Source organism: Mizuhopecten yessoensis, unplaced genomic scaffold (genome assembly GCF_002113885.1).
Source record: "Mizuhopecten yessoensis strain PY_sf001 unplaced genomic scaffold, ASM211388v2 scaffold431, whole genome shotgun sequence".
Lineage (NCBI taxonomy): Eukaryota > Metazoa > Mollusca > Bivalvia > Pectinida > Pectinidae > Mizuhopecten > Mizuhopecten yessoensis.
This window is the reverse complement of record NW_018403543.1, coordinates 480120-601515: the sequence shown is the minus strand read 5'-3', so window position 1 is coordinate 601515 and position 121396 is coordinate 480120. Positions and strand designations below refer to the sequence as shown.

Below are 121396 nucleotides of genomic sequence, written 5' to 3'. Positions count from 1 at the left end.
CATTGTAATGTTTTAGTTCTACATTGTATGTGTTCTATCATTACATAGTTTCATTGTAATGTTTTAGTTCTACATTGTATGTGTTCTATCATTACAAGATTACATTGTAATGTTCTAGTTCTACGTTGTATGTGTTGTATATTTACATAGTTACATTGTAATGTTCTAGTTCTATATTGTATGTGTTCTATCATTACAAGGTTTCATTGTAATGTTTTAGTTCTACATTGTATGTGTTCTATCATTACATAGTTACATTGTAATGTTTTAGTTCTATATTGTATGTGTTCTATCATTACAAGGTTACACTGTAATGTTTTAGTACTACATTATCTTAATTCTAGTATTACATTGTTACAATGTGCGTGTTCCATTATTATAAAGTTACGTTTTCCAAGTTCTACTATGACATTGTACATATTCTATTCTAGTATATGTTACAATATATCTGCTATTTTTATCACATGATCATGACCTATTCTAGGTCACTGTGCTGTTTATGGGTTGGGCTTATTATACTTTCAATGAAAGTGTTAACCCATACACCCCTAAAGTCACATTTGAACCTTACCAAATAAAGAATGGACGAGTCTAGTTTAAACATGTAGGGGTGAATGAGTTAATATGGACCAGTGTCATATATAATACCTGGTAAGTACAATGTACTAGGCAGTATTATTCCATGGAAGGCACATTATTTACTCGACAGTGATAGTGTTTGTGGTGCATTTTGAAGTACACATTGGACCCGTGATTAGAAATGTATGTCTTCAGATTTTTATTTTTTTTTGTAATTCAAAATGAAAGGAAACATTTTGTCTACTTTAACTTTATGCTTTAGGGACAAACCATTTCAAAAGATGAAGCGTTTGTGGGTAAACCTTTTGTTGGTAAACCTTCTGTGGGTAAACCTTCTGTGGTTGGTTGATACTTACGCCCCGAGTCATTTGTTTGCTTCATACCTGGTAGTAACTAATGATTTCATTAGGTTTCATTAGGTAGACTTGCATTAGAACAAAAAAAAAATGAACTAACTTCATTAAGGCAGTATACTGCTGTACATAACCTGTGGATTATAAAGCACAGGAACTAGCACCAACCCGCCGGTCATAACAACTTTTTTTTCAGTTTGCATTGCATATCATTTTGCTCTCATGGTCATTGCCAGATTTGTATTTAACTGAATTTCTATGCATATGTTATGACGCTGACTTTGACTTTGTTTGAGTGAGTTATCTCCCTTGCATCATGAATGCCAGGTCCTTCTTGATTTCTTCTTTGATGATTTCGAAATTTGTTCAAGATGTCTGCTGCATGGTATGATCTGTTTATGAGTATAAAAAAACAGATTTCACATTGATTTAAAGTAAAACAAGGGTTTAATTTTTATTAACCAAACATTTATAATTTTCAGCAAGCTTAATGGACATATTGGCTACTATATTGTTCATTGTTGATTGCATTCGCTCTAAGTATCTACTAATTATATTATATACACAAGGAGTAAATCTGTTGTCTTTATTTAATTCATTGTTACTCAAGGAATATTTTTGCATTACATAATTACGTATATGAAATCATTTTCTCTTAAGATTGGTATATACATATACCTTAAGCGTGTAATTGTGAAACTACATACAAGATTTTATTTTGTCACTGAAACTCGTGAGAAGAACTGATAAATTAGTAGATTCTTAGCTCACTGAAGGGGCTGTTGCTGTATAGTTTTTTGTCCATTGTATTTTTTTTAATTTCCAAAACTTCTTCTAAAAAACCCATAAGACCAAGAGTAACAATATTTGGCCCCTAGCTTGCTGGTATAAAGGGCTGTAAATTATGTTGATCTTTACTTTCATTCAGAGTCACAGGGGTCAATATGTTAAATCTTAAAATAACTTCTTATGACAAATCTTCATGTCACAGGAATCACATGTCTCAAGAACTATTAGGCCTGAAGTCACTACCTGTCTGGCCATAGGGTGATGGCCTTTCAAATGTAAGGTTTATAATTAATTGTATTGTGCCACACTATTGAATAACTTGAGTAAAACAGGACCCTTAGGCCTCTTGTTGTATATAAAAAAATCAATAAGGATACGTTAAAGGAAAAAGTTTCAGCTAAAAGAGTGTAAGATTTAGAAGTTATCACCACAAGCCATCACAAAGTATTGCTGAAGCTTACAACACTTCCTGTACAAGTCTAGTTAAAATGTTCTTTGAAAAAAGTGAAATTGAACAAAATAGGTATATCCATTGTTATCATTGTTGATGACTTAAACGCGCAAATGGAATTGAAGTCATTTTCAGTGAAAAGGCACAACGATACTTGCTTAGCTTGTTGTAGAAATAGAGGAAAAATAAATCTAGCTTGTCATTATTACAGAAACTGTGTCAAATTCTTCTAGTGTGATGTTAAAATACTTTAAATCCAATTGATGCTAGTTTATATCATAGTTAAACTTTAGTGTCGGAACATAAGATTAAGGTTTACAACATTTCACACTGCTGTAATAAAGTTCCTGTGTTACTTAGCAACAGTAGGTACCACTCTAGGACGTACATGTAGAACTTCAATTACTATATATGTGTTAATCCTATATACAAAATATAGAATGTCTGGTTTCTGTCCGTAGATATGTGGAGTGTCTATATTGCGTGCCGGGGAGACCATGGAACAGGCGCTATGTGAGGTTTGCAAGGACATCAGACTCGGCAAGATCCTCATCCAGACCAACTTTGATACAGGGGAACCAGAGGTAAGGTCCTCACACCAACCATTACATATTAAGCTCCCGTGACTGAAATGAGCCAATGAGGATGGCTGTATGCCTATAAAAAAACCGAAACTTTCGTTGACCACATAGCATGTCCATCCCTCCCTGTATTACATGCCAGCTTTAATTGTCACACCTAAATAAACAACAGTCTTAGTTCGATTCTTGTATTTTATTAACATACATTGTGCATCATTATTTTATGGTCAAATCTGTCTCACGATCAAGTGACCACCCAAGGGAAGGCCTGAAGTGGTCTATCAAGAGGGATGGTCTCTAAATAGAATGTTATTACGTAAACTTCCTTGAGGGGACAAGAAAATGGTGAATTCTTACGAAAGAAGATAGCTTGATAAAATTGGTCTTGAATTGATTGTATTTACATTTCATTTAAAATTCTTACATCATTATCTTCTTCGTCGGTGTCCATGGACAGATATTTTTCAGGCATAAAGCCATTAAAGGTTGAATTTGGGACCTTCTAAAGACCCCTTTCCCTTGAAAATTTCCTGCTGTTTTTTTCCCAAAATCAATGCAAAAAATACACTTTATTGTCCCAAAATCATGCTTTTTGTGTGTGATATTTTCCCAAAGTCACAAGGCACAAGCCCCTGTGGAGTAAGTAAAAAAACGCTGATAGAAGCTATAAATTGAGATATAGGGTCATGATTTGTATGATACTGTAACAATAATATACCTGTTACGATTATGAGATAAAATAATATTTCCGTTTTTGTATTATGTCACAGCTCCATTACCTGCGGCTACCTAAGGACATCAAAGAGACCCACGTGATGTTAATGGATGCCACAGTTGCCACCGGAGCGGCGGCTATGATGGCCATCAGAGTACTGCTGGATCACGATGTTCCCGAGGAGAACATCTTACTGCTGTCTCTGTTGATGGCAGAGTCTGGTGTGTACATTATGTGTACTTAGAGTTGCTGTTTAACTCATTCACCCCTGAAGATACATTTGAACTCTCCCAATTCAAAGGTTGGAATAGTTCATTATGAAAATTCAGGGGTGAATGAGTTAATACTTTTAATATTTGAGTGTTTGGCTAGAGGCCTAGGGAGATGGGTCCTCAGTAATTGATTGGCTAGAAATTAAGGCTGCAATGATATGAATACCTCACGATATGATATGTATAGTGGTAGTGTGCTCAAAGAGAAACCAGAGGAATTATTCAATTGGAAAGAGAGAAAAAAAATGAAGGACTTGATGAAATATGACTGAAGTCAAACCTATTCCAGAGAAAATATTCAATTACAAGAAGGGAAATAAATCTTTTAAAAAACTTATTATTAAAACTTATAATTTCAACGTTCTTTTACATAATGTACTACGTATATATATATATATATATATATATATTGTACGGATTTTATAAAACACATTTTTGCGCCCCTCCTTTTCACAGATTTCCTAAAAAATCGATCAATTTCATTAGATCAATTATTGATGAATTTCAGGTCTACTGGCCATGGCATGGTAAGGATGGATTAAATTCCTACTAATTTTACAAGTTGCATTTGCCACAGAAACATTGTTACTACAAAACTTAGAACCCTGCTGAGTAACAACCTTTACAGTAATGAGAGCTTGTCCTTACGAACATGGTTAATGTTTGTTGTTTAGTACTGTCTGGTTTTTTTTTCAGGTGTACACTCGGTGGCCTATGCCTTCCCTAAGGTGAAGATTGTTACTACAGCTGTGGACAAACAAGTCAACGACAAATTCCACATACTTCCTGGTATAGGTAAGCAAAAGTTTGTACAAGTGGATTTTGATACAGAAAACTGAAATTGAAACAATTCAGTGACCCTAATTTTATATTTGTTACAGCAGGCAGTATGCGTAGTCCATGTGATCAAATAATACTGTTTGTCTCATTAATGATTTGTAAGGAAATACATTTGTTTTATTTAGTGCATAGTCCAAACTTATCAATATTTTTCTGTTTCCATGATGTGAGACTAAAATCCACAAATGGCCATCTATACTAATACATTGTACTCTGATACTGAAAAAAACCAAACTGAATTTCTTGTTTCATGTTGAATTGGTATGTGTAAAATTCTTTGAAGATTTCATCATGAAGATGCCTTCATTTCAGGAAATTTTGGCGACCGCTACTTTGGAACAGACCTGCCTGCTGAGCCCTGAGACACAAATCTCTCCGAAGCTAGATCTGTATCATATCACCGTGACAACACTGGTTAAACCAAATGTTGTTGCTGAGGCCTAAGTAGGACAAAAAGGTGGTTGTATCTGTCTTGATTGTATCGCTGTGGATGACTTGTAATTACCTTTTATTAAAGGTAAAAATGTGTCGGTAAAGACATATATCAGCCTTCGTATCTCAGTTGTCACGGACCACACTGCTGGAGACAAGTGGTTGCCTTGGTTACATATAATGTTACCCTGCTAACATGTTCGTTTTGGCCACAGTGCTGCTAATGGTTTAGAAGAGCGATATTCCTATGCCGGTGTACATGTATGTTGGAACATGATACAATGTCGGGAAAGAAATTCCACAGATTCACAAGAAAGAGGTATCATCTGGACGAACAAAATGATTGTTGTTAGTTCACCCGAAGCAATGCACCAGGGTGCTTCGACTGTCCTCTGTCAAAAATAGGCTGTTGTCTGTTGTCTCTCCTCCATCAACTTTTAAACTACAGCTCCTTCCTAACACTATAACTACAGGGCAGTTCTCAACCCAATGATAACTATTTAGCTCATATGCATCAAAGTTGGACAATAAAGGGGTATAGCTATAACCTCCTGGAGACTGAGGGTTGTGGTAAAAGGGATCAGATTGACTGTTTTACTTTAAATGAATCTCGTCCCAAACTACAGATTTCAGTTTTCCCCCCAAAATTAACCAGGTGAGCTATTGGAGGCCAAGATAAGTGTAGGCACTAAAAATAAAGGTAGGCAAAGCAAAAGCAAAATCTCTAAGTCTTATGGAATTGTAGAAAGACAAGGGTAAAAAGTCCCCTCCCAACACATGAGTTTTCTTTTTTTGGGGGGGGGAGGGGGCATGCAGTAGCCAAGTGGTTAAGGTATCTGACCTTCTACAATCACTAGCCTTCCACCACTTGGTTGCAGTGTTAAGGCCTACATGGAGGCAGTCGCCAGGTACGGGCTGCAGATACTTGAACCTAGCACATCCGTATACGTAAAGACCAGGTTGATTGGATGTAAAAACACTACCAATCAAGCTGAAACTATTTCTAACTTTGATCAGTATTATTGTCCAGCACTGGACTAAATGCCTTCATTGTTGTACATGCATAACACATGAAAGCGTATTTTGACAAGAAAGGTTAAGTCTATATTGCTATGCATTTGTATTGCTGGCTTTTTTTGCAAATACATTGTAATGGTATATATTGCTTGAAGCCTTTAATTAAAAAAAATCCAGTCATGAAGGTGCTATTACATTTGTTTCATGAACAGTTTCAGGTTTGTATTATGAATATGGCTGTATCACTCACAGTCACTGGCCTTGTCTGTCAATACACCTATAGATCATTTTGTAGGCGTATTGACAGACAAGGCCATTACCTGTGTATCACTACCATACATTCATACCACCATACTGCTGTAACATGTTACATCAATCTACCATCATATCATACCACTATACCATCATACCACTATACCATCATACCACTATACCATTGTATTGCCAAAATGACACCATACCACCATAATGATGATATCATACTTGTCATTTAAGTCTTTCTACATTTTAGCTCAACTTAGTTTGACATTTTCACTCTCATTGAATAGATGTCAGCTGCTTGCATCCCAATTGAATCTCATTTATGGAAAACATTTTGAGAAATGTCTTTTATACCTGTTGATCATAACCCTCAGAAAAATTATATTCATTCCAATTAAATTCCGCACAATCGTGTTTGGTTTGCTATTCCCAAGCTTATAGGGCGAAAGATTGAGTGATTATTTGCCTATGAGCACATGTACTACACAGTTATAATCAACACGTGCCTACAGCTCGGTGTGTACAGTCCAGATGTTGTGTAGCTAGTCTTATGGACTACTCCTAGAGTATTGTTCCACTCAATATTGAAATTGTCTCTCATATGACCCATTAACCTCAAGGAAATATATATATATATATATAAATCAGGTATCCGAAATCTACAGATGAATCTTTAGTATTTCAGTCTGAAATGTAATTATAAACTACAGACTTAATACGTTGTTTTAATCTTTGATTCTGATTACGAAGTCCTCAGTGTTAACTACAGGTACTGTGACCTATGTGAAGCTATGTGTATTAAATCTTTATCAAGATTAGATGTTGTGACCTTTCCATCTGTAATTAGACCCTTGCTTATTTCTCGACAATATTTTATGAAACTTTGTTTACATGGCTTACAGTCTAAGATATAAAAGTCATCAGTTCATTTCAGTTGATGAATATGTCAAGGATTTATATTTAAAATTACAGATAAGTTTCATTCCAATAAAATGTTTTAATTTGATTTACTGTCCGAGAACTATATGGCATTCATAGGAGTGTGAATTGTATCTGGTTGTGAGAAAACACAGAAAACGTCTATTAACTAACATCCAATCATCCATTATGAATCTGAATGCCTATGAGTGACTATCATATTTCTATTTAGTTGTTGTACAGCATAATCAGACGATGACTTAATTTAGTGCCGTTATGAATTAGAACCCGGTGAAAAAATACGTTTGGTAAGTCCTACTTAATTATCCGACACATGTTCATTATCAGTGAATATAGTTGTTGGTATATATGATAGTGTTTTATTTCACACATTTTATCGTGCCACAAAAGTACAACGAAAATATAACCTCTAAAACATAACTTTACAGTATATGATGAGAGTACAGAACAGATTTTCCATTAGATACATCTCTGTATTCTACCAGATAAAGGCCTCGGGTGTTTGGAAACTTTGGTAACAAAAACGGCTAGAGAATCTTCCAAATTTCTCATAATAAATTCTTTTCAAGTAAAACATCTCAAAAAACAGCCATAGTAAATTCTCTTAAAGTAAAACATGAAATTATGATGAAGGAATCAGACGATTTGACTAGAAATAGGATAGAGGGCTGTTATAAGTTAAGGGGCATTTGTTAGGTTAAATACAGTATGTGTTGTACAGTAATAGTAACACATATATAACACATACTGTATTCAACCTAACAAATACTCTGTACATTGTATACAGTAATATACAACACTTACTGTATTATATATGTGTTAGATTTTAAATATGATAAACCAATTACAACAGCGTTGTATTGAACACCATTACTGACTGCAACAGCGGCCAGTTTGATGTGGGTTTTTTCTGACCACCATTACTAATTTTGTTAGCCAGCACTTTGAGGTTTTTTATTCTGTATGCCATGAACTATTAGTGTATTAGTCGGGTTCCTGGGAACATGAACAGACACAGTCATATGTATTGTAGCTATAAATAGTGTTAAAATTATGAAAAATGTCTTATACATATTATGTAGTGTTTAATTGTCATGCTTATAGGACATGCACTTTGTTAACTTAACTATTAATAGTTGTGTACCCTTTAGTTTTGATATTAAGTCATGTCAAGTAGTACCTTATTCGCTCATTCACCCCTTAAGTCAGATTTGAACCTTACCAAATCAATGACTGGACAAGTCCAGTTTAGATTTGTAGGGGTGAATGAGTTCCTGTACACTTTTGGCCTAAAGAACACATGGGAATGGTGAATTTCTTGATAAATAAAATTCACAAGATTTGTCATAAGAAATATGCTTAATAGTTTACGTAGTATATGTAAAGTTTGGTTAACGTAATAAACTATATACCGGTAACTTTGTAATTTATCCCATACCTATATAGCTAATTAGCGTTGTAAATTACCCTTTACTTGTAGCTAGTTAACTTTGTAACCTAACTAATATTTAGTTAGTTAATGGAATGTATGACCTTTTAACCTTTATTAGATAGTTAGTAGGCAGTTTAGCGCCAAACATGACCTTTAACGCTAGATGTGTTGGCTCTATACACAAGCCATTTTACAGTGGTATATGGAATAATTAGATTTTCTGTAGCCTAGAATTAATTGCACTAGATGTCTATCTACACATAGATAAATACCCCGGGTCACATTGACCCTATATATTATATAATATATAGAAGAGTGAAGAGAAGAGCAAGCAGGGGAGAGAGAGAGAACTAAGATGGACACGAGAAAAGAGAGAGGAAAAAAGGATGAAGTGGGGAAGAGAGAGAGAGAGAGTGATTGGCACATTCTTGCCAAAAGTCCTGTCATGTTTACCCGTTACCTTGCACCAGAGACGAGCGTTAATGTTTCATTAGGGTTTGATGTGGGTTGATCTTGTTTTCATTGTAAAGCCTTCTGCTTTAATATTTGACTTATTTTTCTCACTCTGTTCCTGTGAATATAAGCTATGAATGTCTACTTATGATTTTTCAAAAGGAAGAACATATAAAAGTTAACACTGAGCTACAACCGTTAAACACTTTGTGCAGGAACTGTCTTCATGGCACGATACAGATTATATACACATATATGTAAAGGGCTAACTAAGATTCTTACAGATATCTCTCATCAACTGCCTGTACTTTCCTTGTTAGCCACATCGTACATATTTCACCCCATTGGTTCTCATGATACAGCTTTTAGGTTTAAAACTTTGTACTTATCGTGTTACATTGAATAAAGCATTTTTTTTTTAATTATGTAATGAAGTATAGATTCTGTGTGGTATGATACCATGTATAATGGTTCATTCTAACATTTATATATTATTTTACCAGCATGCATTTTGAAGATTTATGAAATGTACTTTTTTTTCCTTCTTTACACTGCTTTTATAGCAACTAATTATACACATGGCTATGTTTTGGGTGCTAGGGTATCGGAAAGGATGCCAGGGTATTATTTGTGTACACATGGCTATGGTTTGGGTGCAACATACATAATCAAATGTTATAATTTTGTTTACATCCCATTGCTGTATATCTGTGTGTGTGCAGTATTTTGGTGGACATGAAACAGATATTTTTTATTCAATAAAGTATATCTGTATTGATTAATAATTTCAAAACCACTAATTCAGATGTATTCAAATATGACCTATATATGGATATATATATCCGAATCTCAATGATAAATTTATTATGAGAATTACAATTTTCTTATTATATGTCAAGGATAAAATTACTGCCAAACGAACATAAGGTGCCTACATGTTCGTGGAAAAGGGGAGATAATCCTATGGTTCATTGTATAACCGTCCAGAAGTGTTCAAAACTGATAATTATATGAAACAACTTTTACAAATTGAAGACAATTTTGAAAGGTGAAAAAATACATGCATTGATGACGTCCAGGTATTCAGCTGTTGCAAGGGCTGCAGACCTAAACATTATCATCTGTTAATGCTAGTTAACAGGCTTTAGGAAAATAACTTTACCACAAATAACAGGTATGATGTGTCGGGCAGTATGTATTCTTTCACCTTTTTCACAAATGTTAAAAAGATTTTTTCAATTTCAAAAGGCAAGGGGAGATAATCCCATGGGTAGCTTAGCCATATAATCACTCAAGCAAATGCTTGACAACAGTATGATTCAATTTGTATTGGTGAATACAAAGGTATTGATTGTTCTCTTTATTTGTAAAAATTTGAAAGAAGTTTCATGGGCATTCAAAATATCACCTAGATGGTCACGAGAAAAAGCATTTTATTTTGTTTTAATCTACATAGAACATTGCAAAGGGTAAGAGGCTCTATCGTTTTACAGAAAAGCTTGTGTTCTCCAAACTAGCTGAACTGGAATATTTAAAATCAACATTTGCTTGGCATTATTGTTTAATAAAACATGGAAGAACGACATAAAATTGTTTATTTGTACTGCATTTTGTATATATGCTTTAAGCCACCAAAGACATATTTGATATGATCAGGATGAATATGGCTAATGTATGAAAACAGCCTGAGAGTTAACAAGTAATGATTGATCTGAAGGTTACCATAATGTGAAGTGTTTAGGAACAATCTTCTGTGAATGGGTGTGTTGGTATTACCTTGTCTGTGTAAGACATGCGAGTATAAACTTGTGGGACTACTTGGGTATAAATTAAAAGGGAGAGGTGACGCGGCTGTAGTATATGTGTGAGAGATATGTGAATACCTTTGTAATATAATTAAAGCATTTGCTCTCAGGAGATAAAGTATGGATGCATTTTAATTTACAATAAATTTCACCTCAATTTTGTCATTGTGTCTTTGTCATTCCTTGTAATAAAGGTCATACTTATTAATCTAAACTTCTCCTATGCGTAAAAGACGTACTTATTTCTATATAATAAAGGAAGTACTTATTTCTATACAAGAAGTAAGTACTAATTCCTTTACATAAATGACACCCTTATTTCTGTATTTAAAGGACGAACTTAGTCTTATATAATATAGTACATACTTATTTCTATACATAAAGGACGTACTTATTTCTATTTAAAATTCCTATGTTTTAAGGACAAACTTATTCCTGTGCGTAAAGGACGTACTTATTTCTAAATATAAAGGACGTACTTATTCCTATCTAATGATGAACATACTTATTTCTATACATAAAGGAAGAACTTATTCCTGTTTAAAATTCCTATGCATAAAGGATGTACATATTACTATAGAGAAAGGACAAACTTTTTCCTGTGCATAAAGGACGTATTTATTTCTAAATATATAGGATGTACTTATTCCTGTGCATAAAGGACGTACTTATTCCTATGCATAAAGGACGTACTTATTCCTAAATATATAGGATGTACTTATTCCAATACATAAAGGCGTACTAATAGTTTCTTTACTTCAAAAAAGTACTATTTTTAAAGTATTTTTCCTATGCATTGATGACGTATTTATTCCTATGCAAAAAGGACGTACTTACTCCTGAACATCAAGGACGAACTTATTCGTAAACATTAAGGATGTACTTATTTCTAAACATAAAGGTCGTACTTTTTTTCTAAACATAGAGGACGTACTTATTCCTATACAGAAAGGACGTACTTATTATTAAACATTAAGTACGTACTTATTTCTAAACATTAAGGACGTACTTATTCTTAAACATAAAGGACGTACTTATTTCTAAACATTAAGGACGCACTTATTCGTAAATATTAAGGACGTACTTATTCCTAAACATAAAGGACGTACTTTTTTCTAAACATAAAGGACGCACTTATTCCAATACAGACAGGACATGCTTATTATTAAACATAAAGGACGAACTTATTTCTTAACATCAAGCACGTACTTATTTCTAAACATAAAGGACGTACTTAGGCCTTCACATATATGACGTATTTATCCCTAAACATAAAGGACGTACTAACTCATAACCAAAAAGGACGTACTCACTCATAAACATAAATGATGTATTTTTTTTCTAAACATAAAGAACGCACTTATTCCTATACAGAAAAGACATACTTATTATTAAACATTAAGGACAAACTTATTTCTAAACATAAAGGACGCACTTGTTTCTAAACATAAAGGACGTACTTTTTTCTAAACATACAGGACGCACTTATTTCTAAACATACAGGACGCACTTATTTCTTAACCAAAAGGACGTTCTTATTTCTAAACATGAATGGCGTACTTATTTCTAAACATAAAGGACGTACTTTTTTCTAAACATAAAGGACGCACTTATTCCTATTCAGAAAGGACATACTTATTATTAAACATAAAGGAATACTTATTTCTAAACATAAAGGACGTACTTATTTCTAAACATGAAGTGCGTACTCATTTTTAAACATGAAGGACGTACTTTCTCCTAAACATTTACGACGTGCTAATTGCTATATACTATTGCTGTGCATACAGGACGAACTTATTCCTATAGAGAAAGGACATACATATTCCTGTGCTTAAAGGACGTACTTATTCCTATTTAATGAAGTACATACTTATTTCTATACATAAAGGACTTACTTATTTCTATAAATATAGGACGTACTTATTCCTATATAATGAAGTACATACTTATTTCTTTACATAAAATAGTACTTATTCCTATTTAAAATTCTTATGCATAAGGGACGTATTTATTCCTAAACATAAAGGACTTACTTACTCCTAAACATAAAGGACGTTATTATTCCTAAACATAAAGGGCGTACTTATTTCAATATATAAAAGCGTACATTTTCCTAAACATAAACGTGTACTAATAGTTTCTTTATTTAAAAGTACTATTTCTATACATCAATGACGTTATTATTCCTATATAATAAAGAACGTGCTTATTCCTATGCATTGATGACGTATTTATTCCTATATAAATATTGCTATGCATAGAAGACGTACTTATTCCTATAAAGAAAGGACACACTTATTCCTGTGCATTAAGGACGTACTTATTTCTAAACATAAAGGACGTACAAACTCCTAAACATAAAGGACGTACTTATTTCTAAACATAAAGGACGTACTTATTTCTAAACATAAAGGACGTACTTATTTCTAAACATAAAGGACGTACTTATTTCTAAACATAAAGGACGTACTTATTTCTAAACATAAAGGACGTACTTATTTCTAAACATAAAGGACGTACTTATTTCTAAACATAAAGGACGTACTTATTTCTAAACATAAAGGACGTACTAATTTCTAAACATAAAGGACGTACTTATTTCTAAACATAAAGGACGTACTTATTTCTAAACATAAAGGACGTACTTATTTCTAAACATAAAGGACGTACTTATTTCTAAACATAAAGGACGTACTTATTTCTAAACATAAAGGACGTACTTATTTCTAAACATAAAGGACGTACTTATTTCTAAACATAAAGGACGTACTTATTTCTAAACATAAAGGACGTACTTATTTCTAAACATAAAGGACGTACTTATTTCTAAACATAAAGGACGTACTTATTTCTAAACATAAAGGACGTACTTATTTCTAAACATAAAGGACGTACTTATTTCTAAACATAAAGGACGTACTTATTTCTAAACATAAAGGACGTACTTATTTCTAAACATAAAGGACGTACAAACTCCTAAACATAAAGGACGTACTTATTTCTAAACATAAAGGACGTACTTATTTCTAAACATAAAGGACGTACAAACTCCTAAACATAAAGGACGTACTTATTTCTAAACATAAAGGACGTACTTATTTCTAAACATAAAGGACGTACAAACTCCTAAACATAAAGGACGTACTTATTTCTAAACATAAAGGACGTACTTATTTCTAAACATAAAGGACGTACAAACTCCTAAACATAAAGGACGTACTTATTTCTAAACATAAAGGACGTACTTATTTCTAAACATAAAGGACGTACAAACTCCTAAACATAAAGGACGTACTTATTTCTAAACATAAAGGACGTACTTATTTCTAAACATAAAGGACGTAAAAACTCCTAAATATAAAGGACGTACTTATTTCTAAACATAAAGAACGTACCTATTTCTAAACATAAAGGACGTACTTATTTCTAAACATAAAGGACGTACAAACTCCTAAACATAATGTACGTACTTATTGTTAAACATAAAGGATGTACTTATTCCTATACATAAAGGCCATACTTATTCGTAAACATAAAGGACGTACAAACTCCTAAACATAAAGGACGTACTTATTTCTAAACATAAAGGACGTACTTATTTCTAAACATAAAGGACGTACTTATTTCTAAACATAAAGGACGTACAAACTCCTAAACATAAAGGACGTACTTATTTCTAAACATAAAGGACGTACTTATTTCTAAACATAAAGGACGTACTTATTTCTAAACATTAAGGACGTACAAACTCCTAAACATAAAGGACGTACAAATTCCTAAACATAAAGGACGTACTTATTTCTAAACATAAAGGACGTACAAACTCCTAAACATAAAGTTCGTACTTAATTCTAAACATAAAGGACGTACTTATTTCTAAACATAAAGGACGTACAAACTCCTAAACATAAAGGACGTACTTATTTCTAAACATTAAGGACGTACAAACTCCTAAACATAAAGGATGTACAAACTCCTAAACATAAAGGACGTACTTATTTCTAAACATAAAGGACGTACAAACTCCTAAACATAAAGGTCGTACTTATTTCTAAACATAAAGGACGTACTTATTTCTAAACATAAAGGACGTACAAACTCCTAAACATAGAGGACGTATTTATTGTTAAACATAAAGGTGTCATTTAACCTAAACATAAAGGACATACTTATTCGTTAACATAAAGGACAAACTTATTCAAATATATAAAAGCGTTCTTTTAGTTTCTTTACGTAATAGAAGTACTATTTCTTTACATAAAGGACGCACTTATTGTTATATAATAAAGTACGTACTTTATCTTTAATGTAAAAGGACGTACTTATTCCTAAACATTAAGGATGTACTTATTCCTATACATAAAGGCGTACTTATTGTTTCTGTATTAAATACTATTTCTATACATAAAGGTCGATTTTAAGCCAAAATGACTCAGATAATTGTTTATTACATTACCGGCACATATACCAGATTAGATTCGTAACACTATGTTAATGCTTTTTTCGAGAGAATGATCTCAGGCCCTTTCTACCATATGATCACTGGTTACCGGAACCCTATCAAGAGGACCAGTTAAACATTAATGTAACACCAATATTCAAGAAACGATAATCACCATGCTCCATATTATCGACTAGTCACTCACATGGGTTGTTTTTCTCAACGAGTTTGAGAATTACAGTATTATCACAGGAATCCTCACGATCGTCAATGACCAATTGAACTTCTGGGGTAAGAACTTCAGCAACAGCAAATTTGTTTCACAAATCGGGAGACATACAGGATCATATGTAATTCCTCTCTTGCCCGAGTCCATCCCTCGAGAACAGGCTGTTGTGAAATGGTTGACTCGAAGATCAACAGGTAACCGGCCCGGTCGCCTTATGTCAATTACAGGAACATCTCTTCGTGGATGGTTGTCTTTTGTATCGAGAGATCGGATGTCCAGAAGACCACAGCTAACTTCCGGAGGCTCTACGCTAAATTGGATATGATTGGTCGGTCGAATAATGGAAATCGATAACTACAAATACAATATCGTCAGCACCAGGAACATTTGTTTTTAACTTGACGTCATTCTTTGAAATTGACACCACAAATAACCTTCGGGTATCACATCAAAAAAATGTGTAAGATGGAAAACATATTGGATGTAAACAATTCACTTTAATCTCTCTAGTTACATTGTATGTCCATCCAAGAGTACGACTCATCATCAGAAAGATATCACATCGCTAGAGAAGACACAACTTAAGGAACGGTGAGAAGGTTTTTCAAAGCGACTACCACCAGATCAACAGAGATCATCAACATTATCCCAAGAAGAAAAAAGGAAAACATACTTGTGAGAATATTCAGAACTATAAGAAGTATGACACCGGCTCTCAAACGTGAAGGCTTTCTAACACACTAAGAGGCAAATACGAAGAATAAAAATCGAGTAACTCCAAGGACTACTTAGGTTTTAATGTTGAAGAGAGTTGTATTAACAAGCATACTTAGCGTTGTATGAAACCCGATGCAAATACAGACCAGTCTCGACGCTTTAGGAAAACAACCTTCGACTGAAACGACTTAAAGGAGAGAGCTGTTACATCAGTGACAGTTGAGAGCATTAACGTTTATCATTGAACTCCAACAACAAAGGCAGACATCACAATCTAGTGCTCTCTCTCCCGCGGGTATTTATCCCAGAATATTGGGCCTACCGCCTTCTACTACAGATATTTAAAGATGATGAGCATGCTAGGCCTCATGGCAAAGTAGCAAATGAACTAATCAATATTTAAAGTCACTTACACCCTTTGATTTCACAAAGAAGGCCATGTAGAATGACATGTCAAGTCTATTCGATGCCAATTCGATTTGGAGCTATTATCATTGGTATGCTTTATAGTTGGCATTGAAACCGAATAATGTGTTTCTAGACGGATACTTATCAATCACGAGAGAAGCGGTGAGGTTGTGCAGTAGGCTGTAACTCGGGTTTTTTTGGTTTTTTTTACAGATAAACAGTCAATATTTCGACCGAAAAGTAGCAAACCTATATTGCCAAAGGAATTAATAAATATTATTTTCATTCTTTAAAAGGAAAAAGCCAAATTCTTTATCTGATAATCCTTTTAACCGAATTGATGGTTTTCAATGAATTAATCCTCATATGATTTAAGACGTATTTTTTTGTACTTCGATGAGATACCTACTTCATCGGAGTCAACAAGATAAACCATGATGATTGACACATACGAGGCAGGTTACGCTTACACTTCCGGGGCTGTTCTCTCTGCTAGTGCCCTGTTGTTAGCTTAACGGGTTGACATATCGTTCTGTTGTTTGTTCTTGTGTTATCTATTTTCATACTTCACAAAATGCTTAATATGTCGCCAAAAGAATATGGAAATACAAAACTATTGTAAGAACAAACCATTGTCTCACAGAAAATTTGTCACTTTTAAGCGTGCGAATTTTTCCTTCGTAAGAAATATAATACATAGCATTATTGTTAACTCGTTAACTCGTTACAATGGCATGTACATATGTATGTTAATAATGAGCCCGAACGCTGGAACAAGTTTGTTTATCAGCCATGACACTGACCAGCACTGCCAAGGTATTAGCCGACAGTTTTTAATGCAACATGATGTTCCCCACAGTACAGCTGTCCTTATCGTTTCCTCGTGATATCGTTATGCTCATTACCTTGACTGGTGTGACCCTCACTTTGGGGTGTGTGATAAGCTTAGACTCGAGGCTGACGAATAAGGAACCTAATCTACAGGTCAACAAGGTCACATGTACTGATAGTCAGTATCGTAGATAAACAAAGCCAGGCACTTAAGACAATATACCTCACGTGTGTAGCCCCAGTAACAGTTACATACAATTTTAATGTTAACAATTTTCATGTTTTCTATTATCTAGTCTTCCATAGAAAGATCTTTACATTAACTTCATCAAAGGCTTGCATTACATCACAGGGGCATGGAGACCCCTAACAAGTAATTAAAAAAAATAGGGGTCTCCTATACTAATATATTTTAGTATAGGAGACCCCTATTTTTTAATATATCAAGTAAAGCGATCCATGCCCCTGTGCATTACACAGACTTTAATATACTGAAAGAAATAAAAACAGCAACCAATAATCTTATTTTTAAATTGACTCTTTACTAGTAAAACTATCCCATGTAGATAGCCAAATCAAGTAGACCGTGTCAAAAAAGATTGATGAACAGTCAACCTCGTATAGCTCTAGTACACGTCTGATAGAGGCCGACTGTGGTACATAGTCACTTTGATATAAACAACAAAATCAACATGTTTGGTCCCACGTCCGTTGTTTGGTTCTACATTCCGTTATTTATATGTTTATCCATTATATGATGGATAGTTACTTAGTCCGTTACTTAGTCCGTTAGCCGCTCTGAGTTGTTTCCACTGTTCAGACGTAATGGTTCATCATTGATTCGTAATGCTCCTGTCGGCCGGACGGATTACTTGGTGCACCGTTCTTTGTGACGTACTCCTGGAAATAAGCATAGAAAGATTCATTTATTTGTCTGTTTGTATTATTTGTCGAAAGGAGGAATTCGCCGGAACGTTAATCCACTACAATGTATTTGGTTCCCAAGTCCGTTATTTAGTTCCTTTGTCTGTTACTGAGCCGTTCTTGGTTGTGCCCACTATTCAGGCGTCTATAGCTTCATCAAACATCACATATGATTTGACTACTTTTAATGTTCATCATTTACCTTATTTACCGCCTTCAAATATTATGTTTAATTATAATTGCACTTATTGAAAGGTATATATATGGTTTTCTATTGCGTACATTGTGGGTGAGCCTATTTATCAATATGCTAGCTTCATCACTTGGTGAACTCGACATCAGTTGGAATGGACCTAGATTTACATTGCAAGTGACGTCGATGAAGCAAATGACGTTTGAACTTTATTAATTTATATCTTGCCCTGGTTCATCGATTCTGAGTTCGAATCACAGTTTTGTTAATAATTCGGAATTATCTTGTCGTTGCTCGTTCTACCGTATTGAATATTTGATTATTGACCCATATAATGAATTGCAATACTTTTTCAAGTGATGGAACCAAAGTAACTTATTAACTCAATGAAGTAGTTACATTTTGCAATACAATGGATCAATAGGCAATACCCTTTTGATAACATGTAGTTAGAAATGTTTACCTCTAGTTCCTCGAAGGAAGTCTGTCCTTTGTTGATCTTCTCGCCTATTCCAGTCTGGAAGCTGCTGTATCGCTCCTTATATGGTGAAACATACCATACACGTTTAACTGATTGTACTTGGTTAATATGTATGATGTTGGCAAAATGAAATGGACAGAAAAACAGTACGGACATAAGTATAGATAAATGTCCCTCACATTAGCAGCTTGCGTAGACTGTATACCTCGGGATCCTGCAGTGGCCATATTTAATGATCACTATGACAATTACACTTAATACTTACTATAAAACCAATCAGGAGCAATCCAAGACAAAACGGAAAACAACGTATATCATTTCCGGTTATCATAGCATTTCCTCAATCGTGTGTACTCTCTTGTATAATTAATTACTTGGTATATTATTTGCTTTGATTTCATTATTTGAAAGAAAAAAAATGCTGACCTTTTCTATTTAATATGAAGTTGAAGTATGTAAAGTTTTAAATATATTAATTTCCCAAATGGTGAAATGAGTAAACGAAACAGCGAAAACTGACCTTGACCTGTCCGGGGATGACGCCATCCTCTAGAATAGCGGCAGCGTTCTTCAGTCCGCGCGAAAACGTATCCATAGCACCTGTGGATTAATTTACATATAGCAATATTATATAAAAGGGTATTGCCTATTTTATAATTTACATATAGCAATATTATATAATAATAAACCATTAATTAATTAATTTACGTTATAAAGCGGTATTATCCTATTTTTTTATAGAGATAGGTCTGGGTAATAATAACAACATTCATATTTAAATAATAATTCAGTGTTATATAAAAACAGGAGATATCAATTTTCAGAAGTGTATTATGTTCGCTTTCATTTCCACAATTAACTCATTCACCCCTGAAATTTCATAATGGACTATTCCAACCTTTGAATTGGAAGAGTTCAAACATGTCCTCAGGTGTGAATGAGTTAAGAGTATACATTTGCTTTCTATTTGGAGTCGACCTACCGATGTGGGAGATGAACATGTCTCGGAGGTCCGTGGATTCCCGGCGTACTTTACAGTCGAAGTTGAGGCCACCAGGCTTTAGACCACCTTGTTCCAGAATTGCCTTTAAAAAGAGACATTTTTATCCTTAAAAAGAACACCCTTATTTGACAGAAAAAATCCACAACGCTAACACACAAAGAGGAAATGGAAAGTTGTTTGGAAAACATTATAAAAAGCAAAGAGGACAGTAGCGGATCCAAAGACTGTTTGTGTTACAAAAAATGCCCAGAAAAGGATGTCTTCAAACAAGAAAAACATGAAAAAGGTATTTTATCCTTAAAAAGAACTTCTATATTTGACATAAAAATGATAGGCTGAACAGGCAATCTGAAATACCAAAACTCACACTAGGAGGTTACGGAAGGTTGACAGGTTTCTGTTTCAAAGATGGCACCTAAATAAATCGACAAGGTTGTAAGTAAAAGTATCACCTTGAGGACGAGCGTGGCGTTTTTGGTGTCCATGGGGAACTGGTCAGTATCCCATCCCAGGTCTGGTGATCCGGTGTTGGAATCGACTGATCCTAACATCCCAAACCTGTTGGCCAGCAAGTACACAGAGAGTGCAGTAATCCAAAGGGCTTATAATGTTTCAGATTTGCCAAATCGGTTATGTTCTTACATTAAAAACAATATATACTGTACTTGCCAAAAATAATATTGGTAATATTTGACGAATATCAAAGGAGACCAAAAAGAAATTTTATTTGTCCTGACTGCAGCCGATAAATTAGGTTAAATGGAAAATTGCAACGTTTTATCAATACACACTGACAAACTCTTTACTTCAAGTTAAAAACAATGGGTAGGAACAAAATGACTTGTTGATGTTTTCTTGTGACATACGTACGCTGACGCCATGATGATGTCGTGCTCATAACCATGACCGGCCAGAGTCGTGTGGTTTGGTTCAATGTTCAGCTGAAACACCAATGATTTACTACCTCAGTAGGCAATGCCCAATGATTTATTACCTCAGTAGGCAATGCCCAATGATTTACTACCTCAGTAGGCAATGCCCAATGATTTGCTACCTCAGTAGGCAATGCCCAATGATTTGCTACCTCAGTAGGCAATGCAGTTTTAAAATCACTTGAACAGATATTTCTAAGTACATCCGCTCAGGAACAAGAGTATTTAAACAGGGTTAGGTGTACAGGTTAAGATAATGGAATCATGTTGTGTTAAATACTATTGAATACGTCAAGAAGTAATTACTGGAATTCAAAGAGGAACGGGATTAGTATAATAGCTGGAGTAATATTTGGAGTGAAAATGAAAGAAACAGCGAAGTCGCTCACTCAGTCATAGCTTGACAGAGGGACCAGTCGGTTTTGAAACGTTTTATACGTACATTATTTGTGTAAAAAGTAACACTTTGATATCACATATTTTCAAACTGATAACTTGTATTGAAGATGATAGGAGCGAGGTCACATATATAATAACAAAGAACTCACCTTGTATTCTTTGTCCAATCCAAAATGCTTGAGGAACCCAATCACCGTCATGGCGTCTGTAATGGAAAAGATAATTATATAGCGACTTGATCCTGACTAGTTTATAGGACGATCGAATGCATCAGAAGGCAACACCGGGGTCTGGGTCCTAAGGCAACATTGCAGGATTAGTATGCTAAATATGACAAAACGCTATACGACTTGGAATGTTTACCACTGTAAATATATTGTTATATGGTGTTGCCCTATTTTTAAGTTTGAGTTTAAATAGATATATTTAGAGCTTGGCTTCATACTTATGTAGTTCAAAGACAGGCTTAGTCATTGATCGTAGCCGAACGGTAAATTTTTGCAACCACCTTTTTAAAGTTCGGGATACTATGATGTTTGTGTACGTGACAAAAGCTGTTTCCCTTTATGTACTACAGTTGGGGTTGGATAAGATCAATCTGGAATGCACCTCGTCTGAACGGACGAAACGCCATCGTTAACTTACTGTTAAATGAATAGTAGGCCCCATTTACATCTTGTCACTTACCGTAGTCATACTGGTGCTTTGCCGGTTCCTTGGGTTTAGGTTCGATCAGCAGATTTCCTGTGAATCCTAATTTCTTCTTGTAGGCTACAGGATGTAAAATATGCATGTGAAAAATAACAACCTTCTCTGTCATGTATCTGTGATATTGTTATAACCTATAAAATCTGGTAATATTTTCTATTTTATAACAATTTATATAGCATTCGTTTAAACATTGCAAACATATCCCGATAATAGAGAAAGATTAAAAACAGTTCAAGAGGCAATATTTAATGACAAAAACCTTACCGGCAGCCATTTTGAAGAAGTTGGCCATGTTTGTGAGTTCCGTAAGGACGTCTGTGTTGAGGATGGTGTGGTAACCCTCTCGGCCGCCCCAGAACACTGACAACAGTGAAAGAAAGTTTATACATAGTTCTGACTTCATCACATAGTATAATGTATAATGTTGTGCTTGTAAGACCGTATTTAAGACTAGACACAGTTCACAGACTTTGTCCGCGTCATCGCATCATCATCAATTATTTATATCAGTAAGTTCTTGTCAGCAAATAATATGCATGGAATGAGAACGAAATTAAGATATGTACATAACCGATGGTAAATTAATACCCGTATACTGTTGTTAGGAAAGCAGAAGGATAAATCAACACATCAAAAGTAATACATAGGTCTGAGATAACACGGAGTGATGATGCGACACGTATATTCAATGGCAACAATCAGAGTAGAGACATGCAATTCACTGATCCCATAGCGACGTAATGATGCGACACACAGTCATGGTACTTAGCATTTTGAGGACTTACCAAAGTTTTCTGCTCCAAGTTTCACTGCGATGTCCATGCATTTCTTAACTTGGGTCGCGGCGAACGCCACCACATGAGAGTCAGGGTTGCTGGCTGCTCCATTCATGTACCTGTAACAAAGAGGGTCGCTTTGAGTATACAGACTAAGTATAGAAGCATGTTCAATTGGAGCTTTACATAACAAAACAGGTACCTTTTTTACTGGGAAATAGACCAAATGTTACCCGTAATTTGAACTATCGAACAAGTTATCGTTACTTTTGACTTGCGAACAAATTACATCGTTACATTTGACTTGCGAACAAATTACATCTTTACATTTGACTTGCGAACAAATAACATCGTTACATTTGACTTGCAAACAAATCCCTTCTTTACTTTATTGTTACCATTACATAAGACTGTTGGGCGGGTCATACATTACCGATATTTTGGACAGTCTTACTGTTTACACGTTAGCCTTACTTTGGACTAATGGACGGGTGGTAGTGTTTAACTTTACTCTTGACTGGTGGACAGATGTAATGTTACCCTAATATTGGACTGATGGACAGATGGGATGTTGCCCTTACATTGGACTGGTGGACAGATGGAATGTTACCCTTACATTGGACTGATGGACAGATGGAATGTTACCCTTTCATTGGACTGATGGACAGGTGCAGTTGACAGGTTCAATGTTACCCTTACATGTAAATTGGACTGATGGACAGATTCAATGTTTCCCCTTTTATGGACTGAGGGACAGATCCAATTTTTCCGTTATTATGGACTGATGGACATATTCAATGTTTCCCTTAAATTGGACGGATGGACAGGATTTATATTTCCGTTATTTCTGACAGTCGAACTGTTTACACGTTACCCTTACACCGGAGTGATGGACAAGTTCATTGTTACCCTACGGGATGATGGAGAGGTTCAAATGTTACCTTAATATGGATTAATGGACATGTCATATATTTCTTACTTAGGACTGGCGAACAGGTTACTTGTTGCCCACAGGCATTTCACCCCAGTTTTCTTCTGCAACTCTAAAGCAAGGTCTGTGATCTCATCTAGGTTCCTGTTGGTCTCGGCCAATGTGTTGCCCTCTGGTGCGATATCTCTGAATCCATGAACAACCTAATTGTTAAATCTGATCACAGATGGACATTGCAGAAACAATTCCGTTTGTATTATATTAATAAAGGAACACGACTCGGTTACGTGCAATATAGTGCAATGCCTAAAGAGGCAGCAACAGTTATCAACGAGAAATGACTCTGCATCTTGACTATTTCAACGAAATAAATAACTAATACAGTCGACCACGAGAGGGCAGTAGCTGTTTAAAAAGCAACATGAAACAATTAGTTTTACCTGTCGTGGAATGTCCAGTACTTGACGCCAAGTTTCACAAAGAACTCGAAAGCTGCCCGCAAACGACGCTTGGCGTTGGCCATAGTGTCTGATCCATCATCCCAGGGGCGGATCAAGGTGGGGAAGCCAAAGGGGTCAGCACCTGTTGTCACGTGATACCAAAACGTTATACAAATAATCGGAGCAACAGGTTGGATTTCAGGGGCAGATATATAAAACGTTCTTAATGTTATTGTGTGGTTGCGTCATGAAGTGAAACATACATGTACAACAGGTCAGTGCCATTTTCTGACAACCGATATTGGTTAAAACCTGCTAGTTGTAAATTAGTGTGAAGATTTAGTTACCTGTGCCACGGAATGTGTGCCAGAAACAGACGGAGAATCGCAGCCATTCCTCCATGGTACGTCCCATCACTATCTACAATGTACATATAGCGCTACATAAACGGAACACTACAGGGAAATGGTCGGACGTATAGGCAGCCTAGCAAACAATGAAATAGCGTTTAAATTATCGGATATATAAACAGTAGGAAATAACAGCAACTCTGAGGTATAAAGATAGTTATATTGATTAAATATTAAGAACTTAACTGCTTTCAGTTGGCTAGAGCGCTTAATTAAATTTGCTGTATCTAGTTGGCATTCATATTGACTATAAATGTCAACTGATAGCAGTTAAATACTTATATTTACCATTTTTGGAAATTGTTTATTACATAGAAAATTCATTTTACACTTATTTTTATTCAGCATTTTGTTCAAATGATGTATGTATCGTGTATGCTTGATCAATACATATAATAGTCCGAATTATTCTGACGTTTTATCGACTTTTTCATATCAGTCTGTCGTGACGTCATACTAATAATGACGTAAACAATCAACTAATGCCATTCGTAACCTATATGAATGTCATCTGAATTTGGTAGCATTTTATAGTGACACTGCAATACGATTATATTTAGTAAAACATGTAATTTAAGACTGTTTGTAGACTATGCTGTCCGTCGTACGAACAGACCGACAAACAAACAGTTGGATATTATACAATTATTGCCCTGCCCTCGCTAAACATGATTAATCGATGAGAAACAAAATCGTGATTCCCTACTTCAAGGGCAATACATATTTTATTATGCCGAAAAAAAATAACACAATGATCAGGTTGCGTCATTTGGAAATAGGTTGTGGTGGCTCTGGCAGGTTTTTTAAGAGAGGCTCCAGATTTAGAAAGGAAATATGATTTGGAATACTTGAGTGCATGAAGGCGACATGCCGTTTTATTACCCTCATGTAACCATCATCCAATCAGACACGCTGTTATAAAGATGAGTTATAGTAATAAAGTATGTGCTCTGATAGCTGTCCTGATTAATCGAACTCATCGTCCTATTATTGGTTGGACAAACATGACCTGGTTCAATATCCAGGGGATTATGATGGATATTTTCCAAACCGAGACTGCTTATCGCTGTTTGTACCTGTTTCGGGTCGTAGTGTCTGAAGGCCATCGTGTCATTCGGACCTCCGCTAGGGCGGAACGGTATCTTGTCGATTCCTAGGGGTAAACAGATAAGCAGAAATAACATCTTAATGTAATTAAAACTTGTATACAGATACCGGTTAATTGATTCTAACCTGACATGCACGCCGCATTGAGTTAAAAGTGGCCTGAGAGTGGATTTCTATGAATCTGTTACTTTACTGGGTGTTGTGTGAAAGTGATGTAAACAAATACCGGAGGTTTCTGGTGTGTGTATGGCATGTATTTATGTATAAATATTTGGGGCCTCGATATCGCAAAAGCTGGCTAATTAGTAAAGTTTATCGCATGCCGCCATCTCCCTGGGATAGGGTGCCCGCAGTACTATGTCCCTCTCGTAACATACGAGCTAGGTTTCCCAGGCTGGACAGGGCAACAGCACCACAGGGACCTGGGTCAAATGGCACGCATATATTGAAAATAAAGTACCACTGGCACAGACAAAATCAACAGGACATAACGTAGTTACCCTTTTTGCTGTTAAACATATAATTTAACGGGATGCAGTATACGTTGATCATATTTATGACATGCTGTATACATTCGGCCCCGGCCCACGGAACTTACAGTACTGACAATGCTTTTTAGCAAAACCTTTATATTTTTCTTCATTGTACACGGATGCATAACTAAACATATATACTTTTTATAGTTTAAATCACACATTTGATGCTTATACTGTTTATTATGCTGTACTATTTCTGTCTATTTGTAACAATGCACTACATATGTTTACATTGATGCGAGCGTCAAAGTTAATGCACACAACAAACTGTGCGTCCATGACATATGTATATATACTATTTGAAGCAGAATCCAAAAGAAAATGAATTTCATCTTATACAATTTTCTATTTTCAACGCACCGATCTGTGAACACGTGCACATGCATGACGAATATCAACAGACGAACCTGCGAAAAATGTAGCATCTTCAGCGTCGAAGCTGGCACAGCTCGGTCCATCGTCGGACGAGGAGGATGCTGGGGCGAACGACGACATGACAGCTATCTTCAGGGGGTGTTTTAGCTACGTGGAGACAAAGTTCACACGCTGGCCGGACGACTGGTCTCTCGAGTACAGCGTAGAGTCTGTAATCTCGGCCTCGCACATATGCACGGCGTGGTGTGTGGAGCGTTCAAATTCGGGGGTAAAAATTGGGTCAGGAGTTTGTTATCATGCTACGACAGTCGGTATCGGTACGCGTGGAAACGCTGCTCCATGTTCGTAATCTTATACGAATATAATCTTGAAGGGGCATGTATTTAGCCTCCAATTTTTACTCTGCATTTTTTTTTCGAATTTCGAAAGAGAATGGCACGTAGCATTGCAGACAGTGGTTCTAAAAACTATTAGCATACCTTAACATGTTGAATAATATGTTGGGTTATTTGAATTTGCACGTGGACTAGTGAAATTGGAAACAATTAACTATCCCAACTGACAAGTGGTTTCAAAAATCAATTTCTCGGCTGGCCCCTGTAGATCCCCCACTTCTGGAAATGCACTTTTTTATATATACTTTTGCCGTGGTGTTTTCGTATACAAACCTTATTTGTGGAAACATCTAAGTCAGGATAGGAAATGGTTGATTCGAGAAGAGAAAAACACCCAGACACGTAGGTGCCGTTTCCCTACTTGTCTGTAATTAAGCTTCATTGGTTCTCTACGGTAACAATAAGGGATTAGTATGATAAATATCAAACAATGACCATTGTAAATTCTTTTTTTTTGGCGGGAGATGGATTATCTGTTCAACTGAAGGCAATAACGATATATAGAAATTGTAATGAATAGAATATTCTTGGTTTCTTCACGAAAAACTGTCACATTTCACAACTAAGGTACACGTTATCCTCTATTTATTACATGATTGTGTCATATCCCTGTGTATATATAGGTGGTTCAGTATCAATTTACCTATGAGCATCATTGTGGTTCCGTTTCCTGTTCCGTTGTGTGGAAGCACATCGACCTTCCGATGGCTCTTCTAGGTGACGGTTCCAGCTGACAGGTCAAAGTTTCCCGAAAGAAAAATGTTGAACAAGTTTTCCGCTTCTTTATAACTGAATAGTTACTATGCGGTTTCACAATTGATGGCATCAGATTGATTTATCTAATTAATGAGTTTGCCCCTTATGAACAATTTAAACAGCTGTCAAATAGTTTATAACGTTTCCTTCAAAATCTGGTCACTTTTCTGTAAATAGGTAGACTGGCTACCAGCCCCTAAGTTTTTATGAATAATTTCTCGACTGCATTTTACTACTAGCCTATCTCCCATTAGTTTAGAACTTAAGATCAGACATCCAAGCTATTAAGTTATCAAAATTATTAGAGTTCAATTTTTTTCTTAATAATTCTTCTTGCAATATCGTGGTTATACCGTCGGAAATTATTTTGTATTTTGATTGACCAATCAAATGCAGTGTACATCTCAAATGAATTATATAATATTTAACAAATATGTATAGCATAATACATGTTTTTGTCTTTATGAATTTCACTTGTATGTTTGTACCTATTCAGTCTCCTTGCCTATTGGAGTAAATGCGTGTGGTAATTGTTAAAATGTATAATACTAGAATAGCACAAAGATGTGGACATAAATAAATGTGAACTTCGTGTTTAATGCAGTCATTTTGATACTTGAAGTTGGCAATTTGATTTTGTGGCCACGAGTGAACTGCTTTCTGTGGCACCCACGATTTCTAGAGTTGGCGTAACATCTGCACTACTGCAAAGCAGTATTGGCACTGATAAAAAAATGCTGATCAAGGACAGTTTACATCAGAGAAAAAAGTATACTGTTTCTGTGCACACTACATGATACTATAAATTGATAGGCATTAGAGATTCCAAATTAAAATGTGAAGCTTGGTCAGGTGTGGTTTGGTTTGGTTTGTTTGTATTTTACGTCCTATTAACAGCTAGACATTTGAGGACGTGAACTGTTTGTTGATGGATGGAAACCGGAGAAACTTGAAATTGCATGTAAGACATAAATGTTCCCGCTGCCATGTGAAATTAGTTTCAGTGTTCTATAAAAAGTTATAACCACTTTGATCTCGATACCCTGAAACATGCACACACACAAGGTACTACACTTAAAGTTGATATATATAGCAACAGTGACCTTGGCCTTGACCTTGGACCATGAAACACAACAATGTCCGAAGTATACTCATACTTGACCTTTGCATAAAGTTTGACCAAAATCCGTGAAAGAATGAAGTTGCTAAGTGTTTAAATTGAACCAGTTGATGATTTTCTATATATAGCAACAATGACCTTGGCCTTGACCTTGTAACCCTGAAACACAAGGATTTCAGAGGTATACCCATATTTGACCTTTGTATAAAATTTAACCAAAATCCGTGAAAGAATGAAGTTGCTAGGTGTTTAAATTGAATTAGTTGATGATTTTCTATATATAGCAAGTGTGACCTTGGCCTTGACCTTGGATCCCTGAAACACAACGGTGTCTGAAGTATACCCATACTTGACCTTTTTGCTCATAATTGCTCTATAATAATAAATTATGAGCTCGAATTACGATATTGTTTACACTTCTTTACCTACTAAACTATTTCGGCCAATACAACAGTGACCTTGGCCTTGACCTTGGACCCTGAAACACAACAATGTCCGAAGTATACTCATACTTGACCTTTTTGCTCATAATTGCTCTATAATGATAAATTATGAGCTCGAATCACGATATTGTTTACACTTCTTTACCTACGAAACTATTTCGGCCAATACAACAGTGACCTTGGCGTTGACCTTGGACCCTGAAAAACAACAATGTCCGAAGTATACTCATACTTGGCCTTTGCATAAAGTTTGACCAAAATCCGTGAAAGAATGAAGTTGCTAGGTGTTTAAATTGAATTAGTTGATGATTTTCTAGATATAGCAAGTGTGACCTGGGCGTTGACCTTTGATCCCTGAAACACAACGGTGTCTGGAGGATACCCATACTTGACCTTTTTGCTCATAATTGCTCTATAATGATAAATTATGAGCTCGAATTACGATATTGTTTACACTTCTTTACCTACTAAACTATTTCGGCCAATACAGTACAGGGTACGGTCAGTCTTAAACACGGGACTCAACGTAACTATTTGCCTCTGTGTGTCATTAGATATTTTATATGTCAGGTTTTGGTGGTGGAGGAATGCCGGAGTAGCCGGAGAAAAACCACCAACCTACGGCCAGTATCTGGCGACTGCCCCACGTAGGCCTCGAACCCTCGACCCAGTGGTGGAGGGCTACTGGTAGCAGAATGTCAGACGTCTTAACCACTTGGCCACCGCGGCCCAGATATGTTCTATGTTTCTTAGTAATCCGTATATAATTTAATAAGATTGTCGAAAGTACATCGCACTCTCTTCATGTAATCAATGATTTTTAATTATTGACAGGAACAACGTGTTACTTCCACTTAAAATGTAAACTCGTTGGAAACCAGTCTTTAAGGAACACACTAATTGTTTTCAGCCAATGCTAGAATCATATATAAACTTGCACAGGTACTGCGGTATCCATGCTCAGATTGACCTGAGGAGATTTTTGTTGAGAGACTGTTGGTGACCTACATTTCATCATGTGTGTGACAGGAGACATAACGACTGATGCTATAGGTGATGTAGAAAGACGCTTACCCTTCCGAAACACCTGGAAGAGCTCCCCTATTTATTGTTTAGGTTCATAATGTTTTCTTGGTTTATTTTAGACTGGTAGATTTTACAACATAGGATTTTAGATACCTCCCGCCTCAAGCCGATATAGAATCCTTTTTAAGTACGCGTCTAAAGAACCATGCGCTATATCTATTTATTGCATTTCTGAATACCAGTATTTGTCCTAATTCTTTTCTAATACGAAAGGTATACGTGATCTTGAGCTATGCGTTTCTGAAAGACAAGTCTTGCATTTGACAATGCCTACAGTGAGGTGAACACAAGCCGTTATTTTACTCGTGCACCAGGAACACGTGTGCGTGTAAAAATGCAATTCTTGTCATTTTGTCAAATATGTTGTACCACCGTTGCCTTGGTAACACAAACAGACAATATGATTCACGCAATTGTCATAATAAATTCATTAAGACGCTTTCCGAGTACTTGGGAACAGTTAAAAAAATTCTATGTAACCAACATATACTATATTGTAAAGAGAATAAATCTTCACCTTTTTGGGTAATTCCGTTAAAAGGTGGCCGCTAAGGCATCTTCCCCATTTTGTAATACCTGACGATTGGTGGACACCTATGATGTTCTAATGCCATTTAGACATTTGCCAAGTCATTAACTAGCAGTGACTCGTTCCAATCGAAGAAACAGAAACTAAAGCGTTGACTACCTTTCTCTGTTTGCATGTCAATTTACATGAACATGAACATGTTCTAACGAATTGACTATTATACAACATTTTAACTTCTCTATATCATGAAGATTTGTAGTATTGTGTGGTAAAATGACTTGTTTTAAAATGACTAGTTAAAACAAAAGACATCATAAGATAGATGGAATTCATTTTTACTAACATAACAAATAACAACATGATTGTCCTTTCATTACGTAATCAGTTAAATATGCACCAAGTTCAAACAGATTTGGAAACGAATTTGTAGCACATCATTACTGACATTTAAATACATTTCAAAGTCTTCAAGCTACAGATTTCTAAAATATCCAATAAAACAGCTTCTGTACTGATAATCGTTTGAACTTTTACGTTTTTTCATAAACTACCACCATCATCTTCGAAAATGGCAACAGCAAAATAATTTTCATATAAATGTAAACCACAAGTGGTTTCAACCGTTTCAGCAACACAATTTGAAACATAAAAACATACTACAATAGCATTAATATATAAAAAAAAACTAAATCAAAACGGCCTCGACAGCAAAATACGTCTACTGTATGCTGTATTTTGCGTTATATAGTGACATATTTAAGATACCATGTGAAGCAGTAACAAATATCCCAGCACCCCATTTTGTCAATATGCCCTACATTTCTATCTTTTAAAAAGAATGTTATATCATTCTTTATGGTCAGTTTAATAAATATTCGAACCATTAAGAAAAGAGGTGATACTTCTTCTTAAAACTGATTAAAACAAAGTTATAACTATTTTTAAGCCTCTTTTAATTTAAACAACAAATTATCAAGAACCATTACAATTATACATCATTTTCATTTTGATAACTTTCATTGATTAAAATTGAACACAGTTAAATGCAGACTTTTGGTTTAATCTATAATTTGAGTAATTTCTTCTCAGATTATTCACTTCAATTAACTTCTTTCAAATTAAATACTTACCTTTCTGTTACCAGTTCTTACACATTTAATTTATTAATTTCGAACTATTTAAATGCACGTCTAGTTTCGTAGTGAATAATATGTGGTAAATCCACGGGAGAATTTTTAATGGTTTAAGTACAGATCACGACTTTTATCTGAATTTTGGAAAAAAATGATTTCAAATTATAAATTTCACAATGGTTTTCCATGTCAGAATACAAGAAACTGCTAATGTTATGCGATGAATTTCTCTAAAAGTCATAGATTCGAACCTGAATTGTCTTTCTGAATATTACACATACGTCACGGGAGCAAAACTGTCCTACTTCCGGTTCACAATGATCTTGCTTTTTTATCCTAAGAATAATTTGGGTTCATTTTGTCCTTTTAAAAAGTGTGTCGTGTTCTTTTGAAGATTATCAACATGACTGTATACAAATATGAATTTTCTAATCATAAATAGCTCCATCTGATATAGATATATTTTAATCACATTCGGTCTTTAACATATCCTAAAGTAACGTTTATTGAATAACTGAATATAGAAATTTTAAAGTGAGATAACTGCTACTCTTAAATGAGTGAAATACACATATTAAATATTTGCTCTCTTATGAACAAACCTCCTATCAAGTGTCTTTGCCCAGCATACTTTTTATATATGGTAGTAATTATGTTGAAAAAGATTGGTTTGTTTCATCAGCTGGAATAAAATACTTTAGATTTATAATACTATCATAGATCAAAGTCAACAAACGAAAGGCATCAGTATTACTAATTTAACACTTTGTTCACAGCCCAATGTATCGCTAATCTAAAACATGTTCAGTGTGTGTATTCATCTAGCACATGCTTTGTTTCAACAGCTGGACATAAAATACTCTAGATTTATAACACTATGACGGATCGAAGTCAACAAACGAAAGGCAGCAGTATTAAGAGTTTCACTATTTGTTCACAACCAAATGTATCGCTAATCTAAAACATGTTCAATGTGTATATACATCTAGCACATGTTTTGGAAATATCCATCACGAAACTTCACTATCGTCTGCAATGGTAATAGTATAATCCTCTTTTTGCAATCAACGTTTTTGCAGTTTATTATAAAGTGTTTCTCACAAACATCTTTATCTCGTCATGGCTCTGCATCAGTGTCTGCAACCTCTGGAAAATGAAATGGAATTAACAAATATTTCATATATTCATTTTCCATATAAATTGTGTTTAAATGTAACTGCAGAAGACAGTCGTCTTAGTGCGACACTACAGTCTAATTTAAGTCTAATGTTCGTGTCTCATTTTATAATTGTCAATCAAAATCGGTTTTCAAAGCTTCCTAATCCATTTTTCTCAACTTGTTAAGTCATTTTAGGGAACTGAAATAGTATAGGGACCATAAATACATCTAACAATATATCCATGGTTAAATTTTTTGCCATGAACTCGACAATAAATACAAATCTGTCTATGAATGTTATTTAACTTGTGTAGGATACTAGGTATAATTGTATCTGTATGATAATCATATGGATCATGTACTGAACAATGATTATTTTTATAGATATCTTCGTTTCTACTTTGACTTTGACTTAGGACCTTCTGTGATGACAGTGACATTTTTTTTTTAATTTACTTCAAAATAATTAGGTACAGCTGGTTAAAATATTCAACCTTTTCTGTTTTGTTTAATTAGAATAACTATCCAACATGTGGTCTATGTTCCAAAGCGTTCTTTACTTATGATCTGTTTCAACTAGTGATCGATGTGATCGTTGATTGTGATATTTTTCCTCAACAGAAAACGTTCTGCAGTATACACCGCTCAAAGCTGGAAGTCATCTGTTAACTGTCCGTAAAAGATAAGATATCATGTATTTTCAATTTATAGAAATATCTTCGGATATTAAACATGCGACATTATACATACACCCAAACTTATTTAAGAATCATGAGATGATCTATGCATGCATCAGAAATAAAACAAGAAATCAGACCTGCTTCTTATTCAATAAAAGAATCACACATATATCAACAATTCTAACAAAGTTTGGCAAAACGTACAACATGCACAAAGCATGCATAAAGGAAATCGCTATAATTTGTATCAAACACCTATTTTCGATAAGATTGGAATGCTTGGTTATCCCAGAAAAGAACTTAGCTAGCTACCAAGCAATTGAACATACCTCGAAGGGATTCACAACTCTGTACAATAATCTCATGAACATTGGCGGGGTCATCATCAGGTTTTTCGTTGTATCCCGAGTCATTTGAAGTACTGATGTTGCTGATTTTCCTTGTTTTTGTTGCATCTGTGATAGTATAATGATCAATGAATGCTCTCAAAAAGGTACTGTTGGTTACAATTTTGAAAGAAAAATTACTCTTGACCATTCAAACAATGCTACAAAAGTATGGAAGGCATGCTATAATTTGAATTTGACGTCGTGCCATGGTTGGTTCCCTATTACTTTAACAACATTATGGAAATACCAAACAGTCTCCGGTCAGAAAACATTCACATGTAATAGTTCTTACTCCTATAGGTTTTAGGCTTATATTTTCCTGATGCTAGTTTTCAATTGGTAGGATATACAACGACAGCCAGAGGTGAAATATGTAAATATAGTAAGCATGCCATTTGAAATTGATTTGGACGTAAAATCTATTGATATTCATGCAATTTCTAAACAACAAAAAAATGTTAAAAAGAAAATGAAAATATTTAATGCAAGAACGTAAAATTGTATTTTTACCTGGCAATTCAACAGGCGTGAATACCTGTTCCCCCTTTACTAAACCATTCACATTTGTTTCGGCTGCTTTTACGTCTTGCGATTTCCCAAGGCTTTTATTCAAGCTATCTGTGCTTCCGTTTATCTTTCCATTGGATACCTGAGGTTTGGAAGACAGCTTTCCGTGTATCTTTTCATAATTTTCATCCCTCGCTAGTAACCACCACGTCTGCATATCGCCTTTTCCCTGATTTTATGAAATAAGATGATATGTGTTTAACATTCATTGGAAAAATACTCGTGTCTTACGAGATATATATATATACGTGACAAAAACCCTCATTTCTCTAAAATACCCTTCATGTACTTAAGCTCGTTATTGTTTAGCTGTAGGTAATACGGTGATTTGTTTGTGATATTACAATAGGATTCATTTTAACAAAACAGAATGTATTGACATTAAAAGAAGATTTTTTAAGGGACGGTACACGACTTAATATCCAAATTCGACTGATGGTTCTTAACAAGGTTATAATTGCATCTTCTAAAGCATTATTCATGTTTACTTTTTCAAATGACGAATTGTAAGGAAACATTATTCAGTTATTTCTCCCTTCAATACCAATATAAAGATATTCAATTCACCGCATCTGGTCATACCAGGTGATGTAAACAACGGAAGGGAGCTAACTCGTAGCTTCAGGAATTTCTAGCTAGTGTTTAATCTGACGGGGTTTTTTTTTAAATAAGAAAGTCATTCAATGGACATCATGTAGGTGACGTCTTTGAATAAGATTCTTAATCAATGACCCTTGTATTCATATGATAACATATAACGTATGTGAAGTAGGTCATGTGGATGGTCTTTCCCGATGCAAACAGTCTAGCGGAAACGGATATACCAGGAGGACAAGAAAGAACAGGAGAATGACATATTAAGGCACGGGATGTGACGAACAATCGATCAGCAATAGTGTATGGAATGTGAACAGTCTATCACAACGACTGTCCGCGTATGGAAAAAACATCCACATGATTATGATTATCATAGAGTATATTTTATGTTAGCATCATAATGCAGATTGTTTGTTTATATCTTACTTATATGCATATATATACCTTCCTTGAAACAGTATGAAAATCAATCATAAAGTGTATTAACGATGACGCAACAGAAAGATTTTTCTTGACCACAATACACTAATTTTATGAATATAACGTATTTTGTACATGTACCATATTTTTACACTGCATTTCCCAAACTCTCTTCTAACTTCCCCTGTAATTTATTCACGTCACTATCCCTAAGCTATAGTTGATCATGTTGGTTTCGATGAAAGGTAACAGATTTATATAAGTGTATTACCACTTGTTTCTGTCTCCAATTTATTTATGTATAATCATATTTGTATTATGTATTACATATGTTATGTGAATAAAACAAAGTTTAAACTAAATGTATTAACATTCTCTCAATAATATTTTATTATATACAGAAACATATAGCCTCAAATACTTTATTTATGTTATGCTAAAACATGAATAATTAACCATAGCATGCATCGTAAAGAGAGAACAGGATATAATAACTAAATGTTAAAAAAGCAAAAACGAAAATAGGGACATAGTCATTCAGATCCCCAGAGAGAAATGTGAAAGACATTCAAAACGTCCAAGAGTGGAGGGCGGGGGAAAGAGTGATAGAGCGTGTGTGACAAAAAGACATTACCAAATCACCCAGGTAAGTGACTGACCGCATTTAAACTTGGGTAATGTTCAAAAGAATAGTCGGCCAGTATTTGTTGATGGTAACACTATGAATTGACCATGGTTAATACGGTGGTTTGACCATAGTTGCTGTAACAACTGTAGGCCACCTAGCGAAATATTTTAAACCATGGTTGACCCTGTATTGTGAATCAACGGCTGAAATGCTAGGAATACGTCATTATGTCAAGTCTAGCACCTCGATGACATAGGCTCTAGACATATTTTACATTTTTATGTATTTGTTTCTTCGGTAACATGACACAAAGACGGAGGGACGGAACCCGTTTGTATAACCCCCGCCAACCTCGCTGGGCGGGGGATAAACAAATAAAATAAATAGTAGTCAGTGAGATATCCAATCTCCTCATCTAATAAACATAGTTTACTAACCTTAACAGGAATAGTTCCTCGAAGGTCGAACTTAAAGCCGCCACATGTCTTCAGTTCCTGATATGTTGTCTGGCTGATATGTACCTTGTACGCTGTAAAACAGAAAACGGTTTGTATATCAAGGATTGTTGCAGCAGAGGGGTAACAGTTCTTGTAGTAGTACAGAATATTGTACAAGAGAACTATTATGAACAAATATATGATTACTGTGGTAGTGCGGTAATTTTTAAAATAGTTTGAATATTATTTATTGTGCATGAGTTCGATGAATGAAAAAGTGTAGTATAGGAATGATTTTGTATCAGCTGAATTTCCTAAAGACCACTTTCCATATCAATGGTATGTATGAGGTAGGTATACTGGAGAACATATTGTGTATCGGTTAGCAACAAACAAGGTAAACTTGAGAACAAACTAGGTAAACTTGGGAACAAACTAGGTAAACTTGGGAACAAACTAGGTAAACTAGGGAATAAACTAGGTACATTTGGGAACACACTAGGTAAACTAGGGAACGCACTAGGTAAACTAGGGAACACACTAGATAAACTTCTGAATTTTGATGTATTAATGAATTTGTACTAGCTAGGTAAATGATCAAAATGCAAAGTAAAAACAGATTGTATATCATCGGGTGTTGGACTAAAGGAATAAACCATACAATATAGCGGGGCCAATATCTAACTTCTTTGCATCAATGGCATAATGACAAAATATCTGATATAAATGACGATTTACCTTCTCCGTTCGACTCCATTCTGCTTGCCGTATTGACCGTATCGCCAAATAAACAGTATCTTGGCATCTTAAGTCCAACCACTCCCGCACAGGCAGGACCTGTAACACAAGGGAGTAATCTTGACGTACGGGTTTTATTTTATAAATTGAACAGCTAATCAACACAAGGAGGCAGGGCCTGTTACAACGAGATAAGTTTTACAGGCTAAAAGTAAAGAAATTTTTAAATAGTTCAAGGCCCTAGGGAAATTGATAAAGAAGTAACGATTCCACATCAATTGACCAATTAAATTTGTAGTTTTCTGAATCTACAGGCGTGGAGAAAGTACCAAATTAGCTCTGGTAATTCACGCATTACATACAACAATGAATACATATATACCATAAATATAAAACTACTAGATAAAGAAAATATAGGTCTTCTGAATAAGATACAGAAAGCCCATCAAAAACCAAGTAATCGATATATTACAGCAAATCATATTTATAGGAACTTGTGACGTTTCGATGCTCAATCTCTCAATCCTTGTGAACTTATATAAATATTAACCTTGGTCAAACAAGAGCTATGTTAATGCTGAAGGTCAAATACCATATGAGGTTGCAATTCATACACGTTTGCTGTTTCTGCGACGACACTGAGGACACTAAATGGCGCGAGAGGAGTGCAAATTTAAACTGTGTAATCTGCCAAAATCCATACGAATGAAAGATCTATAAAATCTTATTGAAACACTAAGTATGTTGGTGTGGTACCGATCAAATATTGATTGGAATATATAACGATTACGCTGCGCAGATCTCTTTAGTACATACTATTGGTTGTAAAGTAAATAAGACTCCACCGTCATAGACTTTAAACATGTGCGTGTACCGTGCCAGTACCTTGTGTGCCATTCACACTGAAAGAAACCTTAGAGAAAGTCAATGATTTTTTGGTTATGAATTTTTGGTTATGTTTATCTCTTAAATTTTAATGGGTTCTTTAGAAATAGTAAACATTTCATCGCATTAGTTAATAAAATCTAACTTATCGAAAACATATTTCTTCGATTTCTATGTCAATCAATGTAGCTAATACACTTTTGAAATAAAAGGATGGAGTATTTATAATAACTAGTACTAATTGTAACGGATGGCCGTTACAGAAGCCCCCCAACAACCCCTGTTGGACTTAAAATCTTTGGCAGAATCAGACAAAATCTAAATTTCGACCAATAAAAGGCATCAATTTTATTACCATGGCAACTGACATTTTCGAAACTGTTACCATTGTTTTCTGCATCCCTCAAAACCCCTATGTACCAAATCTGGGTAGAATCAAACAACATCGAAATTTCGACCAATTAGAGGGTCCATTTCGTTACCATGGCAGCTGAGCTTTTTGAAACTGTTACCATTGTGTTCGGAATCCCTCAAAACCCTTATGTATCAATTTTGGGCAGAATCAGACAACATTTAAATTTCGACCAATCAGAGGCCCCAATTTCGTTACCATGACAACTGACCTTCTCGAAACTGTTACCATTGTGTTCGGCATCACTCAAAACCCTTTTGTACCGATTCCGGGGACAATCAGACAACATCTATATTTGGACCAATCAGAACCCAGTATATGGTGGCCATTTTGTCAAATTAGAAAACAAATGTCGCAGTTGAGTTTGCAATGCCATATTACACATACATACTAAATCTAAACTAAATCGAACTACAACGGAGCTTCGACCAATCAGAAACCAGTATATGGTGGCCATTTTGTTTAATTAGAAAACGGATGTCATAGTTGTGTTTGCGGTACCATCATACACCTATATGCCAAATTTGGAATGCATTGGAAAATATATGTAAAACATGTAAAATAGGATAGGTGACATTGGCTAACCTTAGCGAACACCTTTAGAAATGTTAAATTCCCAAAAATTTCAAAAATTCATAGCGGCCATCTTGGACTTCCGGTCGAGATAAAAATAGCTTGTTGCACACCTAGACCCTCTAATGAGTATATGTGTGTAGTTTCATGATTATCCGCCCAGTAGTTTCTGAGAAAACCTCCGGACAAGTTCATGGCTGAAGAAGAAGAAGAAGAAGAAGAAGAAGAAGAACACAGAATAATAATAATAAAAATAATAATAATAAGAAACGGAGTAAAAACAATAAGTCCCCAAAACTTTGTTTTGGGGGACTTAATTACCTGAATGTAAACCGACACGGATTCTGAGTGGATCGTTTGGGCGGTGAGGAATTTCGAACACTTTGCATGCGGCAACCAAGTCCAGAGCCATATTGCTTACTTCTCGAGCATGAAACACCGTTCTGTTTGGTATTCCTGATACAACCATATCTGTGAATATGTATAAGAGTATAAAGAAAATTTATATTCCAAACATAAGAATAACATTACCATTAACTCTAAATAGGATTGAAGTTGTCTTTAAATTAATCAGAAATTTAAATAATCCTTAAGAACATATATGACTTTCGTGATACGTTCTACAGCGTTGAAAAAATGAATTAAACGCGAGTTCTATCGGATGAACATTTATAGTTCACAAAACTTCAATGTCTTCTTAAAGTATATCACACACTAACAAGACTAAATCAGACCCAACATACACGCATCTCCGATCGTTTCCACTTTGTAGACGTCGTACTTGTCGATGATGCCGTCAAAGGTGATGTAGAGGTGATTCAGCAAAGCCACCACCTGCATCGGCGTGCTTCCGCCCGAAATATTGGTGAACCCCACGATGTCGCTGAAGTAGATCGTGCACGCCTCGAACTGTTCAGCAGCTATCGTTCGGCCATACTTCAGGTCATCCGCGACCGTTACAGGCAACATACCTGACAGTAAGGAACAGTGGATTGAAAAAGTGTGTTTTAAAGGTAAGTTTTGTCGTTATTTTAAAATGGACTACATACGATAACACATAAATCATTAAGTTTCCTAAAATACTTATGAACAGTTCTGGTAATTATCAAGGCTTTAGTTGTGTAACAAAAGTAAGAGTCGGTGTCCATTGCAATTAACTCATTTGGAACATATACCTTACATGAAATAGTATCATACTTACTGTACAACAGGCGATCCGTTTTTTGTTTTTCCAGTATAAGGTCTTGTGTGCGATCAGCAACTATTACCTCCAAATTTTTTGAATATTTCTCCATCTGATGAAAAATTGTGAAGAAAATGTTAGCGGAACCTGTACATGCTCTTTTATTTAGGTAATGTCGCCATATACATGATCAATGAAATAAGGCAATATACAATAAAGTCGTGATCGCATTAACAATGTTTATCAGAAAAAAACACATTCCTCGAGATTTTATTCCTGAAAAAAAAATGTGTGCAATGCATATAGTTAAACGAAGGTATCTTAAGGTTGAATACATTGTTACATATAGTGCTATGTTAATAACAATCTCTGTAATGCATTTAGATTTGCTATCCTGTACGTTTTCGTAGTTTTTTTTAATACACATCCACTGAGTAGGTACATTAGCTCAAGTTGAGGATTTTGATTCTCTAAAACCAATCAAACAAGCACGTAAATACCATTGCCATCATTAGATCAACCGGGCTCATCTTGTTGGGATTCATGACATGTAAGGCTTTTTTGGCGTTTTCAAACGAAGGTCGTTTTGACGCGTTGTCATCCCAGCAATCCTGAATCAGCTGCAAAACATCAAATTCACTATCTTTTCAAATAGATTTACAGCGAAATATTTACATCAAAATTGTTCATTACCAATTACAAATATAACATCTGATGTAAATTCATGAAAACCAAAGTTTAACATGTGACACTGTACACGTTTCTTGAACGTGCATCATCATTGCAATGCCTTGTACCTGAATATATTGTTTTGGACAAGGGCACGCGCTGTCTGCATCTTCTGCATTTTCGCGAGAAAGATCCGGTAAAGGTGGTTTCCATCGAGCAGGTAGATCGAATGGATCTTCATCCTACAAAGTGCAAAACAATTAAGAAAAAAAAGAATGTTGAAATAAATAAAGTTATTTTTCTTTTCTGAGGAAAGTTATTACCTTTCACGTATAATAGTTTTATCAAAACTAGTTTCGGTATATATCTTTGTACATTCGTGTACGGCTAAATACGATCGCTATGTGAATTATTATTGCTATACAAACCTCGTATGGATCATTTCTGGTCGCTATCTCTATGAGTATGATCGAATACGCATACATATCGATGAGCGCCGTCGCCTCATATTCATCGAAGCCAAACACTTCTGGTGCCTTGTAAACACGTTCTCGCATTGTTTTGTAATATTCGTCTGCTTCATTGTCATCATCGTCTTCCGTCAGGACTTTATCTTGTCTTCTGTACTCCTCTAATCCATAATCTGTGATTAGGCGATTTAAATATTTAGGTTTTAATGCAAAAATGCAGAACAAGTCGACGTAGTGGTTTTTATAATATGCAAAACAAGTGTTTTTTGAGTAATAAATGACTTCATTCAATTGAATGAATTCATTATAGACTTGAGGAGGTTGTTATCTCAATCTTAATCCAACATATCACATTGAATTTACAGTTGTATCCTAATTGTACATTTCCTTTTTGTCGTCCACTACATCATTGTAAACGATAAATGATGTTTTGAAAGTCTATCTATCATCCATTGCATACTTCCAATCTTAGGTCCACTACATTATTGCACCTGATATAATATTAGTCCATTAATTGTCTACTCCAAAATCAGTGTACTTAGTATTTAAACAGTGTATTTATCGCCCAGTAATAATTGAACATCGCGATTATTGATATACTTATATTTCTCTGTATACATTTCACTTAATGCTGTTCTACTTATTATCCACTGAAGTGTGAGTATTAATTTGATGAATAGTTCAGTAAATGTTTACTTTACAGCGTCAACTTTCTAAAGGAACAGGCGCTTCCTCGCCCTATGTATGGATTGCTAGTGATTACTTAACGTCAAGGAATGTTTAACTCTAGCTGACGATTAGTTTCAGAGGTTGGCCGTCACCTCTGTAACTTGAATATATTCTGGTACAGTCTAAACGAAATATTTGCTGTTTTTATCAAAATATATTTTGCAACCACAAGTGAGATTTAACAACGTTATAAAGGATTTTATATGACCTTTGCCATTTATTTCATTTTTTTGGAACAATTAATATATAGATAATCATGCTTTTGACTTTTATTATCACTGATGAGTCTTGAATAAACAAAATAGCGCAGTGAATATGAACTGTTTTCTTCCTGCATCAAATACGTGTTTCGTTCCAAGTTTATATACCGTACCTACGTCATTGTACCTGATATTTTGACGGTCCATCTGTCGTCTACTACACAATTACTACTCTTCAGTCGGCCATGCATTATCTTTTTGGAGTGCAAGTAATCCATTCCTCTTGCAATATCAGCAGCAAAAGAAAACCTACAAACCAAAATCAAATCAATAATAAATATAATTCCTTGCACGAATTGATTTACAATGAGATTATCATGCGATGTAAAGATAAATAAATAATGCATTAGGCAGAGGAAAAAAATATTTTCCAGCGAAGATGTAGCATTGTCAACCAATATTTTATTTAAAAAGTGTATTTTTATTTACAACTTACCGAAAAGCCCAGTTGAGTGGTATTTCATCATTGAGTAGGACGTCACTTATGCTCCCTTTTGGACAATACTCAGAGACAATTGCAACGTTAGGCACTTCTATACAACCACCAACAAATTTGCATATATTTTGATGGTCTAGTTCCCTGTAGACAATGACAAAAATATATTACAAGATATTCTATTATAAAACTTATCGCTGAGAAATATGGCTAATGTTTAATGATATTACATTTTATGTTACAAGAACGGATAGTGAAATTTATCAAATAATCTATTAACTTTGCTTTAACTGATGCTGGGGTTGTGGATCCAGTCAAGTTTCACAAGGAATAGATATGTATCTTTTAATCTATTCACCATGATTTCCTAAGAAAGATTTCTTACCTTACACTTTTTACCTCCCATCGAATTGTTTCAGTAACAGAAAAATCCTTTTTTGTTATATTTCGTACAGCCACAGTTCGTCCATCTCTACAGAAAAAAAAAAGAAAAAAGTGCATTCTGTATTACCATAATCGTCTTTGTTTTAACAGCGGTAACATTGTATTTTGCATTTTTTGAAGTTTATTGAATGGCTTGATGCTATTCATACTAATAAAAGTATTCATTGCCCAAGTGAGAAAAATAACAAAATTATATTAACTGATGAATACTAACACAATAGCCGTCTTTGCAAAAACTTGCTTCCTCATTGCAGACATGGCCATATTGTTGGACTGTCCTGTCATATCCTGCCCGCTTCCACATGTCATACTGACCATACTTCCAAACGCCCCTCGCAATCCTGCATCTATAAGAAAATGATTTTGTTTTCGCGTTATTTATTATGTGTAAAGTTTAACATAATTTGAATGCATCTAAAAATAACACGAACAAGGTTGTCAAAATGATAAGAAGTTCCCAAAAGTGATTTCGAATCGTTCGATTTAATAGACAAGTATAACAATACTATTACCTTCTTTGATTCTTTCGTACGGTAATATCCAACTTTCGTCCCACAGTAACTTCCTTTTCTGGTACTGGAAATACTGAAATATACAATTACACTATAATTTACAAACATTCTATTACAATGTGAAACATGCACATTGTTTTGTAAAAATATAATGAGAGAATAAATCCTGACCAGGGTTTAGGACATTTTGTTCTAAGTGATATGAAGTTAACACACCACATCTGCAGCAAAAACATATGTAGATATTTAGAACCATTTTCTATCTGCTATAGTATTTAAATGGACTTACGGATAATTTAAGCTATGAGAACTCTTTATTTTTCCCTCCTGTTTTACAGTGGGTATTAAATATATACTAGTATTAATAAGCTCGTAAATCATTGTAAAACTAAGTACATAAGCTATTCGAATGTATTGTTTTAGTATTATCAAATGTAGATCACATACTAGAACCGTGCAAATGGCCACTATCAAAAGGATAATGCCAATCGATGCGATCAGCCCGATTTGCCAGTCTTTGAGGGGACATGTTCCACAGTCCTTTGGGCAGGTTTCACAGTCCTCACCGTCTTCAGTCTCGCACGCACTATTCCCACATTCTATATACAGGAAAATAAACTCAAATTATGTTCTTGAACTTATTTAAACCTAAAGAGACATCAAACTGATAAATTTACAACAGAAGAAAAACTTTAAAACTACAACGTATTGGTCGCCAAGCCCCGCTGAGATGAACATTTAAGGTGGGTTAGAGAATTGAGAACATTGTTGCTGTGTTTTTTTTTTTTATATATCTTGAAATGATTACAAAATAGTTCTAAATACTTAATTTTGCAATTTCTTTCCAAACGCAAAGGTGCAATTCACAACAGAAACATTATCGGGTACAACTTACACATGTTTTATGTTTACATTGACAAACGACTGATATTTTATCGCGGAATTTATCCTTTTTATGAATTAATGCTTTCCGAAATAAAAGAAATTTTAACATATTGTCAAGATAATTTCGTTTAAATTATATTCATACATAACTTTCACGGAAATCTGTTGAGAAATATAACAAAAACAATTTTGCTAGAGATTGATAAAAAATATTTTTAGTACCATTGATCTTGACGTCATATTGCCTGACTTAAAGGTCATGCTCCTCTAAAACTAATAGGGGTGTTCCTTCAGTGAAGATCAACGCACAATATTTGTTCTGAAATGCGTCCAAACCAATATCGTTTGAAAGAAAAGCAAGCTTTGATAGTACAACAATGACCTTAACATTGAATGCACATTTTCAAAATTAATTTAAGAGTTCCTTCATGACGATCACATCAGATTTAATGTTTACATGCAATCGTTAATGTTATCATAAAAAACACAAGAGATCCCAGAGGGATCTTGGCGCCCACCTTTGTACCATCTTCATTAGTTCTTCTTTCCTCTAATCTGTTTGATCGAGTCATGTTAACAGTAAATGCACCTTGAGGTAACTTTTGATCTAAACTTAATACTGATGTGTATGAAAGCCAACCTTCAAAGTGAGTTTGTCATTTCACATATTTACTAGTACAGTACTTAATGTGAAAGAAATAGAATCGATCATTGCCATATGAGAAAGATCTGTTTAGTTCTTCTTTTAATCCATTTTGATATTATGATCAGTCTCAAAATATAACATGCACAAGGAGAGATCAAGGGGAACCTACATATAAAATTTGAGAAAGATCCCTCTAGTACTTCCCGAGAAATAGCGATAACGAACTTTCAAAATCAAAATCAAAGATGGCTGCCTGTCGGCCATGTTGTTTATCTAATTAGTCTCTAAAAGTTTCCCTGCACAGCTTAGGACCAAGGGGAACCTACATATAAAATTTAAAAAAGATCCCTCAAGTACTTCCGGAGAAATAGCGATAACAAACTTTCACTATCAAAATCCAAGATGGCTGCCTGTCGGCCATGTTGTTTATCCGATCAGTCTCAAAAGGTGCCCTGCACAGCTTAGGACCAAGGGGAACCTACATATAAAATTTGAGAAAGATCCCTTTGGTACTTCTTGAGAAATAGTGATAACAAACTTTCAATATCAAAATCCAAGATGGCTGCCTGTCGGCCATGCTGTTTATCTGATCCGTTTCAAAAGTTGCCCTGCATAGATTAGGACTAAGGGGAACCTACAGATAAAATTTGAGAAAGATCCCTCTGGTACTTCCCGAGAAATAGCGATAACAAACTTTCACTACCAAAATCCAAGATGGCTGCCTGTCGGCCATGTTAATTATCCAATTAGTCTCTAAAATTGCCCTGCACAGCTAGGACCAAGGGGAACCTACAAATAAAATTTAAGAAAGATCCCTCTAGTTCTTCCGGAGAAAATAGCGATAACAAGAATTGTTTAAGGACGGACGACGGACGGACGACGAACCACGGACGCCGGGTGTTTTTGAATAGTGGATGAACAGTCAAACAGACAGACGGCGTGATTATTTTAAGGCACTTGCGTATCGACCAACTGCAAGGAGGTAAGCTGAACAGTTTATGCAAAGATATATGAAAATAAGTTAATAGATAACATCATAGTTAGATCATAAACATATTCATGACGGAGCAAACGTTGATAATGTAAACTAACGTAATATTTGTGAAATGAAGTGTTATGTAATTCGATTGTGAATGGAAGTTAAAAGAGGGGATTTATTTATTATTTGTTTAATTTACTTATTTATTTTTTTGTACTGTCAAATACGCCATGGTAAACGAAAAATGACTGAAATGGTTTAAGAAATTTGGAACAATTAATAAATGAACTCCCTATCTCTCAAACAGTTTTGTTACACTGATTATGCATATTTAGTTGAAACCATTAGCTGGTCCTTAACAGAGACTCTCACCATTTGTTAAGTATTTACACGGCACTCCACTACGTATTGAATGATTCAATTGGCTGATTTGTCCCACCACACTCCCCTTAAGTAAGCTCGGAGGTGAGATTCATACATTGTTGTACGATATCGCCTACTTGTATAGGCTCAGCAGGAAAATGTTAGTAATGCAAATAAACATGAATAGTGAACATTTTCAAGGATTACATTGGTAACTTTCTAACATTTAAAATCAAGTGCTTTATAAAACGATGACATTTCAATATTAAACCTATACGCATTTAAGGTATATTAACACATATACGTCAAGTTCAAAGAACGGTGACAACAAACATTAGGCGACCCTTCTATTTGCGCTACTAATATATTCATTGCGCTAGTGTACATAAGTATATATTAAGTAAAAGGCATCTCCACCCACCAAAACAAGCATATTCCAAATCATTATAACTTAACAGTATGGTCAAAAAATTATTTATCAACCAAGCTGATCTGCTACAAAGAAATATTATGGTTTATATATAATTAAGCATGCAATTTAATATATATTTTCGTCGGACATTATCATATATGATGGAGTATGAAATACATCGCAAGTTTTTTTAATATATGATTTATACAAGGTTTAAACTGAATACGGTGGATTTGAAAGTATTAAATTATGAAAAAGGTATTTATAAAATCACACTTAGTTCGCTTCAATATAGGTATGTAAACAAAATGCATTCCCACTTCCAAAAACAAGAACATAAGATTAATCTTAATATGATCGTAACGTTTGTTCCTTTGAAAGCAAACCGTTTCTATTGACATAGAAGCATCTTACCAGTATTTATATCACTCATTATAGAAAGTAGAATATGGTTGTCCGGACTTTGGCTTTTATTTTGGTGTAGCTGTTCAAGTTAAATATAAGGTAAGTAGCTACTCTTTGCAAGCCCTATTTATTATTTCATCGTATGCTTCAAAACAACATTTTAATTCAATCTGGAAATTATTGATAAAAGTGTATGGGGAAAGTTTGACTTTTCAATATATGACGTTAACACAATAGTTGTAAAATTCACCGTTATCAAAATCTGCGAAATATTATAACTGACTTTATGATAGCGTTACATATAGTGCATTGTTACTACGTCGACTATTATTTGACAAATCGGTAGCTCAAATCAATAAACAAGAGGCCCAGAGGGCCTGTATCGCTCACCTGGATATCTAAGCAATCATGGCAAAATATTCTCCAAATGAGATCAAAGGGAATATGCCAGACCCCAAGGCCAATCCTTGTAGCATATCTGTATTTGATTTTTTATGCCCAGCAATTTTATGTATGGTTATGGGGTGGGGATCTCAACTGTTTCCAAGGTGTGATTCAGAAACTAGGTCCCTAGGGTTGTGGCCAGACCCCAGGATCAATTCTAATATGACTGCATTTGTCTCTTTTTGCCCAGCATTTGTATATATAGTTTTGGGTTGGAGATCTCAACCGTTTCAAAGTTATGACCCTGGGGTTATGTCTGCAAGGGTGGGGCAGACCCTGGGGTCAATTCTAATATCATGACTGCATTCGTCTCTTTATGACCAACAATTGTATATATAGTTTTGGGGTGGGGATCTTAACCGTTTCAAAGTTATGACCCAGGGTTTAAGTCTCCAAGGGTGGGGCCAGACGCTAGGGCCATCCTGGAAGCAAATGTGCATTCCTCTCCTTATACTCAGCAATTGTATATATGGTTATATGGTGGGGATCTCAACCATTTCCAAGTAATATCTTTTTTGGCCCCACCCCTAAGCCCGGGGGGTCAGCCCCAACATTTGTACAATTTTGAATCCCTGCCTCCCATGAATGCTTCCGACCAAATATGATCAATATCCATGGTATAGTTCTACGGAAGAAGTCGTTTATAGCAATATAGCCAAATTGCCCTTTTTTTGGCCCAGCCCTCAGCCCCCTGGGGGGTCAGCCCCACCATTTGTACAATTTTGAATCCCCACCACCTAGGGATGCTTCTAGTCAAATATGGTTGATATCTATCTCTTAGTTCCAGAGAAGAAGTCGCTTAAAGTAATATAGCTAAATAACCCTTTTTGGCCCCGCCCCTCAACCGCCACGGGGGTCAGCCCCACCATTTGTACAATTTTGAATCCCTGCCTCCCATGAATGCTTCTGATTAAATATGATTGATATCCAGTGCATAGTTCTACAGAAGAAGTTGTTTGTAGCAATATAGCCAAAATGCCCCCTTTTGGCCCCGCCCCTCAGCTCAAACATTTGTACAATTTTGAATCAACACCACCTAGGGATGCTTTCAGTCAAATATGGTTGATATCCATCTCTTAGTTCCAGAGGAGATGTCGCTTAAAGTAAAATAGCCAAATTGCCCCCTTTTTGCCCCGCCCCTCAGCCCCCTGGGGGGTCAGCCCCAACATTTGTACAATTTTGAAATCCCCACCACCTAGGGATGCTTCCAGTCAAATTTAGATAAATTCCAATCAGTGGTTAAGAAGAAGTCGTTTAAAGAAATTGTTGACAGACGGACGACGGACGGACGGACGACGGACGCTACGGTATGGCATAAGCTCACCTTGGTCCTTCGGACCCGGTGAGCTAATAATTGGGAAATATTAATTTTTTGGTGACCCACATTGAACACTACTTTTAATAAAGACTTTTTTTTATCCATTAGCATTGATGGGAACCTTATGTCACCAACAGGCTAAAAGAAAGTACAAACTTTTGTATAGTGATATTTTATATCAAAACCCCGATGATAAAATATCTATCGACAAAGTTTCCACCGATATTTAAAAAGCCATTGAATACAGCATTTTCATTGTTAATGTATATACAAGTATATTATTTTTTAATAATCACATCGTAAATATTATTCTACAATTATATAAGTATGTTTACCGTGAAACGTTTCCCAATCATAATGTGACAGCATTCTGTATAATGACTTTCTTTTATTGAATAGATTGATTTTTAATGGAAAGCCCTTCTTGGCAGAACCATGCACTCTAGGTCTGATTAGCACGTCACGAGTTTAGACTGGGCTGACTATGTAAATATTGGTTTGTAAAATTACATGATACTTGCTAATAAGAACTATTATACCCTCAATTACAAACATGTTTATACACACTTTTTACATCGCACACAATGCGATAAATCCTCCTGTGTATTACTTTTATTTGGTGAAAGTTATTTGTTAATCACTAATACACTATACACTATAATACATATAAATGAAAGGTTCTGTGGTACTAAATCGAACCAACACTTTTCCAACAACAAATCACGGGAGAGGTTAGAAGAATCATTCACGTCTATTCATTCGAACCGAATCAAATAATACCAACACGATACAATAATGTCCCTTACAGGAGTTTGAACATTCTGTGAGTGTTTTATAACAGTTCACCTTTAACAAGTACTGTCCTAACATTAGAACTATTGCATGCTGCGAGGCGTAAATTTAACGCCCAGCCTAACTTTGTAGTCTGAAATATTCGCTCAATGTTTGATTCTCTGCCTGTAAACCCGCTTTTTCTAATCACTTTATACATGTTAATAATATTGTCGCTCCTGTGTATAATATTTCCTTTCGTTTTAACGGTAAAAATGGCAAACAATAGAAAGAAATTTGTGGCGAAAATTCCCTTTTTTCACAGTAGTGATTTTCTTGTTTCATATAGTATTTTTTCACGGTCATTATAACCACACAAAATTCTTAATGCTAAAAAGGACACACATCGTGTTTACGCTTCAAACTAAAACCCGGAAAATAAATATTGTGCTAATTGTTATAGTCAAATATTGGGTAAAAGCAAAATAGGAATAATAAAATTAAATGAAATTTACCTGATTTTGGTTTAACAGTTGATTTGGCCTCCAGGACGATGTGAAGATCTGCTACCTTGAAATGAGCTATTATGGAGTTAATACCAAGTTGAACGAGACCTGGTATATAACTTGTCCAGTTTTGGACAAGGACATGCCCTACCAGGACCTGGGAGTGAGTAAAAACTGCGCCGTCGTCTGGAATCCATGGTCCACACAGAGAGTTGTCCGTCTGATCTAGAGGACAGGAGTGGACGTTGACATGGTGAACACAGCAGTTGATTTCTGTGGCGGTCGTATAATCTGGGCAGACTGTATTTTCACACCAGGTCTGTGCCGCCGTTGCATTACTGAAAATAATGTTGATTCACCATATTAAAATTAAGAAAATGTATCTAGACTTAAATTATGTACAGTGTTCAATATATGACATCATCACGTATTCTACATTTCAAGATTTTTTTTTCAAACTGTTTCATTTTCTATAACCAGAACGAAGGGAAGCATAAAAAGAATGTAATCAAGAACCGCCTGAACAACTAGAACACTGACAGGTCAGTAAGGGCCCCGTCTTGTGGCAATATATCTGCCATAATCATCAAGAAGCAATCTGCAAATATAGCTGAGCTTGACGTCTGATATTTGGACTTCAAAAAGAATCACAAGGAAGCAAAATATACATTTAACATGTACTATGATGTGAGTCTTGTTTCCTTCCACCTCCATATTTGCTAGGCTAACAGAAATGTAAATACCGGTGCAATACTCATTTGTTAGCTTTGATATGTTTTATTTCACTTAAAATACCTTCTCGATCAAGAGCCAGGGTCAAAGTCAGAGATCCACTTTGTCTTTGACCTTTAGACCCAATTGACCTTGACCTTTAACCCAGTGACCCTGATCTTTGGTCAGTTGAATTATTCTTTGATTCCGACCAACTTTGCTTCATAATATCATAACAAAATGTTCATCAGTGAAAAATACAAAACTTGACCTTGAACCTTTGGACCTCTTAACCTTGACCTTAGGTCATTTGACTCGGTGTTAAGTTCTGAACAACTTTGCTTCATAAAAACATAAAAATAATGTTCATCAGTACAATATTTGACCTTGACATTGTCCAAGTGACCTTGACCTTTCGTCAGTTGACTCCTTGTTTAATTCTGATCAACGTTGCTCCATAGTGTCATAACAAAATGTTCATCAGTGAAATGATACTAAATTTGACCTTGACCTTTGATCTAGTGACCTTGACCATAAGTCAGTTGACTCATTGTGGAATTTCGACCAACTTTGCTTCATAATGTCATAAATGCTCATTAGTGAAAAGCTATAAAATTTGACCTTAACCTTTGACCTAGACCCGATGACCTTGACCTTCGGTCAGTTGACTCCTTGTTTAATTATGATCAACTTTGTTTCATCATGTCATTAACAAATGCTCATCAGTGAAAAGATGCAAAATTTGTGGACAGACAGACAGACAGACAGACAGAGTGATTACTATAGGGCACCCGTATCTCCGATACGGGGCCCTAATAAAGGCGAAACAAGTCAATAACAGAGAGAAAGAGTATAATTTAAATGGCAAAATCCCGTAAATTGCAATTAATGTTAATTGTGCATGTACATGTTTATACTAGTTCTACTAGTACTCATACACATGCAAACACAGGACTGTGTAGTTACGCTACTTTGTGTGAGGAAATCTCATCTGAGGTCATACTTACGTAAAGCCTGTCCCGCCAGCAGTACCGAAGTAGCCATTGTTAATGGCCCACGTGTAGAAAGTTGAATCCAAGGATAGGGCGTACGTCACGTTGAAGGCATTACTGGATATCACTTCGGTCGGAGGAGCTTCCAGCCATTCTATGTGCACTCCTGATGTGAAAGGAAATAAAAACAAAAGCTGCAATGGTATAAGTACTCATTTGACCAGTACTTATCGTGTGAATAATAAATAATGATATCAACAAGAGTACCGCAGGGCGTAACAATATACGCCCGTCTCGTGCTAACATGACATTCTTAAAATCCTTCTTATGCATTATTGTATCTTAATGTATGAAAATAAAGAAATGTGTCAAGACAAGAGGCCCAATGGGCCTGAATCGTTCACCTGGTATTAATCTCACACTTGTGGACTAATACACAGCTACAGGCAGATTATCTGTGTTCGATCCATTTGAATCTATTAAATGATTTAAACATATGACGCCTGCGACCTTGAAAGTATATAGCCTTCCGTCCCGCCATATTTTTGGCTAAATATCATTACCTTGGACCTTTTGAATATTCAGAACAAGTCATTTTAAGATTTAAACATATTTGATCCCTTTGACCTTGAATATGAGCAAAGGTCATTCATTTGAACAAACTTGGTAGCCCTTCATCCTAGCATGTTAATGGCCAAATATCATCATCCAAGGCCTTTTGGTCATTGAGAAGAAGTTGTTTAAAGTTTTTAAACATATTTGACCCTTGTGACCTTGAACATAGATAAAGGTAGTTCATTTGAATAAACTTAGTAGCCCTTCATCCCAGCATGTTACTGGCCAAATGTCATTAGCCTATGCCTCTTGGATATTCAGGAGAAGTTAAAGGTTTTAAACATATTTGACCCCTGTGACCTTGAAAATAGGTGAAGGTCGTTTGTTTGAACAAACTTGGTAGCCCTTCATCTGAGCATGATACTGGTCAAATAGCATCATCTTAGGCCTCTTGGTTATTGAGAAGAAGTTGTTTAAAGGTTTTAAACATATTTGAACCCTGTGACCTTGAATATAAGTAAAGGTCATTAATTTTTACAAAACTTAGTAGCCCTTTATCCTAGCATGTTACTGCCTAAATATCATTATATCATTTTCAGTATAGTGTTGTTTTTATTATTTTCCAAGATTAACTTATCAATAAGAGTAGGAGAGATATATTTTAAATATTCTAAAATATTTATTATTGATACACTAAAAAGTTAAAATACCTGAACATGTTATCGGTGAAGGGTTTGATGAGGACGCCGATGATGGCCAACAATGATAAGGTGTGTTCCCGAAACTGTGCCAACCAAGTGACTGATGGAAGAAAAGCTGAAAGAACAAAACATATTTATATACTAGGATAAACAATAGTGTTATTACCGAAACATGGTTATAGTGGAATAAAATTTCAAGTTCTAGTACAAACGAGGAAATCAACAGTGCAAGTACCAGAATATGAAAATAGTATTGTTTTCCTAGTTTTGAAAATAGTAGGTCAACTCGGCTATTCAAGTGAGCATACGTATTTGTGATCAATAACGAGTTTTTAATAATATGACTTATTAAGAGAGAAAGTATTCCGTACTATTATTTTCTAAATCACGATATCATTAAATAGCGACAGTTTAATATATGTAAATAATGGTATTTATCCATTTTTTCGGCTTTTTTGTATTGTAAATTATTTAACTTCATGATTATGTTCAACCGATTTCTTTCTTAAGCGCGATTGTATATATATTTTCCAGATATTTGAATACTCGGTAAACCTCTACTGTGAATGAACGCGAACATGACAAATGCCACCCAGCTTATACTTTCATATGCGTGCGGGCCTGTTTGTGCTCGAGGAATATTGGTGTGCCGTTTATTTATGGGAACTTGCTTTCATTTGCATCCTTTTACCATAATGTCACCTGACCAGAATGTTATAGCACCGTAACCTTAGCAACCTACACGCACAGGTGTTATACTCCATCCGGGTCATGAAATTTAATTCCGTAATCCGCCGATGAATTACCATTTGGAAATTCTAGTGACTTAGCGTATATCTGCAAAAACGAATAAAATCCAAATGCTCTCAGTGTATTCAGCAATTTCGATGAACTTTGCATTAGATGAGGTCGCTTTAACTGTACCATTCAATTTTGAAGAAAAAAAAAGTCCAATGTTTGCATGAAAGTAGCAATAGAAGTCTCAGTTCAGCAGTAACAAAACCTCCGGACACGACAGGCGACTGTGTATACCAAAAGTCCTTTGGTGAACTATGTTGTTTACTCTGCTATTGCAGAAACGTAAGTGAGGGGAACGTCAGTCACTGGTGAGAAACAGGAATCCAAATAAACCCGTAGTATGAGATTCATTTGAACCCCGAGATGTAAACATTCTGAGCAAGCAGTGCACATGAACATTCACACCATAGCAATAAGTAATCAGGGACATGTACATTTTGAAACACAGCATCAAAGAATCGTTCACCTTTATAAAACATTGATTACTTTTGTAAAAAATACATAAAATAACATTTGTCGCTGCTGTTTCAATCTTAAAATAATCACTATGTTTTGGAGAAAGGAAGAACTTATTTGGAAATGTAGTATTATATAAGGAGTTTGTGATCCTTATTCTTCATAAGGTTTGTTATTTGACTGACTAGCAGTGACCTACTTTAAACTCATTCATACATCTAATACAGAAAACATACGACGAGGCTTTTCCTTTCTCAGTTTCTGTCTCTTACTCCAAATATAGACACGAAAAAAATTCAATATAAGACAGAAATAAGTTGATACTTCACCATTTTATTGTATTGAAAATCAACTCATAATAGCTTGTTCCCATGCAATTTAATATTATTTTAAATGTGAGGCACAGTGCGGCTAGTGGTTGTTATCAGTCACTGGCTTTCGAATCACTATATTCTGAAGAATAACCAAAACCCCAATTAAAAGACACTGAATAAAATTCAGTCCACCAATTTAAATTGCATTTGATTAAAAAAAGTTAATAGAAGAGTCAACTTTCGAGTAATAGTTATTAAGATTGAATCATAGGCTTTTGTGGGGTTTTGTGGATTTAGTTTTTGACATCTTATATGAGTTTTTAATGCTCTAACTTCTTTCACTCTGTTAAACCTCATAATTTCGATGCCTACTACGGAATGTCAACATTATATTACGTGATGGCGTATTGCAAATATCTCAAAAAATGTTAAAGTAGCATGCAGTCATTTTCAGATGAATAATAGCTAGTTAAATAGCAAACCGACAATCAGCTTTTGCTGACAGAAGTTAAGCAATTCATCTCTGTCGAACTGAGCAAGTGTTAAAACACAGGTTCATATAAATCAAGTTCGACAGTAAATATCATACAAAATGAAGCACTTCAATATTACTATAATGTTTTCTACAAAATATGAAAAAAATTTAAATATTAGTAGTATCTATTTAATTTCCTATGGGACTAAACGGTAAAATTTAATACTTTAGAAAAAGAGGAACTTCTAAGGGAAAAGTGTATGACGTCATCAAGACTTTCTTTAATGTTTAAACTACATATTAAATTGTCAGTTGTGATGTGCAATTTGAAGGGTAATTGTATATCTACCAGGCGTGTTTACTTTGTATGGGACATTGCTTTTAAAAGATCTGAAATACATTTCCCGGTACCGCTTTTTCAAATTGTTTCTGACGGGGATCATTATCCATTTGGAAACTGCTATTTTGCACTGACTAATATTTTACACAAGTGATTAAGACTTCGTTTTAGACAATATTCTTTGAAATTCTCCCTCTTCTTCAGTAATAATTTAATAATAATTATCATGCTGATGTCCTAATTATGTCAGTTGTGGAATACAATTGGTCATTGAACTCATAAGACTCCTAGAACCTATTTATGACCTATATTTTCCCATCACACGGCCTACATATTAAGAAGAATTTTATTCAGTTGAAATTTCACCAGTATGAAGTTTTGTTTTGTTCATACCACTACCGTTTTATCAACATTGCGTTCGGACCTGGTTTTTCACCTGGCTCACATATGAGGTAACAGTTAAAGATTGAAAAGATATCAGTTCACCAAAATTACTACATTGTAGTTCAATTAAAACTTACATTTGTATATCAACAATTAACTGGTATCACAAAACAGAGACACAAATGTCATAACATATTTCTGTGTTTTCATGCATAAAATCATCCTCGATATATTTGGAATCTGTTCCACAACGAGATGGTAAGATTAATGACGTTATGTATAACATATAATTGTGTTGCTTCACGTTACTACGTACATTAACACAAGGTGAAGACATTGATTTAATTAACGACGCCAATACGTATACAATCACCTTGCCATACATCGATGGTGACCCTAACAACGCTTTGCCATGGGGAACAAGTTTAATTGACGTAAAAATAAATCAGTGATCAATAGACATTGCTATAAATATTGTTGATACACATATTTAGAAGTAGAACAATCATGCTTGAGTTGATATAATAGGGTATTTTTAAAGAGTTGTTATGTGTCCAGAAACTGTTCCGACTTCGACTGTGATACGTGGTTGTTAGTGCGAAGAAGCTGACTTCACATTGCCGAATTTATTTGTTAAAATGTAACAAGAGGCCCATGGGCCTTAACGGTCACCTGAGTCTATAGTATTTATTTTTGTTGTTGAAATATGTACCAATTTGAGTAAAAAATAGTATAATGTTAACTTAACTTTGTCAGGACCATGAGCTGATCATTCCTAGACCAATTTTAAGTGAGATCGGCCTATTAGAACTTAGTAGCAAAATAGCGGCCATGGCAGCCAAATTGTATTTCTGATTGACCCGAAAAATAACAACACTTTGTCAGGACCATGAGGCGATCATTCCTACCAACTTTCAGTTCAATCGGTCCAGCAGAACTTGACTTTAAGTTTGAAATAGGTTTTCAAAATGGCGGCCGTGGCGGCCATATTGGATTTCTGATCGACCCGAAAAATAACAACACTTTGTCAGGACCATGAGGCGATCATTCCTACCAACTTTCAGTTCAATCGGTCCAGCAGAACTTGACTTTAAGTTTGAAATAGGTTTTCAAAATGGCGGCCGTGGCGGCCATATTGGATTTCTGATCGACCCGAAAAATAACAACACTTTGTCAGGACCATGAGGCGATCATTCCTATCAACTTTCAGTTCAATCGGCCCAGCAGAACTTGACTTTAAGTTTGAAATGTAAAATGTTAACGGACGACGGACGACGGACGACGGACGACGGACGACGACGGACGAAAACGGATAGCAATAGGTCACTTGAGCTAAAGCTCAGGTGACCTAAAAACATGCTGCACATATAACATGCAATGCTTCATACCATTTACTATAGTTCTTTTTTTTTTTAATTCTTTATGCAATCGATTTCTGTACTGACTTTCACTTAATTATTACCCCTCTTCTTAGTAATGCAAAAAGATCGACATCTAGCTATATAATCTACAGGTATTAAATGTTCATCGTAAACCAATATCTTTTTTTTTGTATATTTCCCATAACGTTACAGCTTAAATTCTTTATCAAATTGAAAATGTAAAAGAGAGGGTTGCAAAGCATGCGAAAATGTATCATATATTTATAGTCCGACGATAAAACCAATTAAATCCATTTGAAAGGGAAAACAACAGGAAAACAAAGACAAACAAGAGGCCCAATGGGCCTGCATCGCTCACCTGGTATTAATCTCACACTTGTAATCTTAAGAGTGGACTAAAATACAGCTACAGGCAGAATATCAATATCAGTGTTTGATTCATAAGAACCTATTAAAAGATTTAAACATATGACACCTGTGACCTTGAATGTCAAACAAGGACATTATCAGTACCCTGGGCTTTTTGGTTATTGAGAAGTCGTTTGAAGATTTTACATTTGACCCCTGTGACCTTGAAAGTGGGTCAAGGTCATTCATTTGCATAAACTTGGTAGCCCTTTTTCACAACATGCTACAGCTCCAATATCAGTACCCTGAGGCTTTTGATTATTGAGAAGTTGTTGGAAGTTTTTATACATTTGACCCATTTGACCTTGAAAGTTGGTCAAGGTCATTCGTTTGAACAAACTTGGTAGCCCTTCATCACAGAATGCTACAGGCCCAATATCAGTACCCTGGGACTTTTGGTTATTGAGAAGTTGTTTGAAGATTTTAACATATTTGACCCCTATGACCTTGAAAGTGGGCCAAGGTCATTCATTTGAACAAACTTTGTAGCCCTTTATCCCAGCATGCTACTGTCCAAATATCATCACCCTAGGCCTTTTGGTTATTGAGAAGTTATTTAAAGTAAAATATTGACGCCAGACGACGGACGGACGGACGACGGACGCCGCACCACGGCATTAGCTCACTTGGCTCTTCGGGCCAGGTGAGCTAAAAACGGTTTAATGATTCTGAAATAAAGTTAAAAAATCAGACATTGTTTATTTCTTATAAATGCCAAATTCAGTTTAAAAACTTAATGGTAATCCTATCATTTTTCCAAAAATTTATATTGGTGCCCCCCCCCCCCCCCCCCCCCCCCCCCTCCCCCCCTCGTGGTTTAGGTTAAGAAATTGAGACAGTACTTGTCAAGCAAATAGTATGCATATTTACCATACGTCTAGTACAAACAATGTTCTTCTATATAAGAGAAAATCATATCAAATATGAACTTTTAACACATATATCAACGCGATCATGAATTGAAAGATCTAGTTTAATGGTATTTCAACGATTGCCGATCCTTTGAAACAGACCCTTTAAGTGCATGCCATTAGATCAGCTCTTTTGTTTCCAATGCCGTGAAATTGGTGCTGGTTCCCATTTAATCCGCGATGTACATTAGTGTAATGATAACAGTACTGTAATCTGGATTAAAACCATAGATACAGAGCCTGTATTGATTCTTTTTACTCGATCTTGTATAACAGTATCAATATTTCAAATAAAGAAATACACGTATTTGATGAATGTAACAAATAAAAGAACTCGGAGAGTAACTTTTGAGTTCATCTTAATTTGGTTTCTCTACATGTATATCTATTTCACAATATTTTAGAAATGTTTTCCTGTAATCGGTATAAAATAATCCAAAGAGTCTGTCGCAAGTTAATTTTCGCATATCTGTGGAGTCTCTTAGGGCGTTAATTAGCTTGCAAGAGACGATTTGATATTTTATATGTTTAAAGATATAATTAAAACGTCACGTTGATAAAATATTTGCATCGCGATAGTAGTACACATAAAAAACAAGGAATCGCTAACACTTCAAGCTACTTTTTTCAAACTTAACATGTGATTGAAAGATGCTATTTATGACTTCATCTTTCACTGGGTTTACAGCTCTTTAACACCTATACCTCTCACAGAATCCGTCATACATTGTCTTTCATTTACCTGCAAAGCTGGTTTTAATGTTTGAATTCGACACTTTTAATGGTTTTTTAGCTCTTTTGAACAGATATGTCATTAACAAAATTTAACACGACGAATAAAACATATGTAAAATTTCATAATCATTACTTGCAAAGACCAACATTATAATATTTCAACATTCGCCTGAACCATCAACAACAAGAGCAACGCAAACGGATGCATAACGTCTGACCCATCCAATGATTTTTTGTTTGCTTAATTATATCCATATTGTCCTTCTTTGACCTTATATGAAAATCTATGCCAAAAATTAGGACAATAACACATGATTTGACTGAACTGTAGACAACTGAAGAAACTTGCACCTAAACTTTAACCGGACGGACGGACGCAGGGACAGACGCAAACGCTATTCCATAATACGTCCGTAGAATTTCGACGGGCGTATAACAATATTCATTTTGCATTATAAATGTAAATGCATTATTATACCAGAGTGGAGTTGAAGATGTTTAGCTTACATTAAACCTGGATTCCTTTGTAGGGAAATGAAACAGTACTAATTTGACACACACTTTTCAGTACTCTTCTTTTCTGGTGTACATTTTTATAATTGTGCTCATATGGAAGATTTGAAATTCCTTAACTTTCCTTAACTTTGTGTATTCCACTTCATTTATGACTTATTTAATTGAATATTAACCTTAGTATGTTAGATTTAACTCGTCAAGGATCAATTAAGTTTGGTTTGGTTTTATATTGTGTAACGTCCTATTAACAGCTAAGATCATTTAAGGACGTGCCTTCATGTGTGTTGTGTACGCTCATTATTAAAAATAAATGCTGTTTGAATTCAAATGTTTTATTCAATAAATAAAAGGATTGGGAAGCAGGCAAAAAAGCTATGGTACATATATATGTTATGATGTATGAGTGAAGTTTGAGGCACGCCTGTTAGAAGAAACACGTGAATTTGACAGTCATTCCCCGCTCGCGTAATTAATGGTGCTTGTGCATTTTGTTGGTCAAAGTACTGATTGAATCAGGTCATTTAGAAACATAAGTTACACATGGGTGAGTAGAGCAATAAAACTACAAAACTTACCGTTAGAAGACAGAAGATCAGTCGCTTTCTCTCTTCCATTTATAACTGGCTGGTATATTTCATCGGGAAATATTGACGATTGCCTCAGATCCGACTTTTTCCCTGTGGGATAATTTTCCGGGTCGATCGGGTGTTCTGCTAGTCCTGTAGGATACGTGCTGAATGGTCCTTAATGACGGTTTGTCCAAGTGAATCGCGAATCACATTCTCCCAGTCATAGATTTGTTTATATAAATGGTCTAAATATTGATCCTTAAAACCTAGTATATCGCTGATGTATAGTATTCCATCAGCAATATTTGTTTCATAGAGCCTTGCTGAAATTGACAAATAGTTTACCAATAACGGTGTATAATAAAACATTCTTCCTCTAAACGTATCGGCTCCTTTAACCAAGCGTCCACCTTTGTCCAGAAGTTCATTTGCTTTATTTACTTTACACCCGTGGATTTTCTTTACCTTGCTAAACATCGAGAGTAAATTAACTGCCCTAGAACGTCCCCAAATAAAGCCTATTGTCAAATATTTCAATTTGAAGAAAACATACTTTCGATTAAATAAACACTTCAAAATTAACACGCCACAATACCAAAAGTTTGGGCGTACAATACACCACGTTTTCCAACACATACATCACAGAGATTTAAGTAGTTTCTACTTTTGATTTTATTAGACTGTATCCTTCAATAAATAAGCAGGCAAGTTTATTTGTTAACACAACCTAATCGAATATCGGTAAAGACTTAACGCTTGTTGATTATTAGAGTGCGTGTGCTAAAAAATTAACCCCAGCTCAGATTACAGTAAATGATTTCCACTTCCGGTTTTTTAGTCATACACGATTTATTGTTACATAATTTTGATAGTCTCGAGATCTGAACATAATCTATAATAACATGTAATCCTCCTTGAAATACGTATCGGCCTACGGTTCCATAAAATAGCTATCGGCCTATTGTACGGGTAATTTATGCTTTACCCCAATGCAAGTCCCATTACACTAGTCTGTTATTTTTTTTCTGCAATTCTGTTCATTTTTGGCTTTTTGGGCCGTCTTCATTGAAGAACTTAATACTGAACACACAAAAAAATCGTACCACTTCCTGACTTTAATTAATAACGAAAGTCAAACGGTCAAAGGTCAAACAATGAACCTTTTTATCTTCGTATTTGTTTAGCCTATGCGACATGCAGCTGGTGTGCCTTGTTATTTTGTTGTCACCATCCCTGTCCTCGCTTTAAGGATGTTACATTGACATACCTTTGGCAGATTTACATAGGGAATATCGTCGATCGATGCAAAATGAGCTTACACTTCCGGAACACATGGTCTTATTGTCTTTATTCTTTTTCAGGGTCATCCATGTAAATCTTTCCACTGGCCATCATCCTCGTTTTTGTTTGTTTTTTTTGGCAACCTTTTGTACAGGTTTCCGAGTTCTGTAGGGACGAAACGGTCGTTTTCTAGAGAGTATATACATAGTTTAGCAGACGACACATCTTTATCACAAGATGTAACTAACAGCATATGAAGTTTGGTCAAAATACATGACAAAAGGAATTATTGCCCGGAAACTAAAATCATGGACAACATGGATGCGATGTGATTCCTCCTTTTAAGTGGGCTAAAACTTTCACACTGCATATCTTAAAACTCAGTCAAAGCAAAAGGTTTTGCAATGTATTGATAATTAGTTCTCGTCCACACCGTAGGTGGAAATCTTTAAAATTCAACTTCTGCACACAATTTTCTTCGTTCTGTTTTGGTAAAGGGGCAATATTCCATACCAAAGATTCGATTCAATCAACTTTAACAATGTGACCTTGAACCTGCAAGTCACTCGTATAAATACTTCAGATTATAAACTAAATCTGAAAATCATCTGTGAATAGTTTTAGTAATTTGCAACGTCTGTCTGGTCATTATATCTAGGAAGAAGCAAAACACCAGAAGAGAAACAAATTCCTATTCGGGTCTGTAAAGTATATTTCCTGTTCTATAAACATAAAATAAGAGTGCAAAGGTAACAGTTAACAAATATTTTATTATTAACTTACAAAATAACATTAATGTTTGCTCATTTAACCAACAGTGTTAAAACTGTCTTGCCTTTTTAAATGACATTTGAAATATTCAGTGTTTATGTTTATTATTCTAGAAAAATAATAAACATCAAATTTGTTCATGTCACAAAGTATTGCTACATGCAAAACATGATATCTTTTTAAGAGACATTCCATTAATGAAACGTTTCTAATAATACGAGATTGGTTTTGTTATTACGAGTACATATCTTAATTTATAATGGGCACAATAATATAGGTGATACTTCATTTTTAAAAGCACAATTTTCATCTATCTCTGTACAAATAATTTTCTGTTTACTCCTCAGTTATTTTTTTAACGGATTACTACGTAAACTTCTTCACACTATTTTACCCCTCTTAATTACATGTATTGGACTAGTATACATTTGCACATTTTCCCTGGATTCATACAGTATTTCTAGGCATTGTACAGCCAATCTGCTACAGAATACTTTGTGCAGTAAAGTACTGTACATAAAATCTTGTCAAGTATATTAAACAACAAATAAGAGTTCACTAACATTACTGAACAGTATTATAGCAAAGAACTCCAAACAATAAATATTTGATATGTGATGACATAATGAGTAAAAACCTACAAACCTATAACAATGAACAAGGACATGAAAAAATAAATATCTCATAACCAATCATAGGATACTGACAATGGACTTCATTTATAAGACATATCATTGAATGTGCAACAGTTCATCAAACATATTCTGTACAAAAAGGTACTTTACAGAAATAATTTTATTTATTTTGACCAGTTACAAATACACAACTATTTAATATTTGTGACAAATTCATTAAAATAATAAAGCAACAGCAATTCAGCTTAAAGAAATCTGATGAAATTTGTTCATATATATGTAATTCAATGGGAAAATATTATGACAAAAAAATATTTGTACTTTTCAATCATTTCACATCAAGTCACCACATCAAATATACAACACTTTGTCACCTATTTTAACATCTCAAACCCAAACTCATTGTCACTTATCTTAACGTCTCAATCCTAAACTCATTGTCACTTATCTTAACGTCTCAAACCCAAAACTCATTGTCACCTATCTTAACATCTCAAACCCAAAACTCATTGTCACTTATCTTAACGTCTCAAACCCAAAAATTCATTGTCACTTATCTTAACGTCTCAAACCCAAACTCATTTTCACACTTATCTTAACATCTCAAACCCAAACTCATTGTCACTTATCTTAACCTCTCAAACCCAAACTCATTGTCACTTTTCTTAACGTCTCAAACCCAAACTCATTGTCACTTATCTTAACATCTCAAACCCAAACTCATTGTCACTTATCTTAACGTCTCAAACCCAAACTCATTGTCCCTTATCTTAACGTCTCAAACCCAAACTCATTTTCACTTCTCAAACCCAAACTCATTTTCACTTATCTTAACGTCTCAAACCCAAACTTATTGTCACCTAACTTAACATATCAAACCCAAAACTCATTGTCACTTATCTTAACGTCTCAAACCCAAACTCATTGTCACTTATCTTAACGTCTCAAACCCAAACTCATTTTCACTTATCTTAACGTCTCAAACCCAAACTCATTTTCACTTATCTTAATGTCTCAAACCCAAACTTATTGTCACCTAACTTAACGTCTCAAACCCAAAACTCATTGTCACTTATCTTAACGTCTCAAACCCAAAACTCATTGTCACTTATCTTAACATCTCAAACCCAAACTCATTGTCACTTATCTTAACATCTCAAACCCAAACTCATTGTCACTTATCTTAACGTTTCAAACCCAAACTCATTGGCACTTATCTTAACGTCTCAAACCCAAATTCATTGGCACTTATCTTAACGTCTCAAACCCAAACTCATTGTCACTTATGTTAACGTCTCAAACCCAAACTCATTGTCGCTCATGTTAACGTCTCAAAACCAAACTCATTGTCGCTCATCTTAACGTCTCAAACCCAAAACTCATTGTCACTTATCTTAACGTCTCAATCCCAAACTCATTGTCACTTATGCTAACGTCTCAAACCCAAACTCATTTTCACTTATCTTAATGTCTCAAACCCAAACTCATTGGCACTTATCTTAACGTCTCAAAGCCAAACTCATTGTCACTTATCTTAACGTCTCAAACCCAAACTCATTCTTTATATTTTGAATTTACCTCTAATAAATATATCAAAGAGAGCACAATTGTATAGCTTAGGACAGATGTAGAGCCATTACGATCATGGCAGCTTGTAAATATTTACCACTACCAGACACATAACTAAACTACTAGGCACATATATACAACTAAACTACCACATTCTATCCAATCATTGTGTGAAGGCTTCTTCTTACAGTTGTAAGTTCCTGTCTTTGCTGAAATAAAACACAAGACATGCAAATATCAGCTTGTTATAAACATGCCTTATGAAGTAGACTGCACATCACAATCAAAGGGACAAAAAGGTTTCAATGCATTTCCATGGTGTTGAACTTTAATATACTTTTTACACATTGTCTTAGATTAAGTGACAATAATTCCATATTCATTTAAAATCAATCTTTAAAAAAACTTATGAAACGTTTTGTAACTTACTGCATCTGCAAGCAATTTCCTCTGCATTGTGGTCAGGTCTTTCTTCATTGCATTTTTAAATGTTGTCTGAAAAATATATACGATAAATAGTCATATGATGTTTAAAGTGTTTTGTCAGGGTAAAAGGGATTGGCCTGCTGCGAGGCCAATAATGTGCTCAGCTTTAATTCACGGTTTTTTGGGAGTTAAAATCATGCCTTCTCTTCAGTATCATTATCACACAGTTGTATATTCAACTATGGTTTTAGTAGTTTATCTTGATGACAGCATGAAGTTTGATTTTGTACTATGTTATAATCAGGTTTATAATAAACAATACAATTTGCAAAGTGCAAAATTTGTGGTAAAGAGATTGTTGCTGATGTAGAAATACTTAACTAGAAATGTTCACAGTCCTGTTTAATTTAACAGAAGTTTGGAAAAATTGTATCCCAAAAAGTTTGCAATTTGCAAATTGCACCCAGTCTACATACAAAGTTTTAAAACAGATGGATTGTTTAAACAAATATAAATCATTCTTTAAGTCTCCATTTTGCAGATACGTAATTTTGATTTTGAACTGCTTAAACTGAAATCATTGAATAGTAAATTAGCCGAGCAAATCAAGATTAATGGCCAATGAAGAATTATGTGGCTTCTAAGTGCTCAATTATCTAATACAATCATACACATAACCACAATGTAGCAAATAGATTTTACCTGCTGGTTGGATTCATACTGGTCCATGTGACACATGCTTGCCACAAAGTCAAGCTGCATGTTTCTCAAGTTTTCCAGTCTACAATAAAGAATGCACATAAAAACTTTTATCCACTGGTTAACTAAATCCCACACAGATCAATGCCGCTGATTGAGACATAAAATGTCAAACGCTTATAAACAAAACCCACCTTTTTGGCAGTTTCAAAAATGATACTTTAAACATAAATTAAAGGTTCATAGGTAAAATAAACCTATGTCCATGGTAAAAATATCAAGAATTTATTTCGTTTTATCTTAAGATGTAAAGATATCGATACCCTACAAACCTTTTTTCTTGAGAAATTCTGCATTTATTAATATTCTTCATTTGCTGCTGGAAAAAGTCCTGAAATAAAACAGTAAAACATCTTTTTTTTCCAGAAATCAAAGCTTAACTTTGTGTAATTTGAAATTAATATGGGTCAAGGTCACAATTTACAGGAGATTTTATGACAAATAAATAAAATGCATGATGAGACATAGCATACCAATTTGGTGTACAATAGTGCACTGTATATGTGAACATGTTAGAGTGGGGGTATTTAGATTACAATAGGGCACTGTATATGTGAACATGTTAGAGTGGGGGTATTTAGAATACAATAGGGCACTGTATATGTGAACATGTTAGAGTGGGGGTATTTAGATTACAATAGGGCACTGTATATGTGAACATGTTAGAGTGGGGGTATTTAGTGTACAATAGGGCACTGTATATGTGAACATGTTAGGGTGGGGTTATTTAGTGCAGCTTGGTGGATATTAGAATTATGTTATCTAAATATGAACTGGCATGTGCATATCAGTCAAGGTAAGTTTGTTTTGAACACAAACAACTGTATTTGAAAGTTTATTTTGCGAGCTTTGGAAAATCTCTGCTTCCTTTGTCGAGCAAAGACTGCAAATAACGGGTGACTCGATTATAAGAGCCAAGACACAGGTCATTTGTACACTTTGAAAAGGACACAGACAATTAAAAAGCTAGCAAAATAAACTTTCAAATACTGTTTGGGTTCAAAACAAACCATGCAATGAAAACCTATGCATTATATAGAACGCTACTCCGTAGGATTCAGTTGAAGCAATCACAATGTTTATTATGATAAAAACTAATTGAGTTGAGGCTCACATAGATATACCCCCCGCCACTTGCACATTACCATTCCCCAACGCCATCCTCCCTCCCATATGGAAATGGTGTACAAGACATATATATATATAGTCTGTAATCCGAGGACTCATTTTTTTACTTCAAATGTGGTCAAGTGTGATCTTTTCCCATGACCTTCAGCACTTTAACCTTGACTGATGACCTCCAACATTGGATCAGGCATAAAGCTCAATATTACTATAGTATGGTGAAAATATCAACTATATAATTATGTTCAGGGGTTCATGAGATACTTGTACATGATCTTTTTGCTATTGACAGATGCAGGCAGACACTGTGACCAACAAAGCATTTACTATATACTCCTCACACAAATAAACTCAAAACACCTGCAAAACATTTATGCTTTATAGTTACCAGAGTCTTCGCTTCGTTATCTTCCAGAGTTCTGACATCGATACCAAGTGCAGTCAGCTCGGCCAGTAACTTTTTACCAAACCTTTCCATTATACTTGCCCTGTCACAATGATCAATTTGTCAATTTAATAATTTTAAGTTTATACAGATGTTGATATTTGTCATTCAAGAAATTCATTCTTTATTAAGATATATTCAGTTCTAAATTCGAGCCATTTAGCAGACTTTTCTAAGACTATCATATGGGCAGTTCATTCTTTCGTGCAATTCTATTTTACTGGTAAATAGATAGCTTCATTATAAAGGACAGGAGTGTTACCTTCTTTCTGTTCTGTCTGTCAACATATTTTTCAAATGTTTCTGACTTGACTTCAGGACTGTTTTTGACAGCACATCTAGGCAATGTTGTTTTGTCTTAAATCAAAGTGAAAATAATAAGATATAAATATTTATCATCAAAATAACAGGTTAAGAATTTCACACATGAAATATCCATGGTGTTTTTTAAGTTCCCAGCTTTCCTCCACCAAACCTGGCACATCCTTGAAAGACAATAGCTGTTAATAGGACGTAAAACACAAACAAACAATCAAACAAGAGGCCCAGAGGGCCTGTATTGCTCACCTGCATATCTAAGCAATCATTGCAAAATATTCTCCGAAGTTATAACCCAGGGGTTAAGTCTCCAAGGGTGGGCAGACCCTGGGGCCATCTTGGAAGCATATGTGCATTTGTCTCTTTATACTCAGCATTTGTATATATGGATATAGGGTGGGGATCTCAACTGTGTCAAATTGTGACTCAGAAACTAGATCCCTAGGGGTGTGGCCAGACCCAAGGGCCAATTCTAATATCATGATTGTGTTCCTCTCTTTATTCCCAGCAATTGTATATTTAGTTTTGGGGTGGGGATCTCAACTGTTTCAAAGTTATGACCCAGGGTCTTAGTCTCCAAGGATGGGGCCAGATCAAAGAGTAATCCTGGAAGCATATGAGCATTCATCTCTTTATACTCAGCAATTGTATATATGGTTATATAATGGGGATTTTAACCATTTTCAAGTTATAAACCATTTTTGGCCCCCACCCTTAGCCCAAAGGGTGGGGTTCAGCTTGTCCATTTGAACAGTTGTTAATCCCAACCAACTAGGGATGCTTCCAACAAAATATAGTTGATATACATCTCTTAGTTCCAGAAAAGTCGCTTCAAGCAATATAAAGCAATATAGCTCATTACCATTTTTGGCCCCACCCCTCAGCACCCTTGGGGGTCAGCCCCTCCATTTTTACAATTTTGAATCCCCACATCCCATAAATGCTTCCAACCAAATATGATTCATATCCAGTGCATAGTTTTAGAGAAGAAAGCGTTTTTAGCAAGGTAGCAAAATTGTCCCCTTTTGGCCCCGCCCTCTGCTCCCTAGGGTATCAACCACACCATTTGTACAATTTGGAATTCCCACCACCTAGGGATGCTTCCAGCCAAATTAAGTTAAATTCCAATCAGTTGTTAAGAAGAAGAAGAAGTCGTTTGAAGAAATTGTTGACGGACAGATGACAGACAGACGGCGCCATGGTATGGCATAAGTTCACCTTGGTCCTTCGGACCAAATGAGCTAATGATATTAAAAGTATCCTTTGATAGAGCAAACAAAAGAAAATTCTGAAATAGTATACATTTCATGCTATGTTATTAAAGGTTCCAACTTATATGTTTAGGCATGATGTGAAAGTCAACAAATAGTAGTTTAAGACCATTATCTTTATTTCTGATGTTTTTATAATTGGATCTCCAAAACTGCTCTTAAAATGGTTATATCAATCCAAACTACTACATGTACCTGCATTTGCTTCTTGAAATCCATTCCAAAAGCCTTGACAATTCCTGAAACACCAGCATCCACACTGATGCCTTCAAGGTGACTCGTAGAACCACCCATCAACTCGTTTGATCCTGTGTTACGACTGCTTGCTTGTGATCGACCATACACGTCTTCTTTATCTTCATCATCACTACTGCCAGTGATTTCTACAACAGCTGTTTACACAGATTGTGTGTTTTGTAACAACAGATAATTTCACATTTCTTTATGAGATTTATGTCATCTGATACGCATGAATGTTTACAGTTCTGTATCTACCTTTAACAAAGTATCAGGAAGCAATACGTATGAAATTTGACAGTTATTGGCACTGGTCTTGTTTGGGACAATAACTCAATAAAACCTGCAGTGTTCACCTGTGAGAAGTGATCATGAAAGAAAGTCAGGATAATGTTATCGAGATACTTAAATACTCCATCCCCGGAGGTGGTAGCTACTGGCCAAATATCAGCACTAAGGACAGGTTTAAAGATAAACAATGGAGAGATGACAGCTGCTGCAAATCAATATGCTCACAGGCGTTCCAAGCCAGATAGGCTGAAATAATATATTTTTCAAAGGATGTTTCCAATAAATTTCACCGACGAAACACAGTGTTTGTTACCTTTAAAATCAGAACTGAACAGTCTCCTCGGTCTAAGATGGCACATTTCCAATTCCAAAGTATCTGACAGATCATAACCAGCGTTCTGATTGTTTCTGTACACATCATCGTCATCTTCACATTGAAGCATAATGTGTTCAGTGTTAAGGTCATTAAAGTGTTGGGTTCACCAAGAAAACAGGACAAGCAATGGGAACAAGAAGCGTTGGCTCTAAATAAGCCCCATACATCACTTATAGTATGTAAAACTCCACTTACACCTAGTTCTCATTTTATTTTATTTCCATCAATTTCTGGACTATTTAAAAGGATATATCATATTTTCTCTTCATGGATGTTCTGGAAGGTCTTATTTCTGAGGAGTATCCTGAAACAAACAAATGTCTATTATCTAATCGCATTGTGCATGGAGAAAAATGAGTTAATTTAGGACCTATAAATTGAAGTATTTGTGCACATATCTAAGTCAAAGATATGATGCAATCTGTTGGATCATGTTCACCTTCAAACTTGCAACTGTCCTCAGAATTGACTTGTTTGTCAAACATTTTGCACACAAAGTTATTTAAGCATCCCTTTAGATTGCATTTAGCAAACTTGTTGTTATGACACACTTGCTGTACATACTTTCAACTTTTCACTAGAAAAGAGGCCCTATGGTCTTGCATAACTCACCTCGTATTAATCTCACAATTCTAACTTTAAAAGTGGACTTAGATAAAGTTACAGGCAAAATATCAGTATTTATGACTAAAAGTCATTCAACAGAACCAGTTAAAAGATTAAAACACATTTGACCCCTGTGACTTTGAAAGACAAACAAGGTCATTACATTGAACAAACTTTATAGCCCTTCATCTCAGCATCCAACTTACCAAATATCACCACCCTAGACCTTTTATTTATTGTGATTAAGTCATTGAAAGGTTTATATACATTTGACCAAATGTGACCTTAAAAATGGGTCAAGGACATTTATCCAAGCATGTTACTAGCCAAATATCAACATTTTTGGTCTTTTGGTTATTCAGAAGAAGTTGTTAAAAGGTTTAAAACATATTTCACCCCTGTGACCTTGAATATAAGTCAAGGTCATTTATTTGAACAAATCTGATAGCCCTTCATCCAAGCATGTTATTACTGGCCAAATATAATCATTCTGGGCCTTTTTGTTATTCAGAAGCAATTGCTCAAAAGTTTTTTTTACAATAATTGATTCCTCTGACCTTGGAAATAATTAAAGGCCATTATTAGAACAAACTTGGTAGCCCTTCATCCAAGCATGCTTCTTGCAAGATATCAACATTTTGGGCCTTATTGGTAATCAGAAGAAGTCGTTTTAAGGTTTAAAACAAATTCAACCCCTGTGACCAGGAATACAAGTCAAGGTCATTCATTCAAACAAAGTTGTTAGCCCTTCATCCAAGCATGTTATTGTTAAATATCATCATCCTGGGCCTTCGGGACAGGTGAGCTAAAAACCCGGTTTGATACATTAAAACAGATTTTCTCAATTTTGTCCAGATATGCTATGGATAGATCAAATGTCTGAACACAAATTTGAATACAAAATTCATGTTTAGTAAATAGATACATGTCAGACCAAATGGAGGATGCAATCCCAATACAACTACCTGATAAAATTCCTGAAAGATCAGTGTTTTTTGTGTCCTGCAATGACCTGTTACCTCTGTTTCTGTTACGTTCTGCTTTTGAACTTTCCTGAAATATTACAGATATTGATAATTAAGAATTTATATTCCATTTAGATGCATGCTGTTAGAGAGTATATATATAAATGTAAATAAAATTTAGCAAATCTTTTTTCTTTTTTCCTTTTTCTTTTCTGGTGTGTAGATTTGGAGTATACTGGAAATACTAGAGTCAGGGTGCATCTGACTCTTTTATTAAATGTTATGAACACATTTTAAAGAAACTATATTTTTGTGTTAACAGTAACCTTAGACTTTGATCTGAACAGAACTCAAAATCATTAAGACTTGGTATCAAATTTGAGTTTGAGTTTGACTTACATAAAAAGATCTGAAGTTTTGAATTGGAAGGAATTGAGGTTAGACAAGAATCATTACAATATCCAATTAAACCGCAATGAGACAAGACAATATTTATCAATGTAGGAGTAGATCATTAGATAGTACCTGCAGAGGCTGAATCTGTAAATCGTCTGAAGGTATACTACCCTCTTGGCTACCCTCAATATCTGAAAGCAATATTAGGTAAACTAAAGGAAATGTTATTATAGTGCAATAGGCACACTCTTCCAGTGTTCTTTAAATATAGTATGTCTCGTTATCTTACATCTATTACACCTACTAACTACACTTAATACCCTGGTATATATAGCAGTGATTACTTACATCAATACATGTTTTGAATCAATACTCTTTCTGTTTTAAAAGAAGATTTCAATCTAATTATAAAACAGATTACATAGTAGGGGTTCAGCCTATGCTAATTAATATTACAATATGCCCACAATTGTTGTATATCTTTCGATGGTAACTTATGTTATGTGCTTGCAATAAATATGGCACCTCTTATTTCCAAATGATACTCTACATACTGCAGATCAACAATCCAAAAAAGCTATATACTAAATGCTTTTACTCAAAGCATCATGAATCTTTACGAGTTTAAATGTTTTTCAAACATTTGACCCCTGCGACCTTGAAAGTTAGTTGTCTGATTCACCTATTTGAACAAAACACATTTCATTTCATTACATAAAGTTAGAGTTCAAATATCAGCATTCTGGGTTCATGTAGATTCATAAACACAAGAGGCCCAGAGGGCCTGTATTGCTCACCTGGATATCAAAAGTAATCATGGCAAAATATTCTCCAAATAAGATCCAAGGGAATGGGCCAGACCCCAAGGCCAATCCTTGTATCATATCTGCATTAGATTTTTCATGCCCAGCAATTTTATGTATGGTTATAATGGGGTGGGGATCTCAACTGTTTCCAATGTGTGATTCAGAAACTAGGTCCCTAGGGTTGTGGCCAGTCCCCAGGATCAATTATAATATCATGACTGCATTTGTCTCTTTATGCCCAACAATTGAATATATAGTTTTGGGGTGGGGATCTTAACCGCTTCAAAGTTATGACCCAGGGGTAAAGTCTGCAAGGGTGGGGCAGATCCTTGGGTCAATTCTTATATCATGACTGCATTCGACTCTTTATGCCCAGCATTTGTACAATTTTGAATTCCCACTACCTAGGGATGCTTCCAGTCAAATATGGTTGATATCCATCTCTTAGTTCCAGAGAAGAAGTTGCTTAAACCAATATAGCCAAATTGCCCCCTTTTGGCCCAACCCTTAAGCCCCCTGGGGGTCAGCCCCACCATTTGTACAATTTTGAATCCCCACCACCTAGGGATGCTTCCAGTCAAATTTAGTTAAATTCCGATCAGTGGTTAAGAAGAAGAAGTTGTTTGAAGAAATTGTTGACTGACGGACGGACGCCACGGTATGGCATTATAAGCTCATCTTGGTCCTTTGGACCAGGTGAGCTAATAAAACCTCAGGTTCAGGGTACTCACCACTGCAAGGTAGTGTCATTGGTGTTTTGATACTACATATCTCCACTTGATCTTCAGGATCATACAGGACAAATTTAGGAGTCCTAGGTTCATTGGTGCTGTTCTGTGAAAACAATACTATTGTAATGAATAAAGGTAAATTAACAAAAAAAGATCCCATAATTCACAATATTTTGGTGATGTCAAGTGGAAGTATTTCAACTGTTTGTGTGGTCCAATGTTTAATTGCGTGATATCTTACCAGTTCATCATCATTGTTGTTTCTGCATGCTGGAATCTCTTTTCTCCTATTTGTACAATCCAATGTCCTGCTTGTTTCTTTTCTACAAATAAGAAAAGAGTGAATATTTAACTCGTTCATCCCTGAAATTGTATAATGAACCATTCCAACTTTTGAATTGGAAGATTTCAAATGTGTCGTCTTCACGGGTGAATTAGTTGAGCAATAAACTGAATGCTTTAGGTCAAACCTTTTGTAGAGTGCATAATAACAAATAGTGGACAGACTAATGGTCGTTTGTGTGCACGGATTGATGACGTTAGCGTAGACTGATTGATGACGTTATATGTATTATATGATGTTATGATGACGAAGTATAGAGAAATGGGAAAAGAAAAGAAAGGCATTTTAAATAACAAGTGAGATCTTTTAAGCTTGAAATAAAGCTAAATCAGACCATCTGTCACTTTTTAAACTTTATATTCTAATCTATCTAAGACCTTGATATCCCATCCAATACACTAAGTCTTCCTTCAATGATGATAGAATTTGAAAGCAATCAGACCATCAGAACTTAAGATATCACCCCGAAGCCCTGAAGTTATAACAATATACAGTAATAGGATCCGGAGTATGTCAACTGTACATTTCTACATTATGTTAAAGCCTACAAAGTAATCTTATAAAACAAGAGGCCAAAGGGGCCTGTACAAACTGGCCAATGTTGTTAAAGGTAATATTTTTTAACAACTTTGCCAGCCCTTTAATTCATCAAATTAAAAGGTCCAATTTTAACCAATTTTATGGTCTTTTATCAAAGTAAGCTATACATGATATCATGGTTTTAAGTCTTGTGGTTCATTATAGAAGATGTAACTTGAGTTTTCTAACACATCTAAGTTGTTTTGACCTTGGATGCACATGAAGGTCCAGGTTATTTATTGAACAAATCTGATCGCTCAATCCAATCAAACTGCACGTCTTGTATCACTTCCCAAGATATTTTAGTTTTTTAGAAACACAAATAATGGCATGGGCTCACATAGACTTTATCACCAGGTGAGCTAGAAATCGGGTACATATACATTGTATTACATGTGGTTTTCCTGATAAGATTGGTATCAGTCACACAGCACTTCCAGTACAAAGGCACTATCAATCATGTAACAAATCTTTATCTATAAGCTGAATTTTAGCTAAAATATCCCTGCCCATACATGTACGGGCATTCTCTGTCATTCATAGAACTGAGTGTCTGGACACAAACAAAGAGGCCCTTAACTCTAGTTTTGTTTTTAGATAATCCTTGGATCAGTAAACATACCAGGATAATGCACAACTACAAATGATGATGTTTAACCCTACCATTCCTTTCAAGGAAATTGGATGGAAACTAAAGGACTAGTTGTATTTATAAACAAGTTTGGAATGATGGAAATTACATGAAGGGCATAAATAACTATTAGATCAATACATTTGATACACAACTCCATGAAATGGTGGCAAACTGTACCGAGTCTCAAAGCAATCAAATTGACACCCGACTAAAAGTAAACCAACAGATAGATTGACAATGCCTTACCACAATTCTGTACTTCTGGGAAGACAGGCATATAAATAGCATTCCCATCTGATAATCCGATGGATCTAAATTAGCGACCTCTTTGATCTCTCTAGATACACCAATAAATATTGATCCTATCCCACAGACAACAGAATACTCCCATTAATGTACCTTGTCTTGTCTATAGGTACATCCTCTTCTAGCTCTCCAACCATTTTCTGTAAGACAAACCCATCAGCAATTAGGAAATTTATCATTTTTATCTACGACATGTCAATTCCCATAATAAAGGCAATTTAACCACATACTGTAAATACACCTCAAATATTCCTCAATCAATACAAGAAATAGAGACCCTTTAATCGATACTCCAACAATTAACTATACATAGGTATTCCACCATCAGGGTAAATAACACAGTATACACAAACCTTGCAAAATTGATTAAACCTTGTAATGATACTGTTTTCAAGTGGCAGCTCCTCCTCCAAGCTAACATCATCAGACCTACAACGGTAATGATATTAGTGTGAGGTAAATCATTGTTACAAGTGGTTCAAAGGACCTGCATCTTTCACTTGTCTTATTTTACTCTGTTTACACAAACTAACATCATCAGACCTACAATGGTAATGATATTAGTGTGATGTAAATCATTGTTACAAGTGGTTCAAAGGACCTGCATCTTTCACTTGTCTTATTTTACTCTGTTTACACAAACTAACATCATCAAACCTACAATGGTAATGATATTAGTGTGAGGTAAATTATGGTTACAAGTGGTTCAAAGGACCTGCATCTTTCACTTGTCTTATTTTACTCTGTTTACACAAACTAACATCATCAGGCCTACAATGGTTATGACATTAGTGTGAGGTAAATCATTGTTACAAGTGGTTCAAAGGACATGCATCTTTCACTTGTCTTATTTTACTCTGTTTAGACAAACTAACATCATCAAACCTACAATGGTAATGATATTAGTGTGAGGTAAATTATGGTTACAAGTGGTTCAAAGGACCTGCATCTTTCACTTGTCTTATTTAATTTTCAACTCCTTCGGGAGGATTAGATTTCAATCAAAATACAAATCCTAGCACTTTTTGATAAGAAAATGATAGGTTAAAAATAGTATCATGTTAGAAATCAAAAGAAGAAGTCAACAACATTTTAACACGGCCTCACCTGCATAACTGATCATCTGAGCTTTCCGAGTCAATATTTTAACACGGCCTCACCTGTATAACTGATCATCTGAGCTTTCCGAGTCAATATTTTAACACAGCCTCACCTGTATAATTGATCATCTGAGCTTTCCGAGTCAACATTTTAACACAGCCTCACCTGCATAATTGATCATCTGAGCTTTCCGAGTCAATATTTTCAATTTCATCAGTAAAGGAAGTCTGGGTCTTTGTACTGGGCCACTGATCCAAGTGTCTTCTCCTTACATCATTGATTTGTGTCTTTTTCATACCTTTGGTAGTCACTGATTTAGAGTTATGATTTTTAACGACGGATTCCTGTTTTCTTCCAAAGTGAAAGTCACTTCTATAAGCAGTATCAGTGGTTTTAGGGCTTTCTAAGTGTGCTCTCTTTTGTTGATTACCTTGATGTTCATGATGTTTGAAGCATGGAAGATGATTGTTTTCTCCGTGAAGTCTTGGAACACCGACAATTTCATCAAGAGTGATTTCGCAGTATGGGATTTTTACTGGACTAGCAGAATCACCTTTAGAAAGACAAAGTGCATCATGATGATCATACTCTTCCTCTTCATTTGAATCTTGGCAGGTGCTCGCATTTCTTTTCTTCCCTAAAAGTCTTCCCATCAATCGATTTACATTTTTTTCAGTAATTTCTTTTTTATGGCGCTTCTTTTGACGCTTCTTTTGGCATTTTTGTGTTTTACTAGAAAATTCTTTCGGAACACACAAAGCTGGACTCTCTAAACAAACTGAATCTTGCTCACTGTTGCTTATACCATCAGCTGTATAATTGTTCACCACATCAACATTTTTTCTTGAACATTTTGATAAGTTTGATAAATTTGTATCTTTGTTGTGACCTGGCTTTGACCTTTTATTTTTTGCAACAAAGTCTGAAGCAGTCACATGTTTCTCCTTTAAATATTGGTCCATGCTTTCTTTGCAAGCAGATTTTTTCTTTTTCAATAAAGCACCATTTTTTTTGGAATGAGTTTGAGTTTGACATTTTCCTTGTTTATCTTTTGACTTGTCTTCCTGCCTCGTCTTGTTATTTTTTTCTGATTTTGTAGATCTTTCACATTCCTTGTCAAAGTCGTATGGATCTCCAGCAGTATCGCCTCTCTCCGATGGCAAATTGATTCGGTCAGTTGAAGAGTATGACATTGCTAAATATACTTGATTTTTGCTGCTTCCATATTCTACCTCACAAGATTTTTTCCTCTGAACACCAGCAGCAGACACACAAGCACTCTGCATGTCGTGTCTCTCATATGTTGATGATCCCGATCTCTCTTTGAAGAACTTCCTCTGGCTGAGAGATTTGATGGCCTTCCCTTGTGACAGATTGGTGTTAAACAATGCAAGTGAACTCTCCTCTGGTGGTGAACAGTTAATTTCCTCATCCACATCTCCTCCTGACTGTTGCTTGTTTTGTCCATCGTCTTGGACATGGTTGTTTCCTGCGACATGAGCCAATCTTTGCTCCTTGTCTGAAGGTGCATCAGAAACATCGTTATCTTCATTTCTTATAGACTTTCTATTGTTCAAAACTCCTTCACCAGTTTCAGGAGAAAAGGAGCTGTGTATTACTTCTATTTCATTGTCATCTTGAGATTCTGTATCAGATTCCTCTGTAGGAAGTTTGGAGACAGCAGGGTTTCGCTGCGTATTCGACCTTGTTTCTGTAGTGCTGTGTTTCACTGAACTGATGTCAGCTGTTGTTTCTGGAGCTGTGTGTCTACCCTTGTTTAGCCTTGTCTTCCTTTTCTCTGTTTTTTTAATAGGATTCTTGTTTGTTTGCTTATTGTTATTTTGATCTTCTGTATCTTCTAATTCCACATTCGTATATTTCCTTGATTTTCTCTCCTTTCTTGCTTCTGCTTTCTCAAAACCCTTTTTAGAAACCAACCCATCATCTGTACTTTGTAAATCATCTTCACAATGAACATCACTATTACATTCGTCTACTTTGGTCTTCTTACTCGTAACAGTATTTCCATGTGATGGGTGTTTCTTGGACAATGACAGTACATCTTCTTTCAGCTGTGAATTACCGCCCGTCTCCTCATCCTCCAAATCATCTCTTAATGAGGCCTTCCGTTTTGGTCTCCCAGGCCTGCCTTTGCCACTTTTTGAAGAACATTTTCCTTTTTGCACTGATCCTGTTAGTTGATTTGGTTGTTTGTCATTATCCAAACTTTCCTTCTCTACATGACCCACTCCATGCTTTTTCTTTTTGGTCAAAATATTTTTGTCTTCTTTGACATTTTGTTTTTCTAATTGTTCCATGCAACCTTTGGTTTCATTACTGTCACTGCAATGTATAGATGAAAGAATTTCTTCATTTTCTCCATTTAAATGTTCCACATCAACATCAAAATCTTTAAATGGTGTTGACACCAGTAATTGTTTGTTCCTATTTTGCTTTCCTTTTGCTGGCTGTGCAAATGGATTGGCTTTGAAAACACATTTGTCTTCATTCCTTACAGATGTTCTACTGTCTAAATCTCCATCATTTTCAGCATCAACTGAGCTTTGTATCACTTCTATTTCCTTGTCACCCTGAGATTCCTTGGCACAGGTTTTTGTGGTAGTTTGTTTTCTCTGCCTACCTGACCTTGTTTTCCTACTGCTATGCTCTGTTGAGGTGACGTCAGTTTCCAGGGCTGCTTTCCTCACCTTCTTTAATCTTGACCTTTTGTCTGTTTGTGAAATTGGACTGTTATTGGTTTGATTACATGCAGCGTCTTTGTCACAGTTCGCTGCAGTGTTTAATTCCTCATTCTCAGATTTATTCATTTTTTTGTCTTTCTTTCTTCCTATTTTCCTCGATTTCTTTTCGAGAACCACACCGTTATTTGTAGACGGAGCTGGTATATCATTTTCACTTTGCACATCAATCTCACATTCAACAAGTTTGTCAGCCTTACCAGAATTTGCTCCTTTTCTTTGAATGAAAGACCTACTCATCTGATCCACTTCGTTGAAATCATAAATATCCAGATCAACTCTCTTTGAATTGCCCTTATTGTTTAATTGCTTCTTTGACTGTTCAGTTTTCTCCAAATGTTGGTCTTTTTTGGAGTTCACAGCTGTACAAGTGTTTGTAGGGGTATCCACTGAATCCTCAATGGGGTTATCATTATCAGAGCAAGTGTATCCAGTTTTTGTTTGCTCAATCATTTTGTCAACATCTTGAGCATTGTTTAATTTGCTTAATTTCTTTTTACGATTTCCTTTTCCAAATGTTGCACTGACATTCATGTTTTGAATGAAATCTTCAGTATCACAATCTAAAACGCTAGCGTCAGACTTTTCCGAGATAGTTTTGCTAGTTGTTCTGTTTTTGCTTTTATCATTGGATCTTTCTTGGGCTTTTTTATTGTCAGCAGCAATTTTGTTCACTCCACAGTTAAAATCTTGGTCAACAGGTTCATTGTTATTTGCAGTTTTGGATTTTTGTCCATTTTCAAACTTTTCAAAATCACAAGAGCTCTGAATAACATCAACTTCATTATCATTTTGGATCCCCTGATCAGGTATATCTTTATCAATTTTCAGGTCTTTTCCTCTTTTTGATTTTGATCTTTTCTTCTTGGAGATTTGTTCTTTTTCTTTGATAACTTTGGAATTTTCTTTTTTCTTTCTATTGGTATTGTCTACATTAGTTGTAAAAGAATGTTGACTGTCTTTTTCTGCACACACTTTAGATGTTTTGTTATCAGAGCCTTTCATTGAACACTGGACATCTTTGTCACATTCTTCTGTGAAAGACAAGCCATCCTGCTCCATGGAATAGATCTCTTCGCATGTGTTCTCATTGATAAGACTGTCTTGTGAACTAAATGCAAAGTCCTGTTTGGTAGCTTCAAGTTCTGTAGATTTCTTTTGAACAGTTTTAAGTATATTGCTATCATGCTCCTTTTCTTGGGCATTCCTCTGCTTTCTAGTCTTCAGTTGTTCTACTTTTGATTTGTTTGAAGCATTTTCAGTTGAATTGTCTTTAGGTTCAGAGTCAACAGCTGTATCAGAAATGGTGCTACTTGAAGAATTGTTCTTAGCTTTCCTTGGTCTCTTAGCATCACATGGCTGCTTTTTCTGGACAATGTTAGCTCTGCTCTGACAGTTTGTTTTGGTCCTGGAATTACAATAGAAAATTGTTTCAGAAAAAACAATAAATGTACAAAACAACATTTAATAGTATATTTTTGTTGATATTGACTATTTATACCAAAACTAGTGTAGCTCTGGTAAAATTATTTCTATGCTATTATATATGAATATTGCATACTACATTCAGACATCATTAAACTTATCATTTTTGTTTACCTATGACAACTTTAATTTTTTCATGTACCCATAACTTCTAAAATCACTACAATATATAACAAGAGGCCCATGGGCCTTAACGGTCACCTGATATATTTATACAGAGAGTTGATTTTGTTTTTAACACGAACAGAAATATTATTCAGTGACAAAAAAACAATAAAACCACCTTATTCAATATCTAGCATACAGATTTAAGACTAAAAAGTATTTGAAACTAGCACCTCTGATTCTAAACAAGGAAAATGAAGAAATTTTAGTACACTGACTCCTTTGGGCCCCATCCTACAGCCCTTGGGGGTAGAGCTGGCTCAAAATTTTCAAAGTATCAAACTGTCAACTCAGGGTTATAGTTCCAATCAAGCTATTAACATGTAATATTCAAAGTATCATTTGCCATTATAAACCATAATAAATTTGAGTAAAAAATTGTTAAGTATAACGTTAACTTAAGTTTGTCAGGACCATGAGCTGATCTGTCCTAGACCGATTTTCAGTTAGATCAGCCTATTAGAACTTAGATCATTCCTACAAAGTTTCAGTTCAATCAGCCCAGCAGAACTTGACTTTAAGTTTGAAATAGTTTTTCAAAATGGCGGCAGTGGCGGCCATATTGGATTTCTGATCGACCCGAAAAATAACAACACTTTGTCAGTACCATGAGTGGATCATTCCTACCAAATTTCAGTTCAATCAGCCCAGCAGAACTTGACTTTAAGTTTGAAATAGTTTTTCAAAATGGCGGCAGTGGCGGCCATATTGGATTTCTGATCGACCCGAAAAATAACAACACTTTGTCAGTACCATGAGTGGATCATTCCTACCAAATTTCAGTTCAATCAGCCCAGCAGAACTTGACTTTAAGTTTGAAATAGTTTTTCAAAATGGCGGCAGTGGCGGCCATATTGGATTTCTGATCGACCCGAAAAATAACAACACTTTGTCAGTACCATGAGTGGATCATTCCTACCAAATTTCAGTTCAATCAGCCCAGCAGAACTTGACTTTAAGTTTGAAATAGTTTTTCAAAATGGCGGCAGTGGCGGCCATATTGGATTTCTGATCGACCCGAAAAATAACAACACTTTGTCAGTACCATGAGTGGATCATTCCTACCAAATTTCAGTTCAATCAGCCCAGCAGAACTTGACTTTAAGTTTGAAATAGTTTTTCAAAATGGCGGCAGTGGCGGCCATATTGGATTTCTGATCGACCCGAAAAATAACAACACTTTGTCAGTACCATGAGTGGATCATTCCTACCAAATTTCAGTTCAATCAGCCCAGCAGAACTTGACTTTAAGTTTGAAATAGTTTATCAAAATGGCGGCAGTGGTGGCCATATTGGATTTCTGATTGACACAAAAAAAAACATAACAACACTTTGTCAGGATCATGAGTCGATCATTCCTACCAAGTTTCAGTTCAATCGGCCCAGCAGAACTCTACTTTAAGTTTGAAATAGTTTTCAAAATGGCGGCTGTGGTGGCCATATTTGATTTCTGATTGACCCGAAAAATAACAACACTTGGTCAGGGAGAATCCCTTGGTCAGTATTTCAGCTTAAGGTGGCTCGACACATCGTCATCAGCGTCCATTTTCGTGACATACTTCCGGAAAAAGTACAGCTAGGACTCAATTATCTTAATCGAAATGTGCATGTACACCGTGTCGTCATTTCCGTATTGCGTATCGGGCATTCAATATCGTAGTGCAAATTATAGTAACACCTGCTGGGCCGTTTTCGTTTAAACGGTCAAACCGATCGGACCACTGTTGTTCGTTTATTAAATAAGGTCGGACCTAGTAATCTGATGCTGCTTTCAGGCGAGTCTTGAGAAAGCCTTGCAAGGCCTGCATACACATTTGCAGGTCCGCCAGGATTTACACCCGAAATTGTTACATTTATAAACGGTCAAACCGGTTGTTCCGCATAAACGAACAGGCCCATGGTAAACAATAGTACACGTGCGTGCCGATGATATGTCAACACCCGATATCAAGATTTTACCGGGAAATGTATACTCACACGTACTTCAGGAATAAAGCTTTCCAATTCATAGACATAAACAGACTCACGGGAAGACAGTGACATGAGACCAGACGACCTCAAGAAGGTCATATAGGAAACACATGGAATGCGGACGTACCAACCTCACATGTGCATATCGCGTGTTTACACGAGTTCATAAGCTCGAGGTCGTTACGATTTTCGCTGTTGAGGGAGTTTCGCTCTGTCGATTAAATCGTGTTTACAAATGTAGTCTACTAGCTTACTCTGTGAAAATAATGTTTTGTAAAATATCAAGATACCTATGAAATGCATGTGTGAGTGCACGTGAGAACGGTATACCATGCGATAGCCTCTGGTCTGACATGTAATTATAAATATACCGTGAGTTAGCGGACTGTGGAATGATGTCCAAAGTGTACATGACTGAGGGTAATTTGGTTCCATTAAAGAACAATAAATTGATAATTTTGATATCATATTTTTGATTTATTTCCATCATTTTTGTTATATGTAAACAGAGACAACTGTCATTGTGTAAATGTCACCCCTCTGCAAAAAGTTCCGATTTTTTTCAAGGAAGATAACTCTCACCCGGATCAAAGTGATTGTAAAATGTAAAATAAATTAATTATAAAGCCATTGTGTATATTTTGTTCAATTTCCCACTCTATATGTATAGAACTTTGTGTCCTGGGTGCTTTTAGCTTGTAGATAATCACTTTTATCCGTACAAATTCAATAAAAAACACTTTGTGTAACATGTGTTACATATTTTGCGATAAATAAAATATTTGTAGGGTTAATTAGAAATGCTTCTTTTCATTTTATTATTGTTGTTATTGTTCCGAACAATGCCACACACAAAAAAAACCGGAAAATATTAGAATTGACGAAAATTCAATTTTTTGGTATTTTTTCCAAAAAATTCCCCAAACTATCGGAATGTTGAGATTTTCATAAAATCAACTCGACATAGTTGCATAACAATTATATGAAAGTTTCAACGAATTTTGCTGGTTAATTGCGAAAGTGTGGAGCCACCTTAAGTTGAAAATGTAAAATGTTAACGGACGACGGACACGGCGGACGAAGAGGGATAGCAATAGGTCACTTGAGCTAAAGGTCAGGTGACCCAAAAAAGGAAGTATAATTTCCACATTGTGATATCATATGAATTTTAATAATAAAGAATAGAAGAATCTGTTTGAACAATCACATAAACTTACTTCTGTTCAGCATGTACTTTTTTGTTGTCATCATTTCCTGGACAAGAATCAGGGAAGGAAATGGATTCATTTTCTTTCGCTGCTACTGTTTTCATAGCATGTTTTTCTTTAAAATAAAACAGAAAGAATGACATTCCTCTTTCAACTCTAATACTGTGATTTCATACTATTAAATAAGAATCTTGTCAATTTGAAGCATATGAGTAAAATGTACATACAAGCAGTTACCCTTTTGTACATTCACATTGTCAAACACAATAATTTTACAAAGAAATAGTGAAATTGTAACAAATTACAAAATCAAACACTCTATTTGGGTCTCCTGGTTATGTCCTACTGTAAATGCTCTTTCATAACCCTGGATTAAAGACTTTCTAGAATAAGAGGCCAAAGGTGTCTGTATCACTCAACTATTACTTATAGATCCCCGTACCACCGTCAGAAACTGTAGCTATGCATCCGACACTTTTTGCAACATGACTATAGCTTAATTTGATAATCATTTTTTGAAAAGAAAACCATATTCCTTGCAGAACTTGTATGAAAAATGAGAAAGGTGAAACAAAATAAATTTAATCAACAACAGTGTTCCGAGTGTAAAAATTCAGAAGAGCTAGACCTGGATTTGAACCGTGGGCTGAAGATTCTAACTAACTGAGCTACCTGGTCAACAGAAGTGTCCTGGTCCAACTGTGCTCATGCAGATATATCCGTAACGAAATAAAGGGGATGTAATGTGTATATACAGAAAACCAGAGTGAAGTGGGACAGGGATCCTTAATGGTGTTGATAAAATATTTTCATACCAAAGTGCTGGTTTTAAAACATTTCAACTCTAGATTCTGGTTGGGACAATATATATAATTTTGTTAGCTTTTCGGCAAGCAAGCTTATCCTTAAAGGTCTTGTAGTTCTCAAGAACTCTTCCTTAAAATTTGGACACTCAATTTAACAAGATCTAAAGCACTAACATCCCGGCAAGCTGCAGGCCAACTATTATCATTCTAGCTCTCATGGTTTCTTGTACTGTAGATGACCTTATATTTATTTTTTCAAGTTTTCAGCATATATGGCCTGTGATCTAAAATTGTCAATGTTATCCATTTGAACAAATAATAATAATAATATTAATTTGAGGTTTTATATACCACTTTATCACAACCTAGTTCGTAGGTCATCTCAAAGCGGTTCACAAATTATTATCCGTTGTTATAGGGCCTTTGCAACCAGCCTATATCATTCTAACCTCCCTGGGGAGCATACAGCTGGTGCTGCCATTTCAGCGCTCACAGCTAGCATTCAACAATTCTAGCACTGCCCAACCACATACTCATTTACAGCTGAGTAGACTTGAACAAGCAGAGTAAAGTATCTTGCTCAAAGATACAATGCAACACAGTGCCGTGCTGTGACTCGAACCCGCAACCCTTCGGTCACGAGCCGGCGTCCTACCACTAGACCACCGTGCCTCCTGGCAAACACATGGACCTATCCAGCAATCAACAGGACACATTTCATTACTGGAGATGCCATGGTATGTTAAAAGATGTGGTTCCAAGATTTTAACACTTCATTCTCTGTGACCTTGAATGAAGATCAACATTCTTGAGAGAAGTTGTGAGAAGTTTTAAATACATTGACCAGAGTGTGGCCTTGTCACCAAGATCAATGTCGTTAATTGAATAAACTTGATAATCAAGCATCTTCACAACAGACAGATATGTATCACATGTAGACTTGATTTCAGTTCAATGTCATTATGATATGCCAGGCAAAAAAGTGCAATTTTCTAACCTTGAGATTTAGAAGATTTTCTTGAAGGTTTAGCTGTTGACAGTTTCTTTTTCAAAGTCTTCCTGCTCTTTGTACCTTCATTTGGTGTCAATACAGCTACAGGTGTTTTTACCTTCACTTTCGATAGACCTCTATTGGTTGGCGTTTTAGGGGTAGGTATTCCTGCAAAATCAGAATAACGTTTGCAAATATTGTGATGAAAATCCAAGTCCAAGTCCAAGTTATTGCACTTTTCAAGAGACAATGGCAGAAAGTCTTGTGAAAATTGCAAATTTTACTAAATGCCCAAGTTTTCTACACACATTACAAGTTTGAGTTAATATAAGTTCTTGTGATATTTAGTATCAAAGTATTAATGTAATTTCTTGTTATGCCTTAGCAAGACACCTATAGGGCCTGGATCGTTCACCTAGCTGCTATTTCATACTTTTGACTTAAGGGCTAAGAGGCTATATTGATATCATATCATGTATTTAAACAACATTGAATTTGAACAGCCTTCACTTAAATAAGCTACAGGCCAAATATCTTTATTCTAGGCATTATAATTCTTAAAAAAAGAAGTTTTTAAATTTTTCAACACATTTAACCCCTGTGACAATGAATATATATGAACATATATATATGAAGCGTTCTCATTAAAAGTTGGTTGCCGGTAAAAACAGCCTGGTATTCATCAAGTACGAACCTTGTAATTTTTTCTGCATATAGGTTATTATCATACCAATGTGAACACTCACGAACACAGTATTTTTTAAAACCTATTCTAAAAGTGAGGGAGAACACTGGTAAGGGCACATTTTGGGATATATGAGCCCTTCACTTCAGAAAGCTAAAGCCTGATTACATATACCGACTCAATGCCCTATGGTTTGTTGTAGGACTTGTACACATTTGACCTCTGTGGTCTTGCATCTGAATCCGGATAATTTACTTTGCTAAATTCGATAACTCCTTACCTCAGAAACCTTCTAATTGGTAAATTCTAGATTCAATGATTCATTTGTTGGTCAGTGGAAGATTGTATATAATTATTTACCCCTCTGACCTTGTTTGTAGGTCAAAGTCATTGAGTTTTACAAAACTATTAGCCCTTTTTGACCTTGGATGTTAGTCAAGGTATAGTTTATATATGAGAAATCCTGCTGCCCATCACCTCATCAAATTAATGGCCAAATATCATTTAATACAACAATTGTGATTTTTTTAAAAACATTTTTAATGCATCGACTTTGAAAGTGGGTTAACCCTTTCAACACTGTAGACCATAATGGACTCATCCATATCAATGCATGGTAGAGTCTACTAAAGTTACATAGGGGTGAAAGGGTTAAGGAAATATATTGAACAAATTTGACAGTGCTCAGCCCTTGCAAATAATATGTTCATTATCGTCACCCTGGATGTTTTAGTTCTTTTGAAGAAGATGTTTTAGATAAAAGATGGACTTTGGCACCAACAATTATATGCTTTTCATAATAAGTTCTTTGTAAATTTGATAGTGTTTCCTATTTTCTGTAAGATTGATAATCATGTCAAAAATAAAGGCATCTTTTGGTAAATTTGACAATTACTTGGGGAAACAATAACAAACTTTCACTGTCAAATAGCGAGATGGCTGCCTAGCAGCGTTCTTGTATATTAGGTTAGTCACAAAAGTAAACTTCCACATGGACCTACACGAATGGGAAATTCAAGGAAGATCTCTCTAAGATTTTCTGAGAAATAAGTTAACAAACCATAAATATCAAAATCTAAGATGGTTTTTGGCAGCCATCTTGTTTTTCTGATCAATTTCAAAATATACAAAGCACAAAAATGAACTAATGGCAACCTACCATGGGAGCGATCACAACAGCCCCTGCACACTATCTGATTATGTAAGCTATAAAATTGTCAATGACCAGATTGGTGACAGATACTGCATCACAAACCTACAGACATTCTAATATTTTTATGCAAGCCAAGCAAAAAATAAAAAAGACCTTTTGGTTTATTGTGTTTTAAAAGACCTTTTGGTTTATTGTGTTTTTCATTTTACCTGCAGATTTTTGATGAGCCTTTTTCGCCACATTTCCAAATCCCAGATTAATGCATGATACTGGCTCAGACACCTTAGATGAAATAGGACTGGATTTTTCATCACCAAGGGATACACCTTCGAGATCATCATCTGGACATGTTCCCTCCTCTGGTTCAGAGGTGTTGTTACCTATTCCCTGTGCCTGCAATGACTGCACATACTTCATAGCAATAGCTTGTGCTGGCTCCATCACAGAATTCTGGGAACTGTCTACAACAACAGCAACACATGGCACAGATACTTTCACCCTGGTAGGTTGTGCTGGCATGAAGAATTTTGGTAGACAATCCTGGTCTACAGATGGCTCTTGAAAAGTCCCAATCTCTTCATCCAGTTCATCATAGTTACTATCCTTTAAAATACACATGAATGTCGACTCTTAGTTATGAGCTCAGTAAAACAGTGTGGTAATATGACAGCACAGTACTTATATACACTTAAGAACAATTTAACCAAAGTAAAATCATGATAAACTAGATAATGTTTTTAAAACAGACACATACCATTGCTGCAACTATGATTGCAATAGAGCTACCATATTTGCCATAACTGGTGCCCAGGGAGCTTAAAAAATTGCCTTAAAGGGGGCATTTATTGGAATAATAGAATAGTTAATGAGTTATGATTGAAAAAAATATTCAACTTTATCCAGTTATAATCATCAAAGTACATTATAAACATTCTTATGAGGCCAGAGTACTGAAAATGAATTTGTTCATCCACTTCAAGTCCAGCCTTGTCACCAGACAGTCTATATAGTTTCAATTTCTCCCCAAAAAGGGAGGGGGTGCTTATAGGGGGAGGAGTGCTAATTATGGCAAATACAGTCAACTTAAAGTCTAACCAAAGAGATGAATGTTTAATGTAACCAAAGAAAATAAAGGTCACTGTGATCTGAATTTAATGTTTTGCTCTAGTACTCCAGATTGTATCTACATGACATTTGATGACTGTTGCACTTCTACTTTAAGAGTAATGGAGCTAAACACAAAGTCTAATTGAAATCAATGTCTTATGGTGTGTAGTACTTGCCAAGAAGTATCTGCATGGAAAGTTAGATGACTATGGGATATAGTTGCAATATTATAGAAATGAAGCTTAACACAGTCAAACCACACAAATAGAGCAAGTACTCCTTTAGATGTATTTGCTTATAAAGTTAAAGGACTGTTGGACTAATGTACTACGTCAGAGAAAGGGACCTAAATGCACTAAATGCAAAGTATTAACTAAGATGTCATATGGACAGATGTAGTTGGACTGATGTTAAAGGTCAGAAATCTTGATACATTTTATGGTTTCTAAAACTAAGAGCTTAGTATTTGTTATAGTGTTTAATAGTCAGGGAATATAAGTATGTTATTTTTTTGTGTCTATACACACTGGCAATTAGAACATCAGTCTTGAGTTTTACCCAAATTTCCTGTTCTTATCTGCAGTATTGACGTTTAAAACAAATGATTTTCCCTTAATGTATTCCAATAGGCTTTAAAAAATATTATATTTTCATTGCAGAAGGTTTTCAAAGCTATAAATACAATTTGTACTACTGAAACAATTTAGGAATAAAATGATAAAATGATTAACTTGTTGATAACATAAAAGTTTCAATACAAACCATTTCAAAATCTGGGCTGTCACTTGCTCTTACACATACTGAAGTGGTAGGTAAAGACACCTTTGTTTTTGAAGGCTGTAAAAGAATAAATATAGGAAAATGCAACAATATATGAATAAAGTGACCACTCCCAGATAAGTCAGTTATACTATAGTAACTAGAACTGTAAGCCACAGGCTAACATTTCATAACCCTACACCTCTTCAGCACTAAATTGTGGATTTAATAAGGTTATTGCTACCTTTTACAATAAACATACCTACCCGTTCATGTAGTGACATTCAATATGATGAATGTTAATCTTCAGATGTGTCTTTGATATATATGACAACAGAGAAATATATAGTTACATAAGCACAGGCTCACATGTAACATAGTATTGATGCCCAAAATTTCGAAGAAATCAGTTTATCAATGGAGAATTGCAAAGCTGTACAACACATCTGATAAAAGAGGCATAACATCTACAATATTCTTCATGACCAAACATAGCTTCACATATGTATTAATACCTAAACAAATGTCTAATGATGTTAAACAAACAAATGTCTAATGTCGTTAAACAAAGTAAAATTTCCAAAGAAAAACATTAAACTTTAGGAAAATATTGTTATAAGGTAGCAGTGTACAGTAGAGGGTTGTGGCCATGGGTGATATTTTTGTTAAATGGCTAACCCCTGTATAATGATATGTAAAAAAAATATAAAAATAAAACTGTACTAAAATTGGTATAAGCATGATGAAGTGGGCTATGTGAGCTTCACATTTGTAAAAAAGAAAGAAGATTTCTTTGGTTCGAGAATAAAATTTTGGCCATAATACGAAAGGGTGCGTACACATGAAAAGCTAGCTTTACAGGAGGTAAAATTTTGACAACAGCACACGACGCAAAATTGCAAAAAATCAAGTTCTACAATTTTACTGCGACCCAGATAATTCTGCAACCAGGTAGGTAATCTTTAATTTCAGACAGAGCTTAGGAAAAAAATTACTACTTGCGGGGGTCAAATTTTGGGTTAAAAATAGCATTTTTTGGCATTTTTTGGTAATTTTTGATGTGGTAACCATGGTTTTCACAAAAGTGACATACATAGAAAAAAGAGGTTTATACACTTCTCAGTACTTTATATGTATTGTAAATGTAATGCAGTTTACAAATATATATACATGTATACATGTGTTGTGTAGGGTAAATCCGCTGTGTTTACATTTCCTCGACATGTGCCTTGTTTATCAGAGTCGGGCCATTTCTACTGTACTCTGCTACCTAAATCTATTTGATTAATTATTTTATGATTCAGATAGAATTACCTTTTTGAACCATTTGTCACCGCCAAATGTTTGTACAGCAGCCTCTTCCATTCTCCACACACTGTCAAAGGTAAATGACACTATCTTACCCGAGACACCCGTTTGACTTGGATACAAAGTTGGAATTGGATTTATAAGCTCAACATCCAGATGATGACAGTCTTCTTCAGCTGCAAAACAAAACAAAATAAATTATGTTGAAATGGGGAGTTTGGAAGAAGAAAATTAATGTTTTAACATACATACATGTTTATGTGTCTGATTTTTTAGCAAAGGGCAATAACTCTATTATTAAGGGGCTGCAGTCCCTGAATACAGTACAGTGCACATCACCTTAGTATGACTGATGTACACACCAAGATTCATGATCCTAGCTTAACTGTAGGCAAAGTAATGCTCCGGACACAACATTTTACGAAAGGGCAATAACTCTGTTATTAAGGGGGTTGTGGGCCCGGAATTTGGTACCGTGCACATTGTCCATGTATGACTAATGTACAAACCAAGTGAAAGTTTCATGGTCCTGTCTTAAATGCGGGCAAAGTTATGCTCCATATACAACATTTTAGCCAAAAAGGGCAATGACTTTGTAAATAAGGGGTTGTGGGCCCTAAATTTGGTACAGTGCACATCACCTTAGTATGACTGATGTACACACCAAGATTCATGATCCTAGCTTTACTGTAGGCAAAGTTATGCTCCAAACACGAAGAGGACGGACGGACATAGCGGCAACTATATGCTCCCCACAAATATTTTTGGGGAGCATAAGAATTTGAAGTCATATTTGTGGATAGGATTTGTAATGAAAACTGTCAGAGATCATCAAAGATGCTGTTCTGGTTGGAATCTTGTGGAGCTAATAGACAGCCAACCATGAAGTTAAAAGCAAAGAATGAAGTTTTCTTCCACCTAGTCTTGTGTAAAACTCATGTGGATGTATCTGCACTCAGTGACCTTTACTACCACAATCAGAAAATGACATTTTACTGGAACATCACAATCAAAAGACCGTCAAATTGTAGCAACATCATTAAAGTAAAGGATTATTGGCACAGGCTTGTCCTCACGTCTTACTTAAATTGTATACAATGTTTTTTTTCTGTTATTTCCTACTACACGGCCTTAGTTTTTGTAAAGGTACGTAATCTAGAAATTTTCCTTAAAATTTAGTGTTGTATTTGCGTTGTCTTAATGAAGTGTTTTACCAAAACTTTGGAAAGATGTGAATTTATGGGAAATGAAAATTCTACTCCCTAGTGTAGAATGAAGTGTCAGAACCTTGGTCTCTGACCCTAATTCTTCACTTATGGGTAGATTATCCATATCCCTCATATCTATCTATGACAGACTGTATAAAAGAAACAGCAGTCTTTTCAAGATTCATTTTTATTTTGTAACGATAGAGGTTGGATATCAAAACCGTAAATTGTACTTGCCAGTTACTTTGTATCGCTGCACATCAGACTTCCAAACAGACAGGGTTTCCCAAGATCCGTCATCAGAAAAATCCTGTTTTTGAAATAAGAACACAATGGCAAAATATGTACTTGTTACAAGGAATGAGATTTGCCGAGGAATTAGATGACATCTTGTCTCAATAAAACAGTTGGCATAAAGATGGAAATATTAAAAAAATATTTTGTGTTACTGTTAATTGGGATATTTTTACTGTGGTTATTTTTTTGTTTGTTTTGCAAAAAGCTTCATATTTGCAAAAACCATACATATAAACATTTAACACCTGTAAAATAGCCCTTATGTCAGAGTACCAGATTACCTGAAATGTGTTTACAAAAGCTGACGAGGTCTCCCGCCTGTGGCAATAATCTAGACAGTTCTATTTTTGTAGTGAATACCTTTAATGCTGACACATTGATTCCATTATTTCTGTTTATTCTTCTTCACGATTATTGAAGAGCAACTATTTTTACGGTAGTCATATTTTTGTGCATAGACCAGTAAAAACAAAAAATGCAGTCATTTCTCCAGAAATTTGCAAAAATTAACCTACATGAAAATATCACAATATACACTGTAATTCATATAAAAATGTAAAAATTGCTTGATTCCACCATTATGTTCTCTTACAAATGGGACATCACACCAAAAGCAGCTCATAAATGTAATTTGTTTTAACTGATTGGAATTTAGTTGACAAACCTTTATTCTTTTTTGTTTTGTTTTTCAGAAAAGAAGTTTCTGAATTTAAATCAATTGAACATTAAATAAAAAAAAAATCATTTTAAGGAATTTATATATCTTGGTGTAGCTTGCCTTTATGAACACCTGTCTATTAAAACCACATGCCTATAACTTCCCACTTAAGATATGTCAATCATTTAAACTGCTGCCATATAGTACTATTTCTTTACCTGACTGCCCGCACTGTAATCTTCACAGAAAATTGTAAGTCTTCCACTTCCATAGTTGAAATCCACCCAAAAGTAATCATAACCAGGATCATTTGGTTTTTTAAGCTGAAAATAAATAAACAAAAAATGTTTAACTTGGAAAATAATTCCGTCAATACAATTTTGACCTCTTGACATAACAACATGTTTTTTGTTTTACAATTCAGAGTCTATTAAAAGCTTAGTCATACAATTGAAAACAAGGCATCACAAATGATACAAATCCCCTTGCATTCACACATAGTGTGCCATATATGTGAGGAAATGAATAGAACATTCAATGATGTAACCGTAACTGCTCTAGTGAGCAACTGCATCTGTTGAAGGTATTGTCATGGCAAACAATTGTACCAAGTTTCACGAAATTCCGTTGAGGAATGAAGTCGATAGAGCGATGACGAAGTGATTCTAGAAATAGTAATAGTGACCTTGAGCTTCCACACAGTAACCTGAAACACAAATTGTTCAAGGTATTGTCATACCAAACACTTGTATGAAGTTTCATGAAATTCTGTTTAGGAATGCAGTCGCTAGAGCGATGACAAAGTTTTTCTAAAAATAGTAACAGTGACCTTGACCTCCAACATAGAAACCTGTTCAACTTGTTCAAGGCATTGCCAAACCAAACACTTGTATGAAGTTTCATGAAATTCTGTTGAGGAATGAAGTCGTTAGAGTGATGACAAAGAGTGTAACGGACATAAATGCGACCTTGCTCAAGGCATTGTCATACCAAAATATTTCATTTCCCAGATCCCTATGTGGCACCAGTGTATCAAATGTAATTATTTCTCATTTCATCTGCTGGTGATGAAACCTGGGTTCTCTGGTTTACAAGACTGACACTCTACCGACTGAGCTAGAAATTTCTCCCTTAGCTTGTTGAGAAGACAGGAAGTGGTTACTCTTTAACAAGGGTGACATATATTTAATACATTGTTGATCAGTGAAACACACACAAGTATATGGGATAAACAGACACAAGGATTTGATGGTAGACCTTCAGAATAAAAGGTTAGTCATTCATTCGAATTTGTAATGATATTCATGCATGATCAGCAATTGTAACAGAAATTCCGATATTGGAATGACTACTTGTGATAGTATAACAAAATCAAGGCTTCAAGAACGTCATGTACATGTAGTGGTGATGCGGAAAAATATTATGGTTACCTCACGATCTCCAAGAAATGCAGAAATGCAGGGAATGGACCTCACTCTGAAAAGGACAATCACAATTTTATTACTATTCATGGTCTCATTTGACAATTACAAATTTTAAATCGTACCAAGAGGCCCATATATAGGTCTGAATTACATACAAATCAAATGTATATATTCAGGTCAGAAGCCAAGCACAGAACAAAATACTGTTAATGTTCATATTCCTGTATATTTGTAATTCATTAACCCTTTCACCCCTATGTTACTTTAGTAGACACTACCATGCATTGATGGGGACGCATCTATTCTGGTCTACGGTGGTGAAAGGGTTTTAAATAGGTTTTTTTTTTATACCAAAACTGGTCTAGAATCATCTTTATTCATTCTTTATATACATTTGGCCAGCACTATGGCTATACCCAAAGAGGTACAACCACATTGGTTTATATAAAATTGTACAGCGGAAAGTTGTGACAGTTGTGTAGAATCTTCATTACTTTTATGTAAGTATGATAGTTTTCCTTCATTTCTCTTCTTTTCTCTTATCTGTTGGATTGATTACCTAAGTCTTTTCAACAATTAATTTTCTTATCTGTTGGATTGATCAAGTCTTTTCAACAATTATTGTATCATGTAACTTTTGATTGAAAGTGCTCTTTCAAAGTGAGGTCATTGTTCATTAAGTTTACTTCTTTAGGGATAATGATAACAAACTCCAAAATGGCTGTCTGGTGGCCATCTTGTTTTTCTTATCAGTCCCAAAATAAAACATGTACAATTATGGACCATGAGGAACCTACATATAAAATCTAAGAAAAATCTCCCAGGCACTTTTTGATAAATAGCCATAGCAATAATTGTTAAAGGGCGGACAAACAACGGACCACAAATTTGATCAGCCCACCATCTGATGTACATGTGATGGGCTAAAAATGTGTAGTAGTATTTGGAGTGGTGATCATGATTTAAAGCTTCACCACTATTTTCCATATTAAGCGCCATCCTTCTGGTGTTTCGAAGTTTGAGAATAGATGTGCTATACATTTAAATTTATAAATACCAGAGTTCTTACCTTTGTTTCTGACTTGCTTACCTTTGTTTCTGACTTGCATCACTGTTGTAATCATTCAGAAAAGTTCTGCAATCCTGGAATTACAATGTAAAACTCACTTATTATATCAATAATACTAGGCAAGCAGCAGTAATGATTTCTTCATTTACCAAGATGTATACCTATCTCAGGAACATCCTTTTGTAAATAAAGTGTCCTAATAGAGAAAAGGGCACTTTTTCCAATGTTTGACATCTGAGAGGTCAATATAAAGATCACAGTGACTTGCTTTAAGTACAGTGAATCAATTCTGTCATCTCAAGATACATCTGTATGCCTACTTTGGTTACTTCAAGACAAGTATAGAAGAACTGAGATCAAATGTTAATGTGTGTCACAGTGACCTACTTTTCGTGAATTGAAGATGTACTTGATGATACCAACTTGTTCCATAACTAGAAAATGTCTATAAAACATAAATGCCCCCCCCATGTGAAATTAGTTTCAGTGTTCTATAAAAAGTTACAACCACTTTGATCTTGATACCCTGAAACATGCACACACACAAGGTACTACACTTAAAGTTGATAAGTTGATTTTAATATTCATATGTTTTTTCCTGTATGTTATTACCATCCTGAACCACAAGGATGTAGAGGTATACCCATACTTGACCTTTATATAAAGTTTTACCAAAATCTGTGAAAGAATGAAGTTGACCAAAATCTGTGGAAGAATGAAGTTGATAAGTGTTTAAATTGAATCAGTTGATGATTTTCTATATATAGCAAGTGTGACCTTGGCCTTGACCTTGGATCCCTTAAACACAATGATGTCCCAAGTATACTCATACTTGACCTTTGTATAAAGTTTGACCAATATCTGTCAAAGAATGAAGTTGCTAAGTGTTTACATTGAATCGAAACAGGTGTTTACATTGAATCGCGACGGGACGGACATGGGCAACACTATATGCCCCTCCATTTTATGGTGGGGGCATAATAAAATAGACTTCCCTCCATTTTATGGTGGGGGCATAATAAAATAGTAAGACTAAAGATATACCTGGACAAACCTTTTAAAAGGTTAAGGTCAAAGGTCCAAGCATAGGTCACAGTGACCTATTTCTCAAACTTTGAACTCTGCCATCCCAAGATGTACTTGCATACCAAATATGGTTACTCCAGGTCAAATAGTACAGAAGATATACCCCAGACAAACCTTTCCAAAGCTGGAAGTCAAAGGTATAAGAAAAGGTCACAGAGACCTACATCCTGAACTCAGCACAGTGACCTGGTGTTAAGATGTGACACACTACCTGAACATGATGTAACTATATTGATCTAATAAATTCTGATATCCGTTCATGAAACAGCAGCTGAGATATGGTCTTGGAACCATTATTTTAGTACTTAAGGTCAAGGTAAAAGGACAAACTGAGGTAACAGTGACATGGTTTTAGCATGTGATACACCGCCTTCCCATGCACAAAATTTGTGAAAAAATGGCAGAGATTTGCTCCGAAAACCACAATGAGCATGAATGTACACACCCACAAGGATAAAGCAAATACTATTTACCCCAACTTCCATCAGAGGTATACAAAATTTCAGAAACCCCAATGTATGTATAAAACTTGTATTTCTTTGCCAAAAGATGATTGATGCACATTTATAAGGGCAGGTGTCCTTAAATATTACATTATCAAAATGACTTGGCGAGATTCCAGAAATAAAAGTGGGATTCTGATTTTATTAAAATTTTAACAAAATTCAATTAAATTATATGAATACTTACGGTTTCAAAATCTTGGTCCTTGATAGCAAGGAATTGTTCCAATAACAATGCATCACTGAACAAAAGCTTGCCATACTTCAGACGAAATTTCTTTGGAATAATCCTGAATAAGCATTCAATCAACCCAACCTGGTACTCATAGTCTGAAAATTAACCGTGGTATTTCAATCTTTTATAACATTCAACTACTTTTTATCTATATTCTTTTATAAATACAAATTGATTAATTTAAAATAATATTTAAAAGTTATGGAGGTATATATATGTATTAAATCATTCAGCATTTTAAGCTAGAAAAAAATGTGGAAAAAAAATCGACTTCAATTATGCTTTGATCTTTCAAGTATTATGAAAAATTATAATATGTTCAAAGACCTACCACCAACAGTATCCAACTGTCTCCCAAACTTTACACTGAAATAGGAAATTCAATCAAAATTCACTAATGTGATTATTTTCTTAAACAAAACATGAATCACATGAACAACAATGAAATAATTGGGATAACATGTACATCACTTAATACTTTTAATGAATCAAGTTCAAAATGCTTCATTTTCTATGAATAAATATATACACACATTGTATTAAATAAATCTGTAAGATTATGGTAAGGAAATAAATCAAAGCACTGAGGAATTGTTGAAATGTAAGTGAAACTTAAACTGTAATCAAAAGACTACTGTCTCACATAAAAACAGAAGGCAATAAAAACTTTTTAAAGAACTCGTCTGCCAGGCAAGTGACCTTCTGGAATGAACTTATGCGGATTGCAATTTCACTTGATATTATCACTGAATTTTAGCATGTTTCATTGTAAACCAGTCTGGCATTGCATCATTCAGAAGTAAATAATTAGATTTAGGAGCATAAAAAAAGGAAACGTAGCATTATATAGTTTAAAAAGGCATCTACTTATGATCCGCTAGCACTGATCTTCAAACATAGCCAAAATAAAATGTGAGCCAGAGGCTAACTAATACCCTCTTCACCTGTAAACTAGAACTGTAAGCCAAAGGCTAACTAATACCCTCCACTCCTATATAAACCAGAACTGTAAGCTAAAGGCTAACTAAGGCAAAGCATTGCAAAGCAATTCAGTCTTTCACCAATAATGATTTCTTCATTGACCAAGCTGTACACTTATTTAAGCATACATAGCTAGGTCACTGACATATATATTTCCTCTACTCCATCCCAATGCCAAAACATACTAATTACTTGCAAACCAAATCTTATTAGCCCAGATGAACCAGTTTTACAGAAATCATCCTAGTAGTTAAGGAAGAATTGTCAGGACAAAGATTTTTATCAAAGATCGTTTCCTTCATCGCGAAAGCCCGGGCCAAGTTAAGGTTGGCCCGATGAGCCCCATACTCCCCAGGATGACTGACCTCAGGCGCGCCCTCCTAGGTATCCTCAAAATGGCCACCAGAACCAACCCCCACCTATCTATCCTATTTAGCACTATAACCTCAGGAGCCCCATAAACATTCCCCTATCGAACCTTGGCAAGTCAAGACATTCCCTTGGCCAAAATCCCTCATCCTATCTTGTAAGTCCAATACATCTCAAATCCCCCCCCCCCCCGGCTTCCCATATAGTTTCACTGTGACATCCTCCAACCCAAAATTAATATGAAATCTCTCTCCCCTGTCTGTTGCAAGGAGCCCCCTTCCCCAACCTACTTATGAAACTATGCCCTATAACCACTACTTTCCCTGACACCTGTCGATTCATCTTGATTTGTAGCCTACAAAATATAATTGTAAGTATATATAAGTACATGTAACAAAAAGGACCCCAAGAATAATTTCTATGCATAAATGTATACCTAAATATAAACATCCTACATTTTACACAATATGTAATTGTCTTTCACAATTTGCCACTGGCACTGATCTTCCGGGCAGTTAATTAATTACCTAAACATTGGACATTTCAGTACTTTTTTTGTAAAGATAACAAAATGCTGAATAATCTTGAAATATAAAACAATTGAATAATGGGTTGAAACTTTAGATCAAAAATTGTGTGAAAATTTTCTTATTAATTTATGAAACCTTCATAGTTAAGAAACTTGAGAAAGATCCATAAAATACTTTTTGAGAGCAAGTGATAACTGATGATGGTGGGCTTTACAATAATACTACAATGTATTTCAAACAGATGTCCAAATTTCAGTCCTGGATAAAAGCTTTTCTATGGGTTGGCAGAAGCCATGATCCATCAACGATGTTTTGATCTGATTTGCAGTCATTTCCCATATATACAATGCATTGATTGGAAGACCAAATTTTCTGTTCATCATATGTCTTCATCATAAACAAAAGAAACCCTATCCCCTACCAAATTTTCAACATTTTACCTTAATTACATATAGTATTCCATTTTACCTTGTTACTACAACTGAAATTGTTAAATCCATATAAAGGAAGCTTTTTACTTCAAATATAAAAGCATTGGAAAACTATTTAATTAGAATATCCTTTGTTGCACAGATTATAATTGAATGACAAAATATTCTGAACACATTTTTTATTGTGGTTAAACATCAAGACATTAAATTCTGAAATAGTCCAGCTGCATGGTCTTAATTACCTTTATTGCCACATAACGGTTATAAAAACTTACAATTTACAAATATAAACTGCATGACTACCATTCGAATGATGCATTTCAATTTCTACAGTCTGCATTACCACACAGAAAAATACACTAACATATACCCCATCTCAAGTGCACAATTATAGTTACAAAACAAACAACGATGCACATACTCCTTAAAAGACCTAAGCTGTTAAATAGGCACTAAACTAAAAATAACATACATGTACAAACTGAACCTTACAATGAATAAAGGGGCATAACTCTTGGGATGATAAAATTAGCCGAAGTCACACGATATACACGGCCTATACTTTTACATATATCCTCACACAACTAAATCAGCCAATCAGCAAGTGTTTCATACGTTTGTAGTTCCTATCTGAAATTAGTTCCGGCTTTTTACTGGACCACTGAAGGAGTTTAATAAGGAACTGATGACAGATTTTTAGATAAATGAAATGTTCAGGTTTTTCACTTTTGAAAAATATATACTTTTGATATATTTCCATGTCTGTGTGCGAATTTGCACAGGGGCAAAATGTCTGGGGGCGTTTCTGTTTTGGGTCACCGGTTTTGCTTGTAAACTTCCGGTTGTCAACTTCTTGGCGCTTTGACACTCCAATATGCCACTAAACCTACCAATAAAGTCATTTTGTAGCCTTTGCAAGGTATGTATTCATGAATCTAGACAGTTGTCACTAGTTTTGAACTTCAAATATTAAAGTTATTAGCTAAAATGTTTGGTAATAACATATAGTAAATGATTTAGTTGTGAGAGTCCTAAACGACATTAGCTGTTAAGGAACCTTATCCCACTGCACTGTGTTTTTCCTATATACAGTTACCTCCCCTTAATTTCCCTTTCGATATAATTGAAGCACAGTTGGACAAGGACGCTTCTGTTATCTAGGTAGGATAATTAGCTAGAGCGATGGCATATCAATCCGAAGTCCATGGTTTGATTCCCGGGCTAGCCCTGCCGAAGATCTTATTTTGTTTATTTCTTCTTTATTATTTCTCATTGAAGTTCCGCAAGATAATTTTTCTTTTCTTTTTCAAAATTATTTGTCAAAGTTATAGCCTTGCCTGAAATAACAGTTTCCAATGGTTAGTTACAGTTTTTGGCAGTGGTATGGGGGAACCTTAATAGGACACTAATTAATTGTTTTGGGATTGCCTCCCTTTGCCCATATTCCAATTCATCATAAACAATTAAAACAAACAAAAACCCCGATTGCTATTTAGTTACAGAAAGATTTTCCTCAAACATTGACCCTTGCCTGTGTGTTGATCAACATTCATCAGAATCTGGTCATATTTGATACTACATGTAGCTATTGTGCAGAAACTTTCAACAAATCACACCATAGTAAATGCTATATTGAATAATTATGTATGGACTTAACTCTACTTCAAATTTATCCTTAGATATTAAATATTGTGCATGCTGATAAAATTTCATACAATATTAAACCAAGTTAGATTGCAGTAACTTAAGAGTGGACAAAGAGACAGACAGAAAGATGAATCGATGCATGCACCCTATACCATTATCGTCTCTTTATCAAAATTTTGAAGAGTACATGTATATAGGGTCTGGTACAGGAACCCATTTATCTTTATTTTCCCAATTGGATTAAAAAGCATGCATGCATGTTTATACAAGTTCCCAGTCATTATATGGGCAATGTTCTAATTATCACCATCAATGAAGGAGCCTTCAAAATACACAAATAATGAAATTTGAATCTGAATAAACAAAAATACTGAAAATTGCGTTGTTTCTTTATTGCTTTACATTTTACTGCAAGAAACAGCTAGAGGAAAACTTATTGCTATAATCATATTGCAGGTTTTTTCCCCATCAAACTTACGACATTTTCCCAAACCAGTAAATGTGGGAACACTGATGATAATTCTCCCAAATACGGATGATATTTTTCCTGCTCAGGGGCCCTTTCCCAAAATAGCTGGCAAAACCCCTGATATACAAAGGTCATAACAATGATAGGGATTGAACTTTGACTTACATTAGCTTCTCAAAGACTGCATGTGTCAACAAACTTTCTTTCGTACTATTTGGGCAGTTTTCCAGTAACACATTGGTTAATTTGAGGATCTGAAATCATAAATAAAAGCTTTAAGCAAATATTTCGGCAGAGGAAGTTATAAATTCAATCATTTTATTTTAAATTCAAATTTAATATGACAAGTTTCATTTTGAAATCAAATTAATTCACTTCTAATGCTGTTAAAGATAATTAAATTAACATTAACATTTAATGCAAGTTTCCTATTACAAGGGTATACTAATACTCTAGGGCTTCCTGGCATTTTGAATGTTTAATAAAAACACATAGTAAACATGTATGTTATGACACAAAGTCACGACTTATCTACATTTTATGACAGCAGTATTCAGGACTGGACAAAGAAAAGTTGCCTTAAATATTAACGTGAACAGAAAACCTAGGGAGACACTAGAAAGCATATCTTCCTGTACAGCTGACAGTGTACAGTGGGACTGAATCAATAATATATACATATGCAAGACCACACACTTGTGGTTTTCTAACGAATCAGAAAGCATGAGTTTATTGCGCGGATGAATATATACGTCCGCGCAATATATGAGTGCTTTCTGATTCGTTGAAAAAACACAAGTGTGTAGTCTTCCTTTTATCACATACCTTTCGTATTTGGTAGAGATCGATACAAAGATTTTATAAACTTTGATATTTTTTGCAAATACCGGGAACTTTTCAGTTCGCCATGACAAGGGGATTCCCATAAAAAAAGTAGTTCCGGCTAGTAGGTAAATACAACATTCCGTATTGCACATGTGCAATACAGAACGTTGTATTTCATGGTCTGACAATTGCTTGTATTACTATAACAAGATTCAACAGGTATGTGATGAATTATTTTATTTAATCCTAAAATTAAATATTAAGATTAAAAACCATAACTTTACAAGAATAATTACATGTTACTTTTCTGTTTTTACCATTTAAGTTGATTCTTACCTCAACTTTAAAGCCAAATGAGACATCTCCTCTGGTGATTAGCTCCAAAATTTGGACAATGCAGCTGGATACGACTTCAGATTTGACTAAAAATATATATAGTATTATATACTGTATTATTACTGAATTTTATGACATTAACATGCATCATTTCAGGGGTCGACACTAACACTAGTCTGCTAGTCCTCGACTAGTAGATTTCAGCAAGGACAAGTGAATCACCTAACCTAACTGGTCCTTTGGACTTTTGAAAAATATGATTATAATATAAGAATATTTCTTTTTAAAATTTAGAAAACAGCTTAAAACAAGATATATTGCATGATAATTGTTAAACTTTTCCTTAAACTTCACCATATTTTTATGGAAGTAATTATTTAGTCCCCTACATTAATTAAAATACATTGAAAAAAAAACATGTTTCCACATCAAGTTTCATGCTTACAATTAGAGTTGTTCCAGCTTGGCCATGAATGAAATTGACATTAACAAAAAGACAATGCATGAACTTTACAAATTCTTATTTACCATACCTCATCAGTCCAACTTATTGACAATTCAAATCAGGACATGGACACCCAACAATTGTCTGTGATAGGTGTAGGTATGAACCGATGGTCATTTTACAAACCTATTAAGATTTCTTAAATTCTGGATGAATCTTCATTCATTGACAAACACAATACAAAAAACCCTATTTCTCGGTATCAAAATACAACATATTTTCTGTTATTTTATAAACCATGTTCATTGATGAATATATCGTCTAAATGTTAATTTTCTTTTTTGACTTTCTCTGGATTTTTGTTCATTTGTGTATTACCTTGACCAAAACAGCATTGAATTTGGAAAATGCTAGATACCAATCATGAATGATTTAAAGAAAGTTTTCAACGTAGCTCGAGTAAAAATGACATGTGTTCAGGAATAAAAAAAATCACCTTTGCAGAAATGATTGATAGAGACCACATGTACACATGTACACCTGTTTAACAGACAATTTTTTTTTACAAACCTGTGGGTGACAGATCAGCAACGTTCTGAAAGAAAGAAATTAAGAAACTTTTTATTACAGTTCATAAATAACTGCATGAAGACATGCCTCAAGCAATTAAAGCAAGCCTTAGTCATAGGACCAGAACAGCAGTGGGGCATTTTAAAGTTTAAAACTTCTTATTGATTCATAACAAAAGCACAACAATTTTAGTATTGCTTTCCCTGAATATGGACTTACAGTGTCCTTTTCTTTTGTATAGACTACATGTATGCATGCACGGACAAATTAAGGGAAAATAAATGCAACTGTTTACAATTTGTATATCATACTTACATTTATTATATTTACAAACTCCAATGTGTCACTGATGAAATTGCCACAAAATCTACATTTGCTGATGTGGTTGAATATCTGAAATATCAGTCAAAAAACACAAATACAAAGACAAGATACACAAGCTAGCTATATTGTGGCAAAATAAAATTTCAGATTTTTCCATCATTTTCTAAGAGTTATCTCCCCTGAAAAGATAAAAATCTTAGATATGTATATATCATCTAATCAATTTTGAAATAGATGCAACATGAATTAGTTTCTAGTTTTAGTATGTTTAACATAACTTCCAATGGATCATATGCATTACATGCATGCATCTAACCATAGAAATAATGGGCCGGGTGTAGATGTTAAATAACATTTGACAGATAAACCAGTTTCCAATAAAGGGAAACTGGACAAAAACAGAGAAGTAATTTACTAGACATTTTGTGTCTATAAAGAAGCAAGGATACTGGAAACAATGGCATTACATAATAATTATCTGCATAAAAATAATACAAATTTTAAGAGCTTATGGACATTTAAAGTGTTTTTCTCACCAGATTAATCTGCTGCAGAATCTCCTGGAGTTGATGATCACTTATTTGCTCCTGCCCTACAGAGCAAATCCTATTGATAATTTGTCTTAGCTTGCCAATTTTCAGTGCAAGACCTTCCATGTCAGCAATTTCAACCAACCTGTAAATCAAAAAGATAATCTTGTTTTGGAAATATATTACATGTAGAAACAAATGATATTAGAGGTATAACACATACAGCTAAATGAAAAGAGGTAAACTATTTTGTTAAAATTTAAATTGATCAAGATCAATTTGTTCATTTTGGCCAAACTAATTCAATCTAAATAAATGTACAATTTTATTATCCTGATGCCTAAGACAAGTAGTAGATTATATGTGTTCTTAGTTCTTTTTTTCTATGTGTACTATGAAAATATAGGTTGGTAAGTAGAATTTTTTCAAAAATCTGCCTGCAGGCTAGTACTGTACTCTAAATAGAAAATGATTTCATAATTGTTTATCATTTTTGTTCAGTTCATCTTTATTCATTCATTTTAAGCAGTTACAAAAGAGTTTTCTTTTAACATTTTGTTGTGTAACCACAAAAAAGTTTCAATGCATGGTTATATTTTTTGGCAGTCAAACAGGGATCCTTAATTGTCATCAGATAAACATGAAGATATAAGTGTACCTATCAGTAGTGTACACGCTTTTTAAGTCCAAAATTAAAGTAATAGCTTTTGAATAATTCTATTATTCTGACCTATAATTTCATAGTAAAATTTTTTTTGCAAGATATACTTGCATCAGTCAGCATTGAAATTGTTCATCCCTGACTGCCATTTTGATAATTTTGTACATTATGAAAGCACCTGCAGTTCTTTTTTCTTGTCTTTTAACAAAATAAAAACTTCTATAATGCCTGTAAAAACTCCACTTCATTAGCCTAAATCTGAGTGAAAGACAGTGTAGTAATATATATTCAATTGATAGCACACTACGAGTCATTGAAAAAATAAGCAAACAGCACACCTGAACAGCCTCCAACATACACATATATAGCACCCCATGTCTAGAATAAAAACAGGGGCTTGTCCTTTGCAAACTGTGCTACTATAGGGACGGAGGACATAATTGCAAGTAAATTAGTTAAGAAAAATGTGCATTTTTGGGTGGTTTTTGATTAATTAAAACTGTTTAAAAGATTTGGAGATTTAAATATATTTGGTACGAGTTTATTATTGTAACAGGAAAGAGAGTAGTGCTCAGCTTCCACTGGCAGTGGCACCAACATGGGGATCAAACCTGTGACCCAAGACTTCCTAGTCGGATGCTAAAGGGTAAATTTCTTCTAGCACGATGCTATAAGTAGAAGAAGGTGACCGTAATCCTATGTACCATTATATAAATCTGCCACACGACAATAGCTGAGTGAAACTATAGGCCAGAGAATTGGCAGAGATAATGTAAAAGTTAACAATATAATTTAATCCGATAAATAAGCTATGGTGAAAAAAATGGATATTTGTTAATTGTAAGAGTATTTTGTTGGCGGTGAGATCTGTCTGTAGGAAATAGGATTGATTGCGAGTGACGTAAGATGTACATGTAAGGACAGTAAGAAGTTTCCGTACAGTTTTGTGGGAGCTAGAGGATTTAAGCATGTCCATTAGCTATATAATATTTAATACATGTTTAAACACCATATTAGTATGTCCAGCACCTGTTAATTTAAGGAGTAGATCTACTAGAGTTATACTTTAACCATGTGTCAAAGTAATTAGTACAGTAGTTTTAAATGAGAGATACACTGTGATACAGACCTACCAGTTACCTTTCTAGATTTAAATTAATTGGAAATATAATTAACCAATGTCAAACGTTTTATTAAATGATTTATTGTTTATTCAAAATAGAAACCTTAGTAACCTCAGACTTGTCATGATGTAAAGTCAAGTTTACAAGAAATCTTTGGCTGGGCCTAACTGTAAATAATTTGACTATTTCTCCTGCCAATAAATCACAGATTTATAAAAGAAAGGTTCTATTTAAATAATGACATCTAATAAAGTATGTAGCAACTATTGTGATTGATGTCCAATGCTTACTGACGTGCACAAACTGGAATATCACAGGCTTCTAATCTGCATTCGACATCATACACTCAAAAGTCTCCTAAAATCCAAATAAGCGTGGAGTAATAAGAGATATAATTTGTTTTAGAAAGCGATAGCCAATATTTGGGCAGTGAACTATAAAACGTACACAATGTCATTAAAATTCAATGGCCCATCAGATTTCAGATGTCATTGTGTCGACCTCACTTCAATGCAGCGGGTTATGTCTGTTCAACCATTCAATGGAAACTGGGCAACACTGACGCCTGTCTTTTACTACAATATTCTGCTACCAGTGAGCGCTGACCGAAGCAAATATTGGAAAAACCAAAAATTATACTGTAAACTTCCAATAATCCCAATAAAATTCTTACCATTACGATATTTTATGATATCATCTACGGACAATTTCTTTTCGAGCAGACGATGGTGGGCTTTCCTCCAGGTGGTGACCTCTGACCCGTTACCTGACGTCACATGGCGCGAAGCTGTCACCCACACCGAGCACATGTCTTTCCCAAAATGTAAACACAGATGTAAACAAATAGACCCGGTCGGGTTTCTAGGATTACTCTAACTTCGCGAAATATCTAACTGATAATTTTAATTTTTGAAGACAAAAGAAACTAAAAACCTTATAAATATGTCGTTTACTGCCACATAAATGCCAATCATGCAAATAATAGCGCAGTAGAGGCTATATAGGACTATGCCAGCTGAATTCGTACCACACGAAATTCAGTCGCTTCGTGCTCGCCCGATACATAAAGGATTTATGAATTTATGTGAAAATTGAATTTAAAAATCCTTAAATTATTTTAAATAAATTAAAATATAGTTAATTTGGTATTAAAACACTGAAATTCTATCTCAAATACGCAATTCCTGCACGTTTTCATTACATTTCTACAGTCAAAATGCTAAAATTTCCCGCTAAAACTCTTCCTACCAACAAGACGCTATCCTATTGTTACAGGCAGTCAACAGCGCCATCCGGCGACAACAATGGGAACAATTGAAAAGGAAGGTGGGTTACTCTAATCGTCATTTCTGCCTGTGCAGAGTAAGGAGTGATGCTCCTCTGACAGAAATCGCACATACGTTTTGAAATTGAGTAATAATTCCAAAATAAAGTTAATCCTACATGAAAATAATTTATTTTTATGACATGAATAAGGTATCATAAAGAGACAGGCGCCATGAGCGCTGTTGATGTCATATTAAGTTTAAAACTCTCCGTTTCTGTCATCACCTGGCCTCACCATCGCCACTTTTTCATTGCAGCAACGGTGGTTTCATTGATTTATATTTATCGTTTTACTTTAATTTCAAGCTGGCTTGATTATCCAAAAGTTAAATAAGGTGCATATTGTCGTTTTTCCTTGGAACGCAGATGCAGCTGTTTTTCCGTTATGTAAAAGAAAGCTTTGCATCACGGAAAGCTAGCGCCCTATTCCCTTCCTCTTTTGTTCAAACTTTTTGAAATTTTGTTGCGTGTAATGTCCGATTATTTGGGATAATTATAAGGGAATAATAGACAAAAACGATACAGGGTATTTGTTAGATGACTGGGTATTGTTTGTACGAGGCGCCAGGCACATGATGGAGAGTTTGAGACCGTTTGGCAGGTGAGAGAACTACACAAAGAGGTAACGGTGGAAAAATTGAAGACAAGTACACAAAATAAATGTTATATGCAAACTCCACAGATGATTTATTGCTACTTGAGGGACATTTCAAAACAAAGAGTCACAAAGCAAGAAAAAAATGGTTCTGGGATGTTTGACAGAGGAGGAGTGTCTAAAGGGTTAAGGGGCTTTCCTGTAAGTGGCAGTTGCAAACTGGGATGCTACATTTCGTAAGAGGCGATCGGTAGCATGTATTACGAAACGGATGATATCATTAACCAATAACAAAATCCAAACTACCCATATCATGCAGCCGGCAAGCCCGCACCTGGGCTCTTCAGGCTAACTAAAAAAAACGTTTCTTGGTTGCGAAAAAACCAACCCGCATGTTTCCTAGTACCCTCGACACTCCATACTCCGAAGTGCCATGCGTGTCTTAACAGGTACCACGTGCTACCCCACCCGCAGACAAGCCAACATGGACCCAGATTCAACAAAAACCGACAAAAGTACATCTTGACTGGGATACAATCCCTCTAATGCATTTACATAAGATTACAACCAAATCGAAGCCAGCTAATCAGCACAAGAGCTGTCAGATGTAGGGTGTCGAACACCCATTATCTCAGACCGACAGAGAAAAGAACAACCTTGTTCAAAGCCTGTGTTAAACGCAATAAAATTTATTGAACCAAACATCAAAAAGAACTTATCAGCATATAATAAATAAAAAGGCAGTGTCTCAAATACGTATGGCATTTTTAATTTTTATTAGCTTTTGAGAAACAAGAAAAATCATTCTGTGGAGAGATGTTTTGTTTCGTGAATGACGCAGCTTGCAAAAGTCTAAGTTGGCCATATGTTAGCAACACGTTACTTTGAAATAAGGAAAAAATCATTTTTCAGAGACAGATGATACAATTCTGCATGGCTAAATTAACTCTTATCACTTCAATTGGAAATCATCACTTAACAAAATTGGAACTGATTTCCATTGGTGCTCCAGTGCCAGACAACCGACAAGCAGCACCTCCTCCTCCAGTGACCAGCCCAGCCGATGACATAAGCCAGGAAGGCTGTCCCACGCTCCCACGTTAAATTGTGTGTAAAATTTAGATGAAATGATAGAAACGTGTTGATGGACAGCATGGGTTTGAAATTAAGGAGCAGGTGCTTGCTACCAATATGACGATAACTTAATATGTTATATTTGTTGCTACACCCTCAGGGTGTATGAATCAAGTTGTCCATTTGTTCGAATGGAAATGGTATAATTTCGTCTGTGAAAGGAAGCAATAATTTGGATAATTGTTAGCTAAGTTTTATTGTAGCACACCGATCTAATAAATTCATCCTTCTGATCACACACGAAAAACAAGCGAATTTCCCTCATTTCCGAATCTACTCCAGATTGCGGTTGACCTATTGTATTGTTGAAAAAAATTAAATCATTTGAAGAAAACTTTTAGCCACAACTCATCACGGTTTGTAGACGATGGTGACAAGCCCTGCAGAGCTCGGTCTAATTAAGTGTGCTGATTACGCGTCCGGAACATACCCGTGGGCATTGGAATCAATTCTACGTACAAACTGTTTCAACGAAATTTTACAGGAATCATGGCATTTGTTTTCAACAGGTTAACGTGACACTTTTTGACAATTCTACAAATCATAAAGGAATAGCGCAAAACATGTTCATGAATAAATATACGATCATTGTACTATGTCCAAAAAGTTCACAAATTATGAGTTATTTTATTTTACTTAAACAATTTTATTATCAAAATCCTGTTGAAAGTAAGACGAAGTAACAAAAAAACGGGGGTGGGGTTACTTAAAAATGTTTACAATATGGCGTTTGTTATCATGTCCAACTTAACTAACTGGAACAATGTACCAACACATCAACAATAGTAACAAACAAAAAACAACAAAGAAGACAACAACAACGAAGTTACCTTGGAGATACGAAAACAATATGGGAGACAACAACAGCTTTAGTTACCAAGGAGATTCGAAAACAATATAGGAGACATCAACAATTTGAGTTACCAAGGAGATACGAAAACAAAACAGGAGACATCAACAACTTAAGTTACCAAGGAGATACGAAAACAAAATAGGAGACATCAACACCTTTAGTTACCAAGGAGATACGAAAACAAAAAACGAAACATCAACTTCAGTCACCAAGGAGATACGAAATCAAAACAGGAGACATCAACAACTTTAGTTACCAAGGAGATACGAAAACAAAATAAAAGACATCAACAACTTTAGTAACCAAGGAGATACGAAAACAAAACAGGAGACATCAACAACTTTAGTTACCAAGGAGATACGAAAACAAAATAAAAGACATCAACAACTTTAGTAACCAAGGAGATACGAAATCAAAACAGGAGACATCAACAACTTAAGTTACCAAGGAGATACGAAAACAAAATAGGAGACAACACCAACTTTAGTTACCAACATATACCAAAACAAAACAGAAGACATCAACAACTTTAGTCACCAAGGAGATACGAAAACAAAACAGGAGACATCAACAACTTTAGTTACCAAGGAGATACGAAAACAAAATAAAAGACATCAACAACTTTAGTAACCAAGGAGATACGAAATCAAAACAGGAGACATCAACAACTTAAGTTACCAAGGAGATACGAAAACAAAATAGGAGACAACACCAACTTTAGTTACCAACATATACCAAAACAAAACAGGAGACATCAACAACTTTAGTTACCAAGGAGATACGAAAACAAAATAAAAGACATCAACAACTTCAGTCACCATGAAGATACGAAAATAAAATAGGAGACATCAACAACTCTAGTTAACCAGGGCGATACGAAAGCAAAACAGGAGACATCGACAACTTAAGTTAACAAGTAGATACGAAAAAAGTATAGGAGACATCAACAACTCTAGTTAACCAGGGCGATACGAAAACAAAACAGGAGACATCGATAACTTAGTAAACAAAGAGATACGAAAACAAAACAGGAAACATCAACAACTTTAGTTACCAAGGTGATACGAAAACAAAACAGGAGACATCGATAACTTAGTTAACAAGGAGATTCGAAAACAAAACAGCAGACATCAACCACTTAAGTTACAAAGGAGATACGAAAACAATATAAGAGACATCAACAACTTCAGTCACCATGGAGATACGAAAATAAAATAGGAGACATCAACAACTTCAGTCACCAAGGAGATAAGAAATCAAAACAGGAGAAATCAATAACTTTTGTTACCAAGGAGATACGAAAACAAAACAGGAGACATCAACAACTTTTGTCACTAGGGAGATATGACAACAATATAGGAGACATCAACAACTTCAGTCACCATGGAGATACGAAAACAAAATAGAAGACATTAACAACTTTAGTTACCAAGGAGATACGAAAACAATATAAGAGACATCAACAACTTCAGTCACCATGAAGATACGAAAATAAAATAGGAGACATCAACAACTTCAGTTACCAAGGAGATACGAAAACAATACAGGAGACATCAACAACTTTAGTTACCAAGCTTTAGTTACCAAGGAGATACGAAATCAAAACAGGAGACATCATCAACTTTAGTTACCAAGGAGATACTAAAACAAAAAACGAAACATCAACAACTTCAGTCACCATGGATATACGAAAACAAAATAGAAGACATTAACAACTTTAGTTACCAAGGAGATACGTAAACAAAATAAAAGACATCAACAACTTTAGTAACCAAGGAGATACGAAATCAAAACAGGAGACATCATCAACTTTAGTTACCAAGGAGATAAGAAAACAGTATAGGAGACAGCAACAACTCTAGTTAACCAGGGCGATACGAAAACAAAACAGGAGACATCGATAACTTAGTTAACAAGGAGATACTAAAACAAAACAGGAGATATCATCAACTTTAGTCACCAGGGAGATACGAAAACAAAACAGGAAACATCAACAACTTTAGTTACCAAGCTTTAGTTACCAAGGAGATACGAAAACAAAACAGGGGACATCAAAAACTTAAGTTAACAAGTAGATACGAAAACAAAATAGGAAACATCAATAACTTTAGTTACCAAGGAGATAAGAAAACAGTATAGGAGACATCAACAACTCTAGTTAACCAGGGCGATACGAAAACAAAACAGGAGACATCGACAACTTAGTAAACAAGGAGATACGAAAACAAAACAGGAAACATCAACAACTTTAGTTACCAAAGTGATACGAAAACAAAACAGGAGACATCGATAACTTAGTTAACAAGGAGATACTAAAACAAAACAGGAGATATCATCAACTTTAGTCACCAGGGAGATACGAAAACAAAACAGGAGATATCAACAACTTTAGTTACCAAGGATATACCAAAACAAAACAACAGACATCGACAACTTAGTTAACAAGTTGATACGAAAAAACCCAGGAGAAAACAACAACTTTAGTTAGCAAGGAGATACGAAGACAAATAGGAGACATAAACAACTTTAGTTAACAAGAAGATACGAAAACAAAACAGGAGACAACAACAACTTCAGTCACCAAGGAGATACCAAGACAAAACAGGAGACATCGACAACTTAGTTAACAAGTTGATACGAAAAAACCCCAGAAGAAAACAACAACTTTAGTTAGCAAGGAGATACGAAAACAAAAAAGGAGACACCATCAACTTTAGTAACCAAGGAGATACGAAGACAAATAGGAGACGTAAACAACTTTAGTTACAAAGGAGATACGACCACAAAACAGGAGTCATCAACAAATGTGTTAACAAGGAGATACGAAATCAAAACAGGAGACAACAACAACTTCAGTCACCAAGGAGATACCAAGACAAAACAGGAGACATCGACAACTTTAGTTACCACGGAATACAAAAACAAAACAGGAGACAACAACAACTTTAGTTACCAAGGAGATACGAAAACAAAATGGGACACGTCAATAACTTTAGTTACCAAGGAGTAAACGAAGACATATAGAAGACATCAAAAACTTTAGTTACAAAGGATATACGGAAACAAAACAGCAGACATCAACCACTTCAGTTACAAAGGAGATACGAAAACAATATAGGAGACAACATCAACTTTAGTTACCAAGGAAATACGAAAACAATATAAGAGACATCAACAACTTCAGTCACCAGGGAGATGCGAAAAGAAAATAGGAGACATCAACAACTTTAGTTACCAAGGAGATACGAAAACAAAACAGGAGAAATCAAAAACCTTTGTTACCAAGGGGACACGAAAACAAAACAGGAGATATCAACAACTTTAGTCACCAGGGATATACGACAACAATATAGGAGACATCAACAACTTCAGTCAACAAGGAGATACGAAAACAAAACAGGAGACATCAACAACTTTAGTCACTAGGGAGCTACGACAACAAAATAGGAGACATCAACAACTTTGTTAACATAGAGATACGAAAACAAAACAGAAGACAACAATTTTTGTTACCAAGGAGATACGAAGATATATAAATGACATCAACAACTTAAGTTACAATGGAGATACGAAAACAAAATAGGAGACATCAACAACTTTAGCTAGTAAGGAGATACGAAAACAATATATGAGACAGCACCAACTTTAGTTACCAAGGAGATGTGAAAACAAAATAGGAGACATCAACAACTTCAGTCACCAAGGAGATACGAAAACAAAACAGGAGACAACATCAACTTTAGATACCAAGGTGATACGAAATCAAAACAGGAGACATCAATAACTGTATTTACCAAGGAGATACGAAAACAAAATAAGAGACATCAACAACTTCAGTTACCAAGAAAATACGATATCAAAACAGGAGATAACAACAACTTTAGTTACCAAGGAGATACGAAGACAAAAAGGAGACATGGACAACTTTAGTTACCAAGGAGATACGAAAACAAAATAGGAGACAAGAACTTTAGTTACAAAGGAGATACAAAGACATATAGAAGACATCAACAACTTAAGTTATAAAGGAGATACGAAAACAAAACAGGAGACATCAACAACTTAAGTTACAACGAAGATACGAAATCAAAATAGGAAACAACACTAACTTTAGTTACCAAGGAAATACGAAAACAAAATAGGAGACATCAATAACGTTAGCTACCAAGGTGATACGAAAACAAAACAGGAGACATCAACAACTTTAGTTACCAAGGAGAAACGAAAACAAAATAGGAGACATCAACAAATTTAGTTACCAAGAAAATACGAAATCAAAACACGAGATATCAACAACTTAAGTTATAAAGGAGATACGAAACAATACAGGAGACAACAACTTTAGTTACCGAGGAGATACTAAAACAAAAAAGGAGACAGCATCAAAACGAAAACGAAATAGGAGACATAAACAACTTAAGTTACCAGGGAGATACCAAAACAAAATGGTACACACTAATGACTTCAGTTACCAGGAATATAAGAAAACAAAATAGTATACACCAACAACTTCAATAGCCAAGGAAATACTAAAACCAAAATAGGAGACAGCAACAACAACCAAGGAGATAAAAAATAAAATAGTACACAACAACTGAAGGTACCATGGAGATACGAAAACAAAATAATACCCAACAACTTCAGTCAAAAGGGAGATACGAAAACGAAATAGTACACAACAACTTAAGTTACCAGGGAGATACGAAAACAAAATAGTACACAACAACTTCAGTCAACAGGGGAATCCGAAAAATCAAACAGTTAACAACAACTTCAGTTACAAGGGAGATAAACAAACAAAATAAGAAAAACAACAACAAACACATCAGTCACTAAGGTGATACCAAAACAAAACAGGAGACACCAACAACAACTGTTGAAGATACGAAAACAGTTTCGAAAAACATGAATGACAAACATAACCTGGGGGATATCATAACAAAACAGGGGACATCAACAACAGTGATCAGGGAGATACCATAACAAAACAGGGGACATCAACAACAGTAATCAGAGAGACACTAAAACAAAACAGGGGAAATCAACAACAGTTTTCAGGGAGATACCATAGCAAAACAGGGGACATCAACAACAGTAGTAAGGGAGAAACCATAACAAAACAGGGGACATCAACAACAGTTATCAGAGAGATACCATAACAAAAGAGGGGACATCAACAAAAGTAGTCAAGGAGATACCATAACAAAACAGGGGACATCAACAACAGTTATAAAGGGACATACCATAACAAAACAGGAGACATCAACAACAGTTATCAGTGAGACACTATAACAAAACAGGGGACATCAACAACAGTTATCAGGGAGATACCATAACAAAACAGGGGACATCAACAACAGTAATCAGGAAGATACCATAACAAAACAGGGGAAATCAACAACAGTAATCAGGGAGATACCGTAACAAAAAAGGGGACATCAACAACAGTTATCAAGGAGATACCATAACAAAACAGGGGAAATCAACAACAATAATCAGGGAGATACCACAATAAAACAGGCGACATCAACAACAGTAATCAGGGAGATACCATAACAAAACCGGGGAAATCAACAACAGTAATCAAGGAGATACCATAACTAAACAGGGGACATCAACAGCAGTAATTAACGAGATACCATAACAAAACAGGGGAAATCCACAACAATAATCAGGGAGATACCACAACAAAACAGGGGACATCAACAACAGTTGTCAGGGAGATATCATAACAAAACAGGCGACATCAAAAACAGTAATCAGGGAGATAACATAACAAAACAGGGGACATCAACATCAGTACTCAGGGAGATACCATAACAAAACAGGGGACATCAACAACATTAATCAGGGAGATACCATAACAAAACAGGGGACATCAGCAATAGTAATCAGGGAGATACCATAACAAAACAGGGGACATCAACAACATTAATCAGGGAGATACCATAACAAAACAGGGGACATAAACAACAGTAATCAGGGAGATACAATAGCAACCCGGGGACATCAGCAACAGTTATCGGGAAGATACCATAGCAAAACAGGGGACATCAAAAACAGTTATCAGGGAGATACCATAGCAAAACAGGGGACATCAACAACAGTAATCAGGGATATACTATAGCAACCCGGGGACATCAACAACAGTAGTCAGGGATATACCATAACAAAACAGGGGACGTCAACAACAGTTATCAAGGAGATACCATAACAAAACAGGGAAAATCAAAAACAATAATCAGGGAGATACCATAACAAAACAGGGGACATCAACAACAGTAATTAGGGAGATACCATAATAAAACAGGGAACATCAACAATAGTTATCAGAGAGATACAATAACAAAACAGGGGACATCAACAAGAGTTATCAGAGAGATACCATAACAAAACAGAGGACATCAACAACAGTTATCAGGGAGATACTATAATAAAACAGGGGACATCAACAACAGTTGTCAGGGAGATACCATAACAAAACTTGGCACATCAACAACAGTTGTCAGGGAGATACCATAAGGGACATCAACAACAGTAATCAGGGAGAAACTATAGCAACCCGGGGACATTAGCAACAGTAGTCAGGGAGATACGATAACAAAACAGGGGACGTCAGGGACATCAGCAACAGTAGTCAGGGAGATACGATAACAAAACAGGGGACGTCAACAACAGATATCGGGGAGATACCATAGCAAAAGAGTGGACATCAACAACAGTAATCAGGGAGATACAATAGCAACCCGGGGACATCAAACACAGTAATCAGGGAGATACTATAAGAAAACAGGGGACATCAACAACAGATATCGGGGAGATACCATAGCAAAAGAGGGGACATCGGAGATACAATAGCAACCCGGGGACATCAGCAACAGTAGTCAGGGTGAAACCATAACAAAACAGGGGACATCAAAAACAGTTATCAGGGAGATACCATAGCAAAACAGTGGACATCAACAACAGTAATCAGGGAGATACAAGAGCAACCCGGGGACATCAGCAACAGTAGTCAGGGAGATACCATAACAAAACAGGGGACGTCAACAACAATAATCAGGGATATATCATCACAAAACAGGGGACATCAACAACAGTAATCGGGGAGATACCATAACAAAACAGGGGACATCAACAACAGTTGTCAGGGAGATAACATAACAAAACAGGGGACATCAACAACAGTTATCAGGGAGATACCATAACAAAACGGGGACATCAACAACAGTTATCAGGGAGATACTATAACAAAACAGGTCACATCAACAGCAGTAATCAAGGAGATACCATAAGAAAACAGGGGACATCAACGTCAGTAATCAGGGAGATACCATAACAAAAAAGGGGAAATCAACAACAGTAATCAGGGAGATACCGTAACAAAACAGGGGATATCAACAACAGTTATCAGGGAGATACCATAACAAAACGGGGACATCAACAACAGTTATCAGGGAGATACAATAGCAACCCGGGGACATCAGCAACAGTAATCAGGGAGATACTATAACAAAACAGGTGACATCAACAGCAGTAATCAAGGAGATACCATAAGAAAACAGGGGACATCAACGGCAGTAATCAGGGAGATACCATAACAAAACAGGCGACATCATCAACGGTTATCAGGGAGATACCATAACAAAACAGGGGATATCAACATCAGTTATCAGGGAGATACCATAACAAAACGGGGACATCAACAACAGTTATCAGGGAGATACCAAAAAAAAACTTGGGACATCAACAACAGTTGTTAGGGAGATACCATAACAAAACAGGGGACATCAACAACAGTTATCAGGGAGATACTATAACAAAACAGGGGACATCCACAACAGGAATCATGGAGATACCATAGGAAAACAGGGGACATCAACGACAGTAATCAGTAAGACACTTTAACAAAACAGGGGACATGAACAACAGTAATCAGGGAGATACCATAACAAAACAGGGGACATCAACAACAGTAATCAGGGATATACCATAACAAAACAGGGGAAATCAATAACAGTAATCATTGAGACACTATGACAAAACAGGGAACATCAACAACAGTTGTCAGGGAGATACCATAACAAAACAGGGGACATCAACAACAGTTATCAGGGAGATACCATAACAAAACAGGGGCAATCAACAACAGTAATCAGGGAGATACCATAACTGAACAGGGGACATCAACAACAGTAATCGGGAATATACCATGGGACATCAACAACAGTAATCAGGGAGATACAATAGCAACCCGGGGACATCAAACACAGTAATCAGGGAGATACTATAATAAAACAGGGGACATCACCAACAGTAATCAGGGAGATACAATAGCAACCCGGGGACATCAAACACAGTAATCAGGGAGATACTATAATAAAACAGGGGACAACAACAACAGTAATCAGGGAGATACAATAGCAACCCGGGGACATCAAACACAGTAATCAGGGAGATACTATAATAAAACAGGGGACATCAACAACAGTAATCAGGGAGATACCATCACAAAACAGGGGACATCAACAACAGTTATCGGGGAGATACCATAACAAAAGAGGGGACATCAACAACAGTACTCAGGGGGATACCATAACAAAACAGGGGACATCAACAACAGTAATCAGGGAGATAACATAACAAAACAGAGGACATCAACAACAGTACTCAGGGAGATACCATAACAAAACAGGGGACATCAACAACAGTGATTAGGGAGATACCGTAACAAAACAAGTGACACCAACAACAGTTATCAGGGAGATACCATCACAAAACAGGGGACATCAACAACAGTTATTAGGGAGATACCATAGCAAAACGGGGGGCATCAACAATAGTAGTCAGGGTGAAACCATAACAAAACATGAAAAATCAACAACAGTAATCAGGGAAATACCATAGCAACCCGGGGACATCAACAACAGTAATCAGGGAGATACCATCACAAAACAGGGGACATCAACAACAGTTATCAGGGAGATACCATCACAAAACAGGGGACAACAACAACAGTAATCAGGGAGATACTATAACACAACAGGCGACATCAGCAACAGTTATCAGGGAGATACCGAAACAAAACAGGGGACATCAACAACAGTAATCAAGGAGATACCATAAGAAAATAGGGGAAATCAACGGCAGTAATCAGAGAAATACCATAACAAAACAGGCGACATCATCAACGTTTATCAGGGAGATACCGAAACAAAACAGGGGATATCAACATCAGTTATCAGGGAGATACCATAACAAAACGGGGACATCAACAACAGTTATCAGGGAAATACCATAACAAAACTTGGGACATCAACAACAGTTGTCAGGGAGATACCATAACAAAACAGGGGACATCAACAACAGTTATCAGGGAGATACTATAATAAAACAGGGGACATCAGCAACAGTAATCAGGGAGATACCATAACAAAACAGTGGAAATCAACAACAGTAATCAGGGAGATATCATAACTGAACAGGGGACATCAACAACAGTAATCGGGAATATACCATAACAAAAGAGGGGATATCAACAACAGTAATCAGGGAGAAACTATAGCAACCCGGGGACATTAGCAACAGTAGTCAGGGAGATACGATAACAAAACAGGGGACGTCAACAACAGTTATCGGGGAGATACCATAGCAAAAGAGGGGACATCAACAACAGTAATCAGGGAGATACAATAGCAACCCGGGGACATCAGCAACAGTAATCAGGGAGATACTATAACAAAACAGGGGACATCAACAACAGTAATCAGGGAGATACAATAGCAACCCGGGGACATCAGCAACAGTAGTCAGGGAGATACCATAACAAAACAGGGGACGTCAACAACAATAATCAGGGAGATATCATAACAAAACAGGGGACATCAACAACAGTAATTAGGGAGATACCATAACAAAAACGGGAACATCAACAATAGTTATCAGAGAGATACCATAACAAAACAGGGGACATCAACAGCAGTTATCAGGGAGATACCATAACAAA

The 121396-nt window shown here is 35.3% G+C and overlaps 4 protein-coding genes across 11 annotated transcripts in view; 1 reads left to right on the top strand and 3 right to left on the bottom strand.

Moving 5' to 3' along the window:
- The window catches only part of LOC110448835 (uridine-cytidine kinase-like 1), a 30509-nt gene extending 19428 nt beyond the window's left edge, over positions 1-11081 (top strand). For all 6 annotated transcript variants that reach the window (XM_021495337.1, XM_021495329.1, XM_021495322.1 and 3 more), the window contains 4 exons: positions 2634-2756; positions 3524-3689; positions 4437-4535; positions 4893-11081. In XM_021495337.1, the coding sequence (XP_021351012.1) occupies positions 2634-2756; positions 3524-3689; positions 4437-4535; positions 4893-4942 (438 nt within the window). In that variant the 3' untranslated portion in view covers positions 4943-11081. The remainder of the gene's footprint in view (positions 1-2633; positions 2757-3523; positions 3690-4436; positions 4536-4892) is intronic.
- A 6989-nt stretch (positions 11082-18070) lies between these two features.
- LOC110448554 (xylose isomerase-like) lies at positions 18071-27025 on the bottom strand. Its single transcript, XM_021494849.1, has 15 exons — positions 26799-27025; positions 25825-25901; positions 24686-24758; positions 24339-24480; positions 23947-24084; positions 22977-23086; positions 22456-22551; positions 22168-22251; positions 21630-21685; positions 21020-21090; positions 20602-20707; positions 20129-20231; positions 19667-19746; positions 19129-19203; positions 18071-18448 (listed from the first exon to the last, which is right to left on the bottom strand). The coding sequence occupies exons 1-15, from the start codon at positions 26884-26886 to the stop codon at positions 18365-18367; spliced, it is 1383 nt and encodes a 460-aa protein (XP_021350524.1). The 5' UTR covers positions 26887-27025; the 3' UTR covers positions 18071-18364.
- Positions 27026-32378: 5353 nt separating this feature from the next.
- On the bottom strand, positions 32379-61486 carry LOC110448546 (atrial natriuretic peptide receptor 1-like). Its single transcript, XM_021494836.1, has 21 exons — positions 61399-61486; positions 54114-54219; positions 52864-53014; positions 51155-51483; positions 44864-45015; positions 44417-44489; positions 44119-44251; positions 43846-43932; positions 43461-43604; positions 43152-43273; positions 41994-42208; positions 41694-41807; positions 41397-41516; positions 40915-41008; positions 40457-40684; positions 40035-40184; positions 37844-37942; positions 37106-37197; positions 34967-35192; positions 34397-34522; positions 32379-33374 (listed from the first exon to the last, which is right to left on the bottom strand). Exons 1-21 carry the CDS (start codon positions 61435-61437, stop codon positions 33346-33348), a joined length of 2829 nt encoding a protein of 942 aa, XP_021350511.1. The 5' UTR covers positions 61438-61486; the 3' UTR covers positions 32379-33345.
- Positions 61487-64082: 2596 nt separating this feature from the next.
- LOC110448822 lies at positions 64083-108241 on the bottom strand. Of its 3 annotated transcripts, XR_002462785.1 has the most exons (34): positions 108156-108241; positions 105704-105842; positions 105159-105236; positions 104844-104868; positions 103829-103914; positions 102833-102921; positions 98572-98606; positions 98193-98335; positions 96438-96490; positions 95354-95399; positions 94142-94246; positions 93206-93278; positions 91767-91936; positions 90456-90530; positions 88796-89189; positions 86755-86916; positions 84961-85066; positions 77529-81530; positions 76616-76691; positions 76356-76402; positions 74642-74723; positions 74401-74503; positions 72993-73054; positions 72468-72555; positions 71148-71200; positions 70834-70966; positions 70188-70384; positions 68666-68760; positions 68347-68446; positions 67106-67164; positions 66777-66855; positions 66078-66143; positions 64880-65857; positions 64083-64714 (listed from the first exon to the last, which is right to left on the bottom strand). XR_002462785.1 is itself a non-coding variant. In XM_021495271.1 (33 exons), the coding sequence occupies exons 2-33, from the start codon at positions 105821-105823 to the stop codon at positions 65804-65806; spliced, it is 7056 nt and encodes a 2351-aa protein (XP_021350946.1). In that variant the 5' UTR covers positions 105824-105842; positions 108156-108241; the 3' UTR covers positions 64083-65803. The 3 variants fall into 3 exon arrangements, 2 of the variants coding, with proteins under 2 accessions (XP_021350946.1, XP_021350955.1); XM_021495271.1 differs by having other exon boundaries at positions 64083-65857; XM_021495280.1 differs by lacking the exon at positions 108156-108241 and adding an exon at positions 107773-107835 and having other exon boundaries at positions 64083-65857.
- Between the last annotated feature and the right edge of the window lie 13155 nt (positions 108242-121396).

Bases quoted from the DNA above. Each gene is read 5' to 3' on its own strand.
- LOC110448546 (XM_021494836.1), bottom strand. From the start codon at position 61,437: ATGGAAGAGAGAAAGCGACTGATCTTCTGTCTTCTAACG. The intron at 54,220-61,398 runs GTAAGTTTTGTA...TTGTTCTTTCAG, and splicing joins TGATCTTCTGTCTTCTAACG to CTTTTCTTCCATCAGTCACT. The intron at 43,933-44,118 runs GTTAGTATTCAT...TTTTTTCTGTAG, and splicing joins TTTGCAAAGACGGCTATTGT to AGATGGACGAACTGTGGCTG.
- LOC110448822 (XM_021495271.1), bottom strand. From the start codon at position 105,823: ATGGAAGGTCTTGCACTGAAAATTGGCAAGCTAAGACAAATTATCAAT. The intron at 105,237-105,703 runs GTGAGAAAAACA...CTGATATTTCAG, and splicing joins TTCTGCAGCAGATTAATCTG to ATATTCAACCACATCAGCAA. The intron at 104,869-105,158 runs GTAAGTATGATA...TCTTTCTTTCAG, and splicing joins AGTTTGTAAATATAATAAAT to AACGTTGCTGATCTGTCACC.
- LOC110448554 (XM_021494849.1), bottom strand. From the start codon at position 26,886: ATGTCGTCGTTCGCCCCAGCATCCTCCTCGTCCGACGATGGACCGAGC. The intron at 22,252-22,455 runs GTAAGGTTTTTG...TACATCCTGTAG, and splicing joins CTTCTTCAAAATGGCTGCCG to CCTACAAGAAGAAATTAGGA. The intron at 19,747-20,128 runs GTAGGTCGACTC...ATTAATCCACAG, and splicing joins CATGTTCATCTCCCACATCG to GTGCTATGGATACGTTTTCG.